The sequence below is a fragment of the Helobdella robusta genome (genome assembly GCF_000326865.2).
Source record: "Helobdella robusta unplaced genomic scaffold HELROscaffold_2, whole genome shotgun sequence".
NCBI lineage: Eukaryota > Metazoa > Annelida > Clitellata > Rhynchobdellida > Glossiphoniidae > Helobdella > Helobdella robusta.
Window position 1 is genome coordinate 7,983,309 of NW_008704083.1, and position 135,582 is coordinate 8,118,890.

The following is a 135,582-nucleotide window of genomic DNA, read 5'->3' on the forward strand; positions in this document are numbered from 1 at the left end:
TTGGCAATGTTGAAATGTTGTTTATTTTCATTTTATTAGGGTATCTCCTTGTTTAAACTGATATATTAAAAGAAATTCAAAATTGTTGACGATGAAGTTTCGGAAGCTACTACCACGTCCACACAATTGATTTTTTTCCATTGCCTACCTTTTCCTTACGTTAAATATTTTTTTCTTGTTGGCAATCAGTTTGTCAAATTTTAAAAATCCGGTTTGAGTTATTAGCAGCATCTGTTTCGGTTGTTTTGTTGTTGGTTCCCTGTTTTGTTGTGTTGTTTGATTATTTTGTGTGTGATGTTGTTGTGTGTTGTTATTACTTCATGCTATCTAGAGTTTTGATTGATGAATTTGTCAATTTTTGTAATCCTGTCTTACGTGGGTGACAAAAACAACAACATTGAAAAAACTGCAACAACATCTAGCAAACAACAACAACAAACAACAACAACATCCAACAAACAACAACATCCAACAAACAACAACATCCAACAAACAACAACAGTAAAAACAACAACAGTAACAACAACAACAGTAACAACAAAAACATCCAACATTCATTAACAACAAAGCCACCCAACGAACAACAGCAACAACAACACCCAACAACTAAAACAACTAAAACAAATAAGACACGCCACATAGACAAAATTTTCATTTGTCACGACGACGCATGTTGTTGTTGCTGTCACGAAACTAAATTTCACATAAACAACAACTAACACTTTTCACGTAATATTTATTTGTTTATTTTATTATTTACATACATTTATTTATTCATTTATTTTACGCGCTTATTTATTTTTATTTAATTATTAATTTATCAGGGTTAATTGAAGCCACATTCCAGACTAAGAATTATTTTGTTGTTGCCAGCAGTTTATATCGACGTTAATTTGTTGGTTGGTGTTGATGTCGTTGCTGTCGTTGTTGTTCTTGTTGTTTGTATGTTTTTTTTATTGTTTTTGTTTTTTCAATTTTCACGCGTCCCTCCTTATCGAGGCATTGTTACCTCGCGTCAATGGCGTTGGATCGTGTGACCTGCCCAACATTTAACCTGCTAGTTGCCTATGCGTGTTTGTCTTCCTCCCACGTCAGCAGCGTTTGATGATTTTAATTAGTATTACGTTAAATTTTCTTGTCTATGCGTTCAAGTTTTTATTTGACTGTCTATCTGCTTTTGTTTCTTGGATGTTTTTATACGATCTATGAATGCTCGTTGTCATGTTTTAGAGCTATATGTTTATACATGCTTAAATAATAAATCTCTTTAAAAGTTTATGCATTTGCTGTTGAATTTTGATGCAAACATGGAGAATATTTGTGATTGGTTGAGGCACACAGATGCAAGCAAGCAGAGAAATCACGGTGGGATGATGTTGAGATAATTCTGGAGTAATAGTCGAATTGGGATGTTGGTGGGATGATAGTTGCATGAAGATTTGTAGCCATCACGTCCGCCTCCAATGGAACGAGGTTCTTTCTTTATTTCCAATGGGATGGCTGGCTGGCTGGCTGGCTAATTGTCCTGAGTGCTTTCTATTATTTTTTACAAACAACCACAAAAATGTTTGTTGTCTGGTTGTGTTGTTGTTGTTTCACTCACTGTCCCCATAGTTAGTTAGTGAGTTCGCTGGAATGGATGTGTAGCAATTTTTCAACTGCATGGTCCGTGATCATAATTATTAGTTTATATCTTTTATGCTCTTTTCAATTATGTCTTATGAATCGATTATGATGTTTGTATAATGTGCATGAATGATGATTTCCAATATATTCTTGTTAGCATTTTTATGAACAGCACTGCATCACAATTTAAAAGATGGAGCATGATCTGGCACGGAGCATCGTGTTGATTGATTGAACTCTTCACTCTTATTTATTGACCGCGTCCAATTCTGTCTGGTCCCTTCTGTCTATGTTTATGTTCAGTCTACATGTTTATGTCATGTGTATGTTAATGTTCTGCTTATGTTAATGCTCTCTTTATGTTAATGTGATGTTAATGTGATGTTAATGTTCTGGTTATGTTAATATTCTGATTACACCAATAAAGTTATAACAAATATTTAAATATGCATTAATCCAACAGCACATTGTATGCTGGGCGAAAAAAAGAGTCAGATATTTTGAATTTCAAGTGGTTAACACGGTGCAGAAGTAGCGGAGATCAAGAGTTGTTTTAATACTGAATGATAACTTTCTCGTTCATGTCATTTAATTCAATTTCACTCAATAAAATTGCAAATAAAACATTATGCATGTTACTTAATTAATTTAAAAATTCGATCAGTTTTTTGAACTTTGGTTTTATAAGAAAATTTTCCGTAAATTCGACATTTTTAACAAGAAAAAATTTCTTTAATGGAATAAAAGACAATAATTGTGCAATTATACAGACAATGTACGTATACAATGTACATACAAAGCAACAAAATGTACATAATATGTACGTGTATTTTATCGTGTTGTATGTATGTACGACGCACTTTCATAGGAAGTGAACGCTGTTACGTTGCTACGCATTTTGCAGCTCATTCCAACGTTCTCCCTGATGTGTTGTAAAAATGTTTCGCTTGAACTTAATAAATTAATTCCGTTAAACTAGATATGTTTTCTTCATTTTTCTCTTTTTCTTTATTTTCTCACTCTCTCGAATTTCTTCTTTCTCCTTGTCAAGGAACGAAAAAAACTGTTTGTTAGCATAATACCATTGAAGCAATGCGCTTATATTTTGTGTGAGAGAAGTTTACACAGTTTTTAAACATTATCTGATTAAATTTTCACGTTTTTGTTTTGCTTTTTTATTAACAGAGTCTTTCAAATTATTGCTCACTAGGTTTTTTCTGAATGTCGGTTGAAAATATGTCTCGGAGCAATGAACTGCGACACGAACACACATGCACAGTACCCTTTATGATAGGGCGTAAATTACATTTGCATATGAAAGGCGGGGATCGACCTCACATTGAAACTTGATCACTACAACGCAGGCCGTAAAGCAGTAAAGTGTGAAAAGTGAATCGGCAAACTTTTGGAATGATTGATTTTTTAATTATATCTCGACATACCGTTAACAAAAAAGACCAATTTGATAAAAGCAATGCGTGAATGCAACGATGGCAGTACGTTGTTACGCCGCTTATTTATCGATCCAGTGACCACGAACACAGCATGTGGAGAATGATGTACAGGCAATTTGAGTGCAGATTGCTCTGTGGTTCGACGCTGGCATTCTTTTTTAGAACATTTTGTTCGAAAATTATTTTACCTCAAATTTTTTAACAGTTAAACAAACCTCAAAAATTACTAACTTGAAAAATGTTATCTGACCATTTCAATTCTTTTATTCAACAATTTTTCTAAAAAAACGACGTTTCATTTTAATTGAAATTTATTGCCTCAGTCCTCAGCATAGAAAAACAGTTTTCCAAATGTGAAACTCAATCAAAAGCGGCTTATCATTCATTATATCGTCAGGCACAGACACACATGCAAACGCGCGCAAACGTGAAACCCCTCGCCTGCAACACTTATTTCATAACTTCTAATTGGAAAAAAATTTATTTTTCAAAAAGTTTTGAAAAAAATTTTTAACAAAAACTATTTTCATGAAAGAATTTTTCAAAGTTGAACAATATTGGTGAAATATTTCCATTCGAATAAAATTGTTATTTAAAAAAATTATTACCTTGGCGAAATGTTATTCAGATAATTTTTGTAACATCAAACAATTTTTTCCTCTTAGCACGGCATGTTTCATGTACTTATTTTTGAAATAATGATGATAGAAGGTGATAATAAAATAATGATGATGGCGATGATCTTGATCGAAATCTAATGATAAGGATTAAAAATGATGAGAATGAAGATGACGATGGCGATAGAATGTTTTATGAAACGGCCGAACGCACGCTGTATGGACGAGAACTAGAGTTGATGAATGTCTGGAAAAGATGAAGAAGATAAAATCGACGATAATGACCGTGACGATGATGATGACTATGACTATGATGGACGTCAAAATAAAGATGATAATGACGAGAACGATGACGCAATAATAAGGTAGGCATCATACAAGAGGGGCATTAAAGTGTGACAAGAACTGAGCATCAACCGAGCGTGGTGACCTTGAAACTTAAGGTCAAACTTTAATATTATTTTAAATTTTCATAATGTGAGAAATAATTTTAATAAATAAAACAAAGAAAATCTTTTTTAAATGTAATTAATTAGAAGGGAAGATCGAATGAAGCGTGTTTATAAACTAACATGTTAACGATTGCTACAGTTCTCTGAATTCAATAGTACTTCCTACTGCAAATTTATTAGGCATATATATATATATATATGCTTACTCGTATAAATAAAATTTGATTATTCTACCCATTTCATATTTTAAAACAGATACACGAGTCAAGTTGCATCCAGAAAGACACGCACGCACGCACACGCACACAGACACGCACACAGATAGACAAACAGAGTGGAATAGAAGATGTCGACAAGCGCGGGTGGATGGAGAGAAAGCGTGATGAAGGAGTTGCAGCCGATGAAGCGGCTGTCGGACGCCACCGGAAGCATGTACAACAGAGCAAGGAACATCTACATGGATGTTAAGGCCAAAATTACGTTCGTAGTAAATTTTTAAGAATTGTTAAAATTATTTAAAATTCATTTTTTAGATTTTCTACAGTATATTATTACATTTCAACTATTTTTCCTTATATTTTATCTTCTGATTTTTCGCGTGAACTTTTTTCCTTGAATTCTAAATTGTAGGTGAAGATTAGCAATCCCAATAAGTAACTAATTTATTATTAATGCTACTCCGAGTTTGGAATTGCCGTCTGCTTGCCATTTTTTTCTAATTTTGGATTTTCAGCGTGAAGACGTTACATAAAAAATTAAATTGCAAAACGTTTTTTATGTGCACCTGCACATGTACACACTAAACTGTGAGTGTGTGTTTGTGTGTTCGTGTATGTGTGTGCATGAGAAAGAAAAAGAGAAGGGGGAGTAGAAAGAGAAAGACAGATAGAAACAGAGACAGAATATCAACTTCATTCGAAAATGTGCAGATAGAAATGACTTGTTTGCTTGTACATATGTGCAAAGGTTTCTTATAAAATGACGGCTCGTATAGGATTCAAGCTTTCCAAAAATGTACTTGAAAACTATTTAGAGCACATGTGTAACTGTTATCATTGGGAAAAAAATTCCAATTCGTCTATTTTATTCATTAAATTTTAGATATATAACAATAGCAACAGAGTTTATTAAAACATTATAACTTCATAACAGCGCAAAGGTTATTACATAATTTAAGACATTTACTGAAATTTCTGATTCAATATTTTTCTTGGAAAAGTCATTATTAGTGAAAAGGACTTTTTCCATCAAATCAGAGCACATTTTGCATATTTATGTACATCAGCATGTATACAGAAAAAACAGAAATACATAAAGGCCCACGCAAACATACACACAAACATCATCATATACAATAGGAACATTATCGAACTTCATCATCATTCATTATCAAAGACATCGGTTTCCATCATGACCATTAAGATGATTTATTAAGATTACTAAGAGAACTGTAGTTAGCGAACACTGGACAGCATTGTGACCAGTCTATCATCATCATCATCATCATACATCATCATCATCGCCGTCGTCGTCATCTTTATTATCATTCATCATCGTCATTAACCATCTTTTCTCATTTTAATCATTGTACACCATCATTATCATTCTCGTCTATTATCATAATCATCAGCGCCATCTATCATCATCATTATCAGCACTACCCATTCTACTTTTCCACACACGCTCAATGTTGATGATAGGAGATTACTTTTCAATTGATCCAGCCAGCACACACATCGCCACCATTCCATTCAGAACTGCATTAAAAGTCTCTCTGATGAATACTCCAATGGCGATGATTGAAAATTTCTAATTTAAACATATTAATAAAAAAAATGCAAATTTTCTGGTTCATTTGTTTTATAAAACCACTCGTTTATTTGTTTCATTTTTCCTAATAAAATGCTTAATAATATCTTCAGCCCCTAATAAAACCTATCGGCTGTCAACAATCAATCAACTATATAACAATTTAATCAACAATTCAATCTACCATTTAATCAACCATAAAACCAACCAATCAACCAACCAACCAAAAACAATAACAACACCAGCGGTGAAGACGTCATGACAAAAGACAAGGCAGTGGAAGTGTTGAAAAGTGAACTTCACTTCCCGGAAGACAGAGCCATCAACTTCCTGTCGAGATTCAACAAAAACAGGGATGTGACAGGTGGCTTGAGGGGCATTGACGGCAACAGCAGCGCTGCAGATTTCAAATTATCGGCTGTTGAGTTTAATGAGTTTATCCAGAAAGTATCTGAAATGTTAGTTTATGATCAAGCAGTTCTTATGTAAATTTATTAGTAATGTAAATTAACAAATAAGTCATTCAATCATAAATCAAAATCATAAAATCATAAATCATTTATAATCATTTTATTATAAAAGACGTGGAAAATCAATTTTAATAAGACGCTAACAAATATAAATGGGCATAAAAACATTAATGTGTTGATTGCACACATAAACCACACACACTTATGCACACAAACACCGCACAAACTCCACACAAACACACACTTCTATGTGTGTATAATACACATAGTAAAAGATACAATCAGCCTCGAACTTATTTCGTGAAACTGCTGTAAGCTTCTTTAGGAAGAGTAAACTGTTTAAATTTGAAAAATGTTTGTTTCTTTGTCATTCAAAACTTTTTGCCAGAGTTTTAAAATATATTATAAATGATTTATTGTGCCTTAAACTGTGTACGCTCCTGTCAGTTGAGTTGGAGGGAGATGGATATTTAGAACACGGTGATACTTTTTACAGTCAACAACTCCCATGTTATTGCTACTCTTGCTATAAATTAATGTTATAATGTTTAAAAAGCTATGATGTTGCCACTAAAAGCTCCTACATAAATTGATGTTGCCTATCAATAAATGCAAATAATGTGAGATTTTAGTAAGGCTGTAATTATTTTTTGATGAATCATTATTTCTAATACTTTCAAATAGCTCCATGATAAATTAATTCTCTCATTTAAACAGTTGAGTCGGCAGATGTTTCGTAATTTTGAAAATTTATATCTTCAAATGTAAATTGAGATAGATATTGCTACGAAAATTCAATTACTGACCTAACAATTATTCACTACAATAGAGATTGTTATATAAATATGTTTTTTTCATTATTCTCATTTTTTCGTCATTCAATTTTTGGAGTTCAGCCGTATTTCCACCTGCCTACCTAAGTACCTACCCACTCAGAGCCAGGACAAATGCATGGCTTTCTGCTCCGTTTTATAGGTCCAATAAAACTCGATTGCAATCGAAGCATTCGCTATAAACATTCATATTAAAAGCATTCATTTGCACAAATACATACAAACACACGTACATACACTCATACAGGCACTTGAATATAAATATATGTATACAATATATAAATAGATAGATATATAACTTATACTAATACTATGTTTCTATTATTTATATTTTCTAATTTCCAATCTTATATATCGTTGAATGTTGAGGATGTATGTTGCTCTGTGTTGTATGTGACTTTGTGTGTGTGTATGTGGGTGTGTATCTGTGTGTGTGTGTGCAATTATATGTTTGTGTTTGTGTGTGTATAGTGTGTGTGTATGTCACAGTGTGTATGTGTATGTTTGGTGTGTGTGTGTATGTGTCTATGGTGTGTGTATGTTTTTGATGTGTATGTGGGTATGTTTGAAGTTGTGTGTAGCGCACGTGTGTTGTGGCGTAATTCAAGTCAACAACAACGACGACGAATAAAGTTGTAATCCCGGCGATAAAATGTGACCCCGCCTTGCGGCACGGAGAGTTAATCACGTGACGTAATTGGATGGCTGATGTGTTGGAGGAAATTTGACTTTCGCTAATTAACAAACACGAGACTGATTTAAGACGTACGGATATAAATACAACGTCAACATGTTTGTAGCCACTAGCCATACATGTTGTTTCAAATGGAGGCAAATATAATGGTTTTGTATATTTGATTTGTACGTGAACATTTATGTATGTATGAATTGGGTTAAACGTATCAATTGACATTTTGCTTGTGCATACTTAGACAAATTTTAAATGGTCGCATAACCATTTTGTTCCTATGTTAAGCCTTCCTCTTGTTTATTTCATTTGTATACAACACTCGTTAATTAACTTCCTACATCTATATTTATGTTTATGATGGATTAAGTTTTAAGATGAACTGTGGTTGTTTGTTGCTTTTGTGTGTTGTACTGCCTGTTTACATGTTTCAAACAATTTCTCTGTAAAACATCTTCTGAAATGTCAATATCAATTAAGAACAAATTAATGAAAGATTAGTTCAAATTTAAATTTAAACAAAGTTAGCAATGCAAATGAACGACAGACTCGATGTGATCGCCACAAACAAATGCTGAACATACATAGAAGTACATGCATACGCTCACATACACATACATACATACACATACGCATACATACATACACATACACAAAGATTCGTACACATATACAAAGATTCGTACACATATAAACACACACACAAACGCGTCCACGTACACATACACACACGGATCGATGCCTGCAACAAAAAGTTTACAATTTTAAAAAAGTTTTTTTTGCCCTGATGAATTGATTACTGGATCTAAGATAAATAGATGGATGAATGGATGAGTGGGTGGATGGATGGATAGATAGTTAGGTGTGTATGGTTGACTAAATGAATACAGTGATAAATGAATGAATGAATGAATGAATGAATGAATGAATGAATGAATGAATGAATGAATGAACGAACGAACGAACGAACGAACGAACGAACGAACGAACGAACGAACGAACGAACGAACGAACGAACGAACGAACGAACGAACGAGTGAACGAACGAACGAATGAATGAATGTGTAGATGGATAACTTGAATAGATGTAAGTATGTAACTGAATATATAATCAATCAATCAATTAGCTTATAAAGCGCTATTTCCGCGATGTTCAACAGCGCTCCTCAATGAATTTTGAAAACGGATGGGTCTTGAGATCCGCTCTGAACTTCGCAAGTGATGGAGAAGTAGTCAGAGAAGTAGGTAGAGAGTTCCAGAGAAAAGTACCAGAAAAAGCAAAAGCAGATTTGGCAAAAGAGTGTTTAACACAAGTTAAGAAAAAGCGAGAAGAAGAAGACGATCGTAAACCGGGGCGTTTAGGTTCAATTAATATATCTGATAAATACTTAAGAAATAATTTAGATTGAGACTTTAAAATTTTAAAAATTATTCTATATTTTATAGGTAGCCAGTGCAATATAAATAGATTTACAAATAATTGCATAATTAATCAAAGAAACGAATGAAAGAGAAGCTTATAAAAAGTTAATAACAATTTCAAAAGAAAAAAACCATGCAACCGTACCTGCTAATTTAAATCTGATCAAAAGGAGGCCGCAATTTGCACTACAGCCGACATCATTTGTAACATCGTATCATCGTTCAGTCTGGTCATGAAATCTCCAATCAACATCATAATTCTTATCACATTCACTTTAACGACATACCCATCTTCTTCATTTTCATAAAAATCCACCACTAACTGAGCCTTTATAACTTTTCTAAAATCTTTCTTATGATTAATATTATTACAACCATGTTATAGTCACAGACACAGAACCGCGTCACAGTATTCACATCCTCACTAAAACTCCCCACCAGCTAGCCATCCGACTAAATAACCACCACGCAAATTGATCATCAAACGAACTGACCGCCACACTCGACCACACCACCAGCAAACAGGAAATCCTGCCAGCATTCCGGCAATACGATGCCGACCACAACGGGATGATCAGCCTGCAGGAAGCCACAGCCATCCTCGGCAAGCCCCCCTTCAACTTCCCCGCCACCAGGGTTGACAGTCTGCTCAGACGATTCGACAAGGACAACAATGGACAGCTGGATATTGAAGAGTTTGCTGCTTTCTACGCCGAAGCCAGGATCAGGTTTTACCTGTTTAGTCGTGTTTGTTTGTGTGTGTGGCATTGTTTGTGTTAGTACTCCTCACTGTGTGTGTACTTGTACGTGTTTGTTTGCGTTTTTGTGTGTGTGAGATTATAAGTACAAAAGTGTTTGCGTGTTTCTGACTCGCTCTGTCACTGTTTTTTTGTCTGGAAGTTTTTGTGAGTGCATAATGAAGCGCGCACGTGTTTAAAATATGTATGAGTATAAAATGAGTTGAACGCATTTTCACTTGGCAATATTTCGCTTTCACGTAGGCTGGTACGTAAGTGAATTTATGCGCAAGTTGGCGAGTAGGTGTTTGTTCTCTTTTGTTTCTTTTATGTTTGTTTGTTTGTTTTTGTTTGTTTGATTGTTTTTGTTTGTTTGTATTTAAAATTTTTGTTTATTCGTTTGTTTGTTCGTCGGTGGTTTCATTACGTCTCCGTTTTTCTGAAAAATTTTCATTCAACAAATTGCTCTTATAATTCCACTTTTGTTCAGTGTGTGTTGAGGCTTATTTTATATCTCTTACGGAAAACCTTCCTTGCTAATGTTTTCTAGACCCAATGAAAAAATTAAGTTCTGTTGAAATATTTATTTGAATGTGTGTGTTGTTGTTGTTGTGTGTATGTGTGTGTGTGTGTGTGTGTGTGTGTGTGTGTGTGTGTGTGTGTGTGTGTGTGTGTGTGTGTGTGTGTGTGTGTGAATGTTTAGTTTAAAGTTGTGTATAAGAGATGAAGCAATGTGTCAACAGAATTGCAGGCTGCTCATGCATTTTTAAAAATATTCGTTTGCCCAGTTTGAATGGCTAATTTGAAAACGCCATCATCATCATCATCATTTTCAATATCAATGAACTCGTTGTCATCGTCATCGTTGTCAACTTCAATATCAACATTTTCTGTGCGGCGTGATTACGTTCAGCAACCAAGTTTACCGGCATGACGAGAACGTGCAGATTTTAATAAGGTCATCATCATCGTCGTCGTCGTCATCATCAGTGCGGTCGGCATTATAATCACCATCACATCATTTCATTTCTACAACCCTAATTGAGCAGCCAGCTATCTAATTCATCATCATCATTACAATCATGATAACCATTGTCGTAATCATTACAATTTATCTTAATTATCCTAATCACATCACAATCATCATTGAATTCAAGATATCATCATCGTCGTCACAACCATCATCATGTCATCATCATCACCCTCACAACCAACACACAGTCACGAAGAAATATCCAACTGCTTTGATCGTTTGGACAAAGATGGGAATGGCGTGTTGAGTCCGGACGAGGTGCTCTCCGTCATTCAGGAGCGCATGGGAGCTGACAAACAGACTGCGGCCAACCTCATCAAACTCTACGATAGGAACCAGGATGGAAACTTAGACAAAACTGAATTTATGTTTCTATGGTCGGCCATGTTCGGCCAGTGATTCCAGCGCAATCGTCTTATAAAGTTTACAAATTATTTCTCCATGAAATTCCGATCTTAAAGTAACCAGAAATATTCATTATTGCGAAATTTATTTTAATTTTTTTCTCTCTACGATAAATAATTTTCCTATATAATCTTTCAAACACGCGCATAAATTTTCGAAATATAAACAAAGAAGGACGAGGAGATCCTGCTTTTAAATAAATCACATTTAATGGATGATGACCTGGATTTGTGTTTGTGGTGGCTATATGTGGTGGCTACATGTGGTCGCTACATGCTAAGTGCACAACAGAACGCGGTACAAACCCAACATGTACATTGCTGTTTGTTCCCATGATTAAAGAGAACATAAATTAAAAAGAAGAAGCAAGAACCTTTAGCAGGACAAAATATAAATGATGAATGTGAACTTAAAATGCTGCTTCTCAGAACTTTATAATCCATTAAGGAGAATGCTTTTACGAGAAACGATGAAACAATTATAAAAAGTTATAAAAGAAAAAAAGATGAATAAGAAATATGAGGAAACTTATGAAAAGAAATTAATAATGGGAATGAAGAAGAGAGCCTGGATTGAAAACTTCATTTTGAAAAATTAAACACATTAATCCAGTATAGCGGCGTTTTAATATAATAAAAAATAGCTATTTGACAGAAAGGACGCAAGATATTTGGCTGGTGACATGGATGCGTTTCATCGTATGAAAATTTCAATGAAACATTTCACAGATTTTTTAATCACATTCCACTTATATGTCGATAGATTAATTAAGCATAACAGCATTTTTTATCTTTTCAACGTTGGATAAAATGATCCACCACAAAAAATAGTCCTTCATTTTGCTCGTCGTGTCTATGAAAAAAACTCTTTGAATATCTTTTCTATTTTTGTGCTTTTTTGTTTGCCTCAACTGTTTTGCTAAGTTTTATATTTTTGGATATCGCTTTGAATCGTATGTACGTTTATATATTTTTATTTTATCTGTTTGTTTGATACCAATTTCAAATTTTCAATCATCCTTGGTTGAGAAACTTTCAATGTATGCCATCTGCTTGCGACATGCATCAAGTCCTCGACAACTTTTGAAATATTGAATCATTCACCAATACAACACAGTTGAACACAATTTTCTGTTGCTATATTTTCACAGATATACATATTTATTAATTATTCATTTTTACAATTAATTTTTTATTCCAAATTAATTATGACAAAACGTTGATCCCTAATTTGAATTCATAGAAGATAATCATTTTTAAAACAAACCAAAAACCAACTTTGGCTATAATCAAAATTAACAAAATATTAAAAAATACTTTATCAACAGTGGAAACCGATGTTTATTCTGAAATGTAGGCAGAAATGTTTGAAATCTAGGAATAAAAGAAGTTGTCAGAGACGATTCAGTTCGCGTATTAATAACAAATTATATAATATTAACAGTATTAATATTATTAATAAAAATAAATAATAAATTAAACAAAAACCACGGCAATAACAATTCATTGAATTTCAAACTGGTCAGACATTTATACGGAAAAGAAAAATATTTAAAATTGATATTGATATTATACATCTAAGGATTACCTTTCATAAAAACAATAATTTATCATATACCTACCCACATCCCAACAACACGTCACATCATCACATCATCACATCATAACATACATCACATCACATCACAATTCATCTTTTTTGAGATTCAACTTTTTCTTCCTCTCCTTCCAGTCGAAAGCATAGTTCTCCTCTATCTTTCCATGCCTCTGACCATCTCTCGTGTTCTGTTCGTTTTGTTTCTTAACAAAGAAAAAATTCATTTAAAAAATTAACGTTGATTTATTTCGAAAAGATGATGCTTATACGTTTCAATAATAATAATGATGCTGATTGTTACCGAAAAAAGAACACTGTTATGAATGAATGAACGTGAAAATGATGCCACGTGCAACTGTGAAATCTCAGCTGATCTCAATGCAGCAGTAACGTTAAAAACATCTACAATTTCATCGTTAAAATACTACAATATCAACATTTGGCTTGATTATGAATGAAAATTAACAACTAAATAAATTACTATATAAAATAAACAACTACATCCACAACAGTTGCACACATCCACATAAGCAGCAACAACGACAACGGCGACAAAATCTTCTACCACCAACCATGATCGTGAGGATCATGTGGCGCAATGACTTCTCTCTGTCTGTCATCTGGCCACCGCTGCCAAATATGCTCGTCTTCAACTTCTTGCTAGCATCAGCACCTTTCCAGGAAAACATAACAAATGATTACATCAGTACAAGTACCTATTACTATCAGTACCTATCATCATTTCGCCATCATCGTCATTGTCTTATCATCTTGATCATCTTCCATTAGTAACGTTATCATAATACAATGATTTAAAAAAGATTTATAAAATTCTTTCAGCAAAGATAGTACAATAAAAAAACTTAAAAAAACAAGTTAGTTTACCGCTATTTCATAACTAATAGTGCGTACTTATGACGAGAAGAAATAGAAAGTGAAACTTTGACGGGAAGAAATAGAAAGTGAAGCTATGACGAGATCAATCAATCAATCAATCCCAATAAAAACCCCAATAAAATGTAAAATTATTATAATGAAACATTACTTTTATCCTCGTCATCATTACGAGCAGCCTCAGTATCAACATCCTCAACGACAGCATCTTTTGTAACGCCACCACCTGACCCAACATTTTCAGCACTGGCTCCTTCTACAGCGACATTATCCCTGGAGTGCACCTTCTTCAAGCCATCCTCCTCAACACGCGAGTCACCAACAACTTTTTCATCATAAGCTTTATTATCAACCTTCTTCTCGTTACCACCAACGCCATCACCATCGTCACCATCGCTGTTGCTGTCTGATAAAGAGAATGACAGTTTGGTGTCCTCCACCAATTTCGTCAACCCGTCAGCATCTTGGTCGTCGTCATCACCATTCAAATAGTTGAATATGCGCTTGCTAAGTTGACTTAGCTTCGCTTTCAGCTTGTGGATGTGTGAGAGTTTCCTACTAGTAGATTTCGACTTTTCATCACCGTCATCACTTTTGTCATCCCCCTTATCATCAGCAGCAGCAGCAGAATCCACTTTCACCTGAGAGGAAGTAACTTTCTTGTCGACATCACTGCCCTCACCTACCTCGCCATCTCCCCTAACTTTTAGCAGTTCGTTAATTTGACTGGCCACCTCGTCATCAGCAACATCCATCATATTCTGCACGCTCGTCAGCTGCTCATTGAGGTAATTGCTGATGTCGTTCATGAAGGCTTCCAACTTATTCTCTACGGCATCATCGGTTTCATCTTCAACAGTTTTTACTGTTGCTTTACTTTTGACGTCATCCTCATTACTATCAACAGCAATCACATAACCGTTACCAGCCTTATCAACTGAATCAGTTTTGTCAGCAGCACTGCCATCGTTAATTTTACTCATTGATTGTTTATACCTGGCTTCAGCATCTTTTTCATCACCACCAGCAGGAACACCACCACCAACATTTTCATCATCAGCTGCAGCAGCATTTTTTTTCTTCATAAGATCTCTAACTTGCCGATCAACAGCCTTTATATTTATTTTCGTATTTTTAAATTTGATTTCTTTGTTACCATAACCTTGCCACGTGATCATGCTATCATCATCGTCGTCGTCACCATTTGCGAATTTTTTACCAGCATCACTAACTTTATCCACATCCTTCTTTCCATCTACTCTATCCTCTCCAGTAGCAGCAACAATGGTGTCATCATCTTTATCATCCGCATCAGCAGTAGCAGGAACTACTTGTTCATCACCTTCACTATCACCATTGCTCCTTATTTCATCCCGAGCAACCTTGTTAACCTTTTTTGTGATTATCTCCCCTTTCACGACGTCATCATGCAGTTTGTCCTCTCCAGTAGCAGCAACAATGGTGTCATCATCTTTATCATCCGCATCAGCAGTAGCAGGAACTACTTGTTCATCACCTTCACTATCACCATTGCTCCTTATTTCATCCCGAGCAACCTTGTTAACCTTTTTTGTGATTATCTCCCCTTTCACGACGTCATCATGCAGTTGATGATGTTTGTCTGAACTACCGTCCTCATCTGATGACGAACCTAGGAAATGAAGAGTATCAATCAATAACCAACTAAACAATCAATCACCAATCACCCAACCAAACCAATCAATCAATCAACCAATCAGGTCAAGCTCATTCGTCAACATTATATGTTAGTTCGACGGCTTAAATTTAACTTTCTTATTCAAATTCCAGCTATTCGCCATTTAGTGTGATGATGTGCTAACAATACGGAATGAGAGTGCAACTAATCAGATTCAATAAAAACCAATTTTATATAAAATGATTGTAAATAATGGAGATGAGGATGGTAGTGTCGGCAAGGTAATTGTTTATCATTTCATATCTGAGACGTAAATAAATAAAATTATAATGAAAGGTTGCCGGCAAACTTTTTCCAAAAGTGCCCTGAAATTCCTTGCTCATCATCTCTTTCAACTTCCAAACTGCTGATCTAAAAATATGACACGATATAACATAAAAATAATATCAGCTCAATAAAGAGATAACACGATGATATGACGACTGTGATAAAATGATAAATGCCATTACAAAGCAGAAAGATAAAGTTTACAAGAATTTTTATAGACTGTATCAACATTGAATGGCTTTTTTGTTTGCCTTAAAATTCATGAGCAGTAAACAAAATCAATACATCTGTTGAAATCAATAGTCTTAATATTTGCACATGAGGCTATACTGGTTTTACATCAAAAATAATGTTTTGGTAATTTGCCAACATAGTAAATAAAATTTATAAGTTCACATCAGACAGTAATGACTTGCATGCTTCATTCCTATGAAAGTTGTTGAAAATATTTGAAAATGCAAAATTGTTGGTTATAGAAGGAATATAATTTTAGGGCACTTCAATATGATGAAGCAAATAAAAAATTGTACGAGATGCAAAAAATAAAATATAACGAACAATAATGATGATAACATAGGATCAGACCACACAACATCACAAACAACATGTGCTCATTGCAAATAAGATAATTTACGACAAGGATAACAATTTCCCGCAACATCTAGTGAATCATAAAAATGTGCTACAAATTTAATATTCTAATTGAAACAGAAAACGCCTAACTCTAATACATACACACACACGCACGCACACACACACACACACACCCACACATAATATATGGACCAATATATTTGAAATACACATTATAAAAATAAATATACTTTTTCCTATCTATTAGAGATTGTTGTGTCTGCTGTTGTTGTTGAGTTGGATCGATTGGTTCTTTACTGTCTGCAGACGACGACGCCTCTGTGAATGATGATGATGATGATGACGATGATAATGATGATAAGGATGATGATAAGGATGATGATAAGGATGATGATAAGGATGATGATAAGGATGATGCGTCTGTGAATAATGATGATGATGATGATGATGGTGGTGGTGGTAAGAATGACAATGATGATTATGATGATGATGATAATGATGATGATGATGACAATGATGATGATGATGATGGTGATGATTAGGATGGAAACGACGATGAGTGTGATAGTGATAATGGCAATAATTATACTGCAAATAAAACATTGAATAAGAATGAAATAAAAATAAAACTGTGACGATAAGACTGATGAAAATAATTTGAGCGTCTGATGAATGTACATGCCGTGAGTGGTGATATGAATGATGTGATGATCTGTGAGGTGATGATGATGATGATGATGACGAAGATGATGATGAGGAGGAGGAGGAGGAGGAGGAGGAGAAGGAGGAGAAAGAGGAGAAGGAGGAAGAGGAGGACTTACCGGATTTCTCATCACCATCTTTACTTCCGTCATTCAGAGTGTCTGCATGTCATTAAAACCAAATGAACCATCAAAATGTAAAAAAAATCGATTCAACGTTTTAAAATGTCAATAAATCATAGGTACTCTATCTCTCCAACAAACATTTAAAATGACAGAATAATAATTAAATTAATTCAGCATAGGCAAGCCAGCAAATCCAGTATCAAATTTTGGACCATTAGATCTTTATAAACATATATCCAGCAGTATTTACATCAATAAATAAAACTCAGAGTAGCGATGTGCTGAAAGGATCAATTTGTTTATCTAAAGCTCACAATATACATTATCATTCTCATTATTAACATTACACATCCTCGTCGTCATCATCGTCACAGTCAGTTTCACCACCACCACCAACAACAGCAACGTCATCGCACACGACAATCCAACCATCGAAATTTTGGAAGCCATCAGTAGAGAGGACGAAGAACTTGATGCTGGCTCCATCCACTTCAATGACACCGAACCTGTTCAAGGCCTCAGCACCGTACCTCTCAAGATCTCTGCCTTCTAATTTCTTCAACTTCTCCTTGGACTCTTCAGCTGTTGGCGGGAGATTAAAAAATTAGACTTGTTTAATTATCATCTATGAATTCAATGAAGAAAAAAAAAATTAACACACCACATCAAAACTATCAGCAACAACATCAACAGCATCAATGGCAACAACAACAACAACAACATCAAAATATTGAAACCATCAAGTCACCTTCCAGCTCCTCCAGTTGCTTCTGCACCTCAAGATACTCCCGGTACTCCAGCTCATTGAGTACCGGATTGCAAATGATGGGCAGAAGATTTTTGTTCGTCGTCGTTCTTAGTAGTGGGTGTCTGCAGACGAGGTTCGTCGAAACGTGAAGGATGTATGTGCATGTTAGAGGCTCCTCGACGCCGTCCAACGTGTCCTGCAAGCCTTCCTTGCAACGAAACTGCTCACGTGAAATAGTTTTCAATTCTTTTTATGAATCCAAACTTCTACCAAATGTTTAAATATAAATCAAAAATCGAGACATGAAGTGTGAATAACATTCCGTCTGCGAGCAACCATTTGCAGACCACAGCCAACAACCACTCATCAAAATAAACAACTACTAAATTAAATGATTAACAACCAATTAGCATCCAAAATCAATTAGCTGATGAAGCAATCAATCAACTAACTCTGATTTCAGTTCTCCTCAGAGATTTAGTAAGATCACAAACAGTACCATTGACATATTGTTGGGAGTGGTAGTGCATCGTCGCCTCTGGGGCCTAGGACAGAAAAATGTAATCATTTAAATTCTCTATCACGATGAGATATTTCATGGAATGAACAACAATTCTTATTCCAAAAATTATCCAGGGCATCATTTCAAACTAAAACCATAAAATTATAATTTGATATTAAGCTTACAAACAGGCTAAAAATTACAATATAAATATAAGCATGTAAAGAGATGTGACATGGTTTGTGATGTTAGTCAGTGCAGACATTAGAAAAATGTTCACATCCTATCAACTGATAAATAATTGAACTTGAAAATATGGTAACATAAATTCTTCTACAAGTGTCAAAGTTAATTAAAATGGCATGATCTAACACAAAAGTAAAAATAAAGTACTTGAGCACTCTGGGCATCACTCCAGTTAAAATCTTCAGAATAATGTCCAAGTATAATTATGTCTCCGGATATTTTTTTATCTTAATTATTTGAAAAATTAAAAATCAAATGATTAAATTTTAAAATTATATGGAATGAAAATAATATTGAACTAATTTCAACGATTGAATATGTTTAACAAAAACAGGAAACAGTATGGAAGAGGTTGGATAATGTCCAAAAAATTAAAAATCATCTCCAAATATTACAGACTGACCTGAAATGTGATACTGCTTAATTTGTTTCTTGTAGCAAAATTCATAAGTCCACCATCCTGTAGTCTATTTGGATGTTGTATTAGAGTCAACTTAAGCATTTGAAACTTTATTAAAACTTTTACTTTTACAAATTATAAAAACATAAAATACGATAGCAAAACTGAAAATAATTTATAATTTTTTAAGATAACTAACCAGAATGAGGCATGGTTTGTCTTCAAGAGGTTTCAGAAGATCTGAAATTAATAATTTCGAATTGGAGACCCCATCTTCTCGAACTTTCTCACTTATTTCATTGTAGGAATCAAATTGGCATTGATATTGCTGGCCAAATTTAGAAGATAGTATTATATTTTCTTTATTTTCTGTCTGTGTTTAATTAAAAACAAATTAAAAAAAGAGCATTTAATTTAATAAAATTAAATAATAACTGTATAAAAAACAATCTTGATAGCCAATGCAATTGCAATGTTTTGTAGAAATTCAATTTTATTTTTACTGGAATAAAGCCTAAATTATTAAATCATTAATAATTAATTTAATTTTAACATTAATTCATATAAAATTAAATTTGTGGCTAAAATAATAAAAGCGCTATAATATAAAGTAATTTATGAATAAAATAATTAGTAATGAAATAAATAATAATAATAATAATTGCTTTTAAATAAATTAATTATTAATTATTAATGAAATAAATAAATTAAACTTTATGCCTGTTTATCACTGAAGAGGACTGGTTTGTTAGAGATGTCAATGTTGTATTGGAAAGATGACAACTCTTTGAAGTCAAGAGTTTCATGAGTCGGCGAAATAAAAAAATTGAAAAATATAAATAAATAGAGTAAATTGAGTAAGTTAATATAAAATTGTTGCGACATTATGACATCGATTCATTTAAAAAAACCGTCACTACGGCAGAAAAATCCAACTGAATGTTGACTAAGCAATTTGAAAATTGAAAAGCGAACTCAAGTTTAAATTGATTAAAAAACTTGTAAATATATATGAACATGTATAAATTTCTATAGTGCCTTAGTGTCCGTAGTTTAAAGGTGCCCAAAGCTTGGTTTTCTCACATCGATTTTAAAGTGGGAATTTTTCAAGTTAATGGTAAGGAATGCATAGGATAGAAATGTTAAATAACATCAGATGCAAATATGGCAATGTCTTTTTGTTGATAACCCCCAGAGCCTTCAATCATTTATTAGCCGACATCGACAAATTTGACCGGTTATGAAGTTTCGAAAAAGTTAACACCAGAAAAAGTTAACACTCTACATCTTTGTCATGTTTGGAAAGGTATATAGCATCCATTTTCCCATTCCATATTTTCAGCAAGCGATTATTAACGTTGAGTAGGGATGACGTGTCCATGGATATCCATGGACGGGGCACTTTAAACGATGAAGTTTCTTATATCTTATATCTCTCTTTAATGGCGCTTGAATTTTAATTTTTTCACAAGCATGCAGTCTAATCGAATGCACTTGTGTTTAAATAATGATTTTTTTGCATCTTATCATATAATTTGATCATTTCATCTTATTTTATCTAAGAAATGTATTGGCAATAAATAACAAACAAAATTATGAAATCAAGTAATTTGCTTTGTCAAATAACAGTCTACAATTATATTATAACAACATAATAAACAGCCATTTAGGAGCGAAATTGTAAAAGTTGTGGATTTGAAGTACTACGATATAATGACACTGCCTAATTGAAAGTAGTCGTTAGTCGTTAGTGCCGAACGAAATAGTTGAGTAGTTAGTAACTAAAATTTCATGTTGTATTAGACACTAGGCAAGCAGACACGTACATGCAACACTGAAATGAAATAAAACCACTTGAAGTTTGCACGCTGGGATGTGTTTCTCTTGTTAAGTCAAGATGGTCTGCTGGTTTGTACTGTATGTCGTCATGTCAATAATATTAACAATGTATGTAAAGAGAGTAATATGAACTGTCATTCGAAAATAAAATGCTGGCTTGCTTGCTTGTGTCTGTGTGTTTTTATATGTGAATGTGTGTGTGTGTATGTGTGTGTGTGTGTGTGTGTGTGTGTGTGTGTGTGTGTGTGTGTGTGTGTGTGTGTGTGTGTGTGTGTATTAATATGTCATTAATACAGTTATTTCTTTTTTTTTATTTCATAATTTACTTGCATACACAAAGAAAAGCATTTGAAGGAATAATATAAAAGGCACGCGAGTAAAATACTTTGGAAAATGGGAAGAAACGGAAAGACAGAGTGAAAGAGAAAAAAGAGAAAAAACGGAGTGAAAGAAAGAGAGAGATGAGAGAGAGAGGGGAGAGAGAGAGAGGGGAGAGAGAGAGAGGGGAGAGAGAGAGAGTATCACGTTAACCTTATAAAGACGGCGTGATGCCCATACATATTTATATTTACTCAGAAGATTTCAACGACGGTGGTTGCAACATTTTTCGTGATATATCGTCATAATGATTTAACATTTCGAACATGTGCAAATAAAAAAAAATTAATAATATGGAGACAAATATAAGGTTGAAAAAATGTTCATTGCTTGTTGGACCAAAGTTAAAGAATAACAAATTCTAATAAAAATAATAATAAGAAGAAGATGAGGAAGAAATAATAACAAATATAATACATAGTTTTTAATGAAATTTTAAAGTTTGTTAAAATTTAAAGTTAGCGTTATGGCGACACGAATAATTCTAAATTATATAGCGCTATATCTTTTTATATTTCTATATAATTATTACTGCATCAGAGCGGATCATATGAAACCAAGGTTTGGAATATTTTTATGTTAAAGTTTCAAAAGTAATAAAATATCATGCTATGTTTAGCAACTGAATGAATAGGTTACATTACTAAATTGTTCGCGTAGCCTGTGCACGGACTGTAGCACATAGATAATTCATATGTGAGAAACGTTCGGTCTGAATGCAACATCTAAATACAAAAAACTACTACTTCATTTCAACTTAGCACAGCGTTGACAAGATTTTTAACTAAAAAAAATTATTTTCACTAAACTGTGATACTAAAAGCTAATATCTTTTATTCAGTAAACAGCAATCTGCAAATTGAAGTTAGCGCGATAACTTTAATCCAACTCCTTCGTTCGCTTTTATCTTATCACTTCTTAATTAATTTTTTTAGTCTGCCTTGAAAGGAACATGAAACGAAGCAGTACGTGCTTTACATGCAACGTAAAATTGTTATGAGTTTCAAATGCCTCAGGATTTCAATCTTAAGACATTTTTACTTTTGAGTTTGATGCACAGACATTAAAATTGTACTCGGAGTTGATAAATAACTACGGACAACAATGAAAATCATTTCAGAAGCACAGCGCGTATAAACATAATAACAGACAGACTAGGGTAACAGGCAGAAAGAAATAATAAAAACAACAACATCAACATTATCAGAGCAAACTACAAACTTCAGGCAAGCAACAATCGAACAAACACGCTGCTTCTACAAAGCCACAAACAAAAATTGTATTAAAATAAATACATTCAAGCCGCAACAAAAACAAAGCTGCAACATATACTACACCATAACGACAGCACACAAAACACAAAATTTAATGTAAACAAATAAAACTTACCTCAAGAATAGGAGGACCAACAACAGAAACAACAACACATGCAAAAATACAAGCAACAACGCAAATTGTATGTATGGCATAGCATCTTCAATAAATTTCTTACCTTGACGAAGGAATCAGTCATCGATAATTGTATCAACGTGTGTGTGTGTGTATGTGTGTGTGTGTGTGTGTGTGTGTGTGTGTGTGTGTGTGTGTGTGTGTGTGTGTGTGTGTGTGTATAAAATCTGATGATTAGGCGTATAGAGGAAATTTTACATGGTCACGTGGGTCGGTTACTAGCCGAAAGTACGAGCGCTTACCTAGGAGAGAGCAACGTGCGAGTCTATAAGTCTAGTCGGCACAAATAAAATAAAGCCCTTTTCTTCGTTCTGTTGTTCTTGTGCGGAGTTGACGTTAGGACTGTTGATTATTGTAGATTATTATAAACTGTTTATTATTGTAGATTATTATGAACTGTTGATAATTGTAGGTTATTGTGAACGGTTGATTATTCTAGATTATTGAACTAGTTATTTCAATTGATCGTTGTCGATTATAGTTGAAAGGTTAATCCGTAATATTGTTTCTGTCTTAACAAACAAAATAATAATAAAGAAATGACCCAACGCTTGAAAGAAGACTTGCGGGCGTGCGGAGAGGCCGGTCCGTACGCCCGGCCCGGCAAGAAGGGCGAAACATCTCTTTTGCCCGGCCCGTGTATTCCGACCCTGAGGTTTGTAGAAGATATTGTAGACCGGCGGGTCTACATGTACAACGTGTATGTGTGTTTAAATGTATGTGTGCATTTACATGTATAGATGTGTTTTTATGATATAAGGGTATTACCATGTACGTTTTACGTTATGAATGTTCATCATACAGTCATGCATAGTGTCTGTCTGTACTTACATATGTTTGCGTGTGTGTGTGTTTGTATGTGTGTGTGCGTGTGTACGTATGTTTAGTATGTACTATATGCTGTAGTTGAATTTGAAATTTAGTAAGAAAGAATGATACATTTATCGATTTAAGAATTGGTTGGTTACATGAACCTGCTTTTAAAGTAATTATCAAATGTATCAAGTAAAATAAAATACGGCGATGTTACATATGTCAAACAGTTTGTTTGTAGTTCGATAATAATAACATAATAGGAAGAAAAATAAGATAATAAGTTTAATATAAAAAATAATACAAGGATAAAAACGGGAGAAATCTATTTTCTTTAATGCAATTACATGTTGCTGTTATATGATGTGATAGCTTCATTGCTGTCATAACATCAGTCGGAATGAATGAATGAGTGAATGATGTTTTCACTTTTTTGTTAGAATGATATTGGCAAGTGTGAGTGTGTGTGTGTGTGAGTGTGTGTGTTTGAACAAACAACAAACAAATAATTGTTAACGTTGTGCTTTAATTGTTAGCGTTAAGCTTTTCTTTTTCTGCTTATTTTAGTTCTTCTGTCGTTAATGATAACAAAAATTGTCCGAAAAATGTTACTTAATAATAATAAAACAGAAATAATTGATGAATCTGACTTGTTTGTTTATATAATTAAGTTGGTAGATACCACACAACATATGTTAGAGAAGAAGAAAGTGTGCAATTCAACACATTACGTATGGTCCATGAATTCAATTAGACTTGTTAGCAAGTCCGCACATAATGAGATAATTTAGCAGTTCTAGCTGTGTTTCTGTGTTTTCAATTACTGCAATTTCACATACACATATACACACATGCAGACACTTTTAAACACACGCAATAGACACACACAAACGCATATTCGCGCGCATTCTACGTTCATTTCAAGCTTTTATGTTAGTCTTTGTTAGCGAATTTCAATATGTGTGTGTTTGTACTGCATTAATTTTTTGAAATCTTTCTATTATGTAATTAATTATGTCAGTTAATAAATTTTTTTATATTTCTGTACACTGCTATCATCATTGTTCATTCATCATTTGTATCACTGTCATCTTCATCATCGTCGTCGTCATCTTCATCGTCAGCTCAGAATAGATCAACCACATTAATCATTCTAGCCATCTTCCATTCCTTTCATCACTTCAGCCGTCATCATCATCATCATCGCCATCATTATCAGGACCACACAGTCGTCATCATCATAATCACCATTGCATGATCTTAATCATCATCATCACGTAATCTCACCATCATCATCATCATTGATACCGCTTCTTCATCAAACTCATCACCACATCCTCATCATCATCATCATCATCGTATTTTTCTAACACAGCTGAACTTCTACCCAACATTTTAACGTCACTCACTCACTGTTGATAATAATATCATCACCGTAAATAACTCATCTTCATCATCATCACCATCATCATGTTCTGTGATGCATCCTATCATTTACAATTCATCTCTCATAAATTAATCAAAATAATAATTATTATTATATTGATAATAATGATGATGACGACGACAACGACGATGTTGATGATAATTCATTTTTTATGACTCACTTTCTCAGACTTGTTTTTCTCAGATCATTACCTCCCTCTTATTACTTTTCATTTGTTAATTATTTTATTTATTATTATTATTATTTTATTTATTATTATTATTATTGTTATTATTAAATAAAATGTAATTACACTCGCGTGATGATGTACAATGATCTGTCTTGAAAACCGCAGCGAGAATGTGTTGCTAGATATTCAAGATCCGGTTCAATTTCAGCAACTGCATACATCAGGGATAATCTACAATGACTCCACTCCGTATGTCAGAAAGAATCGTATTCACACTAGCTCTTTTAGTCAGAGATTGTCTGCTGCTGACTTATTTAAAGGAACAACCACAATTTGTTTCAGGAATTGCAAATCGGAGTCGACTGAGATCTTCCAAAATAACAAACTTATAAGGAAGGTCTGGTTACGAGTAAATTGTTTGACACATGAACCAATTCTAATGCCGGATGTCTTTACTCTGTTGGCTACTCGGTTTACACGACGTACGTCTATATAATTACGATATTACGTAACGTTTTATCTTGTTTCACACCACACTTATGTATTTCAGTTAGAAAAAAGTTTTAAAAGTAAATTTTATGTTCTATGTTGAAATTTTTCTAGTTTTCATGGTTGCTTAGTTATTTTGTTTGTCACTAAGTTCTTTTCATATATAAACCTTTGGTGAAAAAAGCTGAAAATGGCGAGATGATTATTTTGAGGGATCTTGCATCCAAATTCGTGAAGGTTCACCTCGGCCAAAAATTCACCTCCAACAAAAATTTCATGTGCAAATTTTTTTAATATCACGATGATTTATTTTAATCGTCCTCTCTTGAAAATAAAATTTTATAGTACCCATCCAAATTGCTGGTGGTTATATTGATATTCAACGTCCAAATGTAGTCGGTGCATTATGCTGGAAAATTGCTGACGCATGTTGACCAATAACTCGATCGATTTTTTTCAAATTTTGATCGATCATCATTTAACACCATCATCGTCGCCGTCATCATCCATTAACTAGGGAGTCTCCACCATCACCACATCAACACATCGGATCAGCGTGTGACCTCATTCTCGATGGTTACCAGCGACACCAAGAAGTAGGTCATGTTGGATCATGTGGTTGTTTATTTGGGTCATGTATGATCACGTGGTTGGAACGTCATCTATTTTTGGGTGATTTATTATGTATTTACTTTTTGTTCTTGGTCTCAAAGTGCTAAGAGATGAGTACACGAGGGTGGAAATACGTGATTTGTTAGCGAGTTGTGTCTGAGGAGAAGTAACTTGTGGTTGGTATGTTTAAAAATATGTAACTGTGTGTATGTCACTTTGTTGTTTGTGTGAATTTCATACAAACGTGCAATAAACGAAATGATTTTGTGTGTGTATGAATATCAATAGAGGTTGATGTTTACAGGTAGGTATAGTGATTGTCTGCATAGTTATGTTGTACACTTGTTTGTATGTTCATCTTCTTCCAAGGAGATTGCAGATTCCTATTAAGTATGAGCAAAACAGTTCAAGTATTTGCAATTTACGGTTTAACTTTGTCATTATAACTAAATCTCAGATAGAAAACTTTTTACGGCGGGTATGTGAGATGCACGAGAATGTGACTGAGCTCTTTGACATCGGATCCACGTATGAAGGAAGAAGAATGCTGGTTCTTAAGGTTCTTTTTATATTTTTGTTATGTTTATTTTTATAAATAACATTGTTTAGTTGTGTTACGTAAAAATTATCTTTTTCTATTATTTTTTTTAACTAACTAGCGTCTGAAGTGTTCAACAGTGTGTTGAATTGTTAAAATAAATTGGCAATAAGAGAATTTAGTTTTTTAATGTTTTGTTATATTTGCAATTTTTGTTGTTTAAAACTGATCTATTGGCTCAAAATTAAATTAAAACGTCCTTAAGACAGTTCAGAGGACTTTATAATTAACCAGATCAATTTAATAAAATCTGCAATAATATCTCAGAATCAGGATATCAGCAACATCTCGTAATAAAAAAACAACTTGCTGGCATTAGGTCGTTGAATGTTGGTAAAGAAAAAAGGCAGCATGTATATCATACGAGTAGTGCGAAATTATAGAAAACTTCAAAACAATCTAATCTAGAAACTAGATCTGATGTACAATGCGATAAACATCGTAGTCAACATCACATGAATAACATTTTCATCATCATTATTTTTTCTATTGTTTGTTTGCTATTGTTTTCATGAAAATAACTAACCTGTTCAAGATGCTATCTCTTATGTTTGTATAATTAATTGTTTTGCTGATTTTTTTTCATATTTTGATTGTGGATTTTCTTGTTTGATCTTTTAATTGCCGTTGTTAATGTGGTTTATTATTTTTCAGTTTTCATTCTGGTACCGTTCTTTTGGCAGATTGGCTTCAAGAAGCAGGCAACAACACCAGCAAATGAGCGGAGAAAAAGCGCGTGGATTGATGGAGGTATACACGCGCGCGAACATATTGCCCCGTCTACGGTTTTATACATCATCTGTCAAGTTCATATCTTTATTTTCTTCCTATTACAAATAAAATCTCGATTTTGATTTTTATTCAATAAAATAAAAATTTATTTCAAATTTAATTTTGGTGTTTGGTAAAATTGTAGATCCGACCTGACCTCAATTTTTTTATAATCGTTGTGATGATATACTGAGGGAAAATTGGTTATTTTAAGTTTTTAAAAAACCTAAATCTTTCACCCACGCGGATCTCTAACTTAAACCGTGATGTTTTACAACTGATTTGATAAAACATTCAAAAGTTCATGAAGGGCATAACTGTGAATAGCAAAAAGATCACAAACCTACTGACCCAATCAGACTGGTACTTTCTTCCAGTCGTCAATCCGGACGGCTACGAGTACTCCTTTACAAAAGTACTTCTTCAATTTATTACAAACATTATCCACAGAACTTTACACATTTTTTAATTTTATTTTAAAATGACAGAACCGAATGTGGCGTAAAAATCGCCGACCCACATCGCCGAATTGCATTGGGGTGGATTTAAATCGTAACTGGATTTTTGGCTGGGGAGGAGGTTCAAACTGTTAAATTGCCAACAAAATTATTATTACAAAATCGTAATTTTAAAGATTGAAAACTTTGAAATTGATTTATGACAAAACACTCAAGATTATTAGCAACAACGTAACCACAAAACAGCTGATTCGGAAGCAAACCCATGCGCCTTCAATTATAGAGGAGAGCATGCTGAATCGGAAGCAGAAGTTATCAACATCGTCCGCTTCATAACAGACCAACAAAGTTGTGACAGTCAATTCTTTAGCTTCATAACCTACCATTCCTATGGACAGAAAATATATACTGGCGCACAACATGGCTATGGTGACAATAACGAAGCGGTTAGTATATTCATAAATAAAATTTTCAATTTATAGATGTTTGTTTAATTTGAAACTTCTTCGGTCAGACAGCATTAGCGTACGAAATGTCAAAGTCCATAAAAAAAGTGAATGGTGCTCACTATCAGGTCGGAACCTCAAGTGCATTGGCCTGTCAGTGTTAATTTTTTTCGAAAATTTTGAATAAATTTTATGATAAAGACACACATTTTTATTATTTTTTAACATTTTATAGACCCGTTCGGTGGAGGATCGTCTGATTGGGCAAAGCGGGTGGTGCAGATAAAATATTCTTACTTGATAGAACTCAGAGATCGAGGACAGAACGGATTCCTGTTGACGAGGAAGGAGATCGTTCCAACAGGACAGGAACAGTGGGCAGCTATTTTGAAATTGGGTGCAGCCATATTAAATGCTCAAAATTTAAAAAAAGTAATAAATTGCACAGACGAAACTAAGCTTAAATACCAGTACAAACATCCGAAATTAGAAAAGTTAAATATTCATATAGCACAGAGGCACAAAAATAGTTGGAAATCTATGATATCCAATATAGGCAGCACAAATGTTAAACACTACTTAACAGTGTTTATTTTATTTTTTGTCATCATTGTGTTGCTTTCATAGCTTTTAGTTAATTAACTTAATGTTTTTTGTTAGGTAAAATAAAACTATCATTGTCTTGTTCATATCAAAATTCTATCTCATAATCTCCTAAACCTAATAATGTATAATTTGGTAAAATAGAAATCCTGACATTTTTGGTATGTAGTATTTTGAATAGTTACCATTAAGTATTACTGAGCACGCACTTTAGCTCAAATTAGGCTGGTAGTTTTATAATGAAATCATGTAGTACTCAGTCTCCTAAAAATGAAAATGTTTAATTTGGTATTGGAAATTTTGACGTTTTAGATTACATAGTATCTTGAATCGACCGAATAGTTACCGTTACAGAACACGCAAAATATTTCGATGTTTTTGGATTGTGCGACGATATAATAAATAAAGCTGGTTGTTCTTTTTTACTAGACTCATGTAACACTCAATCTCTTGGGCATGAAAATGTTTAATTTGGTAATGGATATTCCGACGTTTTTTTGGTATACAGTAACTTGGATCGACCGAATTGTTATCATTAAGTATTACTGAACACGCACTATAGTTCAATTATTTTAGAATGTAGCGTCGATATAATGGTAGTTCTTTAATAATTTTATATAGAACCATAAAACCACCTATGTATCTATATCCAATCTATATTTAGAATAATCTTACGAGTCTGGAATTGTATAACTTGATGGTGCAAACCAAACCCTGTGTAATTAACAGTAATTTAAGATAGTGACATAAGGGTATAGTTAGACAGACCTCTCAATGTTTACTGTTTGTAGTTGCTATCGAACTGCAGCTCCAGTGGATTTTTGATCCTTCTACGTTTTGCAATTCACATTTAATGAAATTTACGGACTCAAGTGCAAAATTAACATATTCGTGTGTAATCGTTTTTAAAATATTATCATTTTATTTGATTATTTCGGAGAGTCATGTTGTAGAAAATAGTCACCTAAACATTTCTACTAGTACTACTAATTCTTCAGCTGATGATGAGGAATTTGATCCATACTCACCTCTGGTCAAATGCTCCTATCTGTATGATGTTTTTGTCGCTTAATAATTTAATTAAATTTGTTTTTTTTCTGTATGTGGCTTATTCATATTTTATTTTATGACATTATAATTAATATAACTATAATTATAATTTATTTATTTTTATTTATTTTATAATATCATTTTTTGTTATTTTTTCAGAAGCAACGAGTTTTTAGTTTGTGAAAATCATGGGATAGATCTGAAAGGAAACACTACAGCAAAGGAGGAGCTTGGTTATGGGTGTGTCAAGGTTTATCATTTCATTGATTTTTAAAAAATTGTTATATTTTATTTAGAGGTGTTGCACCATTATCTAATAATTAAATTATTCAAAAATTTTTAGTTCGGAGGACAAAAATATGAGAAAGTAGAGAGGTCTAGAGTCATGTGCAAAGTGCTTGATGGGATTGAATGCTTCGGTGAAAGGACATTTTTAAGTCTTAAACAATATCCTTGTATCAAGTATCCATTATTGAAATAATCCATTTATAAACTGGTTGATTTTGTCAATTAATGTTTAAATATTTAGATGATAAGTTTAAATATTTTTTATTGACAAAGGTTTCTCAACTATTGCAAAAAATTGCGATTATATATATAAAATCTATATTCAACTATATTTATTCATTAATTATTTTAACCAATAAAAGGTACACTGGGCACTATTTTGTGAACACATTAATTTATTCATTCCTTCTTGGTTTTCTTGGTATGGATCGGTTTTGTTTGGGACATACTGGTTAGCTTCACTTTTACTTTCGAGACTTGCACCGTTGACTTGTAAATCAGTTTACATAATAAATTTATTGAATGAGAGGTATACAAATTATATTAAAATGTAATCATTTTAAATAAATTGATTTAAAGTTTGTATTTCTTAGTAAAATTTATAATTTTTTTCATCTTTATAAAGGAACAGCAGTCGGAAAGTTACTAACATTGGGTGGTCTTGGTGTTTGGTGGGTGGTGGATATCATTTTGCTGGTGCTTGGGGAACTTAATCCGGCCGACGACAGCAACTGGGTCCCTATTTATTAATTTTTTCTATTGAATAATTTTTTTTAAACAGAAATTATTTTAACCAATCGCAATTTTTTGTATTTGATTGGTATTCATCATTCACTATGATGAAATTTATTCTCATTTGTTATTATATCTTCACTGAGCTTGTATTTGTGATTGAATTAAAATCCACAAACTTATTTTATGATACATACATAACACACACATATGTATATATATATATATATATATATATATATATATATATATATATATATATATATATATATATGTATATATATATATAGAAAGTTATAGAATCACACATATAGAAAATATTCTGTATGTAATGTATGTCTCGTACTCTTATAGTTATTTTGTAAGGTAAAATTTCCACAGATAACATTGTTAATTAAAATAAGTAAGGCTCGGTTAACTGTTAGAAGTTTTCATAAAATGAAAAGGCTGACTGTTCGTATGAGAAAATGTCGACCTCAACAAAAAAGTTCAATTTTTTAATTATGGCGGCTGGTCATACACGAGCAAATGTTATTTTTATTTCGTTCAATTGGTTTGATTTTTAAATAAATTTATCAAAGTAAAGGAAAAAAAATTGTTCATATCGCGTTAGGTGTCTTTATGTTCCAATTTGTTTATTTTAGATTAACTTTTAGCCCAATGACAGGAAAGCAATTTAATTTTTAGTCACTCAAATTTTTAAATAATTTTCACCACTTTAAAAGTCAGCTTGCTACAAATACTAGCAAACAGCTAACTACAAACATTCAGCTATCACTATTAGTAACAACGTCTACCGGCAACAACATTATTAGAAATATTAAATGGGATACTTTAATAGTAGTATGATTGGCGGAAATGACGTCATTTTAATACTAATTATTTGTGTGTTTGTTTTATGTGTGTGTGATGGTTTGCGGTTTGTGTTGTGGCTCTATATACTGTGGACAAGATAGTGAGCTAGACGATACACAAACATTCTATTGTAGATATTATTTAATATATTTGATTTCTATTAAATAAAATAAATTTTATCAATTGTTATATGTATGTAAAAAGAAACAAATTATCAAACAAATAATTAAATAACAAACCAACTGGCAAGCAAGCACACGCGCACACATAAAAATACAAACAAACCAAATTTGTTATGAATTCAAATTAAATCTATCATATCTCATAGGCACACCGATACCAATAAGCAGCAAAGAACTAAGTACAAAAATTCAACTATCACTACTAGTAACAACAACGACTAACATTCAGCTACTGGCGACAACATTATTAGAAATTAAATAGTTGGTGGAAATGACCTCATTTTAAAACTAATTATTTGTTTTATGTGTGTACGTGAGTATGTGTGTTTGTGTGTGTGTTTTTGTGTTTTAGTATATTTGATTCCATTTCATACAGCTACTGGCAACAACATTATTAGAAATATTAAATGGGATGGTTTAATAGTAGAGTAGTTGACGGAAATGACGTCATTTTATTATTAATTATTTGTTTGTGTATTTTTTTCGTTTGTGTAGGTGAGTATGTCGCTGTCTGGGTGTGTGTTTGTGCGTGTGTTTCAGTATATTTGATTCCTATAAAATAAAATAAATTTTATCAATTATTATATGCATGCAAAAATAAATAAATTAACAAACAAATAATTAAACAAACCAACATACCCACGCGCGCGCACACACACACACACTGACTGGGAGAAAGAAATTTTAAACATGTTTTTTGTGGCTGACGACCATTTAAATAAAAAGCTCATTAACGTTAATGACAGGATCGTTTTCAACAAATTATGTTTAAAAGAAGGACTGCTGACGACATCCCACCTGTTGTATATATTTTCAGCTATTCATTCAAGCTATAATTTCAATGTTGAATGTATGCGCTCCAACCGGATACAACTTATTTTGTCGATAACTTTTTAAATTTTAACAACAAAATTTTTTTGAGTTCATTATAATGATAATTTCTCTAAGCAAAGACAAAAAAATTACTAGTATAGGATTGACACTTTGTTGAGAAATCGTTGGCGGAAATGACGTCATTTTAATAGTAAAAAATATTAAAATGTACGATGGTAAATTATCCGGTATAAACATTACATTCGATTCCTATAAATAAATTTTACCAAATATTATATGCACACAAAACTAAATAAATAAACAGATAGATATGCGTAGTTATTAAATATATTTATTATTTTTATATTTATACATTTAAATTATACAATCAGAGTTAAGTAAGTTGTGTGGTGTCAAATTATTTTGAGTTCTCTCGGAATAATTGAATGATTTTAAATATAATATATAAAAGAAATGAAATAAAAAAGACACGTGTTTTTATTTTTCAATTGTTATGATTAACGTTTGCACAAACTCGAACCATCCCATCAGGAATATGTTCGTTGAATTCATTTTGGTATAGTAAATATATTGTTGTCAGACACTTATAATAATGTTTCCTATACATTAAATAAAGATTTTATTGGTGTCAATGATTGAAATGATAAGAATGTATGAATGAAACTGGTATAAATATGAGCCGAGAACACGTCGAAATCAGACCAGGCGCTTTGTACCATTGTCTTAGTGCCTGGTCCCGTTTATGTTTGCATGTGGTATTTTTTTTTATTATAGGTGGTTCTTTAGCGGTTGCTAATACATACATACATACATACATACATCATGTTTGTTTGTGTGGTAGTATTTTATGTTCTGTTTTACTCCTTTTTCTCTTTCTTCGTGAGTGTAAGTTAAGTTAGTAAAACATAGGTAGGTGAGGTTAATTTATTATATAGGTAGGCTAGGGCATAAGGTAATTTAGTTACATAGGTAGGTTAGGGACTTATACTATTCTTTTACTCTCGTTTTTTTTGTGTTTTTTTGTTTTGTTTCACATCATACATTCAACAGGTACGCGGTAGTTCCTGGTTTTATTGGGATTTTTATCTATTGATTGTAGTTGTTTGCATGGTTATATAGAGTTTTATAGAGTTTGCGCGGTTTTATAGGGCTGATTTAAATATTTTATAGAGCTAATATTATATAGAGCTAATACTAACTATATAGAACTAATACTATATAGAGCTAATACTAACTATATAGAGCTAATACTAACTATATAGAGCTAGTATTATATAGAGTTGATACTAATTATATATATATACAGAGAGAGTTGCGCATATATAGAGTTATATAGAGTTTGCATGTTTATCTGTGGTTTGTATGTTTGTCTGCGGTTTGTGTGTTTGTGTGTGCTATTTTTTTTTTATTTTAGGTGATTCTTTAGCGGTGGCTCATACATACATATTTACATCATATTTGTTTGTGTGGTAGTATTATATGTTCTGTTTTACTCCCTTTTCTCTTTCTTCATGAGTCTAAGTTAAGTTAGTGAAACATAGGTAGGTGAGATTAATTTATTATATAGGTAGGCCAGGGCATAAGTTAATTTAGTTACATAGGTAGGTTAGGGACTTCTTTTCTTTACTCTACTCGGTGGTGTGTTTTTCCTTTTGTGTTTTTTTTTGTTGTTTTGTTTCACATCATACATTCAACAGATACACGGTGGTTCCTGGTTTTTTTTTTGATTTTTATTTATTGATTGTAGTTGTTTGCATGGTTATATAGAGTTATCTAGAGTTTGCGCGGTTTTATAGAGCTGATTTAAATATTATATAGAGCTAATATTATATATAGCTAATATTGTTTAGAGCTAATACTAACTGTATAGAGCTAATATTGTATAGAGAGAGCTAATACTAACTATGTAGAGCTAATATTATATAGAGCATACACATGACGCACATAAACACTCTGAGGGATCATAAGTTAGACAATTTATTAAGTAGGTTTATATAAACATACATACAAACACATAGATAAAAACACACATACTTGCACAAATACATACATACCGTACGTGCATACGTAAAAATACACACATATTTCGTTTACACACACACATACACCACACACACACACACCACACACACACACACACAGTAATTTAGAATCAAACAAAAATATAGGGTGGTGAGTGAAAGAGTTAGGTGATATATATAGGTGAGCTGAGTGAAAGAGTTAGACTTGAACATACGTCATACGTTGATAAGATCTGAATTAATTTAACACGGACTAAAATTAAATTAAAGATTTGAAAAAATTAATTGATCATTCTCGTTTTATTCCTCTTATTCATTTTGCGCGCATACACGCAGTACGCATACACATACAAAAAACAAACATGATACAAACATACAAACAAACAACCAAGTACAAACATGCACCCGGACTAATAAACATTGCACAGAATTTTATTTCTTCAATTTTATTGATTGTTAAAATTTTATTTTGATTTATTTGTCTGGGCAACGTTTTAATTTATTCACTATTAATTTATTATTTGCTCAGTCATTCGTTCGTACGCTCATTCATTCATTTTTGATGGATGAGAGGAGCTGCTTTTTTAACTACTTGTTCAGTTTTTTAATTTTTTATTTATTGATTTTTGTTATTTTATTATTTTTTTCGATAACTCAAACAGGTATTATCGCATAAAGAAAGTTGCTCATCATTCGCAGTTAACAGTAAACATAACAGTTATTATTAATGGACGGATGGATGGATGGATGAACGTACGAACGAACGAACGTATGAAATAAATAATTATTTTAAACAATAGATAAGCAAACAAAGAATGAATGACCAAAAACATGAAAAATTGAAGAAGCAAATCTTTCATCAACACTAGCATCATATTTTGTTAGAATAAGTAGCTCTTGCAACCGCTACGTTCAAAATTTGCATCTAGCTAACCTACCCATATCAATCATCCTTCCCATGCAAATGTATGTATACACATAAATTAAACATTTTCAAAATTTTGCCCCCCCCCCCCGTCAAGATTGTCAAGATCCGCCACTGATTACGAGTATGTTGTTTGTTGCACTTTGTTTTTATGTTATTTGTTGCACTTTGTTTTTATGTTATTTGTTGCATGTGTTTGTATGTTGTTTCACAGCTAATGTATTGTTCATAACATGAAATGTTTTATGGTTGAAATTCAATTAATTGCTTATCTGTTAGACATCATATAGACATTTTATTCTATAAAGAAATGCAATTGAGAATTAATTTGTTGTTTTCTGGTTGGGCTAAATATTGAAATTAGAACTATAAATGTTTTAAATAATAGTTCAAACAAATATAACGACAATCTACCGCTCTTTTACCTCGATGGTGTCAGCTTGACGACAGGACCAAAAATTTATCTATTCGTTGCTATAAATTTTAAATAGTTTTCATCAGCGTTCCACATTAAAATTTATGACTGAATACGTTTTGGGACATGAAAGTTGTGAGCTATCAAAAAAAAGTGAGCTGAAAAAGTTCCAGAGGCCATCATGAAAAACTTTGGAAGGTTGATTCCATGCACGTTGATGACCATAACAGAATGAGTAGGCAAATACGTGCTGAAAAAGCAATAGAAAAGTGAGAGAAACATGTATACTAATTGTAATTTATTAAATGGACTACCAAATGAAAGAAAGTAGGGGAAAGTTCCTAAAACGCACCCTTTAAGGAATTTTGGCTTGTAGCTGTTCCTTAACATCAAATACAATGGCTTATACTATTCCAATAAATGAAATGGCATGTAACAAGTGTGAAAAGAAATTGGCCCTCAATATTTCAAATAAAAACGACAGCAGGTCAAGAAAATATTTGGTTGAGAGGGTGCATTTTGGGAAAGGTTTTCCCAAAACGCACCCCCAGGTGCATTTTGGGACATCCAAGTAAAATTGATACAGCAAGCATATTAGGTGCTTTATAATTGCGATCTATCAAAATAAAGTAAAAAATAGGTTATAACAATAACACTGATTTACAAGGTTTTTTTTCTTGAGACATTATAAGTGATTCTAATAGAGTTTTTTATGCTGAAAATGAATATGAAAAAAAAAATTTAGACCAAAACCAGATTCAATTTTAGTTGAAATAAGTTTTGATAAAATGTTTATAAATGGCTCTGTTTCATTCAACAAAAATCACAAACAAATCCTCTAATCCCTTCATAAGACGTGCACTGTTCGTGCCACCATACATTACAACCACTGCACCGAATCCAATCTTCTGTTCCACCCACCTCATCACATCCTGGACAGATTTCATTATCTTTATTTTTCGGCGTGCGTTTGTCACTGTCAACAATTTTCTTCTTTGGCACAGTTTTCTTGGTTGTAGAAAAAGCAGATTGTGGAGGAGCTTTCTTCCCTCGAGCAGCCAAAGAAGCAGCCACAGTTTTCTTCAGCTTCTTTTTTTTAAGAATTAATTTTCTTCTGGCTTGATTTTCTACCTTCATTTGCTGCAGTTGATGCTTTTCCAACAGAGCTTGTTTGAAAGGTGTTGATGTCAGTGCTTCTGCTGCTTCAGCCTTTCTTTTTCCAGATCGAGGCTCGGCTTTTGGTAATGGAGACAATGATTGTATCATGACCTGAATTGAAGAACCTGGAACCACAGTGTCTACGACTGATGAACTTGCAACCACGGTGTCTGCGACTGATGAACTTGCAACCACGGTGTCTACGACTGATGAACTTGCAACCACGGTGTCTATAACTGATGAACCTGCAACCACGGTGTCTATGACTGCAATAATGACATTTAGGTTACATAATTGAAAAATTACCTAAATTTAACAATCTTTAATAGGTTAAAAAGGAAATGATGGACTAAATTGAAATAGTTACCTAAGTTGTTTTCAGTCATCAATGATGGTGCAAATTCTGCATCTGTGAAGATGTCGTTATTGTATGGCCAGATTCCTCCACTTCTAAAACCGGAAACGCCTTTGTCAATAGTTGCACATTTCATGTATGCAGTCCCAAAAATTCCTGCAATTTCGAAGAAAGAGATTCTTTTTCCTGGGTTTGAGATCATCCACTTGTCACATTCACTTCGATAATATTCTTTCAATGGACCAAAAAAAGTTAAATCTAGTGGTTGGATCCTGTGAGTGCAATGTGGAGGGAAGCTGATAAGGTCTATACCATGATCTCTGGCAAATGTAATGGCTTCTAGTGATTTATGGCTAGCATGTCCATCTACTAGAAGTATGACTTTTCTTTCCAGGGTTGACTTAACAACATCTGTGAAGTGCTTTAACCACTTCACAAAAACCTCACAGTCTGTCCAACCACTTTTGGTTGCAAAGCCTAATGTTCCTTTTAACAACTGAGGATTCATCCTTACTCGTGGGTAAATCATTGCCGGTGGTAAATAGGATCCATGTGCATTTACTGCGCATATTACTGTTACATTCTTCCCCTTCTCTCCACTCGTAATCTTGCCAACTTGTTTAGTGCCCTTCTTGGCAATAATACGCCTAGGCTTGTGGGCAGTCGTCACACCACTTTCGTCCATATTCCAAATCCTTGAACCATCCATGGTTAAATCTTTTTCAAGTGCATTTTTTAGGATATTAAAAAATCTTGAAACTTGAGGACGATTGAATGCAACTGCACGAGACACGCTAGTGACCTCCGGTTCATGAACTGACAACTCTGGGTGACGTTCAATAAATCCCAGCAACCATTTATTCCCTGCCATTTGTTTAGTAGAATTAAATGGATGAGGCAACTTCTTCATTTCCACCAACTGGAAGGCAAGTTTCCGAATGTCCATTGGTGTGAGGCCATAAAATCGTTGTTGCATTTCAATTGCATGATGGACAATTTCTGTCTCCATTTCATCCGATAAAATCGGTCGGAATCTACCAAGCTTTATACATCCTGGTTGTCGGATAGTGCCTTTCATATGTCTTTGAAGTGTTCGACATGGTATAGTATACTTTTTTGAAACACTGTGATATGATTGACCTTCACGTAAATCCTCCAAAGCTTTCTTCAAATTTTCTGAGCTATAATTTCCTCTTGTGCTTTTTTTTATGTAGTAACGACCCATCTGTAAATGATAGGAAAATGATTGTTTTAGTACATAATAAATATGTTAATAACAAAATTAGTAGGCATTAAGTAAGCAAACTGGTACCCTAGCATTGCATATCCATAGTATTTGTAAAAGGCAAGTATATAATTATGTCATAATTATGGTTTTTTAAGGCAATTTTGTGTTACAAATTATAATGACAACATTGTGATTGTAATATAATAACAATGTGGCCATTATAATTTGTAACATAAAACTACCCTAAAAGTTAAACCCTTAATTATTATGGTTTTAACTTTTAATTATTATGGCATAATAATTGAAAATATAATCATTATATTTTAATAATTTAATTTTATAAAATGTTCTTTAATTTTATTAAAAAATTGCTGATATTTTCCCAAGACGCACCTCATGGTGCGTTTTGGGAATCAATGGATGGTGCATTTTGGGAAAACTCACAGAACTCACGTAGACGACCATCTCGAAAATACCGTACAAAATATTGATATTATTTTAAATAGCATTTATTCACTACAGGATTAGCAACATTTTAAGATAATATATATTAAGAGATAATAATTCTGAATGACTACAGACGAATTTTAAGAATTGATAAAATTATCGAAAAAGGTAAGAAAACTTACTTTTGTTCGTGAAGCAGGCTCGTATTCAAAACAAACGCGCTTTCGATATTAAAAGTTTACTTCCGATAGACCAAAAGCGAATGGAAATAAAAATTCAAAATTTATGGTACACGTTATTTGAATTTCACTGGGGGTGCGTTTTGGGAGTGGAGTGCGTTTTAGGAACGCTCCCCTAAATACACATATAAACATTTTATATAGAATAAGAAATTAGAAAATTTTTCAGCTTACCATACAAATTTTCTCTTTGTGTTTACTTAAGCTAATTTTGAAGTGGCAACAAAATATCCGTAAATTTTTATTTTGGTGTTATTTTAAAAAATATGTACTGCTTTTATAATAATCAATTGTCAATTTTAATAATTTTATAGTTTATATTTAATAATTTATTTCAAATATGGCAACGTCACGACGATTTTTAGTAAGCAAAACGTATGGCGAGAGCAGTGATTGTTCTTCCTCCAAAGCGTTTGATGAGGCCATGAAGATTAAACCCCGAAGCACATTCAACAAAATCAACATTCAGGCAGCTTCCACCGTTTCAAAATGGGGTAAAATGACATTCACGTCGACGAAAATTTCCAGTGTAGATCACAAATTGGATAGCAGAAAGCGTGAATTTGCCAATGAGCCAGAAGATCCATTCTCTTTTGAACCTGAATTTAGTCCTTGTAAAATTAAACGGACTGAACCAGCAACTCCGCTGCTTGCAAAATTTTCTTCATCAGAGAATACAGTGGTGGATGTTAGACGAAAAGTGGAAGTAGATGAAGTTCTGCATCCTTCAAATAACATTAAAATCACAAACACAGGCAACATCAGTTTGGATACAAAACGAAAGTTTTATAAAAGTAAAAACAGCGCAAACAATAATACTGAAATAAAATTGAAAATAAAGTTAAACCAACCACTTGAGTCTCCGATCAATGAGTACTCAATAAACCATGAGGATTCTATTGAGTTAACTTCTGCTTCACATTATAACAAAGTTGACCACAAACCAGTAACAAATAATAATGTATATAAATACAATCCTGATAGATTTGTTGATCAGCCAAAACAAAAATTCACTCCACCTTCTTTGGAAGACAAAACAGCTATTAAGAAGAAGTGCATTGATATTTTTCCTGATGAAAAAATTTATGAGACAGATTGTCTGATTGATGACTTTGGAACAAAAGATCATTCAACTAGATATTCAGACAAACAGTCAACTACAAATGCCCATAAGCAGTCAACTACAAGTCACAAACATTCAAACAAACATTCAACTACAGGTAACAGCAACAACAAACATTCAGCTACTGGCAACAATTATGCTCATCAAAAAGTCATTAAAAATACAAATAAAAATACTGTTACTAATGATAAAAGTGCAGATTTAAACATAAAAACTGATTCCACCAATAAATTTGCTGATACTAAAAATACAAGAAACAATGCAAAATTTGATAAGAAAGTAACTGATAATGTTAATAATAATTTGTGTACTGATATTAATACATATAATAATGAAAAAATTAGCCATGATGAAAATGTTGTAAAGAATTTAAATGACATAGAAATTGATGATGATAAAAATACAGTCGACAACAAGCTAGAACCTGCTAAAAATTTGCATCAAACACATAATGGAATGAACTTGCATATCATGAAAGATGCTCCTAAAAAATCTTCCACGGCCAGGAAGTTATTGTGCTCAAAATCGGTGATGTTTTCAAATAATTATTTTTTTTTCACAATATTTTCATTATTTTTTCATTATTGGCTTATAAAAATTTGTTAGTTATTGAATTACATGATCTCATAAGCACGACACACTAGTTGTGTTATCTTAAAAAAATGACAGACAGTCAGTTATTAACAATAACAGAATATGATGGCAGGTTAATTTTATATTAGAATATGCTTTGACTTATCAGGACTTTTTGATTGTAACTTTTTAAATCGGGTTTTAAAGTATTTTTTGAGCCCGTTAAAATTTGTCAAAGAAAGTTGAAGGGTTGCCATCAGAATTTATTTTTGAAAATATGACCTTACTCTGTACTGTGCATATTAAATGGTAAAGAAGACAATTCTTTTTTTTTCAGATAGATTCTCAATCATGTTTCTTGGTGTATCAGCAACAGTGCAAACATTGTTAATTCAAACTCAAAAAAAATTATTATATTTTAAATAAAAGTAATTATTCCTTTTTATTCGATCTAATTAATAAAAGAAAAAATTTTCCTTATTGCAGACATCTCAGAAGAAAGCCAAATATAAATACAGAATGTGGCATGAAGATGATAATGAAGTTAGACAAAGATTAATTAATTAATTACTTAATTAATCGTTAATCACATAATTATATAATCTCTTTCATATTGGTTTTTATGGCCAGTTCTTATCTCACTGATATGAAAATGTTAATGTGCCAGTTGTCATAATTGCAACACTGCAACACAGTGCAATCATAATACAAATACACCATGGTTCATAATTTAGTTTTTTTTCTCAACTAATTCATTTGCAATTATTGAATTATTAGAGTAAGTAATTATTAAATATATATATTTATATAATGAAATATAAATGAAATATAAATTAACATTTAATCTTGCACAAAGAAGGATGATGTCATTGACGAGGATGTTGATGAGGATTTTCCTGTTTTCAAAAAACCGTCATCTTCAACTTACACTAAGACCAATTGCCAGGAGGAGGAACCATGCACTCAGGAGTCAAATAACCAAGTCATCATCATTTTCATTTTTATTTATATATTTTCTGTTTACCTGAAATTAGATATATTAGTATTTTTTATTTTATTTTCCAAAAATATCTTTACTTCTGTCAGACAGTTTATTTTATTTTGATGGCAATGATGATAATGTGTTGATAATAATGTTTCATCAATGAATTGCTTCATGATTATACCATTTACCTTGATGACAACTACGATGATGAAGATGATGAATGATAACACCACGCAGCAGACTCAGGTAGTTAGGGATGTGAAACAGGCGCACGAATGCCAGGAGTCAGGCGAGACCCAGGAGTTTGAAGACGACATTGAGTTCATTATGGATGGCTTGAATCCTAAACAGAAGTTGTCCATCAGGTGTTTAAGGTTAACCACTGAGTTGTAACATTTCCTCAGTGATTTTATGCCGACAATTGTGTTATCAACTTTATTCAAGCTAACTGATATTAAGGGTAGTGAATGTTATTGAAAAATTTTATTACCATTTGTTACTCAGTGCATTAAGTTTGCTATCGAAATGTACATCATCTGTATTTCGGATGCATCTGAGAGCTCATGGAACACTATCCCAAGTCTTCAAAAGTCTTTCAGATGCTCCTGATTGCCCAGTTTGTTTATCTTTTTTCAATTTGTAATGCTGTTGCTGTTGTTGTTTAAGGTTGCTGTAGTTGCATGTGTTATAGTTATCTAATTTGTTGTGGATTAGATGTTATAAGGTATGTACTATAATTTCATATAAGATATCTATTTTTTTCATTGATGATAGCTGTAGTTATTAAATTAGCACATTTTGTTTGAGACTTGAGTTCAGGTTGATGCATATTTCATTATCAAATTTTTTTGCATTTTTATGAATTATAAACAATACATTGTGTATCAAACACAAATAAAAACTAAGGCAATTTTACAACAGACACAACACTACATTAAAATGACAGGCCTTAAGTCTCTGCGTTGCCTGTTTGTTCTTCTTGATGTCTCGTGATCGATTGTTTGTTGACATGGAAAGGTCGAGTTACGAGTTGATGCTCAAGTTGCTTGATGTCGATGATTCCATCTCAACATCTCTTTCAACATCAAATAAATCATCATCAACAACAACTCAAATCTCAAATACGTCAACAACACAGAGCAACAACAATGCTCCTGTTAAAAAAGCTTTATTTTTCAAAAGTAAACATTCTAAAAAGAGCAATGCCAACGAAGATTACGATGATGTGCAGAGAAAAGTCTTCAACATTTGTTGCAGCTCACAACATCAACAACAACAGCAGCAACAGCAGTCTTCAGATAAAGCTCTGTTTGATCTAACTCTTGAACAAACCATGGTATGGATGCACATTTTCAGTTTAAAACATTTAATTGCCTAAGTCACATCATGAAGCACTCTCATTATAATTAGGTCTCTGTCGGGTTTAGTCTTATTTACAAACATAAAAATTCGCCTGGATGGAGCCAGATTTGTGATTCAGTTGCATTTCATGTTGTAACGTGTGACTATAGCTTCAATAGCTTGCCTATATTAGTCTCAAACCTGGCAAAAAATATTGTATATTACATCTTTTTCAACGACTTTACAAATTCATTTCAATCTAATACAAATTGAATCAGTAGTTCTTTATCAGTTTCTGTAAATTTTGTTATATACAAACATGCACAGAGAATAAGTTTACATTAATACCTACTTGTAAAAGAAAAATATGTGTGTGCTACTAACATATTTTGAAACGCAAATTTCTCACTTTGTGTCAAGGTAATTTAAAGGTAATTAAGAATCAATCAATTTTGCTTGAAATAAATTGTGCATATATATTGCAATACCTTCATTGACTATTAAACACTGACATACATGTTCACAGAAGAATGTACAATTTGTAAATACTTACATACATACATAAATACAAACATACACAGAAACATTTACACATACAAAAATTGTACATTCAAACTTGAGTAGCAGTTTTGAAACAAAAATCTAATTATAATATTTTCCATCCTCAAATAAGTTTGTAACTTTTTAATTAAAACTAGATGACAATAAATTATTTAGAGTAGCTGTCTTGTTTTATGTGCACAACATTCTAGTTATTTCAAACTGCTAGGCTGAAGATGAATATTGATTTCATTTATAGATGTTGATCTATTCATTAACGTTGGTGCTATTTTAAAATTATGATGTTTCTACTGAGTCTGGATATTGTATTTAAATTTCACTTCTATGTGTTGATATTTTTCAAGAACATTGTTAACAAACAATCCCATGCCCTTACATACAAACGCGTACACACACACACACACACACACACACACACACACACACACACATATGCACATACACACACACACACGAACTCATGCAACTGTAACACAGACCAGCAGGATAGCAATGGAAGCTCTATTGAGGTTCTCATCTAGGAAGGATGCAGACGTTCTGAGAGATGATCTCAGAATTCTTGGTGGATTTGATAGGATCATTGATGCCAGTATGTTTGTCTGTCTGTCTGTCTGTCTCTGTGTCTTTGTTTTGTTTCGTCTTACTGTATATTTGGGGTATATGTTTTTATGTTCGTCTGTGTACATATGTTTTTATATGTGTATTGTATGTGTATTAGTTTTTCTGTGAGTATGTGTTTTGATTGCGCAATTGCTCTGATGGGGCTGTATGTAAGCATGCTGTTATTTAGGGGGATGTTTTTCGAATGTCTATGAAATTATCATTTTCCATCTTATCCAATCACAGCCTGCCTTTCAATCGACGAATTTGATGGGTACTATGATCGGAAAAGAACTGATGCGTACGATGATGATGATGGTGATGATGGTGGGGAGAAGGATAAGATAGCAGTGGAAGTTGATGGTGGCCTAGACATTTTCAACATGAAGTTAATGAACAAAATTGAAAATTTCTTTCAAGTACTTGCTAATGTACGTTCGTTCGTTTCAAATTCACGTTGTTAATATCCAAAATATTAATGCCAATGATTGATTGATTGTTGTCAATATTATCGTTCATTTCCTTCTTATTTGTGGTCCTTTTCTTGGCTAGTTCATAGCTGGTGGAATCTGATGAATTATTAAATTATTGATTTATTTTAAATATTTTTATATCTTTTATTAACTTTAAAAAATTTTACTTTCATTTGTTAGGTAACCAATTTGAATGAAGCAAATCAGACTCATCTAATAATGCACAAGTCAGCTACAATAATTACTCATCTTGAAAGGCTTGTTTTGTTTATTTTTATTGAATATTAGATTGATTGATTGGTTGGTTTGCTGATTGATTGGTTGGTTAGTTGGTTGATTGGTTGGTCGGTCGGTCGTCGGTTGGTCGGTCAGTCGGTTGGTTGGTTGGTCGGTTGGTTGGTTGGTTGGTTGGTTAGTTAGCTGATTGTTCGGTCGGTCGGTTGGTCTTTATTTTTTTAACTAGCTGGTTCGTTGGATTATTGGTTGAATGAAAACCCTCTTCAAAATTAATTTTTAATAACCTGCCGCTTCTTTAATTGTTAAACAAGTTTATTGTTACATTTTAATGCAGATGTCTTAAGAGGTGCGTGCAATATTTGAAGAAAGCCAAATTCGTGGAAGTTAATGGAAAGCTGGATAAGGAATGTTCTGGATACATTGTGTACAATCTCATCATCTCCCTTCTAAACGTATTCATCAACATCACACACGATAATAGTATGCCATGCTTTTGCCGCTACAGCTGTTGTTGATTGTGTTGTTGAAGGCTGTTGTTTAATAATTAATCATTTGACGTAATGATAATGACGAGTAGCATAATATTAATGATGTTTAACGATTATGTGTTATGTTAAGATAACTGTAGTCTCAAATTCTAATGCTTGCATTATCATTTATTAAGCACTAAGGAATGATGCAATGTAGACAGATGATGGAAAATTAATGTTTATGAATGTTTTACAATACAGCATGTGGCAGTACAAAGGCTGGGTCTTCAATCCAATTGGTTGAAAATTTGTTCACATGTCTATTGACAGCCAATCAAAATTTGCCTGCCTGTTGTCAGTTTGACCTGATAGTTCTGGTTAGCTGGTTTTATGGATTTATTTTTCCATGTACAACTTGACAAATATGCAGGCACATATACAAACTCAGACAAAAGGTATACAAATGTACGCTCACAAGTAACCTACCACTCATACAAATGCATACTCTTGCATTCGGCCACACATACATACACTGATGTTTAAATATGCTTAGCCACGCATACTGTTTTGCATTCATACACACATACACGCACACATACATACATCACGATACGTACATCCTGCAGTGTTTGGGTCTGCTGATAAACTTGGTGGAGCACTGTAGGAGCAATTTGAGGATCTTGCTGGATATTCATCTACCACATTCCTCCTCTCCGGAAAGTTCGTCATTGAGAGCTCTAGGAAATGTTCGTTTGAATTTGTTTGCTTAATAAAACAGCTTCACTGGTTTGCATTTATTATTCTTTTTTATCATTTTATATATACACGCGTAAGCCTATTCGTGTTTGATTTGCTTATTAATATAAATAATAAGAAATATAAATAATAAGAAACCATAAAATTTGTGCTTGGCTTCTAGAAAGTTATTTTTAAGCTTATAGACTGGATCAACAATAGATGTCGAGCATAAATATTTACATTGTCGTCGTCATTATCATCATCACACTAGATTTTGTTGGTAACATTTTAGTGATAGCGGTACAATACAATCTATCCAGTTTTTCACCTACCATTACGAATCTGCACGGCAATTTGAAGAGGAGCACGACGCTGAGTTGGAGAAAGAACAGCAGCTACAACAGCAGCAACAACAACGACAGTTTTCAATCGACAACAACAACAAAAACACATTGGCGAACAACAAACTGGTCGACTGCAGTGGAGAGTGGGTGGAGTCAGAGATGGGTGTGGAGTGGGTCAGTCATCACCTCAACACTAACAGCAATAATAACAGTTATGATGATGATGAAGATAATAAAAATAAAAGCAACAACAACAACAAAATAGCTCTTGTTAATAATCACGCTAAGAGGGGCAGGCAGATTGCAGATGGTCAAAATCATAGACTCAATTCCCTCTTCAGTCAGGACAATGATTCCATAAACAAAGGTCAACCATAATTTTTGTCTGTCTTCATTTTCATTGTAAAAAATTAATTTTTTTTTAAATATTGCTTATTTGCTTTCAAGCCATACAAAATTAAAATATCATCCAATGAGCTTTGTCGCGGTGATTATTGATAACATTGTCAGTTGTTTCTTGATTGCAGCACTAAACAAGGCAGGCAAGCACATGGAAGACAGTGTGGTGGCTGCCTACGTGGCACTCCTCATTGGTTGCATTGTACAGCACGACCTGGTTAGCTACTTATGCTCCAATAAATATAACGTGATTCGCTTTTAAACAGGGAACAATGATCAAAAAGTATAAAAATATATCGAATTGATAAAATTGTAGGTATATAATAGGAATTAAATATGCTGGGTGTGTGTATGAATATTAGAGCTATTGGGAATGTGGCGGTTTCATCTGTTTGATGTTACTACGTGTTGAACATTACATCCATGCAGGACCTCGCAGAACAAGTTAGGGACACCCTGCCTGATTACAGCTTTGAATCACTGTCAAGAATGTTGAGGAAGTTTTATAACTTCATGAATCTTACCGTAAGTTATTTGCCGTATCGTGTTCACGTTTATGTATTTTACGCTATAAATTTACACCAATGAAGTTATTTATGTTTGCAATCAGATCTTGTAATGATAATACTCATAGGATAGAGATAACAATATGAAAAATATATCTTAAAACATTTCATAACTTCGCCACAACAGCAAGGGATGCGACCATCTTGCGACAAATCCATACTTCAAGTTCTGGAGGTTCTTGATTCATGTTAAATACAAATTTGTTGATTTTATTATTGATTTTTTTTCGCAGTTCTTAAAAACTTTGTTAAACAATTGATGTGTGTGTGTAATGAATGGTAGCATGTGTGTGTTGTACAATACTGTATTAATGTTATACCATTTAATTTATATGCATGCATATAAATGATTAATTTATCATTCTAATCAATTTGGTTTTTATGATCTATGTACATTTATGTATATATTTTAGTAAATTTGATTTTATTGTTTTGTCTTATCATCTTTACAGATAGTGTTTAATTTAGTTTTTTAAGCATAAAATTTAGACAATTTTTTGTTGCGACTCTATTAATATTTGTGTAAGTAAGTGAGAACAGTACATATGAACTTAATGAAGCCTTGATTTTTTAAATGTTTCATATTTTAACCGACATGTTGTAATTTTATCATCTATCGGTCATAACATATTTTTGAATGCTGTCATTATATTCATATGAATTTTTGAAAATTTTAATTTCTTGCTTGTATTTTGTAAAAAAAATGATTTTAATTTAATAGTTTGCCGAAAACGAAATTGTTGCAAAAAATGTACCAAGCGCTGACGAGAATAAGCTGTAACGTGCTGCAAACGAGGGGGCTCTTCACAAACAAGCATTCTTTGGTCAAATTTGATTGTTAGCTTTTGCGTGACGCTCGTAAATAATAATGTTTGCTAGCAAAATTAAACGATAAACACGCCGTTGGTTGAGTCTGGCGAGTGATAAAATGAGATTTTTATCGCTAGAGAAAGCATTTTTTTAATATTGAAAAGATTACCATTATATGTTTTTGGTTTGAAATTAATGATAGTTTTGATAATTTTTGCGTCATTCTTCCTTCGATCATTCGATTTTAAAACATTTGCGCCTGAAGATATGATGCCTTTTGAAGAAATGAGCAAATTCAAAAAGAAACCCTTGCCAAGAGAATATTTTTCTAAATTTTCTCTTCTGGCTGAAAACTGGAAACTTATTGAAGATGACAACTACACCGTTGTAAATTGTTTGCCGGAAGGTGCAACTCTAGTGAGAATAAGCGATCCCCGCTACAAATGGTTCGGTCCATATAGTGACGAAGTGGAAGTGGCCAACGATGTTTTCAAACCAATCAGCAACGGCAAATTAGAAATTATTCGTGCTAGAATTACACATTCTGGTACTTACATCTGTTTAATAACTTCACAGTCAAATGCAGAATTTGAAGTAACATACTCTCACACCTTTGCAGTTTTCACAGTTCCTGATATATTTTTATTGAGACAATACTACATGCGGTCTGAAAAGTGTTCTCACGAAGCTCAAATAAGGTGGGCTGATTTGGCAATTCGAACGTATTGTAGAGGGGCTGAAGAATGTGACTTCAAAGTTGAAATCGATACTTGTATTGAGGCAGCTGAGAAAGAGTTTGAAACGAGATTTTCAGTTTATCAGAAGGTACCATCTCAAGTTTATAAAAATCTTTTACCAGACTGCGGGATGGATTGCAAATACAAGACACTAAAAAAGTCATTACAAGAAGCGTCAACCGGTCTTGCTCAAGAATTTCACTTAAATCTCGTCAGAGCTTACAGTCGGCAAACTGATGAGCTGCGATATCAATCGAAAGAAACAGAAAGTAGTTTTTTCGGTTATTGTCCCGATGGTTACGAAAAATTTAATGACCAGGTTTGTGTTCCGTGTGATAAGGGAGCTTACCGAGAAGTGGGCAACGATTCTCAGGAATGTACGACTTGTGGAATTTTTCATTATAACGATATGATTGGACAGACATCTTGCACCAGATGTCCAATATTGAAATTAACAGTTCGATACGGCAGTCCCATAAAGACGGATTGTATATACTTTTTTAAATCTTGGGCAGTCATGACAATTGTTGGCGTGGTTGTTTTAATTTGTGTCCTACCCATGATTTATTGCGTGGTGTTAATAAGGATAATCACAAAAATCGTCGTACACATATTAACTAAAATGTGTTGCTCTCTTAAACAAACGGGTGGTCAAAAAACCGCTGAAGGTTTGCAAGAACAGAGAAAAGTTTTAGGTGGAGACGACTCTCCTCAACCAGCTGGGCCAGGCCCGATGAACCCTCGAGCCGCTACCATGACACGACCTCAACGTCCTTTTATGAACAATCGGATGATGGGTGGAATGAACGTACCACCCCAGATGATGGGTGGAGCACCGTCGATGGGTGGAATGTACGCACCTGGCGGCATGTAACAATAATTGAGTTTTCGTGGACTTTATTGGGTTTTTCTTTTCAAATGAACTAGCATTAATCCTTAATCACATTTTATTAGGTTTGATTTTATTGCATTGTGTTTTTCATTTCACGTGATTGAAAAGTTTCAAAACACATTATCAATTGAAATAGTTTCTTTCGATTTTATCTTTCGTTTAAAACGGGACATGTTTTGAAATTTTTGCTCAAAACAATAATACTCTTTAAAAATAGTATAGGCACACACGAATTATCATCACGCACACACAACCATTAGTGAACACAAAATAATTTCAGCAAATGAAAATATTAAAAGTGCATGCGCAGGTAGGGTAAATTGAGCTCTTTTTTGTAAGTCTGAAAGTGTAATAGTTAAAAAAAATTTAATCTTTAAATGTTGGAAAAAATTTTAGTAATATTTTAACAGTCATTTTATTTGATCAACTCACTTGATTAACGGACGTTTTCGTGTAAATGTTGTTTGAAAATGATTCGTTCATCTTCGCGCCTATTTATAACAAATTTTTGCAATTATTTTTTAGGCGAACGTTAAAATAGAATGTAAGGAACCTTTGTTGCCAAAAACTTGCGGCAGTACCAAATTATTTTTACTGCAGGCAGCATTCAGTAGGCCATCATCTTTTGCTTTGAAGACCATGGACTCGTTCGGAAACATCTGAGATTGCATCTTCATCGTCTCCCTTTGTATTTATTGTTTCGCTGTTTTTTAATCTAACTTAAATTTTTTGTTTTTCAAACGTTGATTTTTGTAATATTTTAATAGAAACGTAATAAATAGAGATTATACGCACCTACATTATTATTAAATCAAAAAGCAGTCGACAAAACAAGCAAACGAAAAGAACTGATGAGTTATTAAAGGTTATTTTCTTATAGGTTATATCTAGTTATTATATTATAATATAATATACTAGGTTATTTATAGTTATAATATTATTTACTTTCTTGGGCGTTTGCACTTATCGGCGGCTACACAATCTTTCAACTCGGTTGTTGGGGATGTTTCGTCTGATGCAACACTTTCGTTCATTGTTAAGGATTCCTGCAAATTTGTGTATCAACTTTTGGTTAAATTAGTTTTATATATAACAAACATTAAAACTATAAAGTAAATGTTAACAAAATAATAAAATAAATAATAAGCAAATAAAATTTCAGATAATTCAGAAAAGTTATCTGTAAATTTGTTTATAAATTAAAACTGAAAGCATGAAAAACCCTGTGGTTGTCTAAAGGATATTTGTTCATGTTCACGACTGATTCGTTTGAATATTTTTCGTCGATGTAACTTTTCATAACCATCTTTCTGTGATGTTTTTTATCGCTTCTTTTCATCCTAGAACCATTTTCTTTCTCTATGATGGCCTGCAACTCTTTCGGAAATGTCAGATGGAAGTCAGTTTTTGTGAAGAAGCTGGAAATTAAGAGGTTCTGGCATGATGGCCGGTCGTTGGCATTCATTTGCAGGCATTTCTTAAAAGTAGATTTTGTTTTTTTAACATGTATTTTAATTTAAATTAAAATTCGGCCAAACATTTAAATATTTAAGCGTTGCTGCTGCGAAAGAGTTCATATTGAAAGAAATTCTCCGTTAACATACAAAAAGTGTTCCATGCATCTATGTCACATGTATGCATGGATGTATACATGATCAAATGTAGGCGTCAAACTGAATTAACAATTTTGTTAGCAACCTTATCGTATAAAACCCACTTTTATTTCCTTGTTAAAATATATAGATGTTCAATCTTTTATTAGGAACGTAAAATACGTGAAGTAAGGACAGGTACATCTAAAAAGTCAATAGCCTCTTCGGTCATGTTGTGTTTGTAACGTTCTTGTAACGTCTGCCACTTGCTAACGTGCGGTAGTTTCGTGCCTCTGAAGATGTCATTGCGTGTGTAGATCTCCTCCAGGTGTGGCGTCAAGTTGCCTTTTAAATGGATGAATTATTATTTGGCGGGTTATTCTAATGGATAAACAAATGAACACACGAAGAGATGACGGGATGAATAAAAGAATTGATAGACAAGTTACTGAATTGGTAAAAACAAACAAATAAGTAGGTGAATATTCATTATTGATGTCAATAACTTGTATGATGAAAAAAGCAGAATATCTACTTTTGAACTGACCGAGACATTTGACGATAACGAATAGTTGATCGAGGTCTGAATTGCCGGCGAAGACAGGCTCACCTGATAACAATTCACCAGCCACGCATCCAATCGACCAAATATCTACAGACCTGTTTTTGTTGTCAACTTTTAATAAATAATTATTTTTTAATTTTATAAGATATATAAATTACAAAATTTTATATACATTTAATTGTGTCTAACACTATGATATGAGATTATGATACTTAATATTAACAAACCAATTAAAAATAGAATCATCATGCAATCGATAAGGCCCAAACATACGCTGAGGTTTATGCATGCAATGATGACAACAAAGTTTGCCGTGTTAAAAGGAAAAAAGAATTTATCATATTTAAAATTAGTAACACAATTTACATTAACGACGATTAAGCAGTTGGTTTTATTGATTGACAAAAGAATCAAGCAAGCAATAACATTCACACAACACCTTTTCTTTATTTGAAACGTAATTGTGTATATTTGCACTTGATCATAAATCAAGCTTATTTATTTATTCCAATTAGGAGTTATCCACAGGTAGGTACGCTGCTGAACTAACGGCAAATGAAACTTGTTGGGCCTAATATATCAACTGTGATGATGATTATTATTAATAAGTTAGCACGTGATAAATCCTCAAGAGAGGATTGAGCCCATCCTACTTGATTTGTATCAAACATTGTCAATCGTTTTAAATAACAGAAAATGTAATTTTTTTACAAACATGGTAAACCTAAAGAAAATGAAGTTTTGATATTTGATAAGTTGTAACTGATAAAACTTTGAAATTTTTCATGTTTAAGAATACTCATAACAACATTTCATCATGCAAAATAATATTGAAGTTAGCTTTCAACAAAAACAAGAAGCTTTCTAAACAAATCCAAATTTAATTTTATAAAAAAACATAACCATATTCAAAAATATAAAGAAAAAATTATTACAAAAAAATAAAATAAAAACCTAGGCAGCCATAAATTTGTAGATCTCTCAGACCGGCGGTAGCTACTTAAACGACGACGTCTGTTTATCGTTAATTCGTTCAACACTTGGCACCTGTGTTGCAACTACCCTGCATTATTTATCAACCAGGCCTCTACATTGATTTTTCGTTTTGACGCTTGAGCAAACAGCAAATAAAAATTTCTATTTTTTTGGTTCTTCTCCACCTTTCTTTCTTTTCTTTTCCTTTCTGTCTCTCTTTCTTTCTCTTTCTCTCTCTATTTCTCTCGGTCTCTCTCTCTCTTTCTCTCTTAACTGTTTTCAGGACTCACGCAAAGAGATACTTGCTTGACAAATAACATTGCTGTCTATGATGACATGCAGCAGTCCTAGTCTTGGATGGGTCAACAATTGTAGCAACTTTCATTTTCATGATTTTTTAGCATAAAAATTGACTTCAAAAATATGACATAGGTTTACAGAGAATCAAAATTGTGTGAATGAATTTGACCAACATATTCGTCAAATTAAAAAAACCGTAGACAGGTACGTTTTCCAGGCTCATGTTCGTGAAGGGCTAACAAAATTGATGCTTCCATCGAATCGTTCGTACATAATTTAATTTGTTATCATACTGACCATCACATTAATAAGAAATGACGCTGATTAAGATATTAACGTTCGATTAAAAATTGCTGAAGTTAGTATGTTATTCAGCACATTTCGAAAGTTATTGTTGTTATCCACCGCAATTATAACCCAAGTCTAAATATCTGATTGAAATGTTAGCAGGCAAACAACTGACCTTCCATACCTGACCTCTCCTACAAGAAGTTCAGGGGCACGGTACCATCTTGTGGCCACGTAATCAGTGAGGATGGTGTCGGGGTGGTTGAGGGTGCGTGCGAACCCAAAGTCACAAAGCTTCACTATGCCACTTTTGCTCATTAAGATGTTTTCTGGCTTAATGTCCCGGTGTAACACCTGTGATTTTTTTTATATTCATATTGTCGTCTGTGTGCTTCAGATTTGACCTTCTAATGTTTAGCCTATATAGCGCTCAAAAACGTAATTCATTGAAAATTTTTAACGTTTCACAAGCCGCCATAAGTACACATGTGCGACAGGCAGGCTTGTTTGTTTGTAAAACGACAACTCATCAGCCAAAAATTGAGAACGTCTTTGCATTTGAACCAGGGCATCAATTCGTGTATGTACTTCCTTATATTTATTTCTGCAAGTGCAAACGTTTTTTACTGCCTCTAATGGCAACAATTTTATTTTAACTAATTTAAAAAATTTTCACATCAGATTTCATAGTTTAAAAAAAATTAACGTTTTTATCGTGGCAGAACTTGAGGCCCCTGAGCACCTGCCACATGATGCCCCTCACCTCGGGCTCTATCATTCCCGTCAGGTGGTTTTCCAACTCATCTGCTACTGACTTCTCCAAGAATTCGAAGACCAAATAAATTTTCTTCTTGTGGTTGAAGACTTCCAACAGGTTGACGAGATTATCGTGGTTTAATTGCTGTTTCAAGTGTTTGAAAGAATGAGCTGGTGGGGTGTGGTCGCGAATTAGTGAAATTTTTGGAAAAAAATTTGTTTAAACTTTTGAACTACTGTATAATTGAATATGCATTTTTTAATTTAATTTTTAAATTTTTTTAATAAAATTTTTTAACGATTGATTGAGTATTGCACTTTGCTATAATTTAATGCTAAATGTAAAACCAAATTATGAAATTCAATTTCCAATACAAGACAAATTTATAGAAGTTAATGATAAAACTATGTCTATATACCAATTTTCATTAAATTTAAAAATTAATTTTCAAACGATTATCAAAACAATTAAATTATTTCAACGAACGAACGAACTTTGAGCATCTTAATTTCTCGCATGGCGATTTTCTTAACGGCCTTATCTCGGTCACTGTCTGGAAACTTTTTGATGGCCACCGTTTGACCTGACTCAACATTGCGGCACTTCGACACCAATCCATAACTACCCTCGCCTAGGAAACCAAGTTTAACGTACTTTTCCATTATTTTTATTTTAGTTTCCTGACTTTAAAATCCTCTCTCACGTTTGGTAGAAATGAATGGCGGTTGTCGACTTGCACGTTGGTGAGAATTGGATAGATTTTAATTTGAAAATTTTCTAAATTATGTTTCACTCATTATATTTAAAATTAGCATTTTTATGTTGTTTATAATATAATATAATATGAACATAATTTATATTAAACATTATTCATTGTTACATATTGTCTGGTGTAGGTAAAGTGATTACAATTAGTTTTTAAAGTGTTTATAGCATAGATGCAACTGTACAATCAACAAATGTGTAACTTTTCACAAAAACTTTGCTGCTTTATATAACTTTATGGCCTTTACTACTTCATAATATACAAAATCCAGATTAAATATCACGACAGCATTGCAGAAAGTAATAACGAACTTTATATATATATATATATATATATATAATAATTATAACATTTACAATACCTTAATTACAATATATGTATACTATACATATACATAAACATAACATACATATACATTTATATGCATATACATTAAAATATTTATGAGAAAATAATTGCCATTGTTCGCACTTACCCCTTAAGAAGTGATATAAAAATTTGCACTGAAGGCAGGGAAAAAAATACCCGACCTATGGAAATGTGAAGCACACACTTTGACACTACAAAACTCCTGGTCCAATCATCAATAATTGAATAGCAGCCACAAACTCACAATGCTGATAACGTTCCAACCATAGATTAAATATTTATATCATTTAATTGATATTTTATTTTTTATCTATCATCTACCGATCGATCCACCGAAACAAAATATTTCATTGCTTTTATAATTTGGTCGCTCTATCATTCGTTCTTTACTCTCTTTCTCTCTCTTCTCTCTCTCTCTCTCTCTCTCTCTCTCTCTCTCTCTCTCTCTCTATCTTATTTTTAATACACACGCACGCACGCACGCACACACGCACACACGCACACACACACACATACATATATAATACGAAAATAAATGTCATACAATAATATACAGTTTATTATTATTCATTCAAACATATTTATTGTATTACTATCTAGGATTTTTATACTCTCCCATAAATGCAAAAAAAATGAACGCCATATTAATATTTAATGACCATTCAGTCGTAAGTCAGTTCGATCGTTTATCAATTGCAATCAGAATATTCAGCACTCTCTTGCGTGCTTCCATACTAGCAATATACAATAGTATGCAGTTCTACATGTGTAACACTGTACGTACATTACAATACAATACTATACAGTACTAGACGTTTAATACTATACATTTCATTGCCATACAATACTATATAATACTGGGTAGCACTGTTGATAGCACCGCGTTATATACGACATTATTAGGCCCATTAATTTAGTGTTATTGGGTTTCTAGCTGATGGCCATATAATGCGGTTAATATTATTATTGTAGCCTTTCTTAAAAACTGTTTTCTCTTTTTTATTGATAATCTTTTTGTTGGATAAAAATTTTTCTTTTGTGTCGATATTGTTAAAATATTTATAGTATGATTATAAATAATAGCCGGATGAGTGAGTTAATCACTCAAACTATTTGTATGAAGGGGAAAAAATCTGAATCTAAGATAGATTTTTTGTATGTTTCGGTAATAAATAAAGTTCTGTAATTAATTATCATTTCTGAAGAATAAGTTAATTACAGACAACGCATTCGCTGATAATTTGTAATTAATGTTAAAAATGCGGGTTATGTAAAGCGCTATATAAGTGCCAAAAATAATAACACAGTGTATCAAGAAACATTGAAATTTCAATTAGTTACTTTGCAAACAGCATGACGAATTAAGGTGATTATTATTTTTGGGCAGAGAATGATTTAGACCAAATGATTTTTTTTACTTTAATTTTGTCTTGAATGAAATAATGTCAAACAAATCGATTTAGATTATGTTTTAAATCATATATTTATATGCTAACTAATTAAATCATCAATTAACTAACTAATTAATTGCATAATTAGTTATAATTAATAAGGGTTCAAAAACAATGATTAAGAAAGAAGTGATCAACCAAAAAAATCGTCGAGAAATGGAAAATAAAGTTTTAGAAAATATAATTTCTAATTTTAGTTTATAAATCGCGATGAATTAATTTTAAATAAACAAAATATTTCATTTGGGCAAACAAAAAGTTTTAACAATTTAGGATTTTCATTTTTTTTTAAATTGTGAAGAAAATAAATTAATTCATACAAAATAATTAATTGAATAAATATGTGCATTTAATTAATAATTATTCATATATGAATGGTTTTTATAGACAAATGAACGAACATTAATATCAATATTTACTCTATGTATGAATGTGTTATGTGTGGGTGTGTTGCGTGTGTGTATGTGTATGTAGATTATTGTGTGGGAAAATGAAAGTGTGTATGTGTGTGTGTGTGTGAGAGAGAAAATTATAAATGATCGGTAGAGCTACTTAATCCCGTAAGAACAAAATGACGTTTTTAAATGAACAATGGACATCATTGTGTTTCGCGGTTATTAATAATAAATTTAATGAAAATATTTAATTTATTAATAAATTGAAAATATAGTCAAAAAAATGGTTAAAATAAGAATAATTAAAGTAACGAACGCCAAATCAATATCAACATGATTGTATTGGTGGAAAATAACAATAACCTTTTTATATTTATCAATAATAAAAATATTATTATTATTATTAGTATTAATGTTGTTGTTATTATTATTATTATTATCAATTAATTATTTAATTAATTTCACAAAACAAATGAATGAATATTATCAAGTTGCAATAACGTAGTTGTTGACTGAGCCTAAATATTTACTCACAACGTGCTGATCGTTGCTGATCGTTTGTCACAATGCTACCATTCTTAATGTCATTTCTTGTGACATTATCATTGTTGTTGTTGTTTCTGCTGCTGCTGTTGTTGTTGTTGTGGTTGTTGTTGCTGCTGCTGATGTTGTGGGTTCTTTTAACATGGCTGTCATGGGCTGCGTGCGAAGCGAAAGTTTTTCCACAGTACTTGCACTGGATTTGGAATGAGTAGACAATTTAAGTATTATAAATAATGGCTACAACAACAACAGCAACAATAAAAATAACAACAACAACGAATAACAACAACAAACAACAACAACTTTGAAAGGTTTTTCTCCTGAATGTTGTCTGATATGAGTGCGGAGGATGCTTGAAGCAGTGAACGCTTTACTACAAAATGGACATTCGTACGGTCGTTCGCCGCTGTGAACCTGTGTTTTGTTGTTGTTGTTGTTGCGTTTGTTGTTGTTGTTGCGTACGTTGTTGTTTTTGTGGCGTATGTTGTTGTTGCGTATATTGTTGTTGTGGCGTATGTTGTTGTTGTGGCGTATATTGTTGTTTATGTTTGTGTCGTTATTATTTTTGTTGTTTATGTTGTTGTTTTTTAAGTACCATAACCAACAACGGCAACATCATCGTCATCATCATAAACAACAAAATCACCACACCACACCACTAGCACCATCAACATCTTCATCATCACCTTCATCATCACCATCACCATTAGCAACAAAAACATCAACATCGTCAACATTATCATCACAATCGAAGCAACACTAATTGCTTCTTGTTTGCACCCATCCTTCGTTACGGTCGATAAGCGTTAGTGAATGTGTGAGGAATCATACGACATCCAATATAAAGAACCGCATGTGCCGATATTGCTTAATGTCTGTTTGTAAATATACGTCCACATATATATTTGTATTGTGTGTGCGCGCGTGTATGTATGTATGTATGTATGTATTTATGTATGTATGTATGTATGTATGTATGTATGTATGTATGTATGTATGTATGTATGTATGCATGTATGCATGCATGTATGTATGTGTGTGTATTTATGTGTGTGTGTATGAAGGTATGTATGTTGTTTGTTTGTATTCATCTAGATATGCATAGATGCATGCGTATGAAATTTGTACTTTTCGAGTTGTATTAACGTTGTAAGAAATCTCAAACACTCAAATGAGATAATAGATTATTCTATCATCCATCGCTACCATCCTCATCATCATCGTCGTCATCGTCGTCATCATCATCGTCGTCATCATCATGACAACGAACCCTGGAATGTTTATTGAGACTGGATGACTGACTGAATGACTTTCCGCAGAGATTGCACTTGTGTGGCCTGTGCTTCTCGTGAACGTGTAGCACGTGGATTCGCAGGCGGTCTCTCTTCTCAAATGATCTGTGTGTGTGGTGTGTGTGTATGTGTACGTGTGTGTGGTTACGTGTATGTGGTGTGTGTGTGTGTGTGATTTTAGCAAAACTAAGTACAACTCAAACAAATCTATGATACATTACCATTTCGTCCGCTTTGAGTAGTACATTTTTAAATAATAACGTAATGTAATGGTTGTTCTTTTTTATGCGTAATTCAGAGGATTCACCAGTTCACGCATTAAATAAACAACCAGCCAACCAAGCAGTCAGCCAACCAATCAACAAACCAACCATCCAGCCAACCAACCAGCCAACCAATCAACTAACCAACCATCCAACCAACCATTCAACATTTAGACATTCAACAAACCGGCCAACCGACCGTGGACAGAGCAAGCAGGGAAACTTTCGATCTCCCATATCGACGCACTTGGTGTATTTGAGATGCTTGTCTTTGTAGTACTTGTAGGCAAAGACCTTGCCACACCTCTTGCACTTGTAACCTGTCGTCGCTGAAATGTGGAACTTTTTTTTATTTGAAACAAGAAGCGAATTAATATTTATAATTGTTTTTAAACAGCGATACGATTTAAATGATGAATAAAAAAAGAACGAACGAACGAATGAATAATTGAACAAATGAAATGAATAAAATTTAAACCATTATCTCCGTCAACATCGTCATCGTCTTTATTATCACCTGTCTGGTGACAGGCGTCAACTGACGAACGTTTGTCGCTGCTGTTGTTGCTGCTGTTGCTGCTGCTGCTGTTGTAGACAGAAAGTTTCTTAATGCCAGCTTCAATGACGTTGCTTTTGATGTAATTATTGTTAATGTTGTTATGGCTGATGTTATTGTAGCTGCGTTTAATTGCGATGATGTTTGTTTGTTGAAGGTTGTTAACGTACCTCCTACATAATATTGACTGTGGCTTGTACAATTTTCCTGTGTTGCTGAATTTGTTAAAATAGATGTAATTGTTGTTGTTATTACTGTTATTATTATTGTTGTTGTTGTTGCTATTATTATCATTGTTATTTTTGTTGCTGTTGCAGCTGACGTGTTTATAGTTGCTGTTTTCGTAACTGTCGTTTAAATCTTCGTTGAAGTTAGAGTCAATTCTTATCTCATCTTCAAATTTTATATCTTTGGTTACAAGAAAAAAATATTTATAATCAATAATGTTGTTATTGTTGTTGTTATTTTTGCTATGAATATTGTTATTAATGTTGTGGGTGTTGTTAGTGTTTTGGTTTTTAATGTTGTTGTTGCTTTGTACCATTATTTTTATGTTTGTGTGTTGTTTGTTGTTTGTTTTTTTGGCGTAGGAGCACCAGGAGAATGGATTTGTTAAAATGTCAACGATGTTTCTAGCGATGTGAATGTTGTAAGCGCCACTAGTGTCCGTAATTTTGTTGTTGTAGTCAATGTAGTTGTAACCATTGTTGCAGTTGTTAGTTTTGCTGTTGTTGTTGGTTTTATTGTTAATGTAATTGTAACTGTTGTTGTTATTGATGCTAGAAATGTTTTTGTCGTTAAACCGTGTGTATTTTTGATGAATATTAGCGATTAATTCGCTGAAAGCAGTCTGCCTCTTGCATTGATATTTTACACAACTGTCTCTGTTAGTATTATTGTTGTTATAATTATTATTATTACTACTATTGTTATTGCTGTTATTATAATTGTTGTTGTTGATGTTTTCATTCATGATGTCACAATGTTTGAGTTCATTTACACAAGTTCTGCCGTTAAAGTTGTTGATGTTGGCAGGTATGTTGATGTTTTTAATGTAGGCAAGACTATTTGAATTTACATTTTTCATATAATTGTTAATGTCACTTTTGTTTTCTGAGTAAGTATTACATTCGTCGTAACGATTAATGTTGTTTATGTTTTGGTTGCTTGTTCTGTAGTGGTTAATGTTGTTGTTGTTGCTGCTGTTAGAGTTATTCGGTTTATTGTTGATGTAGTTTTTGTGGTTGTTGTTGTTGTTGCTGTTGTTGTTGTTGTTGTTAAAGTTGCTGTCATTCACATCAGTTTCAATTTCATTTTTTAAGTTTTTATGAAGTTCCTGCCAAGTGAATTTATTAAAAAAGGCATACATTTTCATATTTTTAAAGCAATGAATCGTAAGTTTTTTGTTCAAATTAAAAAATTGCACATTTAAGTTCTTTAATGTTTGAAAATTTTGTCAACTTAATCTTCAAACACGGACTAAACATTTAATAACTCATTGAATCAGTCAAACAATCGATCGATCGATCAATCAATCAATCAATTGTGAAACGGATTTAGCTTACACCTTGCGCTGTTTGAAGCATGATGCGTCTTTAATCTTTTCAAAAGATGTGATAAGTACGACGATGATTACGATGATGGCTACGACGATGATTGATTATGATTATGAAACAAATATGACAAAGAAAATATGAAGAAACAAATTTTAAAAGTTAAGAAAATAATCAACATTGAAATATTGATTAAACACTTTTGAACAACTTTAAACATAAATAATTTATACTTAACATTCTCTACATAGTACAAAAATTACACCAACAAGCGATAAAACCCATGTACACGCGTTTTATGTTTGCTGACACTTGAGTGCAAAAAACTTGAGAGAGCTAATATATCATATCTAAAAGATATAGCACCTGGTAATGAGCTGGATAAGTGTTGAGTGAGTGATTGAGTGAATGCGTGATGTTATGGATACAATGTCATTGCTGTCATTAATATGATGCTGTCGTATGTCATTAATATGGTGTCACGTCTTGTTGTTGTTGATGCTATGAATGTCGTTTGGTACTTTTTGTTTTCATCATGTCGTACACCAGTTCATCGATGTTTTTTTTACGTAAATACCAAAAAAATGTTGATGTCATGATGTTGTTATTGTAATATTAGTATTAATGTTGTTAAAACCGACATGTTAGTGACGGTAGTGGACGCGGATGTATCTATCAATATTGCTATTTTTGTTCATACTCTTCAAACTAATAACGACTTTATTATCTTATTTCTAACATTTTCAGTTTGGCTTTTAGATTATATTATAATTTAAAAACTGTTTAATGAAATTTATTAGAAGATTGTCAATGGTTCAATTGTAAATTAAATTTCTAAGCTCACTTTATCATCACTGAAACTGCTGCAATTGGAGAGTAAGTCGGCGTTGTTAGTTTGATTGAAGCGAGCAATTTGAAACATAGTACCAGAAACAACAACACGTTTTGAAGTGTTGAACACGCCAATGTTGGTTATTAAGTGGTCACTGAAGCTACTACATGTGCTGCTATCATTGCAGCAACTTATACCGTCTATAGCATGGCTGTTGTTGGTGGTGGGGGTGGTGTCGCAACATTTTTTGTTGCAGGTTTCTGTCTGCGATATGTTTTTTACTAAATTTAAATGTTGTTGTTGTTGTTGTTGTTGCCGTTGTACTTTTTGGCTCTGCTGGCATTGATGGTCTGCATTGATCCCAACAAAATTGTTATGGACTCGTTTCACACACTTACAAATGGAAAATTCTGGTTGCAATTATTTATTTGAAATTATTTTTCCATGTATAAAATTAAAATTTGTAACAAATATGCAATAATCTGATAACTATTAGGCTTATATCAAAATTTAAAAAATTCGTGTCACAAAAGTTAACGCAAAACAAAGTAAATTTTAAAAATATGTCTGCAACACTGGGTTTGTCAGAACTGAAAATTAAACTTATTACCAACCTTGTGGTAGTCCGCTTATCTTTATGTTCAACTTTGTCAGTGATACAATGGAAGACGGTGGCGGCGGTGAAGATGGCGACGACGACGATGATGATGGCAAGGAGGCTGATAATGATGACGATGGTGATAATAATGTTGGTGATAGTTTAGATGATGTTGATTGCACTTGTGACGATATTGAGGGGCATTTTGTAAAAAATGATGACGAAGATGATGACGATGATGAAATTATCATAGCATCATCTTCAACGTCACTCTTTTTATTAGACCGGCTGTTGTGCCGTCTCCATCTTCCAGTGTTTAACAATAAGTTTTCAATTCCTTCAAAAATGAAAAAGAAATTTGTAATTTATCTGGCATAGTATAAGAGTAACTTTAACTAAGCGAACAACTTTTCACAAACATACAGCGTACGTAAGCCTAAGCCTGCAAACAAAAACATCAGACGTATGTATGATACTTAGAACAAGGGACTCTCTTGTTTGCGTTCGACTTACAACTACACCACCATTTTGATTAATTATACATCAATCCTTGCAAAATTGTTTCACTAGACCGAAATAACAAAATATATATAATTTTAATTGTAATAATAATTCTACAGAAATCATACAAAAAAGATTTTTACACACACAATGTATACAAATTATAGCAACTAAACTGTATTTAGATGATCCTGACATGGTTGATGAAGAAGTTGTTGATGATGTTGTTGATGTTGTTGTTGATGATGGTCTTGTTGATGTAGTAGTTGTTGATGATGTTGCTATTGATGATGATGATGTTGTTGTTGTTGATGTTGTTGTTGATGTTATTGCTGATGTTACTGTCCTTAATGTTATCACTGAAATGTTAAATAAATATTAATTATTCTAGCGGTTAAAGTGATAGCAGGTACTGATGATGATGACGATGATGATGAGTTATGATGATGAGACCAATGGCGGTGCTAATAATGATGATGAGAATGATGATGATGATAATTATTATTATAATATAACATAAGGGTGGCTCAACAACCCTCGTGGTAGAATTTTTTTTTGTTTTTATTTCTCAGAAATGATTTTTGTAATCACGCAATCAAAATTTTCGCAATAACGAACATCACCATCAACATCATCATTAATTATATCATTATCACTTTATCATTTCATCATTTATCGCAAACATGGTCATTAACTTCGAAATTATAACCACCAATTTTATTGTCATCATCATCATTATTATTATCATCATTAATCTTATTTGCATCATTATCATTCTTGTACGAACATTCTTGTTCCTTGCGGTTGTCATCATTGTAATCATCTTTATCCTCGCTGCTGGCAGGCGGTGATAACGTTAATGATGATACAATTAATGATAACGAAGAGGACGATAACAACGAAAATGGTGACGTTGTTGTAATTGTTGATGGTGATGATGATGATGATAATGATGATGATGGTGATGCCAATGACGATAATGGTGGTGATAAGGATGAATGTGATAAAGCTTGAGACTGAAGATTTTCTGGAAAAATTCTTGATAAAGATGACTGAGCTAATGACGGTGAAGTGAAAAAGGAAGATGACTCGGACGACGACGACGATGATGACGTAAAACAAGATGGCAGAAATGATGAAGGTGATGATGGTGTTGATGAGGAATATGAAGGAGATGAAAGAACTGATGAAAGAATCTTGGAATAGTTGCAGCTTTCTTTTACGTCATCATCATTTCCATCAACATGCGTAATATTTTTTAACTCTTCTGAATATTTGCCGTTAAGATTATTATCATCATTATTATCATCATCATTAGTGCTGATATCAATATCTTCGTCTTCGTCATCACTCTTTTCGGGTTTAACACAGCAAGCAATGCATTTGTCATCATCAACTACATCACCATCATCGTCAAATTTTATCTTCTTCCCAGATCTGACTTCATCATCATTATCTCTATCACCATTGTAACTGTTATCACCATATGGTTTGTTATTATCATTATCGTAGTCGGGATCACAATTGTTACTATTATCAATATTATTTTTGAATTTGTTAGAGGTATGTAGGTACTGCATGAGGAAGTAGCTATACAGACGCTTTTTAGATATCTCTATTCTCTCTAGCCAATTGCTCTCAACACTACTGTCATAGTGAGTTTTTACTGATGACGAGTTGTTGGTGTGTTGTTGAGACTGTTGCTCATGTTGTTGTTGCAGCAAGTGTTGTAAATCGTGTCGCAACTGATTTTGTTGTTGTAAATAGTTTAGTTGTTGTTGTTGTTGCTGAAGTTTTTGAAATTGCTGGTGGTTGAAATTGTTGCCTAATAAGTTTTGTAGGTAGGTGTGAGGGAAACTATTGAAAGAATTGTTGGGCCTTTGAAATCTGTTAATAAATTGTTGTTGCTGATGTTGTAATTGTTGCCCATGTAGTAATTGTTGTTGGTGTTGTGAATGTAGCTGTTGATTTTGGTGTAATTGCTGCTGATGTTGCGGTTGTTGAGGATAGAGATGACTTTGGTTTTTCATAAACTTTTGTTGTTGATTCTGCTGCTGTACAATATGCTGCTGCTGCTGCCAATAACGCTGTTGATGGAGGTGGTGACGTTGAGAATAATGATGATGGTGCTGATGATGAAGATAGCCCAATTGATTTATGTCTCTATTCTCCGCCCACTTATTGCTTAGGTGATGTTAAATAAACAAACATTATATTTTCAGGTAGTGGTTTTAAATTTTATGAAGATGAAACTAATGTTAACATTTGCTCATAATGTTAACTATTAACTAAAAAACTGAACAATTGTTTGCTTGTTTATATGTGGCACAGCGAAGCATTCACAACACACCCCATCCCATCACATTCATTGTCACATTCGCACGCACATTTTTTCCTTAATTAAATGGTCCATTCGGTAACCAAACGCATTTAACAATAGACCAACATCAAACTGATTTCAACTCGGAACGTAACAACACAACAGAACGGACCTGCATATCAGCGATCAAACGAAGAAGCAAAGGATTTGAATGGTTAATTAAAATCTTCAACACGTCGGAGATTAAACTTAGTGCATTAATAATTTGACGCGTGATTATCTTATACTTTTATAAAAACAGACACGCACTCACTTACGTTACAGATGGAACAATAATGTTAATTAAAATAGTGGTGTTAACTTTGGTAATTGTGGTTATCTGTAGTATTGCTAACCATTTTGTAGAATCTGTCTAATTGTTCATCATTTTGTAGTACATTTAGTATTGTCAGTAATTTTGAAATGTTGCTCGAGTTATTTGAATTCATAATAACATTACCAACAGGTTACAGCGTTATTAGTTGTTACAATATAAATGGTGGTAGTGGGTAATAATCAACGTCTTGAAACATAAGTTTGGATGCAATTGTTCAACGATATGAAAAAAAAAATAATAGAAAACAATTGAAGATAAATAATTTGATTTTGATTTGTTAGAAATAAATTTTCTTTTCAACAAAACAAATATAAAGTCGCTCTTTATAAAAATTCACATTTCATGTGTGACAAACTTAAAAATCGTACAAACATGTTTGCTACCAAACTTCTATAGAGCAGGCACATTATTTAAATATGATAAATAAACTTGATGAATTTAATTTAAAACTGATTCACGTTGCGTGCGAGGAGGAGCTGAGCTGACGTCATTTGATTGACACATCGTTGACAGTCTTGTGTTAGGAAGGAATTCACGTACAACGGATGTATTGTTCAAGTTGAAGAAATAATTTTTAACTCTCTCAACAACTATGTGTCAGTTTTTGAAGAATAATTTTATAAGGAACTTATACACGCACTCACACAAGCAAATAGACACACACACGCACACGCACAAGCTCACACACACACATACACATATACATAAAAACGCACGCACGCCAATCCGTTAGAAAAGATGAATAACGATATTATACAAATAACACATTGCTAACCTATACAACCGCACACATGCATATATATTCACTTACACACATGCATATATATTCACTTACACACACACACACACACACACACATAAATACACAAACCACATACATCGCATACACGTAAGCACACACATACATAAATACACCCAATTAAAGAGGTGCAAACACACACACACAGACACACACACATAGACACACACACACCAACGACGATTTGATAAGCTACATCGATATTTACGTATGATTGTTAAATAAACAACACCTGTGAAACTTAATTGTATGTTGTTATTACACGTAGGTACCGATGTTGTTGATGTTGCTAGTGTTGATGTTGTTGTTGTCATTGTTGTTGTTATCGTTGTTTGGTTGTTGCTGCTATCTTTATTGTTCAGCGTTGATATTGTTAAGATTGCGCATATTAGCGTGAAAGTCCTCGTTAAACGCGTTCGCTATCATCGTTAGTTGATATTGATTGTTTTTGTTGACGCAATTTGTGTTGTTGTTGTTTTGAATGTTATTGTCATCAATTTAGTAGCTTTGTTGTTGATGATGATTTGATAATAAAATTAATAAACATAATTAATTATTGTCATTAATAACTATTAAATTTAAAACAGCATAATGTGCTACTGTGTGAATGAGATTCACAATGCTTAAGTTCAACTAGTTCATTATTCATGATATTATATATCATTATATGTTGTCGTTGTTGTTGCTGGTTTAATGCGTTTCTTAAAAATTTAATTCTGTATGCAGTTTATCGTAATATGCATTACACTTTTACTAGATGAGTGGATTAATTGATGGATAAATTTAACGATAAAAAATGTTTGCCTACGTTTTAAAAAATTTTCCTAATCAATAATCATTCTCTGCAACAAATTTATAATAGTGAGTTGCGTTGGGTTACTTCAAGATATATGATTTAGAGGCAAGATCTTTGCCAAACACAACAGCTAATAAGTTTTGAATGTGAGCAAAGAAATTGAACAAAATTGAAAAATTTATTCACAACATTTTTAAAAAAATTAACGCGAACAACTTTATTAAATATTTAATAAAGTAAAATTTTTGAAAAATAGAAATATAGAAATGTGTTTGCATCTATTTTAATACTGCTAAGGTCAATAATATAGCAATTTATCGTTTCATTATTAATAGAAAGAGACAAACAGACAATCAGACAGACAGACAGACATTAGGACAAACAATCAGACCAACATTACTAAAGACAGACAAACATACAGGCAGACATAAAAACAAGTAATCATGAAAGCAAAGAGATCATAATAGCACGTCTCACTCACTTTGTTATTGCATCATCTCCCATATTGCAAACAAGTTGATCGATGATGATGATGATAAAAATATTTTCTCTATTTCTTTTATTATTGTTATAAAAGGTTGATAAAGATAATAATAAATAAACAATAAAATCATAAAAATTATCATCACAAAAGAAGTGATTTACGAATGAAACGACGAAATGAACTAAATGATGAACATCGTAATGAGGCAGGCAATTATCATCAACTAATGTAATTACACAATAAAAGTTGCAAGTTGTTCAACATACGCAAACTTTCCTTCGATAAATTTCCAACAAACAAAAGGGCTCTTTTATGTTGTGATAAAAGACGCACACACACATAAGCACATGTACACACACAAAAACACACACACACACGCGTATATATACATATATATATGTATATATATATATATATATATATATATATATATATATATATATATATATACACACGTTTATAAGCACTTACCATCTTACGTATCAATTCTGCATCAATAACAATATACGTGTGTGGGTTTAATAAGTGGTGGTCACATATGTATGTATATATATAAATGCATGTATAATATGTGTGTGTATGTATGTGTGTGTGTGTATGTGTGTGTTTGTACGTCTAATGTATATGTTTCTACAAATATTTATCTCATATACGCCAACACATGCATGCGTATATACTAAATGTATGTGTGATATATGCGTGATACATGGTTTAAATAGAACGTTCATAAAAATGAATGATACATGAACAATATGATTACCTGCTGGCTGATCAGAGCGACAATAATTCACCAATTGTAAGTTTACGTTATCCATCTATTCTATTGTAACATCAATTAAGAAGCAACACATATGTCGTTATACTTTGTTATATTTGTTAGTATATTCAATACAGTTTTATACGTATTATCGTTTATATACATGTTTATACATTTTTTTATAGACATTTCGGGAGCCAATCAGACGCAAGAATGAATGTGATTGGCTGCAGCGAAGGATCAGTGAAGCGTGTATGCCGGATTTTGAATTTTAATGAAAAATGCTATCCAAAGCGTGAGATGATGTGATCAGCCGCAATTAAATCTTCATTAATGTCATTACAAATTATTATTTCAATAATAATTTTATTAATATTATATTTAAAGTAATTAATTTGTTGATGAGAGTTGTTTTAAAGTCTGTGTAGCATGTGGATTGAAAAAAAAATTAACAAATCCATTAGAAACACATTTTAAATTTCATTCCAGTTATCAAATAATGAGTCTCAAAACATTTAAAAAGTTTAAAAATTTGAACCGGAGGGAGGAAGGAAAATGTGGGATTGTGTTAGTGTAAGCCTTCTAGAAAATATTTGCTATTAACCAGTCATTCAGAGCTTTTTAGCTTGTGTAAACCTTTTGCCTTTGCAATGAATTGGTCTGAAAAAGTATAATTTCACGTTATTTGAAATTTTAATTAATAACGTGAAATATTTCTGTGTATAAAAATATATTTAAGTAAAAATTAATAGAAAATTAGATAATTTTGGGCTTTTTCCTCATGTGAAATGAAATTTATTTTTAAAAATTTACACGAATTTTTTATTTAAAATTTGTACATGATGATGATGATGATGATGCTGGCTGAGGTGATGATGATGTCATCTTTTATTCGCAACAAACAATTATTTGTATCTTCTCTTAATATGTTAAAACTGGCGCGGCATTTTATGGATGAATTTGTAGGTGCATATATTTGAAACAAATTTTTCATTTAAAAAGCATTAAGTCAGGTGAGAAAACTGTTTTTATTAAGAAAGCGAGTCGAAATACAGATCAAATTATCGTTCAAAACAATTAATAATAAAGTCATCAAACAGAAATAATACCTGCAATCATATTGACAATCTACATATAACATCACCATCCACAAATAACATCATCATCTACAAATAACATCATCATCTACAAACAACATCACCATCCACAAATAACATCACCATCCACAAATAACATCATCATCATCCACAAATAACATCATTATTTACATCACATATTACATCATCACTCATCATCACATACAACATCATCTTCGCATATAACATTATCTTTTATATATATAACAACTTCATTATCTACGTACAACCTATCCATGATTACATGATTGAATTGCAATAAAATAAGCGCTCGCCGTTCCTTCAAAAAGAAAAGTTAAAACAACCAGAAACGGAAAAGGACATTGACGCAATGATGATTAGCGATACTGTTGAAAGTTTTTACGAGGATATCACAAGCAGGTGTCAATCATAAATGTAGTTTTAATCATACTCACGTGCTCATGTTAACATGTTGTTTTGTTGTAGGGTACATTTAACTAATGAGTTAACATATTCCTTGGGACGAGTTAACTAGATAGCTTAACATTTGTACTCACATGTTAATATGTTTCTTACATTTCAGTTTAAAAAAATCTATTTGTATTAAATAAACTTAATGCAAATTAATAAAGAAAGACACACACACATAGACATACACATAAGAACACGCACACGTGCACACGTACGTATGGATTGGCGCATTCAACATCCACCACCATCATGGTTCACACACAGTAAATGGCTTATTGATTTTCAATAAAATAAATTTTTAGAAAATCATCAATTTGATGTTCTGACTTATGAGTAGGACAATCGTTTGATCTATTTTCAACACCATTTGCGTGTGTCTTATTTATGGGCGATTTTCTCAAGATAATGATTGTAAGATGTACGTGTATTTGCATTACGTAACTTTCATGATCTTGCAGAAGAAACTATACCATAATGTTACACAACACAGATACAATCATACGCTCCAATATTGAAAAATAAAAAACACTCCACAACCATATAACCATCAAGAAACATGATTTAATTTTACTCTCATATAACTACAATTTTTCAGGCACCGACGTATTAAATAAAGAATGTTTTTACAAAATTATTATAAATCAATAAGCTACTGTTATAGGTTTAGTCATTTTAATGCCCATTAGAGGAGATGAAAGCATTTTCCACTTCGGTTTTTGCCTTCTAGATTACAGCATCTTAAAACAGCTGCCAGTTTTAAATTTAATAAATCAAATTTGGAAAAAAATTTATTGATTTGGGCAATAAAATATCTACAAAAATTGAAGTTTATATTTTTGTGAACGTTTTAACGGATCACAAAAAATTTTCTTCCGCCTTTCGATAAGCCATCAGTTGAAATCATGGATATATATAATATATCCATATACCCATGGTTGAAAATCCTTCCATGCCTTGAAAATAATTTTGATAAAAATGCGATCATTCCATTTCTCTTTATTTTAGCAAGATATTTAGTTTGATATTATATGTAAGTATTCTTTAATATATCATTCTATAAAAATTGGATCATTTATTTTAATTTTAACATTAATTTTTTTCATTTTTCAAATTTTACAAATTCGGCCACTCACTTTTCTGTTGATTTTTAAAATAATATATATTAGTGAAAGGATGATGACGACGACGAGAAAATTTTGGATCGATAATGATGCGTCGACAACGATGAAATGAATATTGAAAAAAATGAAGCGTGGCTGACAAGATATTAATTAACGATGTGTCGATGAGGAAGATGATGATGAAGACAATGGTGATAATATGCTAATGAGGATGTTGATGGTGGTTGTGGTGGTGGCAACGGTGGTGATGACGCCGGCCACAGATGTCCACTTGAGGCACATGCCAAACATGACGACCGATGACTGAGGAGTGAGTAGAATCTTTCGACGACATTTGCTTCACCTCAGAATATCTAAACGTTGAAACACAAAAGTTTAAAAAATTTGTAAAAAATTAAATAAAATAGCCAAAAAATATATTTAATTATTTGTTAATGACCACATATAGAAGTTTTAATTTAGGTTCTCGAGGTTGAATAATGAATATAATATTGATGGGTTTTTAGGTAGCACAATGTCTTCAGGCCCACCACAAAAATTAGGTCATTTGTCAGTCTGTCAGTAGTAATCCACGTCATTATTAATTAATTTGCATTCATCTTTCTATGCATCGGCATCAGTACATACATTTAGCGTGTCGCACACAACTAATATTATATTATTTGTTGTTTAATTGGATTTGGCTGATTGGTTGTTTTTGTTGTTCATTCTTTTAAACATGTTCAGGTTGGTTTCGCGTCGTCAAACGCTTTCAGATAACTGTTGCGTGTTGTTCGCTTGCGTGTTTATTAGCGTTGGTGTTGCTGATGCCGATATTTTGATGCGTTTTTTACTTATGACTTACCGCACTAGGTTTATGAACTTTTTTCTTTGAATGTTTAACGCATAATGCTGTGTTAAAGTTTTTATCATGTAGATGTGTAGGTGTTTGTGTATTTGTTTGTGTACGTGTGTGTGTGTGTTGTGCGTATGTCTGCGTCTGTGTGTGCTTTTCATGAATGGATTTATGTGCTGCTGTTTAGATGTGAACGTGTGTGTGTGTGTGTGTGTGTGTGTGTGTGTGTGTGTGTGTGTGTGTGTGTGTGTAGCAAATGGTCGCAGCAGGTTGCAATTATGCAGTTTATTTTATTTATCACCGGGCAGATCACCCGAGGTGACAGTAGTGGTGTTGTGATGTGATAGTTGACGATGTTGTCATGAGATAGTTGACGATGTCGTTCGAGAGAACAAAGCAGAGAAGTGAGTGCTTTAAAGTTTAATCACACTTTGCAGAGATAATGAAACAATAATACCCACTATAACTGAAATGAAGATTGCAACAATATCAATCAACTAGAGAAGCACAACAGTCACAATACAACTCATTAAAAATAATAACAATAATAACAATAACAACAATTACATACATGTCAATGGAATAGCAAAAATGCAACAGTGATGTATACTTTTTAACATAAAACAAACCTAAAACAGCAACAAGTAAACAATAAAGTTAATGTCATTTCACGCAGTTATATAGCAGCTCAGTAAACTGCAGACCATCCGTAATAGCAACATACTAACAAAACTACAGGAATATAGCTACATACAAACCGATATTTTAGTAATAAAATTAATTAAATCGATTTTCGAAACTCCGATTAAAGCCGGAAACACGTTGACATTTAACATCAAGATGGCAATCGTGTTGTTGTTGTTGTTATTAATTAATTAAAACGTACAAACAAAGCACAGTAATACTAATCACATTTTCAATATTTGGAATAATAACAACATCAATAATAGTTAAAACAATAGCCATAACAATAATAATAATAATAACAATAATAATAATAATACAATAATTGTGATAACAGTATTAAGTTGTGCAACGCGCTGCATTTGATGTTTTAGAATTAGAACTGGCTAATCCCTACGCAATATTGCTTCTTAATCGTTCAGAGATGGCAGCTTTGTATACACAAACTTAAACATAAACAAGATATTCATTAACAGAAGTGCCCATTGTTTCGAATTTGTAATTCAATCGATGCAACTTATAATACGGGGGGTTATGTTACTGTGATTGTTCAGGTCGGTCGGTCGTTACAATCGTTGTTGGTGGTTTTTTTGTGTTTGTCTTGTCTTATCTTGTGCTTCCTTGTGTGCAATTGCCGCATGTTTGCTTTGTTATGCCGTATGAGTTAAATTAAAATTCGTGGCGTGGTGGTCTCATATTAATGTTCTGAGGTTGCAAATGCCAAAAAATGAGAAGAAATATGATAGAAAAGAGAGACACAAACGACGATTTGAACTGAAATATTAGCAGTCTGTCAAAAATTATGAAGTAACCGTGAAGAAAATTTTCAATATATAATAAGGGATGACAATAATTTAGTCTAGAAACAATTAGTGAATCTGAATTATAATTGGATATAGTGAATTAAGCTAATAGTTTTTTACTAGATTCATATAGCATTCATTTTCCGGAGCCTGAGAAGGTACAATTTTTTAAATTTTTGTTTCACGGCTTTGCAGCCCGCCAGGTCGAGAGTCATTGATCAGTGGAAAGGATGTCAGATTTTAGATTATTCATACGTATTAGTTTTCATGCTGACGCAAAACAGATCCAACAATCAAACTGCAAACCGGTGGCACCATGAACCGACGCCGCTCCAGAAAAAGGATGCACACCAGACCTCCGCCAGCTCCACCAAACAATGGCCCGCCCCAGCAAATGCCCTCGAAATCGTAAATCACAACTGTGATTTTTTTTCTCTTTGTGGCATTTGAGCTTTCCCCATGGTGTTTGTTCTTCACAAATTTTTTATTACCTGGCTCCATTCCTGCCATCATTAGCAAATTAGCAACCATCATCGGTATGAGTAACAAAACGACGTGGATGCATCAAAAAATACACTCCCTCAAGTTTAAAAATGTAAATTTCGAACATCTGCGATTCCTCTACATGAATATTCAAAAATCTATAAAGGTCATTCAAGACAGGATTGCACGCGAACGCCTGATTCTTAGTCGGGATAGTGATCTGGTAAAATGAGAGCATAATGCGAACAGCAGAACAATGAATCGACTTCTCGAAACTTCAAAATATTTAAACAGTTTCAGCGTTGATAGTGAAAATCCAGTCATCTACCCAGACACAGATCACAGATCGACGGCCGTTCAAAAAAAACATTGAAACATCATTATTTCAACACTGTACACCAAAGAAAGCGCTTCTGAGGTCTTTTCGAGAGAGGCGCCATACAAGTTCTGATACTGAAAGTCACGCTCCTAAATTTAGAAATTACTTTTGCAGACGTAAATCTTGAATGAAAATTTTAATCAACAATATTCACAGACTAATCCTAAAATCTTGAAATCTTAAAAAACTTATCCGAGCGAAGATTTAGAAATTATAATGAACGATCTAGGTGCGTTGGTCAGATTGGTACCTCTCTTAGCTCAGATAAACAAAACTTTGAATACTGAATTGGGTCTACTGATTAATAAAAGCTTATGGATTGAGATTTAGAATGTGATTAACAGATTTCTGTTGTATATTTTTTTTATTATTTCGACTTTTGAAGAGCTATGGTTGTTGTGGTTTCTGCCATATTCCAAGCCAGATGAATTGGTCGATCCAGTAGGATTTTGAGATTGGAATTTTTTTCATTAACAGTTTAATAGTATAACATAACAGTATAATAGTAAATTGATTGTGACGTGATGCATGTTAACAAATACACATTCTAGATAGGAGTTTATAAACAAATTAAATTTTATCTGAAAAAAATATTTCATTTTCAACTATATTATATATTCATATAAAAATGAGTTTTAAAAAATTTTCATAAGAGTGTTTCATGAATCAAATTAGTTACCAAAAACAGTGTTTGTCATAAAAATGAAATGTTGTATAGTATTTATAATGTTTTATTTCTTTCAGTATATAAATTTGACTATGAATCGTGAACAAAACGATTCAATGTTTGAATTGTAAACAACACGGAGAGTCAAATTTTAAACATCAGTAGAAACCATTCCTATAACACCGTACCCACAATTTTAACAGATCCAAAATCACAAAATCTATTTTCAAAAGCAAATTCTCAAATAATAAGACTCACTAATTCAACGAACTTCAGGCAAATCCATTTAAATTCATCTACCATAATCATTCCTACAACAACATGTACAGTACATGATGAGAAAAATGGAGCCAAGTAAAACATTCGAACTTGATATGAGGGATGTACCTAGTTCGACCAACAATGGCAAAACTGGTGAAGAAGAGAAAGAAGATGGCAAAGATAAGGAAGAAGATGAGTTTGACAAATCTCGTCCCATCCACAAATCCACAATTTTTTGCTTGAGCAACAGAGATGAGGAGTTAAAAAATAGTAGTGTCACAAATTTTTTATATTGGCAAAAATAAATGTCTAATTAAAATTAACAACATTTATAATAATAAATATTATTATTATATCATCATCAGTATTTATGTTGTCGTTATTATTGTTTGAATTCTTTGACTTTTATATTTGCCTCACCATGTTTTTTTACAGAAGATAAAAAGCCCCAAAGAATTTTCTGAAAAATAGAAAAAAAAATAACAATCAAATAATTTAAAATCTAAATAAATCCTATAAAGAAATTAATAATTAACCAAAAAAGATAAATAACTGTTAAATAATTAAGCACTTATTAAAATAATAAGAAAAAACTATAACCTCAATAAATCAAAAAGTAGCACCACTATGTCAAATCATCATGCTGATTACCCCACACACATACACCACACATACATAAACACATACACATAGTGCATATACATATTTAGCTAATTGGCCCATTAATCTACCAAGTTAATATCAAAACACAATCCAATATTGAAAACTAGAACTTTCTGAACTTGAAATAAAAATACAAATTTAGGCTCTCTTCGAAATTGCACCAGGTACAAGCGACACAACACCATACAGTAGAGTTACTTACTCTGGCTGCTAAAGCATCTTCATGTGCTAACTGTTCACACCAGTGTTCATACCAGTATTTACACTGTTTTCAGGCTGTTTGAAATTGTTTGTTCATCCATTCTTCAAAGTTTAAAGTGTTACTTATAAACCTCTCATTTGCATTTACTGTCATTTGAAACAGGTTTCTACGTTGCTGGCATTTGTTTTGGGGTTAAATTGCCCATGGAGGTGCACAGTGAGGTGCTTCTTTATGATGTGAAAGAAAACTTTTAATAGAGCACTCAACATTTTGATTTTGGACACATCTTTGAGAAGTCTGAAAAATAATAATTACATTTTTAAAAATTGGAGTAAGTACTGAATAAAAGTTCCTTCTCTAATGCTAATCTAATCCAATCAAACTTTTATCTTATTGCGTTTTATTTGGTTAGTTATTGGTTATATAAGTTACAATGAAATAAAAATAAATAAAGCTTTTTAAATAATTTTTTTATTAATTAAATAAAATTTAAAAAAGAGGCAACAAAGACTCGTTAAGCTCCTCCAAATTAGCGATAAACTCCAAAATTAAGTTTGCATTCCTTTTATCATTGATGATCAAGTTGGTCAGCTTTGTAAAAGTTTTCGACACTTCGACAATTTTACAAAACTTTTACACGCCGAAATTACAATCGCCGTTGTACATAGGCAAAACAATTAAAATATTACTAGCAATCTATATAGCACAGATAATAATTTCATTTATTGCGATTTATTGTCATTTATCTAAAACCAGATTAAATGCTAATCTATCTATATACATATATATGGATTGAATGAATGAACAAAAATAAAATATGTTTGTAAAAATTTTCATTTTTATATATCATAAACCATATTTATTAGTAGATAAATTAATAAGTGAAACGTTTAGTTGGTTAGTTGCACCAATGCGGCAGACGAACATTTCAGACATTAAAAAAACAAATTTGCCCACTCACCGCTCATTTTTTGTGTGTGTTTCTTTCTGTATGTTTGCGTTTTGTGTCTGTGTGTGTTTGTATGTATATTTACAAGTTTGTATCTGTATATGCGTTGATCTACCAATATAGATATATGTTAGTGTTACAACACAACAATACAAACAATTAAGCAAGCATGCAAGCTAAGACTTGAGCGGGCGTATGTACGAACGAACAAACAACAAGACACACTCACACACACACATACAAACCAACCAAATAATAAATGTGTTTGTATGTGCGTGTGAATGTGTATTTATGCGTGAATTTCTATTTTACACAAAATTTTGAAGAGAATAAAAGAATTGGTCTGAAACTCTGAAGTAAAACAGAATTCAATAAGAAAATTGACCGAACCACGAATACACGAAACAATGAAACAATGTTTGTTAGAAAACAAATTCTTACAAAAGTGAATTATACATAAGAAAATGTAGGCCTAAAAGACAAATTTTTGTATACCTATATATGGATATAACAAAAAAGCTGCCGTCAACCAACTAGCCAATCAGTAAGTTCCGTAAATAATTTATAAGTGCATAGAGTTCATTGAGTGCATGAGTTCGAACTTGCATATAGGACAGACAGTTGTCGCGAACTGACTAGCCAATCAGGAAGTTGCGATCGAGTTATCCCAAAAATACTAGCTAATCAGAAAAATTTGGAATGTTTTCGACTAGCGAATTTTGTATAGTTCGTATATTGATAATAAGATTGTATATAAGTGTTTTGGATACATTAAATAAAGCTTGTATAAATGTGAATGATTTGAAATAATAAGAATGTATGAAAGGAGCTAGTATAAAAAGTAGCAGACGATATGTAGAGGTCAGATCAAGAATTTTTGGCTGTGCGGCTGGGGTTTCTTGATCTCCGTTTGTTTGTTTTATCTAATTAACATAGCTAACTCTAGTTTATTCTAGCTAATTTTGTAGATTCGTGTTAATTTTAACATAAGTTTCGATCTGATCTTCAGCATAAAAGGTTAGGTGTGCCGGTGTTCTCGCTCATTCGTCGTTCGTTCGTTCATACGTTCGTCATCCGTCATTAGTTCATCATCCGTCATTAGTTCATTATTCGTCATTTGATGTTTTTGTGGTGACAGGTTAGGATTAACTGATCAGACAAAGGTAGGTGAGATGTGAATTAATTTCCAATAGGCAAGCTAAGTCATTGAATTTAAGATTGAGAGATTTATTAGTCATTACATAAGTCATATATAAGCTAAGGTGTCTTAGGTAATTTATTACGTAAGTAGGCAGGAACTTTTATTCTACCAATACATTTTTGGTGTGTTTTTTTGTTTTTGTGCGTTTTTTATGTTTTGTGTTACCATTTGTTACATCATCATACGTTAGCGCGCCAACCGCTCGTCCGAGTCCGTTTTTCCTTTGTTGGTCATTCAATGTTTTGTAGTGGGAGATTTCACTTTTTCTCTAAATCCTTCTTGAGTTTGTAAATTAACTAATCATTAATAGGTAGGCGAGATGTGAAATATTATGTTCGAATAAGTAAGCTAAGTCATGGGGTTTTGAGATTGAGAGGTTTATTAGTCATTGCAGGTGTCATAAGCTAAGGTGTCTAAGGTAATTTATTACATAGGTAGACAGGGTCTTCTATTCTACCACTCAACTTTTTGTTTTGTTTTTATGTTTTGTGTTACTATTTGTTACATCATCATACGTTTGCCGTGCGCGCCAACCGCTCGTCCGCGTCAGTCTTTCCTTTGTTGGTCATTCAATGTTTTGTAGTGGGAGGTTTCACTTTCTCTATATCGTTCTTGAGATTGTAGATTAACTAATCAGACATATGTAGGTGAGATATGAGTTGATATGTTCGAATAAGTAAGCTAAGTCATGGGGTTTGAAATTGAGAGGTTTATTATTCATTACAGGTGTCATAAGCTAGGGTGTCTAAGGTAATTTATTACGTAGGTAGACAGGGTCTTCTATTCTACCGCTCAACTTTTTGGTGTGTTTTTTGCTTTATGTTACCATTTATTTCATCATCATACGTTTGAGAGCCAACCGTTCGTCCGCGTCAATCATTCCTTTGTTGGTCATTCAATGTTTTGTGGTGGGAGATTTCACTTTTTCTCTAAATCCTTCTTGAGATTGTAGATTAACTAATCAGACATAGGTAGGTGAGGTGTAACTTACTTTCCAAAAATTAATCCTAGTCATGGGGTTTGAGATGAGAGATTTATCAAAAGCTAGGGTACATAGGTTTATATGTATAAGGCAATTTATTTCATAGGTAGACAGGGACTTCTATTCTACCTCTCAACTTTTTGGTGTGTTATTTTGTTATGTGTTACCATTTGTCCCATCTTTACACATCTGCCGCCTTTGCGCGCTAACCGCTCGTTTGGCGTTCGCGGTTGAGCATTTATTTTTGTTTACTAATTCTTATTTTCATTTATACTTCATGTTAAAATGTACTAATTTTTAGCTCTATTTTGTTTGATATCTAACCATCGAAATCTATATAGACATCTTTTTTACTATGCTTCAGCTCGTATTGTTAGCTTTTTCTCATTTGTTTTTTCTCATTCGTTTATTTATTCGTTCGTTCATTTAATCATTCGTTCATTACTTCATTCTCATCTGTCTGGAAAGCGCGCTCATTTCGGCGCTTTTCAGGCAAAAGTGTCTCTAAAGCGCGCTCTTTGGCGCTTTCATGGCACGTGCGCTCTCTTCGGCACTTGCTAGGCACACGGAGGATGAAGGGCAGTCATTCATCATTGATTCGTCAACGTACGAGTTGTCTTGTGGACAATCCGTCGATGGATGTCGCGCAAATTATTGACGTAGCACGGTGGCCACGCTGACATATCGGGCTTTCTTTCAATAGGGAGTTTACGCGTCAGCCTCCCATACATTCGTTCACCACACCACGACATCTCTCGTTTCAAGTGGTTGCTGATGACCCATTATGATGATAGTTGTGATGGCTTTTATGATGATGGTTATGATTGACTTTATGATTATAGTTGTGATGGTTTTATGATGATAGTTGTGCTTGACTTTATAGTGGTAGTTATGATGATAGTTTTGATGATTTTTATGATGATAGTTGTGATGATGATAGTTATGATGGTTTTTATGATGATAGTTATGATGGTTGTTATGATGATAGCTGTGATTGACTTTATGATGATAGTTATGATGGTTTGTTGTAATTTATGATGATTATTTTGATGATTAGGGAATTTTTTTATTTCCTCTTTGATCTCTTTACTTGGTTGAAGTTTCACTAACGTTTTTCAGTTTTCTAGCATGCTAGTGTCTTATTATTATAGTTCAGTTTTTTGACATACTTTGTTCTATTAACATAGTTTAGTAACATAGAAATTTGTTAACATGGTTTTGTTTAACATGGTTTAGATTAAGATGTTTGTTTGTTAACATAATTAAGTTTAACATAGTTGAATTTGTTAGCATAATTAACTCTATATGAAAATGGTTTGATTTATTAACATAGTATCGTTTTTTAACGAACACATGTATACACAAACACACATACACGAACACACTCATTTACATACATACCTTCGGTGTTATGATATGTTATTTGTTTCTTAATTCTTATCTTTTCTTTTCAAGAAAATATGATTTGAGTCAATAGCCAATAAGTAAGCTAGGGATTGAGTTAAATGATTTTTAGTAGGTGAGATGAGTTTAATAGATATGGGTAAGCCAGGACTGAACGTAGGTAGGTTAGTGACTTCTTACTTGTTCTTAGTTTTTATTGTGATTTTTGTTCGCACACACAATAAACATACATTGTATACAGAAACAAACAACGTTACTCATGTAAACATATACAACCAAAAGCAAACGTGCATACATACAAGTTTGATGTTTGTTGGTAGTTATAGTAGATTACATTTTAATTTGATTTTCTATTTATTGTTTATTCTAACATCTCCCTCAATGAGTGGCTGCCTTGACGTGGCGAGGGAGCTTGCCACTAAATGCTACTCATGAAAGATGCCGTTTCAATTAATTTCTTGACTAACGGCGTTTTCAATTTTTCATGTCATTTATATTTTAAAATTTCATTTATTTGCATTTATTTGTTTTACGTGTGGTATATTTTTACATGTTTCACATGAGTTTCGATACTGCAGTGGACAGATAATTTTTGGAATTTCGCTTTAGTTGACGTTTATTCGTTTCGAAATTGTTCGTGTGTTAAAATAAACGAAAGGCTGTTTAATTAGCGACTTTATTTTATAATTAGTAGTTAACGTTCGAAATAAATTCTATAAATGTACAACGATGCGAGATGCAACAACCGAAGTTAGGTACGTGTGTTGTTTCTTAAGTGAAATAAACAAAGGAACTGAGATTAACCTATGTGTAAACGACATAACTTCTTGACTGTTACACGCTGTAACATTCAAGTATTGTTCTATTCAATTGTCAATTGATTTCTGTAGAAAACTATAGAAACAAATTGGTCGTTTTTTCGGTATTAGAGTGCAATAATTGTATATATGATGTTAACTGCACCCTATATCACAATAGACAATGGTCAATATAGTTCGATTAATTTCTAGATTGTAGCGCTCATGTAGTAAACTAAGTTGTAACTATTTATTACATTCATGTAGTACTCCTTTTCCTGAGCCAAAAAAGCATAATTTGGTAACGAGAATTACGACGTTTTTGATTTATAGCCACTTGATTCGACCGATTAGTTGTTATGTATTATTGAACTGGCATTATAGTATCGATTGTTTTTTTGATTGTGGCACTAATTTAGTAAATCAAGCGGGTAGTTTTTACTGCAGTCATGTAGTAGGAACCTACTTATTTTCATAAGCCTAATACCGTACAATTTAGTAATGGATATCCGGACGTTTTTATATACAGTAACTTGAATTGACCGATTATTTTTTATCATATAATTTTATTACGTAATGCTGAACTATGGATAGTTCAGCATTACGAACTATCCATATAGATAGATATGAACTGCTGAACAGTCACATTGGATTTTAAATTATGCATTTTTATTGAAATAAAGTTCACATTTAAACGTAAGGTGTGGTTGTTACTTACCTTAGTAAATCAAAACAAAAACATTGTTAGTTCGTTTAAATTTGCCAGTTTCAAAAAATGTACAACCTAACTAATTTATCATAGCAGGCTTTGATATGAGGTGTTATTATTGTTAGGTTTCTAATTGTGGAAAATTATTTTGAATGATTATGATATGAAAATTTAAATAAAAATAAAATGTTCAAATTGGAGTCATACGTGGCTCCTCTTTTGATGGGCTACATAGACAAGTACATCAAACTCAAAAAAGATGATTTCCAAGTTTCTCTCTGGGGTGGAGATGTCGTGTTAAACAAACTTGAATTGAGGTTGGATGAGATTGAAAAGTTGATAAATTTGCCAATCTCATTAAGAAGTGGCTGGGTGCATGAGCTGAGAGTTCATGTGCCATGGACCCATTTGTACTCCGAACCAGTCGTCATAACTATCAACACAATCGAGTGTACAGTCAAATTAAAAAGTTCTGATTCAAGTTCAAGTTCTCAAAATGTGAGTGGAAAAAATTTAAGCCAGAGTGTCAGCTTATCAAGTTTAAAGAAAGCAAAATCTACTCCGACCTTTGAAGAAAAAGATGATCTGCCACCTGGTTATTTGCAAAGTCTCATTAATAAAATCCTCAACAATATGAACATCATTGTCAATAATCTGATTTTGAAATTTGTCGATGATGACATTGTTCTCTCTTTGAATGTAAAGTCAGCTGAATGCTACAGTGTTGATGCTGCTTGGAACAGAGCTTTCATTGAACTAACTCAAGAGGATTTGGTACTCAGGAGAATTTTGGAGGTGCATGACTTAACTTTGTGTCTTGACCAGAGAAATGCAAGTGGAAAGATTGATCATTATCAGGCTCCACTCTTGTACAAGTTAGTAATTTTGAATATACAAAACATAGCTAAAATATGTCTATCTATCTATGTATGTTATGTTTAAATCATTAGGTAGTATGCCCACAATGGTATGTTTTAAAAAATTTATTCTAGAATTGTTTTAAAATAAAAAATTATCATTTTAATGGCCAGTTTAAAAACATACAAATATTAAAGATCATTTAATAGAGACAGTTTACTTGAATGTTTAAAATTAGGTGTGCCCTAGTTGCTCGACTGCATATGGCCTATGAGAGCATTTATTCAAAAACCCCAATGACAACAAGGCTGAATGTGCTGTGTGAGACCGTCAACTTCTCAATGACTGACATTCAACTGCCTCTTTTCTATCGATTGATTCAACTGGTCATCAGTTTCCACTATGCCCAGAAGGATATCACCTCACAAAAACATGAACATGGCAACAAACTGAAGAATGTTGATGTTGGCACTAAAAGTTCAGAAAGTTAGTTACTTTATATTTACATGTATATAATTATAGTGTTATAAATTTTAATTTTTTTTTATAGATGACGAGGATTCTTCTAGAGTTGATCCAAATTCTGTCTTCAGTTCATCTTCATTAGGCAGCCAGGCTGAAGAGGAGGGTTGGCTGTCCTGGGCTTGGTCCTATGTCCCACCAATCCTGCCTCTTGGATCTGGTTCTGATCTGGATTCTCTTATGGAAACTAGGAGAAAGATTGAAAATTCTGTTTTTATTTTTGGCTTCTATGTTCGAAAGTTGGAAGTCACTTTTAAGGTTTTATCCAAATGTCATCTGCTAAATTTTTGTATAACTGGCTGTAATAAACTATAATTACTTGTTTTTCTATAGTTGATCACGTTTATTCATGTTATTTTATTACTTTCAGTTGCTAGAAAAAAATTGTTTGAATTTAAATTTGGCATCTATCTATCTATCAAACATGAAGCTTAAAAAATGTTTATCATCAACTTTATTTACACAATAAATTTTTTCACTAGTCAACATTTAAATTTGAATGCACCAATGTTGAATGTAGCATTGTCGACTGTCTCGATCCACCAATCCACATCAAATGGGGATGGAAAAGATGCATTTTGATCCATTCCTGGTTGCCCAGATGACAAAATTAGACATGGACATAAAGCTGAGGGGGTTTACCTTCATGGACGTGCAGTTGGGACTGGACTGCTTACAAATGTATTTCCACTGTGATTGCTTGGATAAGAAACTTTTACATCTTGGTCGTGTCAGCAACAATTCTCCTCAGTCTGACAGCGTCAGTTATTGATTATTTTTCACTTCATTAGTAAGAACGTTTTGCTGTCTGTCTGATGACGGACACATTCGTGATGATGCTAATGTTGTTGTCCTATGCTGTAATATGGATAATGGTCAACAAATTTTTTTTGTGTTATGTAATGAGAAAATATTATCTTAATTTTTACAAACATGCAGATGTTGTTGTTCTTCAATGGAGGAAAACAGAAAGTAGTGAGCAAACATCAGAGTAACAAAACAACTACTCCAAACAAGATGCAAACATTGAAGACGTCACTATTCGATACACATTTCCAACCAGCCAACAATGATGTCCAAACTTCAGAAGACGTGGATGATCCAACAGATGCTGCTGTCCTTTCATCACATGCTGACAGTAACACTGCTCATGGTGTCAACAAAACATCAGTTCCAAGTGTTGAGGAAATTAACGTGGCTGACGATGACACATCTGTATTCACTGAGGAGGAGCATGTCAAACTGTATGATGAAAACTTTGCTCAAAAACATTATTCATTTTTTTGGATGGACTATATTTATACTTCAGATAAACAACAAGGTTGTGCATGTGCTTGCTTTTTTTGTTAGTTTGTAATTTTTTTTATATTAATGCCATTTTGCTGATACTCTAGCCTTTGTTATTTGTTGTTGATGTATGAACAATCTGGTGTTATTAAATTATGCATCTGTATTGAATTTAAAACACATAATACAACGAATGAACTCAACAGAATCTAGTGAACAGACACCACTCAGTGCATTGGATACAAATGAGAAATCTTTATGTAGGTTCATCGTTGCTGATTCCAACGTGAAAGTCACCAAAAAACTCACTAATGTTATAAACCAGTTTGTTAAACTGCTGTCCTCTCCATCAACAATACTGAATACGGATGATGGACAAGCTTGTGAGTCATTGAGCTTGTTTCGCAGATGGTTATTTACATTGGTTTCTTTTGATCAGAGCTTCGATCTGTGGTTGATATTTTATTTTTTATGTATTGGATGCTGCTTATTTCGTTTTGTTTGATATTAGTTGTTTGAATTTTTAACTACCTCTAAGACAACTAAGGTTAATATTTTTAAAACTCAAGGTAAAACTGAGAATTAAAAAGCAAATTAACCTGTAAACGTAGAAACGAGCCTGTTTAACTAATTAATTACATAATTTTGATTAATTATTTATCATGTTCATTGCTCAGCGTCATCATCATCTGCAACTCCAAATTTGGATGGCAGTCAGTCGGGCAGCGTTCTTAAAGATAACAAGTTCATTCCAAATGAAAAGGATGTTGAAAAACTTGAAAAAAATTTAGTGACCTGTAGATACAGTCTTTCACTTATTCATCCGTCCGTCTGCATATATCCTGCTGACGACACACTTCACGACCATCATCAACGTCATCATGTGCAACATCACCAACGTCAACAACAACAAAATGTTAGCGTTTGCGTTGGTTGGATGTCCGTAACTGAACTTACCTGTTGTTGTTGCTATGTTTTGATATGTCAAATTTTACTTTAAAATTTTTGTTATTCCAATTGGCTAGGAAAACCCTCCTAAGAATGCATCTCCATCATCGCCACCTACTGCAAGACCAATCAAAACTGAGAACCCAAACGCAACTTCCAAAACTCCAGTTCTCATAGTTGAATGTGCCAGGTTGGAGTGCAGCTCAGCCAGTCCCATGTACAGTCAGCTGATATCACGAGCCTGTAGTTGTTGCGCCGTGGCATCCAGCAACGATCAGATCATGCACAACTGCCATGCACACTCCAATCTTCAAGTTAGTTCGTTGTCGCTTTGACTCCTAGCTTTGGAGATGGAATGGTTGTGGGTGAAGAAGGTAAAAACTGTAAACATGAAATTATATATGAAGAGTAAGTAATTCTTTTTAAAAATGAAAAAATTATTTTAATGAAAGGTTTCATTGTTGCCAGGTTAGCAAATTAGAGGTGAATATGGCATTGGTTTCTCAGAAAAGTTGTTTGCTTGGAAGATGTTGCATCATTCAGCCGTGCAACTTTAATTTCAATCAGAAAACTCTGCTTCATCAAAAATATTGGTAGAAGCTTGTGGATTAATTATTTAAATAAAGTTTTTATTTACTATATTTCGTTCTTTTGTTAATTTTGTCTAATTAAACGTTTCAATTATTGCAATTATTCAGGAAGAATATTTTGCAGGCTCAAGAAGATAGGTAAATGTTATGACAATTTAATTTAATTACGACAAAAACCAGTCATCTCCATTATATTCGATGCTATCTATATGTGGTTTAAATATAAAAAGCTGTTTAAATTCTGTGTCTAAACATATTTTTTTTTCAAATTTTTATTTGTTCGCTAAAAGTTCAAAGTTTTATTCAATTATTTAAACACTCAATAAACACTAGACCTAGATGCTAAATGAAAGTTTAAATTTGCAGATTGTTGGAAGGTGACAATTTGGCATTGAACTTCACGAAAGCTCAGATGCTTGTGGTCATGTATGTAGTTGGTTCCTGGTTCTTCCCGTCAAGTGATCATCAACATTTCAATAGGCTTTCACTCATCGATGATGTCTTCTCCAATAGAAAAGGTTGTCAATCGTTTCTTCTGATTGGTCATTTTTTTCGTTTGTTTAAGCTACTTTTTGAATAAAATGTAATTCCTTACAGTTTCAGTGTAATGAGCCCATACAAATTTTTTGTTATAATCTGCTATCGCGATTGATTAAGCTTAACATAGCAGATTGAATCTGAAAATTTAATTAATTAATTAACTAATTAATTAGATAATTAATTCACTTATCTGCCTTCAATGATGAACAGATAACACAGGCTCCTCTTCTTCATCCTCCGTTGAAATCAGCGTACCAAGTTTTGAGGTTCATCACGTGGAAACATCTGCCGTACATGCATTCAGTGGATGTGTTACAGTCATCTTTGTACTCATGCTTAAACATGGTTCGTCATTCACCGCTCTTTATTCATTTATTCAACAAAATATCAAATTTAGACTTTATGAATATTCCAAGGTCTGTCATATGAAATTATTTGATGCCATCAACTCTTACACTTTTTTCCAGAGAAGGGTCGGCAGTCCATACTGCCGGTGTTATACGGACCACTGGACATTACGAAGATGCAAAACAAGTCATTTTTCTGCAAAAACACCAGCAACACGAACACTGCAACAAAAAGTGGAAATACACTTCTTCCTACATTCACTTTACCATCTGAAGCCTCAACAATTCATTCTACTGCTTCATCACGTATTGCCAACAATGTAACGAAAAGTTCCAACAACTTTAATGTTAGGAAGAACATTGATGACGCTAGCAACGTTGATGCGGGCAGCGACCATCCGCCATCAACCACATTAAATAACAGCGAAGATCTGCTGTCGTTTTCATGTCAGATTCAAAAAAATACTAACAGGATTGAAGGTTGGTAGCGTTTGGGTTGATTTTCAATATTTCATCTAATTTATTTATTCAACTTTTACGTTAAAGCACCTGGTGGCGTTTTTGTTCGGCTGTTGGGCATGTCTTTATTATTTGACCCTGTTATTTTTGATTGGTTGGCCTACATTCCCAGAGAGGTCAAAGTTGAAAACAATCAGTTCGAATATGAACGTTACTAAGTGTTGGCTGACTCAAACCACGTCCTTTGCACTGATCCAACTTAACCAACCGTTTCTTTCCAAATACGGTTGGCAATCTATTTATTATTGGACTTTTTTCGTCATTTTTTGGATGTCCACTTTTTCCTTTAAAAAAATTGTTGTAATTCCTGTTGAGACACTTTGCATGAAAATTCACTGACTAACTATTTACTTGCATCTAACCACAGCAGCCCATTACACAACTTTTCACTTGTTTTAGAAATAGTTCAGATACATAAAGTATCAGGGAGATTTTAATAAATAAGTTGAACTTGCAGGTTCAGAATCAGCGACGAGAACAAGTAGTGACCACCATCGTCACAACGGCAGCAGTAGGCTCTACCTGACACAACATCATTTCATTATTGGCAATCAACTCTCCGGCACTGAACTGTCGACACACAACCTCTCAAGCGGACAGTCACCACCAGCTCCCTGCACCACAAAGAATGATGGTGATGAAATTCATGCAGGTGATCGTTCGGATAATGTTGAGGAAAAGACCATGATTAATGTCTGGAAGAAGTTTTTCTTTGATATTCATCCTTTGCTCAGGGTGTTGGAAGTTGAAGTGAATAAATTCTATTTGTTTTTAAAACATATTTTCATGTTAAATAATAATTGTATTATTATAAAAGATTTAAGATTTATTTGAAACAATAACTAATTTTGTCCAAATGATTTGATCTTACCAACAGATTCGTATATCTCCATGTTGTGTCTTCACGCCGCTTCACGCCAGCCAGCCGACGTCAGCTCCATCCATCGACATCCCACTGATGATGCACTCCATGTTCACTCACGAGTCACTCCCTGATACTTTTGTCTTCATCCTGCCATCTATCGAACTGACCAGCTTCAACGCAAAGGAACATTCCAGTCTGCCTGGCATTCCGGTCAAGTGGCTTGATCAGTCGTTGGCTGGTTCGTAAGGGTGCCTGTTTCATTGGCTGTCGGACATCATTCATGAGTGAATGGACGACTTGATGAATGATTAATTGACATATTTTACTTCAAAAAATAATGGATATGTTCTTGGATGGTGGAATTTAAAAGTGGATAAAATTGATGTAAATGCAGGTGAGAAGTTGCCATGGAAACTGAAGTTGTCGAATGCATGCATATACAGTTTGCACGCTGGCTTGCAGGTCCATTCGTTGATCAACTCACTTACAATCTCATCGACCATCGCCATCAATGCCACATTTGTTCCCACAATTGATCAATGTATTGATGCCGAGTCAGGGAATGTTGCTTCGCCGCAATCCATCTCCCAGCTGGCAACGTGTCTGCATTATGATCTGGACACCTTGCACGTCCATCTCTTCAACAAACAGGTGTCCTGGCGCTTAACTGGAGAATTTGTTGTTCTTAAGATGAACATATTTTAAAACGTTCCGGAAAGATCTAAAATTAATTCATACCGAAATTAATTATTATTTTAAATGCAGCTGATGTTATTGATGTCATTGGTTCACAAAACGTACATGGCTTTCTCTGACATATCGACAAGTTTCGAATGTTTGTCCAATGTTTTCTGCTCGGCGAGTGCAACATCGAATGTTGCCTATAGGCTGCCTAGGACATCAACCAACGGTTCCAGAGACAACCTTCTTGGAAAGTCGTCACTCTCGTCATTCAAAATTAAAACTTCTTCCAGCCAATTGAAAATGAGTTCTGCATTGCAGAGCCAACCGGACTTGGCGAGGGATAACGAAAGTGATTCTATTGGACAGAAGAAGTCCAGGCAGCTATCGTTGTGGATGCAGTTGACAATCAACAGATTGGTCAGTGACTTCTCACTGCAGGATGGCTCTGGTAGAGGTTGGTTTGTGCGTAGAAATATGGAAATGATGAGTGAATGAACTAGACTGAGTGCTTGAATAATTAGAATATTTGATAAATGAAAAGTTAAATTCACAGTTTTATGATGAAGTTAACAATAATAAATATTGATAGAGTTTTATGTGATTGGAGAACTGAATGACGTGACCAGCTCATTGGATGCTCACGAAAATTATGTCAAGGTCAAATGTAAGGTCAATTCTTTCAATTTGAAGAAGACACATACTAACAAGTAAGTGCTGTTTTTGTTTTGGGATTTCACTTCTTAAATTTTGTAAACTTGGATGTTTCACACGTCTTCAAACAGGACGAGTAATGAGCGATGTCATTTGATCTTAGCAACAAACAACGTTTCAACAATATCGCAGCGATTTAAATATCAACTGACGACAAAACTTACATCCGTTGAAAGAATCGGCAAGGATCTATCTCAGTTGTCTGCCAGCTGTTATGAAGATGTTGCCGATGTTGGTAGTCGGTTGATAAGCTCTTCGTTGAAGTTCAAACGATCTCACAATGACAATGAGTTCTTCAATTTCATTTTTACTCGAGTTAGAAATGACGAAAATTTAAAAAAATTAACCAAAGATTATGATTATAAAAGTATGAAATCGTCACCATCGTCGTTGTCATCTTCACCGACGTCATCTGTTTATCTGAAATGTGATCACCTGATTGAAGTTTGTCTGGATGTTCAGCCGTTCGTTGCAGTCATGTGCATGGATGTCCTGGAGAGTGTCATGAAGGAGGTCCAGAACATTCAAAAGTCACTGGAGAGCATATTAGTGACGACATCCAGTGATACTTCTGGCGCTAGGTCTGTTGTGTGATGATGCTGAATAATTAATGTTGAATGTGGTGACATTTACATTTTTAATCTATGTCTGTTCTGTTGAATCTTTTTAATATACTTTTGTAGAATATCCAGTGTTGAAGAGCAATCGTCTCCCGATCCTCTACCATACTTCAGTTCATTCAACCTGCCTCTGTTGCACATAAACATGAGAAGCACCTATTTGTTTCTTTCCGACAAAACAGCTCCATCTTCTGGAAATTCTCCTGTCGAGAGTGACGAACAAAGCAACAAAGTTGCAAACATTAAGCAGAATCAACCAGCAAGCGACACATTCATCTTATTCCTTAACAGTTTCTCCGTAAATCCTTATGCAGACAATCCTCTTCCTCGCCTAATTATAAATTCTTCTGTTTACAGTAAGGTTTCCCAGCTTGGAATTTTAAGTTCAAATCCAGGAGTTGCCCTGGAGAACAGACAGTACCAGATTGCTTTGAGAGGATTTTCTTGTGGATTCATTGATTGGTGGGCATTAGAAGAGCTGCTTATTTCGTCCTCTCTGACGTCATCAGTCTCCTCTTCTATGATATCCCCTATGTCTAACATGAGCCTCATGTCCCTGGTTCAAAACCCTGCACTGGAGTGGAACTCTGAAAGCGTTCTGAAGTTTGTATACATCGGTTTATTAAGTTAACAATGACCGAATCGTTATTGTTTCATCAATTCAATGAAATGAAATGATATGTAATTGGACATTTTAGGCCTGATCAGACAGAAAACATCAAGATGACTGCTTTGACGACATGTGTGGATGTTCAAATCGTTCTCGCCCCCTCCATTGTGGCCCACCAGCAGAATGGCAACAATGTTTGCTTCATATTTCGATTAAATTCGGATTATGTTTATTACAACGCAGCATCTCTAAATGTTTATATTGCATAGTAGTAGTATTATTATTATACTCTTATAGTGTATTATACTTTCAATGCACATGCATGAACCATGAAAAACAAATCACGAACACAGATGGTCATTTGTGGACACTCAACTGAGATTAATGCGACGAACGACGTTGAAGTCAATCTGTCCACACCTCTGCTCGCATCACTTGTTCATTTTTATTCTAACTTCCAATCAATCTTCTTTGGCCGTGGCGACAACGGTCGCAATAATGATGACATTAATTTTGATACTTATGCTAATAAGAATAGCCAACATCTTGCGACGTCCTCACCAGCAATATCCTCACCATCATCAGTGTCAGTTGTCCCATTTGATTTCTTGCTGACAGGCACAGAATGCAAAATATTTGCCTACAGAGAAAAATTGAGTGAAGAATCTTCGCCAGGTGTCCGCAACAAACTGACCACGTCACCCGTCATTTGTTTATTAATTTCACAGCCGTATCTTGTCTGGAAATCTGACAACAAAAAATCTTCCAAGTTTGAAATCTCCTGCTACGATGTCATCATCAAGTCTCCTGATTTCATAGCGGTTTCAACTCAGCAAGCAGGCACTCTTCACTTCCAGCAACTCCAGCAACCAGTTCTCTGGGATTTTCCACATTTCTTGCTGGACACCAAGCAGGGAAAAGCTCATCCAACCACCGGGATATTACCATCATTTGTTACGTTCAACATCACGTCTTCTTCTTTTGACAATCATGCTGGTTAGCTGCACTGAACTTCTCGTGTCGCATGTTTTAAATAAGTTTTATAATACGGTAAAAATGTTTTTATATGCAAGCTTAGAATTACGTTAAATAATTATCTAGTAAAGAACCATGGGAATGGATATCTACTCGATCTGAAACGTTTTACATTCATCATCATCATTCTTTTCTTTTGCCATAGTAATTTTTTTAATTGATTTATTTTTTTAAAGCCAAAATGGAACTGAAGTTTGAGAGGCCAATGAAGTTGTCAATGAACAAGAGATGCATTGATGAGTTGCTGCTATACAGTCATCAAGTTATTGACTCCTTGAGTGTTCTTGCAACGAAAGAACGTGTTCACATTGATAACTCCAAGTCTGTTGCATCCAATTTAAGTTAGTGATAGTGACGTGGTGGCATATTGGTCAAAGTCGCCTAATTTTACTTTGCAGTGACTGGATTCGAATTCAAGCAGAGATCCTTTCCTATCACATGCATCGTGTGTGTTAGGTGCCTGCTTCTACGTGTGTTCACGTACACTCTTATGTTTTATCTAAATTTTCTAAAAGAGAAAATGATAACCTTTAACTTTTTAACCATAAATATTTAGGAATTTTTGAAATTAATATGGTCGCTAGCAGCTAAGTTTAGATGGTTAAAAATATTTAAATTTAATTATTTTAATATACTTGGGATAATACTTGCTTATAAAATAATAGTTCAGCACAGACGTATCTGGAACATTGTGGAGACTGTGGATGAGGTGAAGGAGATGTTGGCGTCCAAGTTCCACATCGCGACACATCAGTTTCAATTCCTGTATGTCGTTAATGGAGCTAACATAAACAGACGTTCCAACTTTAAAAATCTTAATGCTCCAACTAACAACATGCTTGCTGCCAAGTTCAACTTGTCTTCAATGAATGTGCTTGGGCATTTGAGGGGGAGTTCTTACGACGAGGAAGGTTATAAAAATGATGATGACTGTGCGGACTAACGACGAATTTTAGACTTTTGATGAATTGTGAATGAATTTGATCAAAGCTAAATGCTTCACAGTGTCATATTTAATGTCAATTTTGTTTACTTTTCAGCAATGGTGTGCAAGTGTAACCTGAACAGTGTAGCACTGTTGATATCGTCATCAGCACCTCCATCATCAACATCATCGCCCAGCAGCATGGGCCAGTTCTCAAAGTTGGTTGGTCCCTTAACCATCAGCAGTTATCTCGTCGTTGATTTGTTGCAAATTCCTGCAACATTGACAGCTCAACAATCATCATCAACACCATCACCGTCATCATCATCATCGACACCTACCACAGCAAATGAAGCATACAGTAAAAATTTAATGGTGCCGAAATTAAATGCCAGCTTGGATGTGAGGACGATCGATGTCCTGGTTGGCAGAGAAGAAATCTGCGTGCTCGACAAATTTGTTCAATCGTTGTCATCTGAATTGTGCAACGAAAACAACGACGTCGACAACTACAACAACGACAACAACAACAACAATGAAACTAATGCAAACAACAACATCGAAAGTTTTGTGAAGAAAAGCTCGAGCATCAAGTACCACGTGCACTGCATGCAGTTCACCGATGATTTCAAATATTTTAAAATAATTAACGAACAAGGTGCAGCATATTTTTTTTACGATAAAATTTTTTTTATTTATTTCAACGATAATTATTATTTACATACCCAGTGCATGCGTCTGCATCAAGTCCGCCGGCTTCGTTGAAAGTGAATGAGATGATGTTCTCGAGCAGTCAGCAAGATTCCATGGTCACGTGGAGGTACAAGGAGATGAGGTTGATCAACACCATCACCATTCGTCCCGTCCAGTTTGATATCAACTTGTTCAATGATGCTCCAGGCAACGCGAAGGAATGTCCGGAAGCTGATAAGATGGTAAGAATGCAGGATTGGGATTATTTTGGAGTTTTTGGTTTATTTAGCTTAAAACCTTTGACGACAAAAAGAAATTGATGTAAGTGGTGTAAGATGTAAGATCAAAAATATGGTGGTATTTAGATGAAGGAACTGTCTATTATGAGAATGATCGAATGGAAAAAGATTGAATTGAGGATTGAAAAATAAATAAAAGTAAAATTACAAACTTGAAGAAAGCGTATGCTGGTTTTCATTTTTCAGATTCCCTGCTGTCTGGAATATTCCTTGGATAATGGGAGGACGTTTGAGTTGTACACGACATTCCATATAAGGAGTGATGAACATGTTCACATTCCACTCTTACACCTTAAAAATGATAACTACGTCAGTCTAAACAACAAGCCTGCCGTCTCTTCGAACGTTTGGAGGGCTAGACTGATGAAGAGTGCAAAACTGGAGGATGTTGAGATGGATTACTATGGTGAGGATAATGATGGAGATGACGGTGGTAAGACTGCTGGTGATGGTGCAAACAAAAAATTCACCAAGTTTGTGCTTTATTTTTCATTTACATAATCATTTTCATTGAAATGTTTTGTCGTCAGATGGCCATTGTTATTGCATTTTCAGGTTTTTAAATATTACATAAAGATAAATGTGTATCGCCACCCTTGTCATCATCATCATCGTCATCATCGTCATCATCACAACGTACTCAGGAATCAGGATGTTTTGTCACCTCTCGTGTTGGCAACCTGCTTGAAAGTTGATTCATTCATTCATCCTTCATTCTTACCTTCAGTTCATCTTGTGCTAAACGTTGGAGCCATTGAATGCACTTTCAGATATAACGACAGGGTGGTTGTTAGCGATGCCAGGAACAAAGGTCTTGTGGAAAACATTTTGGGAATTAATTTTTTCATTTTGATGTGGTTTTCGTTAGCGCAAGTTTACTCCACTTTATAAATGACTGAATGAGGCTGTTTTTTTTACAGCCATCAGGCAGTTTGAAGAGCACAGAAGTTTGACCAGCCATGACGTCATAAAAATGAAGTTTGATGACGTCATTTTGTTATCCAGAGTCTTTGGTACCGGTTGCTATGGAGATGGGGAGGGGGAATTTTCTAGAATAAATTTAAATGTTGGTTTGGTGGATTGGAAATGTTTAAGTTATATGGATTACAACTTATTTTTAAATAAAATTTGTTTTATTTTTCAGTTGAAAACGTCAATGTCTTGCCATATTGTAGATTATGAATACTTAACAATGACCGAGTTTCTTCGAAGTCTGAGGCTCTCATCTGATCTAAAGTGCAACTTGACTGTTAGCTCTTAAATCATTATTCATTCAATTAAGTTTGTTCGTTCAATCAATTATCAATTATTTTATTTAATCGGTAGTATAATACAATTTTAGTTAAATTTAATGATAAATAAACTTGCAGTCATCAGAGGTGAGCCTCTCCCTGTCAGTTGAAGAACTCGCAGTTTCAATAAACCAAAAAGTCATTCACTCACTCAACAAATTCGCTTCTCTCATCACGTCATCATCATCATCATCGTCTACATCGTCCCTTTCATCTCAGTCTTTATCTCCAGCATCACCTCAATCCTTCCCTCCATCATCATCCTCATCTTATTCCTCCTCACTGGCCTATGTAGCTTCGTGCTTGATTGTATGCAACAACACCTCGGTCGATCTTTTCTTTGGACAGGTCAGTTTTTGCATATTTTATTTTTATTTATGCTATTTTTATTTTCTTTATTTTTATTTTCGTTATTTTTATTTATTTTTTTACTTTGTGTGTTTTTTGGGAGCGATCCGTTATTTTTAAACGGTTTGTCATTTCATTTATGTAGTTATTGCATCGGATGTTTCCTTGAGCTAATAATTATAATTGCAAGCTCGCTTCAGGAGTTAAAGATGTTTGTGCTTGTGACAGTAGTTGTTCGTAAATTTGTTGACGTAAGGTTAAATTGTGAGTATTGTATTTGGCCATCTTCTGAATTAATAACATGAATAGTAATTAGTTGTAATAAATTTATGTTATATATTCCTAATTGATATCCATCAACATGTTTAATTGTAATTAACATAGTTTATTTGATTTAATTAATTATGTTAATTAATGTTTTTCTTAATAGGTTGGCGCTGATGAAACCATCTTATTGCCGGCGATGAAATGCATGCAGTACTCTTGGTCTGAACTTGATCAGGATGAGGTATGATTGCGGATATCATTTTGTGTTCTCAACGTTTTCTTGCTGTTTTGCTATTTTTGTACTAAAATGTTTCATTTTTTTGGGGTTTTGGAGAAAAATCTTCATGAAAATAAATTTATTCACTTGAAATTTAGTGTTAGTTTAACTTTTTTTTCAAAGAAATTATTGGTTGGTCTGGATAAGAAATTGAAATGCAACAAAGCATTCGCAGTTGGAAAATCGTCGTCGGATGTCGTGGCTGTCGTTGCTTGGAGTGGTAGTGGCGGTGGTGGTGAGGCTGGTGTAGATGAGAATGTTGGTGGTGCTGCTGTTGTTTTGCTGGTTCACATTTGCAGTGTCACATCAATTCAGAAACAAGTTAGCATGAGTCAGCAGTGGAAATGCGATATTGATGATGAGTAGCGATGGAAATTATAATGGTGTTTTACTGAAAATGATGATGGTGATTATCTTGATGACGATGGCAATAATGATGATGATATTTAGGATGATGAAAATTTAATGAATTCGCAAATGATGCATATGGTAGATCAGTGAATCTGCCCAGCATAGCCACTGGTGATGAGAATAATGTTGATGATGGTGACGATAAAATGATGATGGTATGATAAGATCGTGGCGATTGTGGTAATTTGCTAAAATACTTGCCAGATTGTAATCAGTGGTCAGTTGTGGATTGCGAGTCACATGAACTATAATCTGAATGTTAACATTTTAAGAGGTGACCGGAAAATGATTCCATCTTCACCATCATCTTCTTCGTCATCTTCATCATCATCATCTTCTTCGTCACGGCATAATTTAAAAAGTTTTCAAATGTTACCGTCCATACTTTTAAATGCTCCAAATGTTAGCGCCACAAACAAAACAGCAAAGATCAAAACTCCCATTAGTGAAAATGAGGATGTGTTGAAGATTTTTATATCTATGGATGGACAGAAGAAAGATTTGATCGGTGAAGGAATAATTTTGAATGAAGATATGTTTAAAAGTTGTGGCCATGTCAGGAATCTCGTTAAGGTGCATGTAAAATAATACTTAACATTAAAATGTATTATTATCATAAATTTGTACAGTATAAATTTTAAACATGTTTAGAATTATTAAAATTTTCAATCCTTACTCTATAATTTCAATCATTACAGTTACAGTTTTAAATCTTTACACTAAAATTTTTAATAATGTTTCTATTAATTTCAGTCATGTCTCTATTGATTTAAATTATTTCTTTACAGTTTTCAATCATTACATTAAAATTTTCAATCATTCGTTTACAACTTTCAATCATCACATTACGATTTTGAATTGACCACGGATCAGTTGTTGGATCTCAGCGACAATCCTTTTCATATCTGGTGCGACATCCACACAGAGAGGCATCAACAGTACTTTGAATATTTAGTTGGCAGATTTTCTCATTACATTTTACGTTTTATTGAAATAATTTTACACTTCATTTTTTTATCTTTTTATATACTAGAACTTACAAATGGGCCCATTCAAAATGTTCATCAGGTTTTGGGTTAAATCGCCCAAATAGGCCCATTATTTGCGTTTTAATGTCAAACTGTTTCCCATCAGTCGGCGTATTGTTATATTTTGGTTCAATTTTGTCTTATTTGATCGATAACAAAAAAAACACACTAGGTCATTTTCTCTCCACTGTTCATCATAAGATCCAACTACCCGTCACAACTGCTCATGAACATCTCTTGCGACAACAGCAGCAGCAACAGCAGCAGCGGTAGTAACCACAACAACGACTTAAAAAATCATAATAGCAAACGTAACGGCATCAGCAATAGAGATGAGAATGCCGACAGCAGTTTGAAAACCAGCAAACTGTTGTTAGAAGCCAGGGGTGTGAACACTTACTTGAATTGTTATGGCCAGTCCACTCTGTATCTTACTTTTCAAATTGGGTTGGCCTTATTTATTAATTCATTCATTCATTTATTTATTCATTTGTTAATTTATTCAGTTTTTTAAATATTGTTCATTAAGTTTGTATTTTTTCACTTCGTTTTTATTTTCTCTATTTATCCATTTTTTGTTTGCCTGCTCAATTTATTTATTTATTACAATTTTGAAATGGAAGACCCAACATGCCTCTGTCAAACCCGGCCCTGGAGATATCAACGCAGATAATTGGTGACATCATCAAACACTCGTCATCCTCATCATCTTCATCCTCATCATTTTCATCGTTTAGCATCTACAATGATATAATTAAAAAGTGGAATAAATTATTACCTTCTTCATCATTATCATCACCTTCATCATCATCTGATCTGTGGCCTTATAATTCTGTCGATCCGTCTATGTGAGATTAACTTTCGTTAACATTGCGGAAATAGCGCTTTATAAGCTAATTGATTGATTGATTGATTGATTGATTGATTGGTTGGTTGGTTGGTTGGTTGGTTGGTTGGTTGATTGATTGATTGATTGATTGATTGATTGATTGATTGATTGATTGATTGATTGATTGATTGATTGATTGATTGATTGATTGATTGATTGATTGATTGATTGATTGATTGATTGATTGATTGATATTATGGTAATGGTGATAAAAAAATTGATGAGGAGAATGATAACAATGAGGGTGGTGATGACGATGATATGATAATTGTGGTGATGACGATGAGTAAAATTACGGTCATAAATTTTTGTTCGCCTTTAAATTTGTTTTTTATATTCTTCCCAATTGAATCTGATTGATTTTTGGTTACAGGTATTCAGAGAGTCAATTATCACATTCTCTCCAGCATCAAGATCATAATCATCATAGTCACCAGCACCCGCCACCATCATCGTCGTCCTCTCCATCATTCCCTACTCAGCCATCAGACATTCAGTTATCCATCCACCTCACGCCATCATCTTCGTTGTCATCTTCTTCTTCGTCGTCATCATCACTCACTCATTCTCTGCTGATCGAAGTATCGCCATGTTGGATGGTCGTCAATGAAACGAAGCTGGATCTCTTCATAACCAATGTTGATACGTTGGAGTTCTGGGTGGTTCATTCACTTCAATCTTTCACTCCGCCTCACATGGTTATTTATTGTGTGATAATTTATTTGTTTATTTATTCATTCTCTCATTCTTTCATTTTAATTGTTCATTTAATCATTCATTTATTATTAGTTATTCAAAAACTTCTCAGACCCACTTTACCATCTCGATTCTGTTGGGAGGGTACAAACACAGTTCTGACGTCATCACCCTCAGTGACCATGAACATCCGACCCCCTACCAACCAGTTACTGACCTTGAAGTTGCCATTGAAGGTCATGTCGTCTTCTGCTTACCTGTATTGCTTGCCGGTAGGATTGTTCAGGTGAGCTAGTATTGATAGAGCGTCATTACTTTAATGATCATCGATAATATTGTTTTACATTTTTCCATTGTTAGTATTGCCAATGAGTGTCATTGAATAAAAGTGATAATATGAATGCGTTTAACTCCATTTGAACAGAAATTTTATCTCTCTCTGCACTCAGCATGGCGACATCAGTGTAGAATATTAACGATTAAAGAACGATTTCTATTGGTCAATCACCTGACCTATCACGTTCATTTATTCAATCGGGTTATGCCTTCCAACCAATTGCTGGTCAGCACTTGATTAAATTATCGATTTGATACATAAATGATTAAAATCTTCAAGTTCCAGAATATTAAAATAATTTCTATCTTGCATGCACACATTCATTGAAGGATGCTATCGGAGGCGACGTTCAGCCACTCGTCACCACTGAGAAGTCGGCAGCTTCAACATTCAACAACGACAAGGTTTCGCAGGCTCTTTTGTTGTGGTCGACAAATCAGCAGTCACCAAGTTTACAAACTGAAGAAAATGTTGGTGAAGTGTTTGAGGTTTATATGAAACTCAGTGACGAGAAGAATGTAACTGACGGTAGGTGGAGTGATCCGATTGGGATAACATTGGAAGCCAATCAGATAACATCTTGCATCTATTTCGTTTTGCCCTGCATTGTTAATGTCCATGAGAAAAATGTTGATTTGTTTGCAAATGATTTAAAAAATGTTGAGTTGTTATCGATGAAGTTACAAAATGTTGATTCTTTTAATGACATCAATGTATTGAGTGAAGTTTCAAAAGCGGAGATAGCTGAAAACAGTTTTGAAAAGTTAAGTAAAATTGTGGCCAAAACTTGCACGGTTCCGTGTTGTCTGACTGTTCACATGAACAATGCCATCACGTACATGGTGCTGGATGTTGAGAAGTATGCCTACGTTTTGTTGCATAACAATTGTGACCGCAGCATTTTCGTCGTCAACTCGAAACAGTTGCAACGAGGTTCGTTAGATTTTATATCTTTATATATATTTCCTTTCGATTTTATTTCTTGTCCCTGCGACTATTTTATACCATTGTAATAAACGCGATGTTAGTTATGATTGGGTCGTCGTTTTGATGTTCAATTGTCATCATAAAATTTATTTGTCCAACTTATAACACTTTTTTTTACCCTAAGAAACTTTCTCTCCGAAATGTTCAACATCTCTTCACATCGCATCAGTCAGCAGTTATTCGTCCACTCATTTTTGTCCATATCTCACCAACAAGTTCAACTCTTTCTTTCCTCTCCAAATCAACGTCGGCATCAGCAGCTCTGAAAATAACACTAGCAACAGCAGCAACTGTGACAATGTCAACTTGAATGCTGAGATTAATAATGCTGCTGATATAATGAAGAACGTCTCTGACGCAAATGTCGGCAGCAGCGGTAGTAACGACGACAACGGCAACAATAGTAACAGCGCAGCAGACGAGAGCGTTATTTGGTCTCGTCCGCTGGAGCTGCAGGATGAAATAAACATCTTTGTCAAACTGATTGATGCATTCAGTTTAAAAGTAGAATCGCACATGGTCGGACACATCATGCACATCACTTTTGATCACGTGACCAGAGCAGACGTGTCAGCCAAGGAGATAAGAAATAAGATAAAGAAAGGAGTGAATGAAACGAGATCAGTTGTCAGCATAACGAAACCGCAAGCAGAACAGCAGCCATGCAAATCACATCAACAACATAGTGAGCAATTGAAGCTACAAAAAATTAACGCTCAGAAGCGAATCAGAAACTTGCTCAAGTACTTGTACTCGAATGAAAAGTTGTTATTCGGTTACAATGTTAACTTTACCTTGAAGATCAACCACACGTACATGTCGTTATCAGACAACAACAACAACAACATACTTCACACCAACGACGACAGAGTTGATGTCAGCTCATCATCCAAAACATCAGATGTTTTGTTGGTATCATTTGATAACACACTGCTTTACATTGACCCAATATTTGATAGAAACAAGAAATACCCCAATTTTAATTTGAATGTTCGGTTGAACATTTCCAACGTTCAAGTCGACAACAAGTTGTTCGATAGTGGATCGTTCGACTTTCCTGTTTTATTTCTTGCTCTGAAGAATAATAAATCGTTGGTGACGTCATCGTCGCCATTATCGCCTCCTACGTTATCATCTTCATCGTCACCGTTGGTTTCTGCAAATACGAGCCAACATTTGGTTGATGTGAATGTTGAATTGTTCAAAAACAAATTAAGGAATGAATTAGAAATACTAACAACAAGCATAAAACTCGCGCCGTTCATTCTGTGCGTCGAGGATTCATTCGTTTACCAGTTTTCAAACTTCATGCAATCCTTGCTGGATTCCTCAGGCATTTACGTACATCAATCGAACGAGCCGAACATCTGTGAAACTGCAAATTCTTCAAAAACATCCTCTCCACTTTTCCTTGATACAATACCAGCCAACGTTAGACTAATATCGAACGATCTTGCCAACCCGTTGAGGATGAGTCGACTGACAATCGAAAGCATAACAGCCCTAATTAGTGTACATGCCTTGGTTAAGTTGTTCATATCTCTGGACAGCACGCCAATGAACTTTGGCAGATTTGAGAGGGTTGACTTGTACTTGACGAAACAGCAGCTCACCAAACTGGTCACCATGCATTACTTCACGAGTGCATTACTCAGGACGGGTTAGTTGGTTCATTCTTTCGGAATAATTTGTTAACAGTATATCTAACTATCGAGAGCACATTCATTGAATGACTTGCATATAACGCTTGACATCATTAATGTTGGGACGTTAACAATAAAATCTGACAACATCTCAATTATAAATTATCATTTTGAAAGTATTTTTCGTAAATATTAATTAATTATTTAATTTTATTCAAAATGGTCTTCAAATTTTTACAAACTGATTCGAAGGAGTGGTCGTTGGCAGTCTGGAACTACTGGGCAATCCAACCGGATTTGTAAGGAACATCAGTACTGGTCAGTGATGATGATGATGATTATGATGATGATGGTGATGAGATGGTGATGATGTTTTTAATGATGAAGACATTAGTGACTCTCTTCTTTTGTTTCAATTTAAATATCAGTCGGCTGTTGAAGTTCAAGGACGTTCAATTCCAGCGTTCACTGACATGTTTTTCATTCATGTCAACTTTTACTACAAGCTTAAAACTTCATACACCTCTGTACGAGTACTGCCAACACGTTTCACCTCGTCTGCTAACGCTTTAATGCTTCATGCGCTGTTTCCCTAAATGAAAGGATGGCTAATTGGGAAGAGCTATATCTCAAATTAAATCGTGTTTCATTGAGAATTTGTATCCTTGTTGAAACAGTCGAAGTCTGTTAAAATTTTAAAATTTGTACCTGACGACAGGTGTGTACGACATGCTCTACCTGCCTTATCATGGCCTCACGATGGGGCCCGCTTCGTGCGTCACTGGTTTCTCCAATGGAATTAAATCCGTTGTCAAACATTTCTCTGCCGGTCGGTTCACACTCCTTTAAGTTTACTTTTTTAAATTTTTATTTGATGTAATGTTATTTCTTTTTTAAATCTGTTTCAGTTTCAGTTTTTTTATGTTTTAAAAAGTTTAAGTTTATTTTAGCTGACATGTCAGTTTTTTGATTTGCTTCAATTCTAGTTCGTGGAAAGCTTGAAAATATTTTAAAATGCAGTTACTACACTATAATTGGCTGTTTATTCGTGCTGTTTCCAATCAATTCCTTGACTAAATTTGTTTGCACTCTTTTGCGAATTATTTATTTCATCGCTCATAGTGCCAGTTACACTAACCACCTCAACCAGGAACCCTCACGTCCATATCCAACCTTGCGTCTGGGATATCCCGAAACATGGAACGCCTATCCATGGACACTGAACACGTGACCAGGAGTGAGAGAATGAGGAGGAGAAGAGGACCGAATGGGGTTTCGGAAGGAATTATTAATGGTCTCGCTGGATTCGGCCTAAGCATATTGGGTTAGTTTAGCGGGCTGTATTTTTATTGTATTCATCATTTTTTCTTACACTTGTTAGCCACTGAGGAACAAATTAGCATTTAGTAACAACGCCTTCCTCCATCCTTCAAGTGATTAATATGTAACCGCACTGTGAACGTCTTGCAGGTGCCATCGCAGGAGTTGCCGATCAGCCATTGCAATCCTTCATGTCAACTCAAAGTCATCAGTCATCATCTTCGTTCACGTCATCAGTCTCATCAACAGCCAAGGGGGTGGTATCTGGATTGGGCAAGGGGATGATTGGTGTCATCACGAAGCCCATAGGTGGTGCAGCCGAGTTGGTGTCCATGACCAGCCAAGGACTGATGATGAGTGCCGGTCTCGTGGATGTTCATAAGCAGAGGAAGGGCAGAAGGCTTACGAGGGAAGATGATGCGTCCGGTTCAAAGTCCCTAGTTTGCAATCGATTGAATGTAATTAGGTGTGACATATTTTTCACTTAATTCATTTTTTTGAGATGTTTGTATTTAAGAAGTGCTTTTTCAAATTTGTTCCTGTTTTAAAACTTGTTTACCATTAATTTGTAAATCTACATTGGTTTATTTTTCCTGATTGATTGAACCGGCAGGAACCAAATGTTCAGCCTGCAGACGGATGAGTACGTGGTGCACTGCCTGAACGACTGTTCATCGCAGTTTGCATCGCACTGCTCCATCATCCTGACGAGCAGAGTTCTGCACATCCACGACAACGATGAGAACCTCCTCATGTGCTCACTTCCCGTCCAAGATGTCCACCTCATCGTCGACGCTAAATCTCTCCTGATAATGATTTACGTTTATCAGAAGCAAGAACATCTCTACACGCATGTTACTGAGGTTGTTATCTTTATTTTCTATCTCTTCCTTGCTTTCTATGTTGCTACTCTGCACTGGGAATCACCTGGTGTCTAGAATTGAAGCATGTTTTTATTCCGTTGTGATTGCTTTGTGTTGAGTCGTTTTACTACGTTAAGTAATTTTTGCAATGATAACACACGACATATTTCTAATTTATTGTTGATAAATGTAGTTGATTTTGAACTTGCCGCACACTGACAGAACTCGGAGTACGGTTTTAACATGAGCAAGGATAGAGTGACGGAGTACCTGACGAAAAACACGTACGATCAGTTGGAAGGAGCTTCAATTGGCTGCCCTCTTCTTGCCAGCAACAGTTCAGCTGACATCAACTCCGCGTTGAACAGCACAGTCGATGATTCGTTCATGAATTTTGATAACGATCCCAAGGATTTCTTAATTACTGATGACATGGTCGGCCAACATTCATCCAGCTTCAGTCATTCCAACACGAACAGACACTTACAAATGAAATATTCTTTCAAATTCACCTCTTTAAAATCTGCAAATGTTCTGTTGTCTCAAATTGATTTTATGAAACAAAATGTAGTTAGTGATAGGTTTCATTTGTAATTGCACTACTTGCGTACAAGTTGTTTCCGATTGTGATATTTTGATGTAGAAATAGTTGCTCGGCTGTTCGGCTTACAATGTTTATGATCTGCAATGCACCAGCAAGACGATTCATAAACAGCTGTTTTTATCGTTCAGGAATATTTTTTTATTATAATTTATCGCCTTAACGTGTTGATGCTGTTTCTGGCAATGTAGGTGAATGAAATGGGCAAGATGGATGAGTGACTGAATGAATATTCGCTACTTTTTAGCATTATCGGTAATTTAATTTGTTCAAACTTGGTTCAAATATTATTAAATGAAATTTTGTTTGATTACATATCAATTTGAAAAAAAAACTTAAATGCCAGCCTTTATTGTTATCGATCGCGATCTTTGCTGATTTATATCTGATAAATGCGGGCATAAAAAATAACACGACAGTTTTATTTCCACAACTGAAAGTCCTCCCCGTATCTCATCTACGTACTCCTATCCTCATTAATATTTCAGAGGGAGGTTATATTTCTTCGATCGTTGTACGTTCGTCTAAAAAGTATGAATGGTAAGTTCTATCTCATCTATCTATAGGTTAAACATCTGAGTATATATTTTCGTGTTATATTATTGCCCGTGATAATATTTTCGCAGCGATGTTAGTGTTTGATGCCGACCTTTTTATGCCAATTATTTATGAGAAAGTAATGACAGTTGATGGGGATGTTTCATTGGAATTATGCACGCACATAAAGGTAAATCATCCATTTATCCATTCATTCGTCCATCTATCTATTTATTCATCTGTCTATCTATTCATCTATCTACCTATCCATACAACCTAACATTTTCATACGTATTCCCGGCAGTTGATGAACACAGGCAATTAGCCCCATGAATAAATTGATGAAGATAATCAAACAATCAATTGCGTTAGACTCCAAAAAGTTAATTAGATGTTTGATTCATTGGTTGCCATCATGAATTCTATGTTGTATGTTTTTTCATATCTTTTATTATTATTTGTTTTTTTTTTCATTCTAACCATAAGCAAGGTTTTAAAACAATAACCGATTTAAAAATAAGCTGGTGAAATGAACTGAAATATTAATTTTTCGATGTTTATGAACGGGAGGTTAAAATATTTCTCTCTCCCTCTCTCTTTCTTTACTACTACTACTACTCCTACTACCACTACTACTACTACTACTACGGCTGCTGCTACTACTACACATACACATACGTACGTACCTCAATTATTTTATTACGTGCTTGTGCATATTCATTTACACTTAACAAACATATTACCTTGTTTTTGTTGTATTTAATGTTATACATACATGCATACATTACATTTACATAACGCATACATACATTTGTATAATGTTACATAACGCATAAACTGTATTGTACACATTTACATCACACGTACGTACACACATTTGCGTACACACATCTATTTGCGTAAGTAATGAAGATGCACACACGCATACAACACGCACGTACGTACGTATAAGATACACGTCTGGGAGATGCGTAGACAGCCTGAAGACGAATGCACGCTTTCTAGAAGACGAGCAGATCATACAATTGCTGTTGATTGATTGATTGCAGTTGGCATTCTCACCACTTTTATACATTTTGTATTATATATTATGCGTATAATATTTGTATGTGGATTTTTGTATGTGTGCGTGCGTGTGTGTACCGTATGTGTGTGTTTGTCGAGTTGTTTAGGATATATGCAATGCGTGTGCGTGCATTGTTTATGCCTGTAACGATGACTCTGAGTATCATAAGATATCCTGTTTTCGTGTAGCTTAAAGATATCATTCAGGGTGTTTTATACATGCCGCTTTTCCAGATTTCAATCAAAGTGTTGAGTAGATATCGTTCATTTCTTAGATGGAAAAGAATGACATCGTAGCAAGCAACCTTACATGCACATATATCCAATTGAACATCGTGAAATCTGAACAGCAAGGAATATATATGGTTGTTATTTTTACTCTCAATAACAACTGATGGATCGAGGCATGTTTATGAAAGTTTTATTTATGGAAGGTATTTTTACTACCTCTTTGGTTTTTTTTATCAGTGTGTGTGTGCGTGTGCGTGCGCGCGCGTGTGTGTGTGTAATGTGTTGTGTACGTTTTATTTTATCAGCAAAAAATATCTGCTGGCCTCGCCGTGTGAAATTTATGTAAGAAGAAAATGATTGATATCTCTTATAAACAATATTATTTTTGCTATTTTTTGCCATTATTATTATTATTATTTTATTATTATTATTATTGTTAATGTTGCTTGAGTTGATGAATTGATGGTGGTAATTATGGAAGATGCATGAATGCAGGCAGGCATAGGGAAAACATTCTTTTTATAGGTTTGTCAAGGTGAATGATCGAAGAAAAAAATGTTGTTATTGTTGTTTTGTTATTGTTGTTGATGATGATGCTGTTGTTATTGTTGTTGTTGAGGTTATGATGTAGTAGTAGTAGTAGTAGTAGTAGTAGTAGTAGTAGTAGTAGTAGTAGTAGTAGTAGTAGTAGTAGTAGTAGTAGTAGTAATAGCAGTAGGTAGCCACAGTAGTAGTAGTAGTAGTAGTAGTAGTAGTAGTAGTGGTAGTAGAAGTAGCAGTAGTAGCAACAGCAGTAGTAGTAGCAACAGCAGTAGTAGTAGTTGTTGTTGTCGTCGTTGTTGTTGTTCTGCATCGTTTCATCGCGTCTTTAATGACGTTCATTTGTTTTTTCGCGTCGATTTCATCATAATTCTCAACGAGTTCTTCTCACTACCAATCATCATCAACATCTTCATCACATCGTTATTACTGTCGTGAATTGGACCATTTTCAACATCATTCATCATCATCCTTATCGTATCCTTATTATCATTATTTTTATCACTCTATTATCATTTCGGTAGCAGGTTTTCAGTAAGTCATTCATCATTCCGCAAGTCATTTTTTTCTAATCATTGCTGTTAGGTATATTTTATCGTCTTCATTATCATTTCATTTTTCATTTCACCTCATAACTTTCACCATCATCCAAATTATCATCATCGCAATCGTAATCGTCGGCAACATCATCACAGTTATAATCACAGCCATCATCATCATTTTCACTGGTTTTTTCCACAACTCGTTTCGACTATATTTTTTTCATTTCCTTCAGCAACACCTTTCAACGCGGAACGTGCATCATATAGCATTTTCAAGAATGAAACAGATTGCTTCTCTCTGTCTATCTCTTCTTTCTCTCTCTCTTTCTCTCTCTCTTTCTCTCTCTCTCTCTCTTTTTCTCTCTACCCTTATCTTTCTTTCTATTTCTCTTAATTGTTTCTCTGCCACTATCTTCCTCTCTTTCTCCCTCTCTCTTTCTCACACTCTCTCACTTTCTTTCTCTCAGTCTTTTTCTATTTTCCCTTTTTTATATTGCTGGCTCTCTCTTAAATAATCTTTCTCTTTTTCGATTTTTGTTCTTTTTCATTCCCAGAGGAGAAAATTAATTAGGCATTACGCGCAATCATTATTTTCATTTTCGTATCCTTCGTGAATTTCACAAAATTATGTTGATACCATGATATTATATCATTATTTATCATCTTAGAGATATTAATCATCTATCTGTACGCGATATGTGGTTACTATGATACATATATCATTATTCATCCCTATCTATCTTCAAGCATTTATTTACCTATATCTCACTATTTTTCAACGTTGATTACCGTTCCTTATTCAGTTGCAGTTGCTTTGATAGGTACTTCGGGGAAATGTTTTAATTCCATTCGCTATTTTTTATGAAAAAATATTTTTAGTTTATTCATGTTTTATTTTCGTTTACAACTATCGCCGAGCAAAACTCCTCAAAACATTCCACTTATAAGAGTTGATAAGTGGAAAAAGCATTAGGTGAGTAGAACGTATTCTCAACGTTCAAGAAAGAAATATTGTTTGAATATTTCCAAATATTTCCACAATTTCATTCAACACACGCTCTTTAAACCGCCGTTGTTTTTGTACTTACAAGCAATATACAGTAGGTAGAGCTTTTATCAAGAAAACGCCGACCAAGCATTTTATTCATTTCTTCATTCAGTCACTCCTTCATTCCCTCATTCATTTATTTATTCGTTCATTCATAATAAGCATTCTTATTAGCAAGAATGCTATTTGAATGCAATGATGAAAGAAGAATATGCGATTTCAAATATTTGCTCGAGTTATTCCACCAAAGTAAGCCAGCCAATCCAAACGATAACCTCTTTTCTTTGCACATATATTTCACTTGTTTTATTTTTTACTTATATATACTTGTTTATTCGTTAACTCACTTAATTATTAATTAATATATGTATTTATTTGCCTAATAAAACAGTTTTATCAACCACAGACATGTACAATAAAATGCACGACGTAGTGCTATTCCTCGTCGCATAATAATTCAATGTTTTGTTCTTCTGTGTGCAAAGTGTCGGCTAATTTGATTAACACTGATGTATGTATTTGTTTGTGCTGGTTGGTTGTTTTGTTGGTTGGTCGGTTGGTTGTTTCACCTGCTTCCCAAGCAAATTCGGGTTTTCAAATTTACATTTATGCTGTGCCAATCACAATGTCAGTACGTACGCACGTGAAAATTGCGTATTATGCTTTGTTTATCCACTTTTTTTATGTAGATTCTTGGGCACTGGTAGGTTTGTGAATGTTTATGCTAATCCATGTGTTGTGTTGTGGTGTGTGTGTGTGTGTGTGTTTTTGTGTTCTTATCTACCCTCTTCTTTTCCACACCGTTTTTTGATTTTTTTCTCCAGGTTAATGATAAAGGACGTGTTAAATAATGTAATTTTGCACCAAAAACTATGCGATGTTGTGTTTTGTGCGGTTGGGATGTGGTGTTGTGCTGTTTTTTGTTGTTGTTTTGCTGGTTTGTGTTGCTGATATGTCTTTGGGATGTTGTGCACTTGTTGTGATTGTTGTTGCTGCTGCTGTGTTGATTTTTAGATGTCAAATAGTGGCAACATGCAACTTTTGTAAAGAAAAATAAATCATTTGCGCCAAACAAACATTTTTTTAATACCTGGAAACGAAAAACTTATGAATAATTTATGATGATTACTCACATTATTTACAATACTTTTGCACACAAACATACACACTTACATACACGTACACACACACAAACACAACACACACAAACACACACACACACACACACACACACACACACACATATATATATATATATATATATATATATATATATGCATGCAGAAATTTATGAAATCTACAGAATTTCTAGTATTGAATCAAATTCTTGTCGTCATTAATAATGTAGTTTTTTTTTATTTTTTGGCTGTTCACTGCGTTATGTAAAAACAGAAAAATAATGTGAATGTTAACAGAAAGTTTTGAAAGTTTTGTCAAACAAATTATCATTATCGCACAGAACATCATCACAGAGATCAGCATTCCAGAGGGCATAAGAAGATGTAGAAGAAGACATCATCACAAGGAACATGACCACTTAGTTGTCTGGTAAGCTCATTTGTCGGGGTGAACAACATTTGGCCGTCTATCGTCCATTCTCTACAATTTATTCCCACCAATTTTCACCAATTAACCCGTTTATAACTTCGGACAAATTACACTCCACTAAATAATGAAAGAAATTTTTTCAAAACTTGTGCATCTGTCACCTCCAAAAAATTCTTGGGCGTCGTTTAAACGGGCAGATCATTTCACTCTAAGGATGATTAGTGCACCAAGCTAGGTGGTTTAAGCATTTTATATATCTCCTATCTACATATAATATGTACTACGTGTATATATATATGTATATATACACACATGTGTGTGTAATTTATATTCTCACAAACTTTTACCAAACGTGTTATTATGGTAATAAAATGGTATTTTCCATATATTTATTTGTGTTAAAGTTTTCAGTAAGTGAGTGATGTGCGCTCGTGTGTGTGTGTGTGTGGTGTTTGTTTGTATCCATGTGTTTATCAAATTACGTACTCGTTTAAATTAATGACGGAACGTCTCATACTGTTGTTTATGTGTGCATCATTTTTTCCTTACAGCGTGTGTATCTAATATATCTGTTGTGTATACATATACCTGCCTATGTGTGGACAATTTATAAAATTTTATGTTCATCCAGTTAAATCTAATTATACTATAAACCTGTGAAAACGTGCGTTTAGTATAGGCATGTATAGATATATAACATTGGGGTCCAAACATGCATGCAATATACGATACGTGCATGTATTATCGTACGTGGTATACTCGCGAATACTTTTAAAAGATGAGAATATGCTATGCACACGAACACTTGTTTTTGAGGCTGGTGTTGTTTTTGTTCTAAAATTTAATTCAATTTCTATATTTTCTCGTACGTTAAGTTGGCACCGTAATGGGTGCAAGTACTTTTTGTTATTGTTGTTAAGATGAAGAAGTTGTTGGTTCGAGTTAACTAGGTATATATAGAATAGAGTCTTTGTACTTTGTAGTACGTGGATGATGTGCGTGTATGCGTGTTTTTGAAGTTTGTTTTTTGTTTGGTGGCAGCATGTCTGTGTGATTTCATCACCGACCGCCATCAGATATCATCAGTCAGTCTGCCAGTGGTCTCAACTCTCAAACCTCGGTTCGTTCCAACGTGAGTTTCTGTCGTTTGGTTTCTTAATAAATACAATACACGAGTACATATTACGATCGGTATGATATATAAGATATATGCATAGGTGTAGGTTCTGTTATGTTACTTTAGAGGATTTTGAACCTTATGTACTAACATGCTATAACAATGTATTATAACATTATGCTTAGTGTAGTAATATTGCTATTTGTCAATTTTCATCAGAATATTTTTGACTAGCATGTTTCTACCATTCGATAAGTTGCCAATGTTAACATTTACGTGATTAATACCACTCCTCCTTTTATATCGCCGTCGTGCGAATTGATATCTTGATATCATACGACACGATCTAGATAATTATAGATATATAGATATTGATATACTATATAAATTCAATTCACTACTCGTATTTATTTACTACTCTTAAAAAATTTATCTCATTAAAAATTATTTTACCATGTCTAATTACTTATTGTGAGTTAATTAATTTTCTGTTGTCTTGGTAGTAATTTTTGTTGCGGCACGTTTACAATAGCAGTAACTTTTAAAACGTCAACAAAATCGAAAACCTGTAATAAAAAAATAACAAAGATATAAACATATATCCACAAACATACACAGCATAAACACGAACAAACATACAAACATATATCCACAAACATACACAGCATAGACACGAACAAACATACAAACATATATCCACAAACATACACAACATAAACAAGAACAAACATACAAACATATATCCACAAACATCCACAGCATAAACACGAACAAACATACATTTACAAACATCACCGACATAAACACGAAGAACAACATTGACACCAACCACACAAGCATCAAGAATATACCAACATTAGCGAACGTTCGTTGACGAATGAAACTAGATGGGCGTCAACAGACATCAGCCAAAAAATCAAAATAAAAAAAAACAGACAAGCTGAATAAAAATCAACGAATAGCAAAAAAAGTATGCAAAGATATTTAACAAGACGTCTAGTCTGATAAACGTGCAACAGCAAACAAACCACACTCAAACAAATCACAAACTAACTACATACAATCAAACTACATACAATCAAACTACAAACTACAAACAAACAAACTACAAACAAACTACAAACAATCAAACTACAAACAAACACGTCTGCAGAACAAAATTGCCTTGTTATGTCATAAATAATCCATCTGAATGATGAATAATGGACATTATGTGACCATTGTCCCTACCGTTACTGCCTCTACCACCGGTTAGCTGGTGACGATGATCGGGTGATGATGATGATGATAATGATGATGATGATAATGATGATGATGTTGCTAAGGAGGATGACGACGATGATGATAAGCATTCAATGAACTGATAGCTACTATTAAACAATCACGATAGTATAATAACAATGATTAAAAAATATTGTATATATGTGTAATGTATATAATGTATGTATATTTGTATATGCGTACATATAATATAACAATTGCAGTAATTATGGCTATAATTATAATAATTTTGACTATGATCATCTGCCATGCACCGCTATGAAGAAAAAAAATGATGCATTTGAAATTGATATCTATCGCATAATTCAAATTACCAACGAGATTTTTTTCTCTCTTTAACTCTGTCTTTTGCTCCCTCTGACTCTCTCTTTTTCTCTCTCTTTCTCTCTTTTTCACGCAAGCACGCACACATACAACATACACTCACAGACACACACATACATATATATGTTTGTTTTATTATATTTTAATAATAATTTTGTTATCATTTTTCTAAAAATAAAAAAAACTTACCACCATGATAATTATAACCAGCCCACACACAAACAAACACAGCTACGTACGCACGCACACACACACACACACACACACACACATATTTACGCACATACACACATATACCCGCACGGAAGTTCTCGGAGATCAGAAAAGCACGTTACAATAAATTGGAGGTTTACGTTAGGCCCTCAGTTTTTCTCTGTGAACTTTTACCATTCACTGGTTTATTGGTCTGGTAAACTGCTACTGCTGCTACTTCTAATAAACTACACCTAAACTTAAAAACAATTTTTTCAAGTTTTTGCTAGTTAAAAATTAAAGATCACACTGTAAAACAAAAAAAAGGTGATAGTCTCAAAATGTATGTTTTATCACCTGGCTTGCTGCAGTTTTTAGACAAATTATATATACATATATATGTTTATGTGTGTGAGCGTGTGTGTATGTGTCTGTGAGTGTATGTGTGCGTTTGTGAGTGTATGTGTGCGTTTATGAGTGTATGTATGTGAGTGTATAGGTGTGTGTATATGCGTGTGAGTGTATGTGTGTGTGTCTGTCTTTATGTGTGGGTAGCCAATTGGCAGTTATATTTTTTAAAAATTCATGAACTCACAATTTCAATGGCAGCAGATATCCCACTTGTCAATCAGTGGCTACTCCAAGCCAGCCACAACGTCAACAGTCACAACGTCAACAACATCAGCAACCAGAACATCAACAAACACAACATCAACAATCACAGCAGTCATGCGTTATTCAACACTTACCGCAGCAACTGTGTGTCTAACAACATAATCGGCAACAGTATCAGCAGCAACAACGGCAGCAGCAACAACTACAGCCACAGCAACTATTTCACTTCTGATATTTCATCTTCAAGTATGCAGCCGGTAAATAATTTACTATCCCCGATGATTGTACAAGCACCAGGCTTCTTAATATCGCCATCATCACTATCGTTGTCATCAGCGTTCTCGTCATCACCATCTCTCCTACTTCCGACGTCATATCCGCTCTTGAATGGTGATGACATCATTCCCAACAACAACAGCAACTACAACTACCTTCATCCTCATCGTCATCAGTTAATACTGGAAGATATCAACAACAATCATCTTATCATCAATAATAATAATAATAATAATTTACTAAATAGTAATAATAATTTTAAAGAAAATATGATAACAACAAAATGTGATAACGAATTAGACGCTTATTACTCCTCAGCTTGTGCTGACTTGAAAGACGGCAACAACAACATCATGATGGTCTTGCGTAAGGCGGATGTTGTTGTTGGTGATGATGAAGAAGATGAGGATGGCTTTAATGGAGTTTTTGGTTAGTCGATTTAATGGTTTGATGGTTGGTCGGTCGGTTGGTTGGTCAGTTGGTCGGTTGGTTAATTGATTGCTCGGTTTGTTGGTCAGTCGGTTGATTTATTAATTAGTTGGTTGGTTAATCATTTATCGGTCTGTTGCACGGTTGGCTAGTTGGTGGGCTGGTCAGTTATTTTGTGATCTAAAGTGGACGGACACTCATATTCAATCCTTCATATATGTTATCCTTATATCGTTGTTAGTAATTTCGCATTGTTGTTTTATTGTTGTATTTTCGCATTCGTGTTGTTATATTTGAATATATGCACGTCTTTTGACACGTTACGTTTGATCGATTCCATGAATAAATAATAATTTGTGGTGTGGGGTGGTCGTTTCTGAAACGTATTTAAATATTTTAATTCAGTAACAAACGCTGATGATAAAATTAGAAACATGAACATGATGAGATCTGTCTTTTTTTTATTTAAATATTCCTCTTCGTCACAATGTATCAATAAATTCATTAAATTTAATGTATAGCAAATTATTTCTCATAGTTAAATGCAAATGGTTGAATACATGATCGTAATTTAGAAAATGTGTATGTTGTCTATGCATTTTCTGTTGTTTTCCTCTCAAAATTGGTTTAGTATTGCCGAAATGTTATTATGTAGAATATAAATGACCAATTGTTTTAATTACTGATAATGAATTGCTTCAAATATATTGTCAAATAACGTTTCATTCATTATTTAATAATTATTAATAATTTAATTGGTTAATTAACCAATTATTTTATTGTTTCAATTTCATTTTTCATTAAACTGTAATGGAGTGATGACGAAGACGACGACAACGACGATGATGATGATGATAAAGACGATGATGACTTTGCAAATTATTTCTTGGTGGCTTGTTTGAATGATGCTATTGTTATGATTTGAGGCTATATGTAAATTCGTTTCGTACGACGAGTATGATGAGTATGCTGTATTAATATTTGAACTGTTTGTACACACATGTATGTATTTACATTATACAAGTGCACGTATATGTACATATAACGTGTACAACACAAACACTTACTGCCTAATTACAATTTTCAACAATTTATTTTGAATCCATTTTTAAAAATCTTCCCCTGTCATCATCAACATCGTAATATTAATAATTATCGCTATCACTAATCATTCAAGTGCTATCAGCAGCAGTAGAGTTATATTACGATAATGATAACGTTTATTAGTATGCATTTTGATAGAGTTATATTGTGAGATGGACAACATTTATAAGCGTTTTATTTCAAATAATGATTTCAATGAAGCAGTTGTTACCTATATTGCTACATATTTTCAACATAGTTTTTCATGAAACCCTTCTAATTTTTTTAATTATTGATTGCCAGAATCAACAACATGACACTACTACCAGAGAATAGATTAATATTTTGTAGCAGTATGTTAATCAATATAACCATCATATTTCGTGTTAAATATCGTTATTCCCCTTTAAATTATTATTTTTAAAATAAGAATTATTAATATATTACATTTCACAATCGAAATCACATACTTTAGCAACAAGTGTTCGTAACACGGTCACAAGATACAACCGCCATCATCATGTTACAACTCTTGCGTGCCATCATCGCATTCGCAATACGTCATGGGCATGATGGTGTTTATAAGTTTGCAGGCTGTCATTATGTACGTAGCGTACGCACGTATGTCCGTCCACGTCTGTACGCTAATGTGTGTACGTTTATGTGTGAGTGTGTGTATGCTAATGCGTGTACCTTTATGTGTGTAAGTTGATGTGTGTGTGTGTGTGTGTGTGTGTGCGCGCGCGCGCGCGTTAAAGTGCGTAAGTTGATATGTTGATGTGTACGCTGATATTTGTGCGTGTACGTACAAGGACGGCGTCGTTTGATGTACAGAGAGGAGAACCAGATGTGATGATGTGACGTGCTTGATGCATTGCGGTCCGTATCAACCTGTGGACACTCTCCATGATGTTGCTGACCACCTCAATAACAACCATGTCATATATTGTGTATTATGCTTTCAGTTATGTCTTCATTATTGGTTACGTTCGTAGTCATTTAACCATAAAAATGCTTTAAAGATGAGGAATAATAACAATGCTATTGTTATTTCATTTTTCTTGTTCTTTTCATTATGATGTTATCGTATTTACATCGTAAAACAATAAACCCGATTCAGTTGAACCAATGAGCCAAGCAAATTACGCACTTATTCCGCAACCAATACATCTACAACAGCAACCAGTGCAACAACAGCCAATACATCTACAACAACAACCAGCACAGCAACAACAACAACGACTACACCAGCAACATCAACAACCAAGTCTCTTAATTCGACAACAGTTGCCCATCTTGCAACACGCTCAACAACAACAACAAATTCAGTTCCTACCTTCCTTACCTTGTAGCTTCAACAATTTCCAACATCTCAACAACTTAGCTCAACAACAACACCATCAACAACAACAGCAACAACATCATCAACAACATTCAACATTGCAAATTGTCAGGGGTGAGTTTTTTTTCATAATCCTCCGTGTTATGGTTCTTTTTTTCCTAATTTCAAAACAACTGTTCACACTGTCTTGGTTGTTGGTGCTGTCGGATATCAGTAATTATCAGTAAAATTTTATAACATGAATTATATAATTTCGTTTTTTTTCTAAATGATATTTTAATTTTAAAACTTGGAAGTTGTTTAATTACAACTCGGAGCACACTACACCAACTGGAAGGATTATCTACCGTAAAAAACCAAAGGTATGCATGCTTTTGAATTAAAGGAATTAAAAGTATATAGGAAAGGAATTACTACTTAAAAATTGAACATCAATCAATTAGGATCGTTCTTATTTGTAGACATGCATCCTGCATTAAAACAGTTTGTTGTGGGCTACTTTACTGGTAAATATTGTTACAATATCCACAAAGTTTGTCGTGCCAGGCCACGGTTTGAACTCGACACCTGAATGTAGATACATATGTAAATGTTTAAATCCGCATTGCTATGATCAATTAATTTTTAACAAGGTGCGATAAATCGTTATCATTATTAATAATACCAACGATAATACCAAATAATTATAATAATAATAATAACGAGATAAAAATTTTGCTGAGTTGATAAATAAAGATAAATAAATTGATATCACCGTGCATTTTTAACAATTTTTTAATTCCTCATTTTTTCATTTTTATTAATAGATCTGTTCAGTGAGGTAATTTAATTAATTGTAATTTCGTACGTGAACTGTACGATGTGCACATACAACTGCTAGTATTTGCTCTTCATCATGTTGTACATATGACGCAAACATTTGTTCGCACGTGTACACCTGTTCACACACGCACACACACACACACACACGCACACGTATATATATATATATATACATGTGTACAGTACAAACACATATATATATATATACACACAACACACATACATGTACTATTACAGTACGTTTATATTTGCTTACCTAAAATATTTTTATGTGTCTGAGATTTGCAAATGTGAGATGATGATATGATGATAATGTGTGAATAATCATGATAATTTAGAACATTTTCTCCATCAAATTAAACCAGCATTACCAGACTATAAATTTTTTCGCATAATTCAGCAGTAGATATTTTTTACATTCAAAATTTTTTTTAAATATTTCATGCATCTTTCCCTTTTGAGAGTGATCCAATGGAATGATGCGTAGAACATGTATGTACTGTACTTCTTATTGTAAATTAATGCCATAGCAAGTATTATTAGAGTATGCTTATTTCTTATAAGAGAAGACTTAAAAGAATGACGAAGTTAATGAATGAATGAATGAATGATATGCGTGAACAATAAAGCGAAGCAAGCAAACGATTGAACAAGTAGGAACATAAATAAATACCCATTGAAATAATGTCGACCATAACCCAGTACACCGCTGTTTTGTTATAATCTATCTTCGTTCGTGCTTATTTATTTCATTTCAATCCAAAAATTTGTGGTACACCTCATGAGATTACACAGACACAAATGTGCGAGACACACATACGCACATGTAGATACAAATCAATTATAACTTGCATATATTCTGATTCTTCAATCTGGTCTAATTAGCATGTAGAGTATTTGTGATAATCAGGTGATAATAAACTACATACATACTTGCACATATGCATATTTCATACATTGTTTATACAGTTTCATACATCATAGAGTACTGTACATAAACACATGTGTGTACATACAAACTCTGCGGCTTACTATAAACGTGCAACCAACTCATGATGGCCGTGTAAAACTCATCAAGGTGATATTTAAAGATTTATATACGCTGATTGGTTTGATGAATAATATTGAATCTGTAGTCGGGTTGTGGCCGACCACACCGAGCGACCAGCCGTGCATGCAAATGTTCATTCTCTCTTCTATGCTATTCAAATCCGTCAATCAACCACTCACTCGCTTATCCTTGCGATGTTTGTTTATACTTAGTTATTTAATTAGTTTAGATTTTAAATTTATTTGACGCGCGCACACACACACACAAACACACACAGTCAGCCGCTCATAATAATAATGCATATATACAATACATACTGAGTGTATATGTAGTTTTATATATTTATATATATGTGTGTGTGTGTTGTGTGTGTGTGTGTTGTGTGTGTGAGTATGTGTGTGTGTGTGGTGTGGTGGTGGTGGTGTGGTGTGTGTGTAAATAAAAAAGAGAGAGATTTTAAAAAGTAATACAAATAAATGATTATTAGCCCGCCAATTTAATGTTTGCTTAATAAAGAACGGTAGTTATTTTAACACATTAACGAAATATTCATCAATAAAATTCCATTCAAACCTCTCAAATTTATTGGAAGTTTGGTGTCGATTTGATGATCCGTCTTGAATAGGCACGAGTGGGAAGAAATGAATTCATTAATTTGCAATAACTTTTCCTCCAGAGAACACTGGCATGGTACAGGCTGTCGATGCACCAAGCATCATCATTCTGCCTCATCCTACATTCATTCATGGCAGAACATCTTCTACGGCATCTGCTGCTGCTGCTGCCCCTACCACTCCTTATCAACATCCTAGGTGATGATTGACAAAATGATGAAGATGATGTTGATGAAGATGATAGAATAACTGTAAAAATGAGGATGATGATGTTGATGATAGTGACGTTTTGTTGATGATAGTAATAAAAATGATTGTGGCGAGATGATGATGATGATGATGCGATGGTGATGATGGGTGAAACGATAACAAATAATAATTATTTATATTTTTAACGTATTTATTTTTTGTTATCACTACACATTTTTTTCTATTTTTTTATGATTGACATTATCAACGAGGTCATAACAAAACATCATCTCAACTCCTCAGGATACAAATATTCATCATTTTCATCATCACCATCATCATTTGTTTTTTATTATCATCATCATCATAATTATATCATTATCATTTTCATCACTGTTTTTATCACCATCCATTCTATCAGCACTTCATATTCGTTCTGATCTTTTTATTTTTTGATTAAAACATTTTTGTTGTTTTTTTGCCAAAATAAAATAATTAACCATAAAATCTGAAAAAAATTTTTTTCAACGCCCATCTCTCAAGCCATTCATTAACGCCGTTCACGATGTTAACACAGTGTAATGAGCATGCATCGCAGAATACTACAAATCGCATTTCACACCTCATCGTAACAACCGCCGCCACCACCACCACCACCACAAAAATCGACAAACACTACCACAACAACCCCACCGACGACCACCACAGCTTCAAAGAACTACTGCACAGTCGACTGCACAGTAGCACAAGCAGCAACTGCAGCAGCGGCACCAGCAACAAAACATCAGACGAATGCTGGAAGAAGAGATTATCCGGTTTGCCGCTGTCGTCTGCTGTCGGATGCTTGGTTGATCTTGCGAAGGATCAGTTCGGATCCAGGTCCAGATTGATTGATTAATTAATTAATTAATTGACTGACTGACTGACTGAGTAATTGATTGTTTAACTGATTGACAGATTGGCTGATTGACAAAATAAATTACTATGACAAACATCGGTGTTTATTTAATCTATCCTCCGCCAACAACAACATCGGCAACTGATGAAATTGCTTTGTTTTAAATAATCAGATTGATATTGAAAGGAAATGTAATAAATAAATGAATAAATAAATCATAAATTGTAGTATTAATGGTAATAATAAAAAATAATTGATAAATTTAAATAAATTTAATTCTTTTTACATGTTATTTTTTTTGAAAAGGTATTTACAAGAGAAATTAGAGTGTGGCAAGAATGATGCGAACGATGCCATAGTGCATTCATGCATCAACACATCACAAAATTCCTCACCCAATCCACCAACATCTCTACCGACATCAACAACATCATCATCATCAACAACATCATCATCAACAACAACATCATTATCATCCTTAACAACAACAACTACAACATCATCATCAGCAGCAGCAGCAACAACAACTTCCGTCTCGATAATAACGAACGAGCTTCTACCACACATAATCTCCTTATCTATGGACCTCTTTGGGAATTACGTGGTGCAAAAGCTATTACACAACTGTGACAACGACCAAAGATTAAAAATAAAAAATAAGATCATTAACTCTATTTATGATCTTTCGAAACACATGTACGGTTGCAGGGTTGTTCAGAAAGCGTTCGAAGTTTTTTGCGATGATTACAAAGTAGGTAGTCGGTGATGTTTGCTTGATCGATCGACCGATTGGTTGGTCGCTTGATTGATTTGTCGGCTAATTGATTAATTGATTTATTTATTAGTTGATTAACTGATCAATTATTTATTGATTGATGGATGGATGGAAAAATCTGCTGATTTAAAGATCCTATACGAAAATTTTGCTCCATTTTAAACTGTTAACTTTGCTGAATGGTTGATTGGATAATAAACTTAAAAAATAATAAATTACTTCATTCGTTTATACAGTTATCTAGTTTGTTGGTTGATAAAAAATTTTATCAGTGTGATCAATTGCTTCAATAAAAACTTCACTGACTGATTTTTTATTTGCAAAGTTTAGTAAAATGTTGACATTCCATGAAAAAACTTTTAAAACTGGATATTTTTAATTTGAATGATGACAAACGACATATTTAACTTAAATCATGTGGCTTGATCGCAACATTCGACCAGTTTGAGATGATAAACGAGTTGAATGGAAACGTGCTGGCCTGCTGCTACAACCAGAATGCCAACCACGTCATCCAGAAAGCAATCGAACAAGTGAAATATGAACACGTCTGGCTGATTGTCGATCAAATCAAAGGAAAGGTCTGTACAAATATTATGTAAAATTTATTGTTTTATTTTTATTATTTATTTAGTATTTGCCTATTTTTGTGTAAAATATTTTTATTTTTAATTATTCAAACTAAAACCATTCTATTACATATTTACTCAGGCACATAAAATAATTACCTATTTCAAAATGTGCAGTACAATTATTTTGACTGACTGATAATGCTTACTCTTACGTTACAATTCTGTTACATCTTGTATTTTTGTGGTTGCAGATTTAGAATTTGATCTTAATCATCATACTTTAATTTATTTTAAATAAACAATATTTTAATGAAAAAAATGTTACCTTCTTCAAAGGTATCAGTTCTGTCTAATCACCCGTATGCCTGTAGAATAATACAGAGGTTGGTGTCGGAAAAATAAATGAATGAATGAATGAATGAATGAATGAATGAATGATGAATAAATGAATTAATTAATTAACGAAGGAATGATTATTTGATTGATAGAAAGTATAATGAATGAGTAAATGATTGATTGATTGATTGATTAGTTGATCGATTGATTGACTGATTGATTGATTGATTGATTGATTGATTGATTGATTGATTGATTGATTGATTGATTGATTGATTGATTGATTGATTGATTGATTGATTGATTGATTGATTGATTGATTGATTGATTGATTGATTGATTGATTAAATGATTGAAATTGACTGGCCGGTTGATGTAAGTAATTGGTTACTAGTCCTTGTTGTCGATGTTATCACAATTGGATTGGTGGACTGATTGATGTGGTGTCAAATGTCGTCGAGTGATGATGGTTTCTCCTCACTGGTTGCTCTGTAATATTTCAATTTTTTAATTTATTTTACAAACGGCACATCTGCTATCACCATTACCCTACTCTCTCTCTCTTTCTCTCTCTCTCTCTCTCTCTCTCTTTCTCTCTCTCCTCGTCTCCTTCCGATAATTTGAATATAATCTTTATATTATTAAATATTATAATTTCAAATTCAAAATAAATATAGTAGAATAATTATCTTGCTGCCGCAGATGTTTGGAACGACTGAGTGAACAGGATTCTTCTTTCATCCGCGAAGAAATTTTTGCCAGCATCGAATCACTGATTCACGACCAATACGGCAACTACGTCATTCAGTACCTGGTTGAGAAGGGGGGTGATAGGGCCCGCCATGTGGTGATGGAATGGGTCAGAGGCCGTGTCGTCCAACTAAGTCAGCACAAGTATTCGAGGTTTGTTTGACTGTTTAGGAGGAGTTTTGTGTTGCATGATATCTGCTCGTCGGATTTTATTTCAGTTGTTTTTTTAAATTTCGCTTTATTGTACCCAATAGCCTAAAATATAGTTCTACTACATTTTAAGGTTTATATTTGCGAAATTTCACAAAAAATTTGTTGAATATTTAAATGAACAGTGCTAACAAAACAATTCATTTCTTTGATGAAGTTTCGAAAATGATATTCTGAAAAATTTTTTTTTTGCAACCAAACTTATTTTTTGAAGCGAAGAAAAGATTAACACGCGAGAATTGGTGCGTGCCTGTGCACATTAAAATCTCCGTCGTACACTTCTGTCACTTGCATCTGTCTGTATGTTGCTTTCTAAGCCTGGGCAGTAGGCAGTTACGCAATGTAATGTACATGTATCTTCGCTATTGGCGTTTGGTATCATTAGGTATATATTTACGCATTGCTGGATCGTACGTTGTAAACTTCATCTTTGAAATTTTTGTCGTAACGTGCTTGTTAATTGTAAGGAAGACTGATTAAAAAGTAAAAACTGAGCAGTAGAATAATTTTCGAGCAGTAGATGGATCACCGGCATTGCGTGTACGCGTTTAATAGCTCCTTAATGTTGCTTCGTGTTGCTACGTGTTGTTCGGTGTTTTTGTTATCTGGTCACGTTCTTAGTGCTCGCTGATTTATTCTCTGCAGCTGAAAGATTTTTTTCAAATTTTATATGCTCTTTTCAGGAACGGATTCGGTTTGTTTATTTTTAATCAGAATTTGCTATTTGAATGAATGACTTTTGCTAAGTTAAACCAAACATTTTGAATGTGTTTTTAATTTCAAAATGTTGTTTCAACTTTCGATGATTACGTTTTCCTGTTTTGTGCATCGGAAAACAGTTTCATCATGAAGTGCAGCCAGCATAGGAGACAGATAGCAGGCAAGAACACTCCATGATTTGGACATCAACCAATGTATCTGTACATTGTAACTGTCTCACATCTCTTTCTATTTATTCGACTGTTGATGTTGCTTAAAATAGATGAGGCACGCGTTACTCTTATCAGGCGTCTACAGGCAGATGAAGGAATGTAAGTAACGCATACTCCGCTCGAGTGCGACTCAAGTGGATGTGACAGTGGGCGTCATGAGATTTGTGCAACCTTGCCACTTGTGGCTATCTATTCACCTGCTTGTGTCTGCGTCTGTGTCTGTGTGTGAAAAAGAGAAAGAGAGAGTTTGTGTGTGTGAGAGAGAGAGAGTTAGTGTGCGTGTGTGTAGTTATTTGTGTGCATGCTTGCTTATATATCTACCTAGGCTCGGCTACAGTAGACTTTCGTATGCAACGTATTCGTTTTTGCCAGCCTATTTCTTTGATGCTAATGTTAAATTTATTTGTAACGACATTTAGTAGATGATGTGTGCGTGTGATGTAAATGCATGCAGCTAGTTATAAAACAAAACAAAAATTTTCTGCTAAATTCGGGTTGATGATAAAATCTTGAAACAAGCCAAGCTGAACTTTAGATTTCAATCTGAACATTTGATGCTTAAAAAATATAAAGTAAAACTAAAATTTGAAACACATTCTTTGTGACAAGTAGCTCCTACTCTATGTTTGAAATGAAGATAAGTTGATTTTCTCCAATTGCATGTAACAATGCGATGAAATTTCAGTATTTCATTAAACACACGTACAATAAATCGTGCGACTAAGGGGCGAAATAAAAGTTGGATATCTAAATATGCGGTGTGTGCATGTCTATATATATATATGTGTGTGTGTGTGCTTGTGTGTGTGCGTGTGCATACGTTTATTCTCACATACTACACAGTTATGTTTGTACAAAAAACAAACAAAAAATGTTTCTCGTTTTAAATTGCATTAGTGGAATCAGGTTTTGCAGGAAACACTCCGTCTAGGCAATGTTTCCGTTATGAGAACACACTAACACTCGTGTACACACACACGCACGCACACACGCGCACACACACATATATATGTATATATATATATATATATTCACGCACATCCACATACAGACACGTTAACGTACGCTCACATAGCATAACTTTCACACACACTTACACATCCTGGTGAGCAAAAAGTTTAGACGACAACACTCCAACTAAATACAGGATTTCATCTTAATTTTTTTCATCTGTTTGTAGTTGGGTGCGTCATTATTTTTTACTGCTCTGATGATGATGATAGATGTTATCGCCTTGTTGTTTAGTTAGATCCATTCACGTTTTCAACATCACCAACCAGCCACCGAATAATGATGTAAGCTTTTCCAGCTGACGTATGGTGTAGTTTCATTGTACAAATTTGATCCTACAAGCATACATTCGTTTCTGTATTAAATTGATAACAGACAATACATTGAACTATTTCTCTGTAGATGAATCAAATATTAAATTACAAAATGTTATGATGTTACGAAAGAAATATTAATAAATTTAACCAACCCAAAATATGGTCATTTGTTTTTGCGTGACAGGCAAAGATGACAAAACTGCCCGGTCTGTTTGCTTTTTATGCCAACGTATGTGCTCTACCTCTATCCACCCATCCATCTTTTTATCTATCCATCTATTTATCTATCTATCCATCTATCTATCCGTCTATCTATCCATCTATCCGTCCATTTGTTTTTCCATCCATTCATCATGTTTGTGACTCTTTGATGCGTGTTCTTTCAAGTTCATGGGTTTGTTATTAATTATTATGTATGCTTATGTGTCCGTATATCTGCCTGTGGTGTCTTGTTAGGATGCATGCATTTTGTTTACATTTATACATACATTTATTATTATTGTTGTTGTTGTTGTTATTATTAATATTAGAGAATTTATATGGCGTCCTTTAATATTATTCAAACTTTTTACGGTTCATCCCAAATATGCGTTTATGACAGTTTTATATTCATTTATTCATTAATACATTTTACATCTCACCTATATATACATATATATATTTTTTTATTTTTTATTTATCATTACAATTCATAATTCCAGACAGTAAAGGTCTATTGAGTCAGTGTAAAATGTTATCGCATACATGCACTGCACAGCCCCGCAAAGTTTTCATTCTCAAACATCTCAACCAATGAAATGCTGGGAAACATAAGTGTGTGTGGTGGGAAAGGGCATCTTAATCATCAATGCCAGTAAATTTAGGCCGGATATAGTTTAGTTTATACATTTTTTGTTGACTTCAACAGAAATTATCAGATTGTTGAGTTCATTTTAGAGTTTTTCAACATTTACCAACATAACATATAACAATATTTAATGATTTGTAATGTCGTTAAGATGAGCAGCACCTAACATTAATAAAATCATCATAATCATCGATAGTGCTATGACCATTGTTGTTGTAATCGTCTTTATCTTCACCATCACCATCAAGTTATTTTTCACGTTATCAACAAATCAACATCAATCAACACCATTACGTTGTCATCATCTTCGTCGTCATCATCTTCGTCGTCGTCATCATCTTCGTGCCCTCAACAATGTTCTGTTTAGTGTTTGGCGGTGTAGATATCTTGTTGACAGACACGTCACAAGTTGTTTTTTTCTATAACTTATGAAACATTTGCGACGCAAAGACTGCAACTCCCAAAAGTTACGCATGTATATTTTTGCATGTTTCGTTACACATAAGAATTGTGTGTGTGTGTGCGTGCGTGTGTATGCGTGTGTGTACTTGTGCGTGTATCTCTGTGTCTGTGTGTATTTTGGAAATAATGTGCACTGCATGTAGCTGATATCTTTCAAGGTGATTTTTCATGTGATCCATCGGTTGAAACGAGACCTATCAACGTGGGGGTGTGTGTCATTTGTTGATAACCTGATTAACTGGAGGCTGTTCGCGGTCATAACGTTTTGTTACGTGCTGCTAATCTCTGCTCTCTGTTTATTCTTCTTTCTCTATAATTTAGTCTCTCCTTTTTCTCTTTAAAAAATATAAAGCATTATATTCTATATTGATTATTGTTGGCTCAAACATCACCGTCATCGTTAAAATACATATGCTTGTGTGTGTGCGTGCATGTGTGTGTGTGTGCGTGTGTGTATGTGTGCGTGCGTGCGTTCGTGTATGTGTGTGTATGTGTTGTGTGTATATGTGTGTGTGCTTGCATGTGTGTGTATGCGTGCGTGCGTGCGTGTATGTGTGTGTATGTGTTGTGTGTGTATATGTGTGTGTATGTGGTGTGTGTGTGCGTGTGTGTGTTAGATATTAAATAAATTGGCGTTACACGCACCAGCTGACATCAAACAAGACAAAGTTATTTATTAATGTAAACAACATTTGAAAATTTTGAAAGAGCAGAAGGTTTATTTGAAGCCCTGAGAAATATACTTTAAAGATTGTGTTTTTGTATGTGGTGCGTGCGTGCGTGTAGTAGTAGCAGTAGTGGTGGTAGTAAAAATAGTAGTAGTAGTAATAGTTGTTGTAGTTGTAGTAATAGTAGTGGTAGTAGTAGTAGTAGTTGTTGTTGTTGTAGTAATAGTAGTAGTAGTTGTTGTTGTAATAGTTGTAGTAGTAGTGTTGTTGTTGTAATAGTTGTAGTAGTAGTGTTGTTGTTGTTGTAACTTTGTTGTTGTTGTCATTTACATTGCTCTGTTGTTGTTGTTTGTTATTATCTCTTTAACGTGGATATTTTGAATAATAAAAAATGTTTAAAATATGAATATGCATGCTTTAGGGCGTTGTTTTGCGCTGTTGCTCGCGTTGTTTATGTCATTTTTATTTCAGCTTTAGAGGTTTTTTTCATGCAAATATTCACAGTTAATATGATTTTGAAATTGAATTCTGAATTTAGCATGCGATAAAATTCCTTTCATTGCATCACATTGCAGGCTACGTTGAAATGAAATCAATTATTCCGAAGTCTTTCATTATTACTATTATCAGTAGTGCTGATGAGGATGATGAAGATGACGATGAGGATGATGATGATGATGATGAAGATGATGATCAGAATGATGACGATGATAATAATGAAGAGAATGATGATGAAGATGATGATGAGGATGGAGATGATGATGATGATGATCAGAATGATGACGATGGTGATAATGAAAAGGAGGATGATGAAGATGCATGAATGTAAAATATAGCAAAATTCCAGACAGAAAAAAAAATGTACACAATGTATACCATTTGTATTTGATGATATTGTACTGCCATGCAAATGATACCAGCCATTATTTACATGACGATTGGATGATGGGAGAAATGGTGATGGTGTTGATTAAGAAGTATACAATGATGATGTAGAAAGTAATGATAATGATGATGATGATGATAATGGTGATGACGATGATGATGATGATGATGATGTTGAGGGTAATGATGATGATGAAGATGAAGATGTATAGAAGGATAAGAATGATGACGATCGCACAGGAAAGGATGATGATGCTAATAACAATCTAATTCCTCCACCGCTACCCCCAGTAACGTAATTGAGAAGTGCATGATGTTTGCGGATGACGAGCAGAGGAATTTCCTATTCACTGAAATTCTTGGATGCGATGTCGAACAAAATGTCGACGATGTACGACATTCCGACAACAGCAGCAACTGTATATACTCCAACGATAGAATTGTCAGCAGCAGTGGAAGCAGCAGCAGCAGCAACAGTATTAATGACCACCATATAAGCACTCAGGATAATATGAACGACAACAGCACATACAATCATTTGCTAAATGGCAACGTTTCAAAAAATGTTTGTGATGAAAACCGTAGCAGCATGCAACACGACCATCAAAAGAAAGATCGTGCAAATATGCTCCATACTGCAGACCTCAACAACAACAACAACAACGTAACAATCAGCAACAACCTTAACATCAGCAGCATTATCAACATAACAAAGGACAAAATTATTGCGCAAAACAGCAAAAACAACAGCATGGTAAACAACAGCCTTAATATTATAAACAACAAGATCAACCACACTAACAACAACATCATCAGGAGAGAAGCTAATGATGATAAACACATGACGACAGTGAAAGTTGCCAGTAGTCAGCGAGATCAAAGGTTAAACTTTACAATGCATTGTTATTAAGTTTATTTGTAATTACTATTATTTTATAACGGCTCTATTGTTTACCATTTTATCACTAGGTCAGTGCTACTTTAGTTTCGATTGCAACCTTGTAGACAATAAATATTGTACGTTGTATTAGTTTGATTGTTTAAAACAGTTTGAGATTAAATAACTGAATTGTGAATTTGCTAATTCAAATTTCAATTCATCAAATCAACTCCTCGTGTAAATGTTACAAACGATGATATAAATTTTATTCAAATTTCATTCTTTACACACACGATAGTTAGTTAGTTAGTCAGTCCATTGTAAATATGACGTGCAAGAAAATGATAATTTTGAAGTAAATTTCCACTTTGTGCATCTTTTGACAGATTGTTTTCTGCGTACGACAAGTGTGTTTCATTTTAATTTGTTATGTTAATTCACACATTTATTCTACACGTGCGCACAATTTAATTGACAAACATGTGCCAATTAATTAAAAAAACTTTACTCTCTTGATGACTCTCCACGACAGTTCTCACGTAGAGATAACTTTAAATGGTTTGAACTCGTTGGCTGACAGTTTGACATCTCCACCACCAGCGTCATCATCATCGTCATCGTCGTCATCAACATTATCATCTTCTTCTTCGTCATCACCGTCACCATTGACGACTTCATCACCAGTAAATGCATCTTCAAGCTCCAACAACTCGTCGTAAGTAAAAATAATTACACATCAATCAATCAACCGTATTAATCAGACTCTAAATTTTAATGAATGTTTCTAAATTTTATTAACTGTTGGCTTGTACAAAAAATATTTCTATTTTGGTCTCCAGATTATTTAATTCATTTAACTTTATCCATGATATAATTCTGTTTGACTTGTGTTAATGAATATGCAAGTTGACCTGAATATTTTGAAATGAAAACTACTTATAATTACTTTTCAAAACTACTTTTAATTATTTTACAACACATCCCAAACTAGCAAATCGTATCCACACATCCAGCCAAACCACACATCCAGCCAAACCACACATCCAACCAGACCACACATCCAACCAGACCACACATCCAACCAGACCACACATCCAACCAGACCACACATCCAACCAGACCACACATCCAACCAGACCACACATCCAACCAAACCACACATTTAACCAAACCACACATTCAACCAAACTACACATTCAACCAGACCACACATCCAACCAAACCACACATCCAACCAGACCACACATCCAACCAAACCACACATCCAACCAGACCACACATCCAACCAGACCACACATCCATCCACTCAGGTCTATCAGCAGCTTGTTACGCGACAGATTCGGCAACTACGTGGTCCAGAGAATGTTTGAGATCGCAGACGACAGGCAGAACAAAATGCTACTGACGCACATCAAGCCACACGTCAACATCCTCAAGTCATACCCCTACGGCAAGTACATATTAGCTAAAATGGAAAAAATTAAAAATTCGAACAGCCATTGTAGCGGCGGCGAAGGCAGTCAAGACGTCAGCGACAACCACAACAGCAATAACAACCAGACATAAACAGAAATTTGAACTACTTATATATTTAAATGCTGTGTGCCTTGGAATGTTATCTAAATAAACTTAAAACAGTAGGGTGAATGCGTATAAATAAATAAGTAAATATGCTTTTGTTTAAACATTTATATGTTGTAATATATTATATATCTATAGAAATACATTCACAAGCACACACGCACACACAAGCATAACACATATTAAACACGAATGTTCACTATGTTTACATACGTGCATGGCAGACAGACACAACTTAAGGCAGACTCCCATCAGTGGCGTATATGTAATTTGATGCCACAAATCACTAATTAATGCTTCTTTTCAAAATTATTTTTAATAAAGAGATAAAATTTATTTTTATTATTCCTACTTATTTATCTGAGCAACCTTTTAACAAACCAAACACAGAGCTACTTTACTTTTGATCTATCGAGAGTTAAAAGTTCTTTCAACCACTATCGTTTCATCATTAATTCTTTTTTTCATTCCAACGTTCGTTTTTTCCACAGAATATTTTCCTTTCGGTGGCAGTCTTTTCCATTCATTCCTACTCGCCACCTCAGTCGCTGAACACATAGTAATGTATGTAGGCATAAAATGTGCTCTAATTCCCTTAAAGCACGAATATTTTCATCCCTTCAAGCCCCCAGCGCTAGAAACAAACACACTTCGTTGGAAACTTTCGCCGTAATAAGTGTGCATCGTTATAAGCATACTTTGTAATAAGCATACTTTCTTAAAAGCATACTTCGTTATAAGCATGCAAAAGTTGTCGAAAAAAATCTTCATTATTATTAGAATGCGCAAACATCTCAATGACTTCTGCCATACATTTTCAACAATTGACAAACACGAATACATTTTACCTTCGTTTGTTGACACAAGTGATAATAAATTTTACAAAAATAAAAGACAAACAAAGAATTAATGAAGGTACGGATATAAAGTTTACATAGCTTACGTGCACGTACACGCTCAGTACACGCACACACACAAACATGAAACTCAGCACACACGCACACACAAACATGAAACTCAGTACACACGCACAAATATGAGTACATCACCAAATATAAGTTCTGCAAACATAAGAAAACAAACATTCAACTCTCGTTGTGCACGCATCTTGCTTAGCATTGGAACGACTTTAATGTTCATTTTAAAACAATTCATTTGTAATTAAGAACGAGTTTGTGAGCAAACATTTTGTTAAGAACTCATTAATGTGTTTTTTTTTTACAAATGTTTAACGCCAGCCATCAACGTAAAGTTTTAAGGTGATATTTTGAAAATCTGCTTTCAATTAACGGTATCTCCACAATCTTAAGAAAAAAAGTGCAAACTGACAAACGCGCGCAAGCAACATTTCCAAACACACAAAAACACAAGCACACAAACACACACATACATGTAAGCCTTTAAACACATACATACATTTACTTTGGTGGAATAACATCTTTAAATAGGATCGGGGCATATAAAGACATACATGTAAGCGTAAAAACGCACGCAGACAACAAACAATACTGGAGAAGCCGACACAAATTTATTTGTTCAATCGAGTATTCATTCATTCGAATGTTTATTCCGCTCCAATCTTACCATCCTACCATCGTCGTTATTATTTGATCATCAGCCTTGTCATCATCATCATCATCATCATCATCATCATCATCATCATCATCATCATCATCATCAAACGCTGAATGGTGATGTTTTTTAAAAGTATAAACGAACTAATTATAAGGGAGGAAATGATGCAACCCAATAAATGCTTGCATGTCATGTGCGGCGAACAAAAAACACACATAACATTGTGCGGCGAGAGTAAGATAACGTTCCCGTTATACACGTGTGTCTGTGTGTTTGTGTGTGTGTGTGTGTGTGTGTGTGTAACACATTCAACATACAACACAACATACACAACATTTGTATACAATAGTACATTTTGTACATATATATAGATACAGATATATTAATTCATCAATACATAACTCAAGAGTATAAATTCCTAACAAATACTTCCACAACGCTTCAACGCGCCACAAATATTTGAACAAAAAATTATTAATTAGCGTTTGAAAATAGCATGAACATGTGTGTAAAAACAGGTAAACGTGTGTGTGTTGTGTGTGTGTGTGTGTGTGTGTGTGAGAGAGAGAGAGAGAGAAAGAGAGTAGTGTGCGTGTGTGTTGTATGTGGTGTGTGCGAGTGCTAATTCATAAAAATGCTGCTTGAAAAATAAACATGATTTGACTGGATAACATTTTAACGAAGATTGACCGAAATTTTTTTTTTATTTTCATAGGAAATAAATTTTTCTACTTTAGAAAAAGATTATTTGGTTTTTGTTTATTTTGCTTAGTACCTACATGTAAATTATGTGAATAAGAATTTCAAAGTTTTATATTTCATTCTTTTAGAGGTGGTGTGTATGTGTGGTTAATATGTTAACTTTGAGTGAGTGTTTCAACATGTAGATATGAATGTGTTTGTGCGTGTATGTGTGTTTGTGTTGTGTGCGTGTGTTTGTTTGTTTGTAATGTGTGTGTGTTGTGTGTGTGTGGTTGGCTTTTGTATAATCAAAATTACGAACATTCCGTAGTTCAACCTGTAGATTTTAAATTAATAAATATAGATACATTATATAGGTGAATACATGAATTTAACATATCAATACTTATGCATGCATACATACATACATATTTGCCCAAACACACACACACACGCACACACAGATATACACACACAAAAGCTGGCATACATACGCGCACACACACACATATCTCCTCATA

The 135,582-nt window shown here is 33.7% G+C and overlaps 15 protein-coding genes across 15 annotated transcripts; 10 read left to right on the forward strand and 5 right to left on the reverse strand.

Moving 5' to 3' along the window:
* Positions 1-4,495: 4,495 nt before the first annotated feature.
* On the forward strand, positions 4,496-7,403 carry HELRODRAFT_160692 (hypothetical protein; the record flags this gene model as incomplete). The annotated part of the gene is made up of 3 exons (XM_009017631.1): positions 4,496-4,629; positions 6,204-6,416; positions 7,325-7,403. The coding sequence occupies 3 exons, from the start codon at positions 4,496-4,498 to the stop codon at positions 7,401-7,403; spliced, it is 426 nt and encodes a 141-aa protein (XP_009015879.1).
* Positions 7,404-9,118: 1,715 nt separating this feature from the next.
* Positions 9,119-11,540, forward strand: HELRODRAFT_160693 (hypothetical protein; the record flags this gene model as incomplete). The annotated part of the gene is made up of 3 exons (XM_009017632.1): positions 9,119-9,262; positions 9,897-10,099; positions 11,330-11,540. 3 exons carry the CDS (start codon positions 9,119-9,121, stop codon positions 11,538-11,540), a joined length of 558 nt encoding a protein of 185 aa, XP_009015880.1.
* A 1,688-nt stretch (positions 11,541-13,228) lies between these two features.
* HELRODRAFT_160694 (hypothetical protein) lies at positions 13,229-20,718 on the reverse strand (the record flags this gene model as incomplete). The annotated part of the gene is made up of 13 exons (XM_009017633.1): positions 13,229-13,345; positions 13,715-13,815; positions 14,188-15,621; positions 16,043-16,104; positions 16,845-16,932; positions 17,436-17,477; positions 17,871-18,023; positions 18,190-18,409; positions 18,642-18,734; positions 19,085-19,164; positions 19,341-19,404; positions 19,537-19,710; positions 20,623-20,718. The coding sequence occupies 13 exons, from the start codon at positions 20,716-20,718 to the stop codon at positions 13,229-13,231; spliced, it is 2,724 nt and encodes a 907-aa protein (XP_009015881.1).
* Positions 20,719-21,760: 1,042 nt separating this feature from the next.
* Positions 21,761-29,837, forward strand: HELRODRAFT_106158 (hypothetical protein). Its single transcript, XM_009017634.1, has 9 exons — positions 21,761-22,115; positions 26,439-26,521; positions 26,995-27,092; positions 27,815-27,961; positions 28,210-28,317; positions 28,391-28,481; positions 28,607-28,806; positions 28,875-28,959; positions 29,042-29,837. Exons 1-9 carry the CDS (start codon positions 22,021-22,023, stop codon positions 29,431-29,433), a joined length of 1,299 nt encoding a protein of 432 aa, XP_009015882.1. The 5' UTR covers positions 21,761-22,020; the 3' UTR covers positions 29,434-29,837.
* A 425-nt stretch (positions 29,838-30,262) lies between these two features.
* HELRODRAFT_64117 (hypothetical protein) lies at positions 30,263-31,497 on the forward strand (the record flags this gene model as incomplete). The annotated part of the gene is made up of 5 exons (XM_009017635.1): positions 30,263-30,459; positions 30,619-30,709; positions 30,803-30,921; positions 31,110-31,198; positions 31,373-31,497. 5 exons carry the CDS (start codon positions 30,263-30,265, stop codon positions 31,495-31,497), a joined length of 621 nt encoding a protein of 206 aa, XP_009015883.1.
* Positions 31,498-37,524: 6,027 nt separating this feature from the next.
* Positions 37,525-39,917, reverse strand: HELRODRAFT_160696 (hypothetical protein; the record flags this gene model as incomplete). The annotated part of the gene is made up of 3 exons (XM_009017636.1): positions 37,525-38,135; positions 38,237-39,449; positions 39,846-39,917. 3 exons carry the CDS (start codon positions 39,915-39,917, stop codon positions 37,525-37,527), a joined length of 1,896 nt encoding a protein of 631 aa, XP_009015884.1.
* A 561-nt stretch (positions 39,918-40,478) lies between these two features.
* HELRODRAFT_160697 (hypothetical protein) lies at positions 40,479-44,197 on the forward strand (the record flags this gene model as incomplete). The annotated part of the gene is made up of 7 exons (XM_009017637.1): positions 40,479-41,235; positions 41,359-41,540; positions 42,321-42,377; positions 42,691-42,816; positions 43,057-43,184; positions 43,324-43,435; positions 43,766-44,197. The coding sequence occupies 7 exons, from the start codon at positions 40,479-40,481 to the stop codon at positions 44,195-44,197; spliced, it is 1,794 nt and encodes a 597-aa protein (XP_009015885.1).
* Positions 44,198-45,213: 1,016 nt separating this feature from the next.
* Positions 45,214-49,252, forward strand: HELRODRAFT_188378 (hypothetical protein; the record flags this gene model as incomplete). Its single annotated transcript, XM_009017638.1, has 10 exons — positions 45,214-45,310; positions 45,568-45,752; positions 45,975-46,021; positions 46,366-46,511; positions 46,763-46,878; positions 47,128-47,247; positions 47,560-47,950; positions 48,111-48,199; positions 48,412-48,507; positions 48,676-49,252. The coding sequence occupies 10 exons, from the start codon at positions 45,214-45,216 to the stop codon at positions 48,739-48,741; spliced, it is 1,353 nt and encodes a 450-aa protein (XP_009015886.1). The 3' UTR covers positions 48,742-49,252.
* Positions 49,253-49,297: 45 nt separating this feature from the next.
* On the forward strand, positions 49,298-50,969 carry HELRODRAFT_160699 (hypothetical protein; the record flags this gene model as incomplete). The annotated part of the gene is made up of 2 exons (XM_009017639.1): positions 49,298-49,385; positions 49,624-50,969. The coding sequence occupies 2 exons, from the start codon at positions 49,298-49,300 to the stop codon at positions 50,967-50,969; spliced, it is 1,434 nt and encodes a 477-aa protein (XP_009015887.1).
* Positions 50,970-52,179: 1,210 nt separating this feature from the next.
* On the reverse strand, positions 52,180-56,126 carry HELRODRAFT_64352 (hypothetical protein; the record flags this gene model as incomplete). The annotated part of the gene is made up of 6 exons (XM_009017640.1): positions 52,180-52,464; positions 52,782-52,924; positions 53,127-53,239; positions 54,883-55,061; positions 55,414-55,608; positions 55,959-56,126. 6 exons carry the CDS (start codon positions 56,124-56,126, stop codon positions 52,180-52,182), a joined length of 1,083 nt encoding a protein of 360 aa, XP_009015888.1.
* A 2,998-nt stretch (positions 56,127-59,124) lies between these two features.
* On the reverse strand, positions 59,125-60,342 carry HELRODRAFT_136172 (hypothetical protein; the record flags this gene model as incomplete). The annotated part of the gene is made up of 3 exons (XM_009017641.1): positions 59,125-59,181; positions 59,292-59,402; positions 60,259-60,342. Coding segments are annotated over 3 exons (252 nt in total), but the record flags the coding sequence as incomplete, so codon positions are not given.
* A 4,909-nt stretch (positions 60,343-65,251) lies between these two features.
* On the reverse strand, positions 65,252-67,686 carry HELRODRAFT_160702 (hypothetical protein; the record flags this gene model as incomplete). The annotated part of the gene is made up of 3 exons (XM_009017642.1): positions 65,252-66,328; positions 67,076-67,151; positions 67,652-67,686. 3 exons carry the CDS (start codon positions 67,684-67,686, stop codon positions 65,252-65,254), a joined length of 1,188 nt encoding a protein of 395 aa, XP_009015890.1.
* A 7,756-nt stretch (positions 67,687-75,442) lies between these two features.
* On the forward strand, positions 75,443-77,221 carry HELRODRAFT_160703 (hypothetical protein; the record flags this gene model as incomplete). The annotated part of the gene is made up of 3 exons (XM_009017643.1): positions 75,443-75,534; positions 75,643-75,832; positions 76,985-77,221. The coding sequence occupies 3 exons, from the start codon at positions 75,443-75,445 to the stop codon at positions 77,219-77,221; spliced, it is 519 nt and encodes a 172-aa protein (XP_009015891.1).
* Positions 77,222-84,009: 6,788 nt separating this feature from the next.
* HELRODRAFT_65053 (hypothetical protein) lies at positions 84,010-85,518 on the forward strand (the record flags this gene model as incomplete). Its single annotated transcript, XM_009017644.1, has 3 exons — positions 84,010-84,698; positions 84,920-85,167; positions 85,232-85,518. 3 exons carry the CDS (start codon positions 84,010-84,012, stop codon positions 85,516-85,518), a joined length of 1,224 nt encoding a protein of 407 aa, XP_009015892.1.
* A 36,968-nt stretch (positions 85,519-122,486) lies between these two features.
* Positions 122,487-132,721, forward strand: HELRODRAFT_131366 (hypothetical protein; the record flags this gene model as incomplete). The annotated part of the gene is made up of 8 exons (XM_009017645.1): positions 122,487-122,560; positions 122,886-122,908; positions 123,095-123,330; positions 123,798-123,935; positions 124,263-124,315; positions 124,965-125,165; positions 130,636-130,714; positions 132,497-132,721. Coding segments are annotated over 8 exons (1,029 nt in total), but the record flags the coding sequence as incomplete, so codon positions are not given.
* Between the last annotated feature and the right edge of the window lie 2,861 nt (positions 132,722-135,582).

Coding starts and splice junctions, on each gene's coding strand:
- HELRODRAFT_106158 (XM_009017634.1), top strand. CDS start 22,021: ATGGCGACACGAATAATTCTAAATTATATAGCGCTATATCTTTTTATA. Junction 28,807..28,874: donor ATGGTGACAATAACGAAGCG/GTTAGTATATTC, acceptor TTCTTCGGTCAG/ACAGCATTAGCGTACGAAAT. Junction 28,960..29,041: donor AACCTCAAGTGCATTGGCCT/GTCAGTGTTAAT, acceptor AACATTTTATAG/ACCCGTTCGGTGGAGGATCG.